Source organism: Oryzias latipes, chromosome 6, assembly GCF_002234675.1.
Source record: "Oryzias latipes chromosome 6, ASM223467v1".
NCBI classification, from domain to species: Eukaryota; Metazoa; Chordata; class Actinopteri; order Beloniformes; family Adrianichthyidae; genus Oryzias; species Oryzias latipes.
Window position 1 is genome coordinate 7559202 of NC_019864.2, and position 105422 is coordinate 7664623.

The 105422-nt window shown below is 40.5% G+C and overlaps 2 protein-coding genes across 7 annotated transcripts; both read left to right on the forward strand.

Annotated features, from left to right (window-relative positions):
- The first annotated feature begins 19999 nt into the window (after positions 1-19999).
- calcb (calcitonin related polypeptide beta) lies at positions 20000-24812 on the forward strand. Of its 5 annotated transcripts, none has more exons than XM_011475715.2 (5): positions 20000-20130; positions 20951-21042; positions 21841-21975; positions 23465-23648; positions 23837-24812. In XM_011475715.2, exons 2-4 carry the CDS (start codon positions 20957-20959, stop codon positions 23625-23627), a joined length of 384 nt encoding a protein of 127 aa, XP_011474017.1. In that variant the 5' UTR covers positions 20000-20130; positions 20951-20956; the 3' UTR covers positions 23628-23648; positions 23837-24812. The 5 variants fall into 5 exon arrangements, with proteins under 5 accessions (XP_011474017.1, XP_011474018.1, XP_011474015.1 ...); XM_011475716.2 differs by having other exon boundaries at positions 23468-23648; XM_011475713.2 differs by lacking the exons at positions 23465-23648; positions 23837-24812 and adding an exon at positions 22647-23228.
- A 4265-nt stretch (positions 24813-29077) lies between these two features.
- insc (INSC, spindle orientation adaptor protein) lies at positions 29078-105138 on the forward strand. Of its 2 annotated transcripts, none has more exons than XM_004069393.3 (13): positions 29078-29501; positions 55747-55838; positions 80262-80628; positions 82083-82135; positions 82215-82338; positions 84122-84235; positions 94652-94777; positions 98373-98544; positions 98625-98803; positions 98923-98989; positions 100723-100878; positions 102327-102403; positions 104452-105138. In XM_004069393.3, exons 2-13 carry the CDS (start codon positions 55765-55767, stop codon positions 104578-104580), a joined length of 1638 nt encoding a protein of 545 aa, XP_004069441.1. In that variant the 5' UTR covers positions 29078-29501; positions 55747-55764; the 3' UTR covers positions 104581-105138. The 2 variants fall into 2 exon arrangements, with proteins under 2 accessions (XP_004069441.1, XP_020559457.1); XM_020703798.2 differs by lacking the exon at positions 29078-29501 and adding an exon at positions 41459-41727.
- Positions 105139-105422: the final 284 nt, after the last annotated feature.

Here is a 105422-nt window from a genome sequence, read left to right on the forward strand (position 1 = left end):
TTATTCCACGTCAAAAGTCCCGTCTACAACTCAGAGACAAATTTCTGATGAACTACTAACGCTCTGCAGAAAAAAAGCCCAAGAAAACAACTTTTTAAAAAAAACATTTTGGCTAAAACAGCATTATTAATCTTCAGACAACCAGGGGTATGTCTGAATAAACTCCTTTTGTAATCGAGGCCAAACTTTATTAATTTTAATCATGTTTGAAAATGTTTTGTGTTGGACCAGACGGAAAAGGAAAGAAGGGAAGAAGAGAGAGGGATGTTAGAGAGAGGGGGGGATAGGAGGATGATCATAGCAGGGGGGGGGTTAAAACCATGAAACAGCATCAAGCAACAAGCTACAGGATGTTTATCATTACGATAAGGCTAAGAAAAGGACAAGTAACAGTGAAAGACAGGCAGACCATCATCACACTGAAGAATATTGGCTTTTCTGACAGACATTGTAAAGAAAGTTGTGGTGTCCATGAGTGCAGTTTCTTTTGACATCAAAACGCCTCAGAGACTGGAGGAACCCATTGACTGCATAGAGCACTAGACTGGGTGACCCCTCCCCCTGGGGTTCCAAACAGGAGCCGCTGGGTTCAAGAGGCCAGAATCCCATAGACTTCTATAGAGAGATATACAGCTGTTACTCAGTCATTGTATTGGTCAGAATAACTATTCTTGATCTGATACCTTTTATTGAAGTGTTCTTGATATTCCTCATTGTTTTCATATTTTTTTCTGGATTCAAGTTATTCAAGTTATAAAATGACCAATAAGAGGTCTTAATAAGTGTATATGATCTCACGTCAACTGTTTGAAGTGTTTGATTGACAGACCCTCCTCACTACTCTCTCTCAGTGGTAGGGGTGTGGCCTTCCAACAAGCTCACTCCTGATTGAAGAAAGTGGTTGCCATAGAAACGTTGACTCAGACAAATTCAGACCAGTCACTGTTTATTGATGTCATCTGGCTCCACCATGGCAACGTTTCACAACAAATTTCAGAATTGACTTCCTTTTTCCGCGGGGGACGTCACACTCACTTGGTCCAGTTTTCATACACATCAACAAAGGAAACTCTACCAGGAAGAGTTCTGGCAGACCCAAAGTCAGAACCGAATCAGACCAAAGGTTTCTGAGAGTTAACAGCTGCATGATAGGCGGTTCACCCTCAAGGACAGCCTCATTTTAGTAGGCAGGATGTGTTGCAACAATGCTGAGGTAACAGAAGAAGATATAGGTTTGTTTCAGCCATGAAAGATCAGTACAGGACTAATGAACACTAGAAAAAGGTATTATGGACCATTGAATTAAAGACCCAAAGAAGAATCTTTGTGGATCATCAAAAAGGTAAAGGATGGCTCTACAGTGCGTGAGATCAACTGAGAAACATGCAGGAGGGAGTGTGATGGTATGAGGCTTTTTAGGTGAATCTACTACAATGTGATATGATAATACAATGTGACAAGCTATGCATGAACTACCCAAGGGGAAAAGAATAAAAAGTTACTGGAGAAACATGGAGTGGAAAGCACAGCCTCCAGACTTGTAGCAAAAAAGTCAGCATTTTTGAGTGCTTTTCAACTCCTAAATTGTCCAATAAAGACAATTTACCTTGATTTCCTTCGCTATTTTTCCAGTAATGTACATTTCTTACATAGTCAGTGTTAAATTCCTAAACAATAAAAAAAAGAAAAGCTGGAAATGTGCAGAAAACTGAACTCAGTTTTAGGTCTAATCTGTAGAGGAAAACTGTAATTTTAGTCGTTTTGATTTGTCCTGTGAGCCAAGAATTTTCAACCCTCATCTTTGCTGCAGAGGCAGAAATAATGTCTGCCTCCTGGGTCTCATCCAGTCTTTATAACCGCATAACGTTTAACTTTCTATAAATACCACCGGATGCAGTCCAAGTTGATCAAGTGTGATTGAATCTGAAATGACTCCAGTGAAGAGAGCCAAGTTTCCTTACTTTGGAGGAACTGCTAGCCTGTGCCCAGCTTTTGACGGGGCACTGGCCTGAGTCACGCTCCATAGGATGCATCTGAGTCTTCATGCAAAAATAATGGATCCATTACACAAAATCTCAAACAGTAGCGGAGCATTAAAAGGGTCATCTTGGCATGGGTTGCTGCCTTAGGATAAGCAGTCTGCAGATTGATCCTGGTCTGAGATGTGATTTTGTCATTTCCATAACAACTTATGCTTTAGGAACTTGCATCATATGGGGATTAACCGGTAAGAGAGTTGCAGATTTTGGATTGTTTGGGCCCCTGGAGGGTTGTAGATAGGTGAGGCTGCACCTTACAGGAGGCAAAGTTGTGTCCTGGAGTTCTCTTGATGCTTGTATGAACACCTTACGGAGAAAGTGGTGATTCTTTATAACATGTTCTTTTAGCCTTTTACTGATGATGGATGACATATATAAAGAAAATTAAGCACAAAATAGCATTTGTGAATATTTTTTTATTCAAATCATTGTGAACCAGAAGCAGATGAAAACATGGTAGTTTGAAAAGGCTTGGAGTTAGCCGTGTGGGGCTTTTAGGTAGCGGGAGTGAGTGTAAATGGATAACGGGAAGTGGGGCCTGGCATACTCATGCCATAAGTTCCATCCACAACTCTGAGGTGAATTTCCAATGCAGTGCATTGGCCTCCAGTCATCCATCCGTCCATCTATCCATCAGTCCGTCCGTCGATCCATCCATCCGTCCGTCCATCCGTCCGTCCGTCCATCCATCCACCCACCCAGCTATCTATCTTACCCTGCCAACCCCGAAACAAAAACGAAAATCCAAAAGGAAGTGAGAAGAATAGCACTAATTTTATAAGCATACAAATTTACAAATGTTAATGTTCTGTTTGTTTTGTATTTGTACATATTTATCAATACTCATATTTCTGTATTTATACTTAAACTATTTTATGTTTGGACTTTGTTTTAAGCATTTACTGGTTCTGATCCACAGCTACACTCCACATATTGAAACACAAAACCCTTTTTAGTTTTTATATGTTTCTTGTATGAGATCTCAATTTTTTCCCCTAAAATTGTATTTTTCCTTTCTTTTAATAATTCTTTGGATTGTTGATGTCATGATTAGCTATGACATGAACAGACCCAAGTGCTGGAACCCGGAATGATCACGCACAAGGGCTTGACATAAAGTTTTTATTTTGCTGTCACCAGAGAGGGCGGAGATGAGGAGTGGAACAGAGGGTAAGTTGTCTTCTTTGCGTGTAATGGAAACCGTTTTGACATGGCAGGTGAGGTTGAAGCTTGTAGTTTTGATCCGACAGTGGCATCGTGGCGTGGTGAGGGCGGTTTGGCGTGGAGTAGGGAGGGCCCGTTTGACACGGACGCTCCGGCGCTTGTTTCACCTTCATGAAACAGAGTGTTTCGGCACAATGTTTCGGGGCGTGTGTCAACTAGCGCAGATCACGTGGTTGATGACGTATGAAGCACCAAATGCTTCGTTTGGTTGAACCACGGTTAAGATGTGACTTGTGTTTGGGCGCGCTATTCTCTGTAAATAGTACAAATGAATCCCGAATGTTTCCCAACAAGTTCTATTGTTTTCCCTGAATTGGAATCAGCGTCAGTTCATTGTATTTCACCATGGATCCTGGTAAAAAAAAGTACTGTGGCTCAGGATCGTTTCAACTCGGCTTCTCCTAATAAGACAATTCACTATGACCGTTAATTATAAGGAAAATACTTCTAGCAAGATATGATGGTGATGTGCGATTGCAGAAGTAGAGATAGCTCAGCAGAATAATCATGGTGTCTGCATCCCAGAGATCCTGGGTTCAAGATTAGTGTTTTACAAGTTTTTTATTTTTTTATTTGCTTTGCATTTATTTTCTTCATGTGATGTGTGTTTTGCTGTGTCAAGCACTTCTCACAGAAAACGTATCTCGTGTTGTTTTACGTTGTTTTTTATTATCATTACCAACATTCTTTTGTTTTACGTTTTTTCATATTAATTTCCACATTGAAGTGTTACAAGGAGCTTAGTTGAAGCTTATGATATACGTCCAGTTCGCCACCAGATGCCGCTGTTTTAAGTGGTTTCAAAGACCTGAATGGTTGGTTCATTTTCCGGCAAAATTACATGAACCCCTAGGAAAGCTTCATGGGGCTTCTATTCCCATCCTTAGCGTGGAGAAATCGCATGGCTGGAGGTCTGGATGGCAAGGTGGACCTAATAGCCAGGAGCTTGAGGATGAACCCAGGTAGGCACTTGTGATGGATGAAGTTCTGTAGACAGCAATGATAGCTTGGTTACTTGAATAATAAAACGAGAGGTTAACTTGGCAAACGAGCCTTTCACAAGAGATCAGGTACTGCACCATACTGGGAAACAAACTGGCGATTAATACTGGAGCAAGGCCATCTTAAATGCAGGAGTGTTGATGAGGGAAGTGCCAACAGCTGGGTTAAATCTGTGGAGGAAGAGCAGAGAAGGGAGGGGGGAGGAGAGGACTCCCGGAGGTACCATGACACTTCATTCTTTAGATATTCATTTTTAATAATTTGTTATCTGCCTTTAATATTATGTGACTGTACAATATGCTCCTAGATCACAGAAAATGAGTAATTTTCAGCTCCTCATCAAGCTCTGCAGCAGCCTGACAATGGCAGACATCAAAGGCAGGTGTGTTTGAGCAGGGTTGTATTAAAGCAGTGCTTCTCAATTATTTTTTGCAAAGTCCCCTTAGGAAAAAGAAAATGTTTCGTGGGGCTGGGAAACTCTTTTTTAATAAACTCCTGCCGCCCTGCAGGAACTATGTCCTTTTATATTTCCTAAAAACGGCATATTCATAATTTAAAGACCACTGGGAACAATTTTACAATAGATCAAAAGAGGATCCGAATGAGTCTTTAAGGGACATCTTGAAAATGGAACGAACCATTGTTGTGTACGTGGTACATGTACTGTGAAGTATTGGTAAGGATAAAAAGAGCGTGTCAGTTACATGCTCTTTTGACGCACAGATGATGCCCTGGTGCCTCACTTAATCAAAAATGAAGTGCATGTACTGACCACGTGCAAATGCCGCACACAGGCGTGTGCAGAGAATACGTAAGCATCCGAGGGGCACCCATAGGATCCACACACAAACCACAAGTCAGGCTGCAAGCATGGAGGGCGCAAGGAACAAGTACCTATAGCTTGAATAGCTCTTGCGAGCTCCTCTCGCAGTGCGCCGGGCACGACCTTCCATCTCATGTGTGCCACTTGTATACTTTGCACAGGTTTGCCCATTTTTGCCCCCCGCAGACAGCCCGTATCCACAGTTAGGGCTGTTGTCCATTCGTTTTTTCCGCACTAGGATCTGTGTCAATACACCTGAGATGATAAAGAGCTTTTGGTTATATACTGTTGAGGAGAAAGCAACCCCCCATCTCACAATCGGGGGCCAGTTTCAGGTCCAAAAAGAGCTGATGAAGTGTCCAGGCTGTGATTGGAGCATCACTGTGTGGGAGAAACGTAAAGAACGGACAGTTAATCAGCGAAGTATTCACTTAGAACATTGCTCTCCACCACCTTTGCTTTCGCTGTTTCAACACCATTGTTGATTGGAACTTCAGTTGCTATGAAATAAACAAGAAAATAAATTGTTTTATGACATGATTGCCACCATGTTTTCCATATTCAAGCTGCCAGAAAAAAGCAGCGCAATTGACTGCCCCCTCCCCACATTAATGCCGGTCAGGTCTCCTCATTCATTCTGGTGTAATCATAACAAACTGCTGCAACAGTCACTTTTCCCAAGCAGAGACTGGCTAATGTTGCTTTGTACCTCAGAGCATTTGTAAGTGTCTGGCTATTGATTGCTGAAAGGTCTGTTTTTCCTCGTTTGCTCCTTTGTCTTGAGTTCAAGCAAGAGTTCAGACGATGATTCAGTCGCTGCCAGGGGGGGGGGCTCCATCCCTCTCGTGCTGTGGTGCTGAAGGCCCCCCTCGATGAGCCCTTAAAGTTTCCACTATTTAATGCAATTTCCTTTCAGTCTGGAAAAGAAATGATGCCTGGAAGCACAGACTGCCACAGATTCTCACATCTTTTATCAACTCCAAATATTAGCATGTCTTCCAAATGCTAAAGGCTGCTATAGCACCTGCGTGGCCACTTGGCTCATGGCTGTGATGAATTCTCTGCAGGTGTTTAAACACTCCTCTGAAGTTGAACCACAAAGTGGCACCGCTTCCACTGCGCACGTTTAATCATGTCATGAGCTTCTTTTGTGGTGGCAAGCCACTGATTAGATTTAGAGATTGAGAGCCATTATAGGAAGCTGCAGTTGGATAATGACTTAAGTGCTGTTTTGTCTTACTTTCTCCTCAGGAAGTGATTTGTCTGGATGGCCCTGGCCTTAACTGACTGGGATGTTCCCAGCGGTGGGCTGTGCCATGCAGGTCACATCAGTTTGGCGCGAGCTACGTCCCCGAACTGCTGATTTATAGTTTCTGTGCATCAAAAGTAGAGTCAGAGAGTGTTTGATGAAAGCTAGCTTTCCTTTACTCTGAATTGTTGCTGATGTTTTAGATTTTTTTATATTCGGGTTGATTTATCAGAATTGCTGCTGCTGCAACGAGACATTTATTAATCGATCATTGAACACCTTCTTAAAGAAAATAATACAACACATTTTTTTTCCATTTCGTATTATTACTATCACAGCCAAACATAACAGATGATGAGCTGTTCAAAGGTGTTAAAGCGGCAAAGCATTTAGGTCCTCATTCTGTGCAGTCAGTGTACAATAGATTCAATGAAGTAGCAGATAACATCCCAGTGTAAAAAATGTAATTCAAAGACCCACTTGGGTAAAAGTGGTGCTTTGGGTGTTTTTAATGTCTTTTTGTAGCATTTTTCTCATGATGGAGAACATATATAGGGGAAATTAAGCTTCAAACTACATTTCTGAATTTTTCTTTATTCAAATTGTGATGAATCAGGAGCAGACGAAAAGACACAGTTGGAAAAAGCATTTATGTCATAGTGCGTAGGCAAGACCGACCCAGTTGCTGGAACCCAGGATGATCAGACAGGTAAGGGATTTGGTAAGTAGTGTTTAATCTCCTTTTGAGCAGCAGGGATGATGAGGTGAATTGGTCACAGTTGGTGGGGTCAGCAGAGAGAGCGGGGGGAAGAGGACTGACAGAGGCACCATGACAATTTATTTGTGATGTAGAAACTGCAAAGGGTGGGCCAAAGTCTCCCTGTTCTGATGCATTCTGATGCATCGTCTTGTAGACAAATAGATTCAAGTACGCCTTTGTTTTCCTCGTCTGAGCTAGAATCTGGATCAATTTTTGTTGCATCAATAATGTTAAGGGTGGGATTGTGAGGGGCTTTAAGCAATCAGGAGAGAATGTAAATGAAGGGATGATGGTAGATAAGTGGAACCGCTTTTCGTCTACGCTCTGGGTTGTGTTGTGATACCTCAGGAAGCCACGTGACACCAGAGGAATTCTCATGGAACTGTCTCTGTTTTTGCTCTCGTTATAACTAAACACGTGCCTAAAAATGCCCAAAACTAAAAATATAAAAAGTTTAAATTAGCATCAAAATGAAATATAAAGGAAAAGATATCCATTTTGCTCAACTCGTCCCGATTACGAAAACAGCGAAAAGGGGAGGGGGGGGAGGGGTCAACTTATACTCAGGTCGGAAGGACCTTAATAGCATGAAACACAATTAAAAGATTAAAAAACTATACAATTTTGTGTAATAATACTATACATTGTGAACCTGTTACATAACCAAAAACGTTCTTCCACGCCAACAGTTCCGCTCACAACTCAGTCGATTTTCTGCTGCTCTGCAGGCTTGTATGTCCTGGAACAACACACGTTTTTGTGATAATTGGAGTGGGACTTTAAGCACCTGACCCATGTACTGCCTCTGAATTTTCTCCAGCGTGGAATGAGAGGAGGAAGAGGCGCTCAATTTTGCAACCAATTACTGCCATCCATTATTTCTTTTCCCAAAATAATAATAAATTGGGATTTTCTGTGCTTTTCCAGACGCTCAAAGCGCTTCCAATGTGTTTCATCATTCATTCTCTTCTTATTCACACTTGGTGATGGTAAGCTACTGATGTAGCCACAGCTGCCCTGGGGTAGACAGACAGAGGCGTGGATGCCTCTGACCATCACCGGGACATTCATACACATTCACGCACCAGGGGAGCCACACTGGAGGCAAGGAGGGTGAAGTGTCTTGCCCAAGGAGCGAGGATCAAACCGCTTACCCTTTGTTCATTGTCTGACCTGCTCAACCACTTAAACAAACAGCTCTGTGTGACCATGTAAAGTCACTGTTTAGATTGCTCAACTGATTTACAATTGGCCGTGCATTTACAGCAAGATCTAGTTGTAGTTTCAGCTCTGCACCTGTAGAAGATCTTGTCAGGCCATGTTTCTAGTATGTCTGCATTCATGCAGCCTTCCTCAATTGCAAGGTCTGAGGCCACAAACACTGCAGGACAAACCTCAATTCAGCTGCTCAGCATAACGTCACCAACTTTCAAATCACAAGAAGAAGCCAAGTTTCTCCTTTTAACTGGATCATAGAGTCAGCACGTCTCACTTTATTAGACACTGATGTTTGCTGAGGCTTCAAAAAAAACCTCCATACGCTTTTTTTTCTCCATTCAGTGTTTGCATTAAATTCTATAGAATGAGATGATGCAGAGACAGTTTTCTCTCCATTTTCTTTTCTGTATTTCATCCGAACTAAAAAATGGAATCGTCGATTTGTAGATCCCTCTGAGATTCTGACATGGAATTTCTCATGTGAAATCTTATATTGTTTTGACTGGAGTTTTGACACTAACTCATTTGATAGATTGAAAGTCTAATGTAAAGCCTACCTTTCTTTTTGCCTTGCTTTTTTTTCTTTTGACCAGCTTTGCATAAAAAAGTACAGTTGATATTGGCAGAAAGAAAAAATGTTGACATTTTTGAACCAAAATGAGAAAGAATTTAGTTTCTATTTTCCCTCAGAGCATTTCCCCCTGAATCTACAGTTATGAGTTATGGGATCAAGCGACCACTTTCAATGAAAAGTCTATATAAACGAGGGTAATAGCGCATTTTGGGCTTCTGCGTTCCAAACTCTTGCATTTTCACATCGCTACACAAGTTTTCTTGCTTTATGTACAAAATGCCTATCCAGTAAACGTGCATTGAAAGTCAAACCAGGTTAAACTTTGGCCAATCACAGACTTGGATTTAGTAGTGACGTATGGATGGCGACCTTTTTAATTCACAGAAGTGCCAACTATTTTAAAATTGATAAAGGAGAAATTAATAATTGCGGTTTTGGCCCGGCTGGATTTATACGACACCAAGGATGAATCTGAATTGCTTCCCTACCCCTCTGGCTCCTCCCTGTTGCTCCAATTGTAGGGGCATTTGGAGCTGTAGTGGTGTCTGAAAGTGTCTTTTTAAGGGGTCGCCATAGCGACTTAGGGCTGGGTTTCCCTCTGCCGGGACAGTGATCTGCGTTGCACTTGTGCCACGAAGAGAATTGCCTTTCTTCACGTGGGTGTGCTCTGAATCACAGAAGTTTACATTTAAATGTAAGTAATAACTTTTTGTTTTAGCATGACTTGTCAAAGTTATAAAACCAATGTTTTTATAGATTGTCAAAGTGCTGGCAGCTACCCGCTAACATAGGTGACTGTCTCATGATGACACCATCGAGCGGTAGTTCAGAACATCATCTTCACCAAAGACTGCCATCACCGACTCATCTACTTACTGTTCTTAGCATTGTTGTCACTTTAAACTGCCACTTCAACCATATCATTGCTCTTTTGCATTATTTGCTGTTATTCTTCTTATTATAACTGTTATTTTATCTATTTTATTGTATTTTATTATTTTACAGGCTGCTTGCACTGTGGGGCGAGAGGAAAGTAATTTCATCTTGTGTATGCAGCACATTTGACAATAAAGCTGACTTTGACTTTGACTAGCAACATCTGAGTTTGAAGACACAAATCTTCCCATATCTCTCCGCTTGGAGGCATAAATGTATATATAGGGAAGAAATTGGGATTGCGCCCAAGTCTTTCATATATCGGAATAGAGATGTGAAAGAAAGAGGCTAGAGTAAGATTTAGTCATTTCTCACCAAACCTCTTCCAACTGTAGGTGGTGGACATAAACAAAAGAAGGAACAAAAAGAAGAAGAAGAAACCCCTCCCTGCTTATCCAGTGTGAACACCGTGGGATAAACACATGTTCAAGAAGACACGTCAAAAGACCATTGTGAATGAGATGATCTGATAACAACGGTTCAACAACTCTAGTCAAAAATATTGGCATTTCACCGGATCATGTATGTAAAATGATCTTACTTTGTTCTTATAAAAGGAATAAGAAACAAAAAAAGATAGGCAATTCATGACCATTTATCATGCACCTTAAATTGATGTCATTTTTTATTTTGTTTTTAATTGTGCAAACTATTCTGCAAATTAGTCATTATTACTATTTTACGTCACGGCAGTAATAAAAAAATAACATCAAACAATGTTGCTTTCAGGGATGTTTGCAGAATATTTTCACTTTAAGGACAAAATAACATGAAAAGTGAAATTCAAAGCCATCTGGCCTTAGACGATGCTACCTACATCTGTAAAGGCCTGAGTGATGTCTCATTGAAAGCAGGGATTACAAATTCCTCTGTCTTCACCAAACAAGCTCATTACTCTCATTTTAAACGCCCTCTTTACAGCTTTATTGAAAGCAAAACAACAAATATCCACTACAGATCCAATAGCCAATGTGAAGTGAACTGCTTTTAAATGGTTTTGTGTGGGTGGAAAAAGTGCTAACAATAACCTATTAGCACAGTGAAGCGCAGTGAACAAAGATTGATCCTGTGGTTAGCTTCAGTCTAATGTTGGTCACTTTAATGTAGCATTAGAAAAGCATGACCATCAGTTCTTTTAGTGGGTTCTTTTGGAGCGGTGGCATGATGTTTAGCTCCACCGCTGTTGCTGGGTTGTGGTTTCAGAGCATAATGTGAATCCAGACAAAACAATAATACTATTGAAATTTGAGCCTTAATCGGGGATTGCAAAAACGAATATGGCGCAAAAAATAAGGGTTAAAAATGCAACATTTCTGGAAATCTCAAAGGTTAAATAACAAAAACGGCCCAACTATTCTTGAATCACTTGAGGTAAGGTAACGGGGTGGGGTCAAAATGAAGACAAATTGGTTTCAAGACCAGAAAGGCAAAGAAAGATTCTAGCAAAACAGCATAAAAAAGTTGACTTATGAGAAATGTTTTTCTCGCTATTCTGCCTTCAGATATCCTGGTTTCAAGCTAATAATGAACAATAAACTATAAATATTTTGAAGAAAATTATGGAGCACTTAAAGCACCAATATATATGTAAAAAAAAACGCCCCTCTCACCCTCCGCGGGTGGTTTCTCCTCCAAGCTCGGGTCCTCTACCAGAGGCCTGGGAGCTTGAGGGTCCTGCAGTATCTTAGCTGTTCCTAGCACTGCACTTTTCTGGACTGAGAGGTCTGAGGTCTTTCCAGGGATCTGTTGTAGCCACTCCTCCAGCTTGGGGGTTACTGCCCCGAGTGCTCCAATTACCACAGGCACCACTGTCACCTTCACTTTCTATGTTTTCTCCAGTTCTTCTCGGAGTCCCTGGTATTTCTCCAGTTTCTCATGTTCCTTCTTCCTGATGTTCCCATCGCTTAACACTGCCACATCCACCACAACGGCTTTCCTCTGTTCTTTATCCACCACTACAATGTCTGGTTGGTTCGCCATTACCATCCTATCAGTCTGGATCTGGAAGTCCCACAGGATCTTTGCCCTCTCATTCTCTACCACCTTCGGAGGTGTTTCACATTTTGACCTTGGGGTTTCCAGTTCATATTCTGCACACATGTTCCTGAATATTATTCCAGCCACTTGATTGTGGCGCTCCATGTATGCTTTTCCTGCCAGCATCTTACACCCTGCAGTTATGTGCTGGATTGTTTTAGGCGCCTCTTTGCACAGCCTACACCTTGGGTCTTGTCTGTTGTGGTAGATCTGAGCCTCTATCGCTCTGGTGCTCAGGGCTTGTTCCTGAGCTGCCAGGATGAGCGCTTCAGTGCTGTCCTGTAGGCCAGCCCTTTCTAGCCATTGGTAGGACTTCTTCATATCATCCACTTCAGTTATGGTCCGGTGGTACATCCCATGCAGGAGTGTCTTCTGTCTTCCTGCACTGCATCCTCATGGGAAGACATTGCCTGAGACATTCACTGAGCACACTGTCAGTTGGGGCCTTGAGCCTGATGTACTCATGCATCTTGGATGTTTCATTCTGGATAGTGGCTTCTACGCTCACTAGTCCTCGGCCTCCTTCCTTGCGGCTAGCAAACAGTCTCAGGGTGCTGGATTTGGGATGGAACCCTCCATGCATGTTGAGGAGCTTTCGTTTTTTAACATCTGTGGTCTGTATCTCTTCCTTTGGCCATCTTATTGTTCCTGCAGGGTATCTGATAACTGGAAGTGCGTAGCTGTTTATTGCTCGGGTCTTATTTTTGCCATTGAGCTGGCTTCTCAGGACTTGCCTTACTTGTGGAGGTATTTAGCTGTTGCTGGCAGAGTTATATATATATATATATATATATATATATATATATATATATATATATTTTTTATACTTTATTTATCCCTCAATGGGTAAATTCTTCTCCACATTTGACCCATCCCCTGGGGGAGCGGTGAGCTGCAACTGAACTGCGCTCGGGAGGCAGTAGCGTTAAGGGCCTTGCCTAAGGACCCTCACTGAGTGATGTTAACTGCTCGTCATTGATATGGTAATTGCCCCCAGTACCATTGTTTCTTCCCCTCCGGGAATCGAACCCTGGATTCCTGCATGGTAGCCGCTCACCTTACCAACCAAGCTAATATATATATATATATATATATATATATATATATATATATATATATATATATATATATATATATATATATATATATATATATATATATATATATATATATATATATATATATATATATATATATATATATATATATATATATATATATATATATATATTTGACCCAGGAACATCATCTCTGTTCCTCACAAATGAACATAACAGGAGGGTTAAAACAAGAGACTTTTCCTTTCTTAAGACTTTTTGCAGAACAGAAATATTGGTTTCTGATATTAATTTTGTCATGCATCTTGGTGCAGCCATTCCATCCCTTGTGACATTCTGTTCTTCCCTTTTTAAAATTTAGGAATTCAAACCATTATGATACACGACAATACTTTTTAAACTCAAGCAGTGATCATATACCGTGTACCCCCAACGCGTCCACCTTTAACCCTCTAACCACAGTTATATCCTCCCTACAGTTCTGCCACTTTTCCTCACAAGATCCCTGATAGGCTGAACAGTCATGAGCGTGACATGCAGCACTTTTGTCTGGTTCAATAACACCACGGCTACAGCCGGATGTTGTGTCCACAGTAATAATTTACACTAGGGCGAGTGTGTTGATCTCATGAGGGAGACTTGCTTCAAAGGTTACTCTATTGACTCAAAAAGTTTTTTCAGGAACTGAGGGGGAAACTTTGCAGGAGTCAGCGTGCCTCGAGCTTGCCGCTCCCTTGGGTGAAGTGTGGTGCAGATGAGCCAAGAGAAACGCCCACGCTGAGGGGATGAGCACATGAACAGACGGATGCACAGCAGAAACACATGACGCAGACAATGGAAATGTAACAAATAAATGTGTGAGGACACATTGTGTCTCATTGCCCAAACCTAACAGGAAAAACTGATGTGTTTTTGTCATAAATTTACTCAACATCTTAATTTTTTAAGCAATAAACTGAAGGTAAGTTGACTGTGATAGCTGCATGAATCATCTGTGTTTTTGTCCTGTTCTTGTCAGATCAATGACATCTACCGTTCATCCGACATTCAACATTCAAGCACTAACTGGCAAAAAAAATGTGAATCCTTGCTGCTGAAAAAAGAAATGAACCAGACAACAAGCCAGGAAATACGTGAAGAAAAGGCATAAGAAAAAATATTCAAAACTAAATAAAAAACTAGCGACATCCATTTACATTATTAAGCAAGAGAAGGTTAGTATTTTATTAAATGGTAGGCAGCAAGCTTCCGTTATCATAGACCCTGGAAGATCAGCTATAATATAACACATATAAAAATGATTTAATTTAGATTGAAAAAGAAAACAAAAACTGAAGCTATCAATGATAATAAACTGCACATTAGTTAAAAGTGCCATGATCCCAAAAGGAGACAGACCCAGATGCTGGAACCCGGAGGGAAACACAGGAGAAGGAAAGGCGAGTTAAAGAGTTTATTTTCCTGGATGGTGATCCGATGGTGAATATGGTGGCAAAATTCAGGCGATGCGAGATCAGACGTGGAACGAGAGTTTTGGTTGGGGGTCGTGGCTTGGCTGGAGGCTGTAGCTGTGGCGTGGCTGGAGGTCTTGGCGTGGACAGGAGTCGTGGAGTAGTAGTATCTGCTCTGGAGACGTAACTCAGGTGAATACTTGTGATGAACTTTTCCTAAAAGTTGGCGAGAGGCAAAACTTCATGAGCAAGAATGTACATGTACATGAGCGACCAGCACCATTATGAGGTTCCATTTGTGCCAAAAATATGTATTTGTGTCCACTGTCTATGCCTTTGGTCCATTGTCTGTGTCTACTGAATGAGTTTATTGAACATTGGTTCATGCGTTATGATTAAAACTTTGCATTTGTCTTTGTTATTGTCGTTACCCCCCTGTCGTCTCACTATGTCGTCCTTAGCAACTGTTGCTGGTGTCGTTAGCTACGACGTTTCCCCATGTCGTGTGGTTAGATCTTGTCGTTTTTCAAATTTTGCCAAAGTCGTCAGAAAAGTCGTTTATACGGACGGTAAATTGTTTCCTTATTATATAAAAAATTGTGAATTTCTGGCTGAGGATCTCCTGAGACTGTAAAGTTTATCTGCTGACACTAAATCAACAGTGAGAGATGTGACTCTGTTAAAATAAAACAATAAAAGATTTAAAGCACATATTATTTTATGCTGCACACGTGTTTGGGATCAGATGAAGAGCAATAATAGGCAAAAAAAATGACGGCTCACCAAAGGAGACTTAATGTATTTAGCAGAAGAAGCATCTTTAAATTTTATGTTAATTTTCACAGTGTCTTCTGTTTCAGAACTCGTGTTTGTCCAAACGAAAAAAAAATTACTCATGAAAAAAAGCTATTTTGTCTTAATATTTCAACATTTATTGATAAAACAACAGTTCAGATACAAATCTTAAAAAGTATTACTTCCTGCTGGACGGAGTTGGAGCTCGGACATTTTTTTTTTCTGCTGCAGACATTTTAAACACGCTGGTCACTACACTGACATAAATAAATACACAAATTGGTTTGATTATAGCTGCTTTGCTGCTCCTTCTGGGTTTAACTATGAGAGAACTGGGCCAGAATGGTTGAAAATGGTAGAGTCCCGTACGAACAGAACCGACACAAAGTCCATGTCTGCCTCCAGCGCCGTCAATATGAGACAGACACCTGATTGGTTAGAATCTGGACCAATCAGCAGCTGTTTGCAGCTTTGTCACGTTAAATTGAAACTCAACTCAGCAAAATCAAAGAGAGGTAAAAAAGTGAGATAGGTTAAAAACGTATGGGGAAACTTTTTGGGCGGTGGCAGTTTTATCAAGCTAAGCTGCGCTCAAAGAAGCCAGCAAAATCAAAGATAGGGAAAAAACAGGATTTGACACAACGCACGCAAAAACATGTGTTTTGCAAACACAAAAAAAGTTTTTGAAAGCAAAAAGAAAAATGGAAAGAGAAAAAATAATATCAAAGCAGAATAAAAAATTATTGAAAAGCAAATATTTAACATTTTCATTTGCAACTTAGAAGGTTTTTTGTGCAACGTGGTGACAGAAATATCAATCCATAATGATCAGGAAGCAGAGCAGAGAGGGGAGGGGGAGGAGAGACTGCCAGAGGCACCATGAAAAAAAAAAACTGATCAATCTAATCGAATCCAAAATGAAAGTTTAAATCAATGACAAGTTTGTGTCTCCCACTATTAAAGGTTCGGATTTAAAGTAAAGCAGAAAAATATTTCAAGTACATAAAAGATTTTGGCAATTTGAGTAATACACAGTGAATAGCAGATTGTTTGAAGGCTACAAAGATTCCACTGAGTCCCACAGGTGGTTTGGCAGAGAATTTTGCACCGGATGCTCTTCCTGACAAAATCCTGCATTTTATCCCGGCTGGGGACCGGCACAGGGAGACCCAGACTTGGGGCCCTTTCTGGCTACATAGGTAGGCAGCAGCGTGAAAAGCCTTGCCCTAGAATGCACACTGGATAAAGCTCATCACAGCCCCTGGGAAACAACCCTGACTTCCCACGTGTCAGTCCTACAACAAGCCAACTGAGCCCTCCAGCCGCTCAACAAAGCCTTTGGATGCAAAACAGAAAGAGATATTGCAATTTTATTTTTGTGGATTTAATCCTTTTGGATTAGATTTATCTGCGCTTTTCCAGGCACTCAAAGCGCTTACAATGTGTCCAATATTCTTTTAACCTTTCATTCATACTTGATGACGTTAAACTCACACACCAGTGGTGCCACACTGGAGGCAGGGAGGGTGAAGTGTCTAGCCCAAGGGCATAACAACAGTTGACTGGGTGGAGCGGTGATCGAACCGCACTTCAATCATTGGCCGACTTGCTCAACCGCCTGAACCACTTTCGTATTTGACCTATCCTCTGGTGGAGTGGTGAGCTGCACACAGACCACCACCATTTGCACCATTTCATGGTACTAACCCAAATTCCCCAATCCAACCCCTTAATTCTGAGTGTCAAGCAGCGAGGCATCTTTGGTATGACCCGGCCAAAGAATGAACTCACAATCTTCCAGTCTCATGCACTGACACAAGGCCCCTACGTTTGCACACATGTTTAGGACATTTATCTAGGCACTCCGGCGTCTCCCCCTGATCAGTGACGCGTGACTTGACTTGAGTGTGTGGTTGTCTGTCCTGCCATGGACAGGCGAATTGTCCAGAGTGAACCCCACCTTCACCTTATACACTACAAAAACAGAATCTTAAGAAAGTAAGAAGACTTGTTTCAAGAAATATTGTTGTATTTTTTGTTTTGTATTTTTTGTCTACATTTTTACCCCATTAGCAGATTTTCTTTTAAATAACCAAAATTTAAAAAATTCTGCCAATGGGGTAAAAATGTAGACGCATTTCTAAGTGGGCCTGTTTTTGCAGTGCAAAGATAGGCTCCAGCATCCCTATGACCTCACACAGAGATGATACCATCTGCAGTTTTTTCATCTATGAAACTATTTTCCTCTGCAACCATTATCATATATTTAGCATAAAACATGTAAGAGACCACACGTCAAATGTGCTTGAGGCTTAAAAACTGTACAGAAAACTTTTCTAATATGCCGTTTCAATGCGTGCAGAGTTACTAGTATATACAGCATAGTCATACCACTATTGTCACTTTATGTATCATACCTCATAGTATGTCTCAAACTTGCTCTGTGCATAGTTCTGTAGATAATGCTTGTCTGTATATTTCATATATTAATTTTTATATTGGCTTTTTGCACCGTAGGATGAGAAGACATTTTATCTGTACTGTATATCATGTGTGCATAACATATTTGACAATAAAGCTGACTAGATCTTGAAGATTTTGAACTATGATGATGTTTGACATAGACATGTTTGACTTCAATATATGGACTAAGACAGCTCTGTACGTTTTTATTCGCAGAAATGAAGGTTAATTCTGGGGACCGAGACCCACCATTGCAGCAAAAAAAAAGGCATGTGTTCAAGCAAAAAACAGAAACCCTGGAAATTAAAAGAAACACTGCTGCAAATAAAAAAAAAGCCACAACAGAAGTGGATTCTCGGGGATTGCTTTTGCCCGTGCACCACTGTGAGAAGAAGGAAGATACAGAACATGAGTCTGAATTGGAAAGACCACTAATGAGAGGAGAATCGAGTTCTGTAGCTTTAGTCCAAAATGCAGCAAAACACATTTTACATGTCAGTCTTTATTTGTCTGCCACAGACAAACACAACAAACAACTCAGAGCCCAAAACGAAGACACATCCGAGTGGAAACAACTGACGGCTAAATACTTCCAGCCTCTTATTACGGTGGTAGTTGTTGTTTTTATCATTAATAAACATGCTACAATAATCTAAGGTTTGGGTAGCATTAGTTATTTGGATGAAAGTATAGTTGGCTTTTTATTTTTGCAACATTTTTTATTTTTTTGCAACTGTTTTTTTTATGTGCAGAGTTTCTTTTTTTGTTTGCACAGTTACTTTTTGTTTTGCTGCGATGACCGGTCTCAGCCACCGTACATACGAACGCACTAATGAGTGATGCAATATGTGATGCTGGGGTTTCTTTGTTTTATACTTTTCAGGAGCGAGCAAAAGGCAACAGTGGACACACATTGAATTGAACATTTAGGAAGAAAGTTCCAGCAGAACCAAACTCCATAAGAGCAAACATCTGAGACAGAATCGCGTTTCTTTACTTATATATATATATTTTAAAATAAAGGTCATTTAGTCATTTGAATTGTACTACATTTTTGTTCCAAATGTTTTGGGGCATTTCTTGGCATCCTACCTAAATGGTTCCTCCTTGCAAAAGTTTGTAACGGAAGTTCTTGAGCCTGAAAGTGAAAGTTGCCTACGGCTGCAGATATGCAGATCCGGATTCAAGTGCATAAATGTGGCTTTAGATCCGGCGGCTGTCTATTCAGCAATGACTTAGTGGCTGACAAGGCTAAGCCATGTGGCTCAATAGCACTAAAAGGCTCATCCAGTCTAATGGGGTTCCTCTGTGACGCAAACGTGGAGAGGCAACCCCTCCCTTTGGTTTACTCCGACATGTTGTCTCACAGACGTTCACTCGATGCCCATTCATTTAGCGCTCTGCACGGAGACGCTGAGCAAACACGGGAGCATGTAGTCCCATCTCAAACACACTCATGTGACACGCCAAAAACCCCCTGCCCACTAATAAAAAGGCAGGGCAGCCACACAATGGGGCACAACAAACAGTTGTGTAATTGCTTTTGAGAAACGGCTCTTGTTGCAGGCTGTCATCGATTGGCAGTTTACTCAGTGTGTAGGAGGAGGCCGAGGCAGCAGCGCTCATTACTGAACCCACCGTGGGATCACTTTATTAACTCCATACAGTTTGATGCTTCGCTGTAGAGCAGAGGGAGAATATCAGACTTGTCGTATCTCCTTCGTACAGATGACTCAATATTCAATTGGACAAAATGGAAGAGAAGTCACAGGAGTTGATCTTTTTTTGGGTGGGGGGGAGCAGCTCAAATAGCACTGAATCAAATCAATAAGAAGCTGATTGCATCAACTCATTTAAAGACATTCATACTGCACAGTGTTGTGCAAAGCGCGCTGAAGTTGATTTACAGCGTATTATGAATGAAGTGGCTGGAAGTGCGTCAGTGTGTAGTTGGCACACTTCCCCAGTAGATGGCCCCGCCTGCAAATGCTTCCTTGTGAGGGTGGTGGTGGGGTAACGGTGGCGGGGGTGCTGGTACCCGCAATGATTTGGCATTTGAGACAATCTTACACTGTTTTGGAAACTTCTTCAAATATTTTTCGCTGCCGAAGTTTTCTCAACCGCTTTGCGTCGGCCACTTTTTAATTAGTGACATCAATGCAAATGGAGGGAAGGAAATGGTCCAAACGACGGCTGGATTTTGTGAATGGGGCACTTAGTGACTGAGGAATGACGTCAGCACAGAAGCAATATCTCTTATGAGTGAGCCAGGACAGAGGGGAGCCATGCCATTGGTTTGCCGTAGCATCCGAGCCGTCTGATTGGCTGCCGGCTCATAATTAAACACCTACACAGTCAATGCACAAATCCAAGTGGTGGGATATATAGGCTGGTGCGTTGGAGCTGCATGCAACAGAATCAAGAGTTGTCCTACAAGTTGAGAGAAAGTTTACTGAAAGGTTCATCTTATTTTTTGTTTTGCGGGGCGACTTTCACCAAAGGTAAGTGTTGGATTTTGTCCCGTGTTGGGTGCAGACTTTGACTGTCAGTTGGACTTTTGTGTGCGTCAGGAGCAGCCGTGTTAGATTGCGGTGATGGGAATGGAGTTTGACTGCCAGGGTCACCATCATCCATGCCATTCTCTTTGTGTGGGTCCACAATGTCCACCCGGGGAAGGTCAGATGCTGAGCTGAGCAGGGGGAAGGGGGGGGGGGGGACGGGAGGAGGAGAGGCTGGAAAAAGACTAAGAGGGTTTTTTTTTCAAAACTAATGGCAAAGAAGGAGAAAAACCTCCAGCAGACGGAAAAAAATGTGCAGGAGAAACCAGTTTTGAGTGCGTGTGTGTGTCCCAGACGATGCATGAGGTAGTGGTGGCAGCTTATTACACTAATGCACTGGTCCCTCAGGGAGCTGGCAATCTAGAAGCCACCCCCTCCCATCCTCAACACACACACCTCCCTCTTTACCCCTCCTCTTCTGCAAGTTCTACCTACAATGCAGAGTCTGGGAACCTGCCCAACCCTCATCCAAACACACACACACACCCATCCTGATGGCATCTCCTAGGCACAAACGGGATGGGGGGAACTGCGTGTCCTGTGCTCTCAGCTGGATAATTGGGGGAAAAGTGTGTTTCAATGGACAAAAGTAGAGGGGACTGCTGCGTTGCCACCAATCGAGAGGCTGGGACGCGGGTTGCTCCTTTTTTCCCGTAGCAACTTTCCTCCCCACAGAAGAAGAAGGAGCAGACGGCAACAAGTGGCCCCGTAGACATTTCTGTCAACAAGGGCGCTGATGGGGTTGTCTCTTTTTGCTGTTTAGGGGACCATGGTTATGTTGAAGATCTCTGCTTTCCTTGTTGCCTATGCCCTGGTCATTTGCCAGATGTACTGCTCACAAGCTGCTCCTGCCAGGTGAGAAACTCAAATTGGATTTCATCTTCCAGCCTGCATTTAGCACAAATTTTATGGGTGAAAAAAATGCAATAGGTAGGAATTGTAGACGTTATATTTTATATAAAGATGCAGAGTTTGTAGTGATTTTCTTAAACCTCTTGATGCCTATTGATGCAACAATATGTATCAAACCAGTTCAGTTTCAAAATGACCTTAATTTATCATCTACTTCAAGGCAAAAACATTTTTTTTTGTGCTGTAAATAAATGTAAGCGTATTGCTTTAAACGGCTGCATCAACAGTTGGCTTATCTCTTATTTTCAAAAATTCCTCTTTCAGAGACTGTTATAGAAAAATAATCCATTTGAACTTTACAAAAAAAAAACGAAAAAACAAACTCGTTTTAACTTATGGTAAATAAATGAGCTTTTTTGAATTTGCCTGTGAACCTGCTTTCCAGCCACTCCCCGACTGTTCTCATGAAGTGATCGATTTTGTAATACATCTCCAGTCGGCTGCACACCAGCCTCTTTTTCAAATGGGGCACTTTCCTCAGATTGTTTCCCCGCCTTGTTGGCCAGCGGCCCTTTTCAGCATAAATGTCATTCCTTCCACAGGACAGGAGGTTAAGTCCCTGCATCTTTTTCCCTCTATCCCTTAAACTCATCCTCCCTGCTCCCCCAGCCTCCTGGAGACCCCCTAAACCACCCTCACATACATCCCTCCTTTAGACAGCAGGTCAAAAGTCAGATGTAAGATTTACATGAGTGCTCTCCTGTCTGACCTCTAACCTTTTCAACCCCCCCCCCCCAATAGACCGGGTTTAGAGTCCATGTCAGACCGAGTCACGCTCACGGACTACGAGGCACGAAGGTTACTCAACGCCATCGTCAAGGAATTTGTGCAGATGACGGCGGAGGAGTTGGAGCAGCAGGCTACTGAGGGAAACAGGTACATGTGAATCTTTTTTTTTGTTTTTCTGATACTAAAAGAGAGACGTTACAATTGAACCTATGGGTTATTCAGGAGATAAAAGGACAGTTCTTTTTCCGGGCTGAGCTTGTCCATGTTTTACGGTGGCTCATTATCTACTGGTTCACTTTTACCCCACTGAAGATGCGTCTCAGGTTCAATCAGAGCTAAAGGTATGTAACTTATCAGACAACCAGAGGATGAGAGAACTAAATCATATAAAAAGACAATGAAAAATAAAGATCTGTATTCTCTGTCATGGCCTTTCTCCCGCATGGAAGAGTGAACTTTCTGACTATATGTGATCGATGCCTGCTGGGCATGTGAACGGTCTATCCCTTTGGAAAAGTGTGCATGAGAAGCTGCATGAAAGTGGAAAGCGTCTGTTTGAACTTGAGGGTCCTAATGTACGGCGGGTGGGATTTTTCCCGCATGATGACCTTTAAATCCTTGGAAAGGGAGGGGTTGGCATGGTGTTGTACAAGTCTGGAACAGTTCTGTATTTATACCGGTCATAGCATGGGTCAGACATGCATGTGAACGCAATCCTGTTTTTAACGAAACGGGTTTAAACAATATCTATCCATCTGCATGATTTCCCAAACCTATGAGTCTGTTCTGTGCATGTCTTTTGTGTGTCCCCTCCCCAGCAGCATGGACAGGCCCCTTACCAAGCGCTGCTCCAACCTCAGCACTTGCGTGTTGGGGAAGCTGTCTCAGGAGCTGCATAAGTTGCAGACGTTCCCGCGCACAAACGTGGGAGCAGGAACGCCCGGAAAGAAGCGCAGTGCGCCTGAGAGTGACAGCTATGCAAGCTACGGCGAGACGTTTGACAGCATCTAACCGCATCTCTTCTTCCTTCCCCCCACCCCCTCTTCCTTTACCTCCTTCCCTACCATCTTCCTCATCCCAGTTTCCAGTTTTATGATTGGCAAGTTGCATGCTGACTTACCTGCTCGATTGACAAGACCAGAATGTGACTTTTTTTTTACTCTTCCCTTTTCATTTGGCAGAGAATAATTTCTTCCTTCCATCTGAGATAATCAGATTTCATGACAAACAAATGTGCCACTTTTGAAATCCATCTCTGTACAGCATGTAGAGTCATCTGATAGCGTTCCAAAGCCAACGAAAGTCAAGAGTTAAGAGACATTCACCTAATCTAACCAATAAAATCATCCACTCATGCGACACCATCAATGTTGTTCAATAAATGTATTTTTATACCAGGATGCCTTAGTCGGTTTTCATTCTAAGATGCATAAAAAAGACCCAACCTTTTGTGTGCATACACCGAATTTAAGAGTCTATAAAAGTTAAAGAGAAGCCCTCTCCAGTTCAAAAGGTAAGACAGATTTCTGTGCATGCCTGTTCGTGTTTCAAATGAAAGTAACCAGGATCCTGCGATAAATGGTCTGGAAGAAGGTGACATTTGACCTTGGCGGTAACCCCTTCTGCTCTCCTGAAGCAGCGTTACAGCACAGAAGCGAGCCTGCAACACAGCGACCTGCGTGACTCACCGGCTGGCAGACTTCCTCAGCCGATCGGGGGGAATGGGCAACAGCAACTTCGTCCCGACCAATGTCGGAGCCAAAGCCTTTGGAAGGCGGAGGAGAAGCATCCAGATGTGAGATTTCCCACAAGATAAAATGGTAAATGCTTCTTACAAAAAATCACAAGATGTTTAAGTTGATGCACGTCTCTGATTTTATGATTTTAGTGGGTGAATTTGCATATTCATTGGCATTAATGCATAAAAGAAATAAATGATGGTGTAAAGATGAGGAGCAGCTAATATCACGTTGATGACATTTTTTCTCTTTGTTTTCTCTTCTTCCAGGTCAAACCCTGAAAAGAAAACTTCAGAAAAAGACGTGTGAACAAAAATAAAAAAGAGAGATAATCATTACTGAGCAGAAAATAAACACCAAAACTGGCCCTTTATCCACTCATCAAGATTCCTACCGGGAACGAAAAAGGACATTTCCATTTCCATGGAGTTAGTAAATCCTTTTGGTTTTGGCAAATAAGAGACAGAAAGAAAAAAAAAAGCACTTTACTTTGTGTACATGAACAAACGAGCTCCTTAAAAAAAGAAAGAAAAAAAATCCTCTTTTTCTACATGAATATTATTGGAAAATAAAAAGAAAGCAGCATTGGTTATCACTTCCTTATTTTCCCTCCACTCACCTCCATAGAGCACATATGTACCCCCACCCCTACATGTCCGTCTGCCTCCCCAACTCAGATCCATACGTAACACTGTCCATCGGACGTCTTCCTGCTATCCCGTGTGCCAGAGGGACGCCATTACAGATCAGCCTACCCAAGACTCCCCCCTCAACCCCCCCATCCCCACAACGGCTGTTGTCTTGTGCCTTGATGTAGAACAATTTACATGAACGTGATTGTACAGCTCTGTTTCAAGATAACTACCCCAATGAGGGTGAAGAGATGAAGACAGACTAATATTGTAAACAATATTGTGAAAAACAATTTCAGCAAGATTAAAATGTATTTTAGATACACTTGGGTTTGGGGTTTTGTTCTTCAAAGGCTTGTGTGGAAGGAAATAACACTCGAAAAAAAAGACATGCGGTGACACTTATCACTAATCATGATTAACTAAACACGGTTATTACCTCACAGCGACGAACAGACAAACACATCACAATCACACGCCGGTTCGTCAACCGTTGCAGATCGAGGTCACAGTACTGTTCATACCTGCTGCATTTCTGCAAATGTAAAACATCACATGATGCAAAGAAAGCCGTGCATGGGGAATTACAAAATAAAAAGCAGCCAAACTTGCAGTCAGACGTGTTTTTCTTCAGTTGCGCAGATTTGCACTGACGTGTAAATGTTGGGCGCTGTTGGCTTTTTTGCATCACACCACATTTGCAGTCAGTGAGCGGTAGATGAAGACTGGCTGAACGTCTGAGGCTCCACTTGTTTTTGCAGCAGAGCTCCAATAGATGGCAACGTTATGATCCTCACAAAAGTTTCAGTCAAGCTCAGAAACGCCTCACTGGCTTTCAAAACAGCAATGAGCCACGGAGGAGATGCTCAAGGAAAAATACCCCAAAAGGGTTACTGCTGTTCTTACAAACTAAAAAAACGTCCAATCACTGACAAGAGATATGCACATAAACATTTTAATTCAGTTTTACCATTTAATGATGTTATACGAAAACCCAAATGGACATGAATGCTGCTTTTCCATATGTTTTAGCTGTTTTTGCTCATTTTGAGTCCAGTTTAAGGTATAACTTTATTCATAAAGAGCAAGTAAAAACAAGAAAAGCAGAAGGAAATTCTTCCAGGCCTCTCGGATGGATGACAAGCACTGCAGGCAAGAAGTGGAGCTGAAGGGATAATGAAGTCATTCAGATGAGGAGTAAGTGAAAACAGGACGCAGTTGATCCTGTTTGGCTGCACGGATGAATGCCAAACGACAAAATGCCGGATATTTGTCACTGTGTGCTTTATGCATGAAGTAAATGAAGACTGTTGACACATACAACAAATTACATTTTTATGGTGAGTTGTTTTACTGATTTTATGAACTACTAATAAAATTGTGAAATAAATAAGTAAAATGTCGATTCATGATGAAATGTCTCCCATGTGAGAGGAGAAATAAGATGTCACAGTGATAGCAGTCAGGGGGATTTGAGTTCCATCTCCTCTTGATCCTTGAAGCCCTCGGGGTTTTATAGCTTTTCTGCACTCTCAGTGTCACACGTCTTTGTCTGCATATCTGGCAGACTGAGCCAAGTTGACACAGAAGTCTGAGGTATGCAGAAATCAACATTGAAAAAGGTTCCCAGCTTATTGAAAAAGGGATAAAACCCTGTTCTGATGGTTCTTGATAACTGATATCTGGTCAGCTTGGTTTTGAGTGGGTGTTTCTTCAGCAACCTAACTGTCCCCACAGAGGAAATTTGAAAAGCAGTCCTAATAGCACACAGCTGCTCTGAACCGGGCCTTTTCATTTCAGAATGAAATACCATGTTTTCCGCTCTTTAACGTTCAAGATTTAATTTTTTTTCAAGAAATAACATCATAGGCCGGCAGCGCCTTATATTCATTCTGGTTCCGGGCTTTATGGACGAGGAGTGAACTGTAGAAGTAAATTTGATGAATTTGATTTTTTTTTACGTGTTCCAAACACGGTTGGGTGAAATTTAGGGATGTCCCAATACGATCCCTTGATCGGAAATCGAGCCTGATCACATGGTTTCAGACATTTCAAGCTTATTATTACAGATAAATTCTCTACTAAAAGTGTGCAAATCAAAAAAAGGATTGCAACATTTTATAGCTGTGAAGCACAGCGGAAAACAGTAGCAGTTTGAGCGGGAGGCGCATAAAAAAGGTAAAGTTAGCAAGATGTTCACTACTAGACTTCAAAGCTCAATAACTCTTTTAATAAACGTTTAAACCTGACAGCTAGCATCTCTTTCATTTTGCTTTGACTCAAACGAAAGCATTTAAAAGAAAAAAGATCAGATGTTTGTTAATTTTTAATGAGAATGGCTGCTGACAGAGATGGCGGTGAGACTGCTGCCAAGACACCGTCTACAAAGTGCAAATTTGGAAGAAAGTCATCACTATCTTTTAAGAATTTTTAACAGACATTTGAATTCCATCTGATCAAAAATGTTCAATAGCTCTGAAGATACTAAAACTACAGTCACCAAAGTTTCTCACATGACTAATTATGACTTATTTTTAACCATATGAATTGCTAGCTATTTTATACAGTTATTAGTTTCACCATTTTTACTTGATTGTTTTTTTTTTCGTGTTGGAAACAAGGTACAGGTATTGTGAACACGCTAACATGGCTAACGTGTAGCGGTGTCAAACTGCTTGTCTTTGTGTTACTAATAAGGTTTGGAGTTCGATTAGTCACAGTTATGTTAGTTTTAGCTGTATCAATCTGTCTTTTGACAAACCAGGTTGTGAATTACGGGTATTATAAATACGCTAACGTGTAGCGGTGTCGGAATGTGTTTTTTAAGGTGTTACTAGCAAAGTAGAGCGTGGCATAATCACAGTAACTTTTGTTTTTTTCGTGTTGCGACCAAAGTTGGGATTTACAGGTATTGTAAATATGCTAATGCCTCCAATATGGCTAACGTGTAGCATATTACAAACATGTTCTAGGCTATGCCTGAATTCTCACCCTATTCCCCAACAACTGAAAAACTATATGGTTCAGGCCTTTCTAGTGCCTGGATTTTAAAACCAATTCGGACACCATGCTCACTACTTTTTTTTGTTTTAAACAGCGGAAATGAAGTAATCGATTTAAGTTAAACTCTAATTCATATGAGTGTTTTGCAACAATCGTTCATAAGTCCACTGTCTTTTGAAAATAAAAATATTAAAGGTTTAATAAAAAAATAGAATTCAATACATTTCTTTGGTTCGGTCCAACGTGTATTGTTAAACCACTAGTAAATAAAGTCTAACTGACTGACAGATTTATCTCTGACTATTTTGTGTCATTGAATGCACCTTATAGTTCATTGTGCCTATATATGATATAAGTTAAAAAATAGAACATTCATTGACGGTGCGTCTAATGATCTGGTGCCCCTTTTTGTATGGAATATACGGTAGTTTATATAAGAGAAACCAAGTTGTGAGCCGCTGTCTCCATAGAGAGGACATGCCCCTCGTCCATTTCCCAGAAACCCTCACCACAAACCCGCGTGAAAACCTCCGGTTTTGGAAGACGCTTCCTTTAAATGTTTCTAAGAGCAGTCTGACATGGGAAAACTACAGAGTTGAAGTCAGGATTCTGCTGGTCAGCCGCTTTTGCTTCACCGGCGTTTCCAACTTTGCATTTTATTGGTTTTGCTGAAACACGAAGAAACCCTCTGGTTTCTTTTCACATCCACAACATTTTCCAGCACTCATGGCAGACAGTGGGGACCCCATCGCATAGTTGATGTTGCTTTTGACAACGATAATACTTATTTCCAATTTATTAAATCAATGATTTTAAAAGTTAAAAAAAAAATATATATATATATATAGTATATAATATACATATATATATGTACCACAACAGATGGTTCCTGTTTTTCCTAAATACAACATAATTCGTGATTTCCAAAAAACCTTTAAATTCTGACTCACCCTGATTAGTTTCTAAATTTATCCTTGTAATTTCTGTAAAATGTTGTTTTTACTTCTGTCATGTGGTTCAAGTCTTTAACTTTTTTGAAGCAAAATATTGTGCCTCACTGCCTGACAGCACACAACCGTTAGGATGATGCCAAAAAATAAAACTAGAAAGCTGGTCCTCCAATATTCCTTTTTAATCCAAATTTATTTTTGGTAAAACCCTGTGTAGGTTTCCAAAGTGGAGGTTTTGGTCTCATTAATTCTGGCTTATCGTGCTGCTTTAACCAGGAAATGAGGTCAAATCTGTGAGGAAATGTGTTATTTAGTTTAAGCTAAAGCTAATATTTGTAGCCTTTACAGTGTGGGGTTTGCATGGTATAGTTCGCGCAAATCTATGTGACGTACAATCGCGTAATAATTCACTGAAGAATAAACATTACAAGCTACAGCAAACCCAGAGCTGCAGGGTCTTCACTGTAATGAGAACCAGCTGACCGACGGCCGTTTATACTTTGAATTTCCTTCATTTTTAAAGCCCACAGTTTTTCCAGGAGGAAGCCATTTCCAAGGCTGAAGTGAAACCAGACGCCAAGGTGCACTCTTGGTAAAGGTCCAGAAACAACCCAAGGCCAGACCCAACATCCTCTCACCTACCCCAATCCCCCTTTCCCCAGTCACGTGTGACTGTGTCTGGGAAGGTAAACACACCTCCACCATGTCAACGAAAACCTTTTTCTTTTGGGGTTGTTTTTCTTCTTTGCTGCCATGGCAATCTCTTCATTTGGGTCCCGTTTCTGTCCCTCCCTCCCCCTTCTTCTCCAGCCCTCCCTCCTTGTTCAGCCACATCTGGAACCCAGCTTCCCATTTATTTATGCAGTCTGTTCTGTTTCTTCTTTTCCACAGCGTTATTTAAATGTTCTTTACCTTCTCTTGTTGGCAGTTTCACTCCATCTGATGAGGTCTGCAATTACTCCTCACCATATCTGGTCACTTTGCAATTACATGCTCCACCACAGAGTCTTACTTCCCTCCTCTGAGCTGCACCACTGCTCATGTGGCAGACCGAAATAGAATAGTTTCATGTCTGTTTGGATGGTGGCCCAGCTGCAACTATGCTCCAGCCTTTGACTGACAGTGGGATGAGGACTTTTCTACTCACCAACCACTTTTAAGGGTGGTCCCAGTCCTGCTCCAAAAGGCTTCGGAAGCAGTTGCCCAGACCACTCTCTGAAACAGAGTTAAAAGTGGGGAAAAGCCAAGCAGGGGACGTAGAGTTTTCAAAGCCAAGGAAAAGAACTGAACTCCAACGATGAGACACATCGCAGGAACTCTACTTTTCAGATGTTAAACAGAAAAAAAAGGTATGTTTTGAAAGTTTAGTCTGCATTCTTTAACGCTAAAAGTGATACTTCTGATGCTGCGTTTTGTTTTTGATCAATTTCTGTCAACTGAGTGAGTCTAAAGCTGACAGACTGTCCAGCAGATACGTTTCAAACAGTGATGCTGCTGCCGTGTGCAAGGTGCAATTGAAAAGCGTACTCAGATTTCATTGGCTGTCAATGGGCCGTCATAGAAGTCAATGAGAAATGTCATGCACTAATAATAATTGGTGATTTCCACTTTGGGGTATCAATAAAGTTCTATTCTATTCTATTCTATTAGTTGCCCCCATTAGCGACCTTTACAAAACCAAGATTTGTAAAGATTTATTCTGATCATTTTTTAAACTTTGCCAAGGTTTAGCTCAATAACTCTTATTACCTCATAACACAAAAGGTCCTGTTCATTTCCAAACAGCATATTTACTACCCCTCTGCATGTAAAAAACAACCAAAAGCATAATCTTTGCAGTTCACACAGGTAAACAGGCCTATACCAGAATAATCCCAGACATGTTGTGAGATTTAAAGCCTCGGAATGAAAAGAAAAAAAGCTGTTCTGCTGAAATTTCACCTAAACCTTGCAGCTTACCAGACGTAACTGTCTCCATTTTGCATCCCAAAAGAATTGTGCGGTTCAAAATAAAGAGTAGCTGATGAATTGCTGTGTTTTGTACCATTAGAGAAACTATTTAATGTACGTTTTTTCCTCTGCTTCATGGCACCGTTCATTGGGTCAGTGGTTAGGGGCCCCTGGTTTACAGAGAACTGATGACTGACTGATGACAGTTCAAATTCTTTCCTCTAGCTGGAGGGGAAAAAACGACAGAGTGAACAAAAAGGCCAAGAATCTAAAACAATGTTTGAAAGATACGTGTGTTTTCAGCTCTCAGTTTGACAAAGGTGCTGTTTAAAGTCTTGCAAAGGTCTTCACAGGTCCGGTGTGGTTGATTTCTGTTTTCACAAAGTGACAAAGAGCGCTACAAAATCATGTTTGGTTCAAGCATGCTATCCTATACAGCATACAGCAACTTTCCATCACTAAATGTAAAGGCAGGTCACTAATGGGAGCGAACCTTTTGGTGGAAGTTCTTCAAAAAACAGAGTAAATGAAGATACAGCACAATGCTCTCAGATGGAAAATGTGTTTTGCTTTTTTTCCTGACTCATTCTGTAGGTAAACATGGTGGTGGAGGTTACAATCGTTTGGAGAAGAGGCCAGTCTGCATTGTGTGGGAGTGATTTTAGTTGAGATGCTACAAAATGACCAAAAAATGACTGAGGCTGGCAGCAGTGTTGACAAAGCAGCTGTAATGCTGTCATTACTAAATGTGATGCCAAAAGAGGAAAAAAATAAATACATTTGCATGTGATAAAAATGTCGGGGAAGGTTCTCATTCCTCTTGAAGTTGAGTCGTGGCTTCTGCACTTCAAATATTCTTCCTTAAAAACTCGACTGGTGAGGCCGCTTGGATGAGTGACGAAACATTTCAAGAAAGAAGTCCAGATGTCACAACTCAACAAGAGGAAAAAATAAAAAGAAAGAGAGGTATACTAATCCTTTTGGATGCTGAAAATGTAGTTGTGCTTAATGTATTCCAAAAGTCCATAATGTTAGAGTTACTCTATAAATAAACAGTGAGGTCTGCCATCGTGTGGTGGCCGTTGTACCACCGGAGTTGGTGGTGTTTTGATGTCATGGTTGGCTTTTTACCTCACTGCAAGGCGGTTTGTGGTGATATTGGCTGCTGTTAGTGAAGTTTATTAGGTTTTTCTAGTTTCAGGTTTTCTATACATCTTTAAAAAAAATAATTTTATGTTTTTTAATTGATTGATTCTAGTCTTGGGTATACATGCAGCTTATTGAGTTTTTTTTTAAGTAGAGAAGCTGATCTGCCAGGGTATTCCTATATTTTTTCACATATGAAGGCGCTCTTGAAAGCCTTAATGAAAGAAAATGTATATCGAAAATGCGTCTCAAATATGGATTAATTCTGGTTGCGTTTACTTTTTTTACTGGTTGTAACAAAATGTCTGGTTGGGAGGTGTTGTGAATACGCTAACGCCGCTAACAGACTGTGTTTTTTTCTTTTTTACCTCACAGTAATGTTGGTTTTAGTGGTGCCAGTCTGATTTTTTACATGTGGAAAACCATGTTGGGAGTTACAGGTGTTATTTGCTAACGCGGCTAACGTCTAGCATGTTACAGACAAGTTCTATAGAGTTACTGTGAACACAGTTAATAAAGTCTGACTGATTGAATTCTCTCTGACTTTTGTCTCGCTTAATGTGCCTCATAGTTCGGTGCGCTTTTTACTGTATATGACATGAGTTCAAACATAGAGCAGCCTTATGATCCAGGAGTCCTGCGCCATGACACCATGATTCATACTACATTTTCTTTGTAAATCTACTTACCCACTAAACTGCAATACAGTAACTGAGTCCAATCCAGAAAAAAAATTAAGAAGGATGAAGGGACAGGTGGTACAGAAATCCATTGATACCTTAAATCCCACACTAATCCTCTTTTGATCTATTTTCAAAGCATCTAAAGTGGTCTTATAGTTATGATTATGCTGCGTTTAGGCAAAATCAACAAACCTGTGTCATTTTCTAGGACATAGTTTCTGGAGAGCAGCAGGAGTTCACTAGAACCTTCCACTCAGAGGGCGGGACTGTTGGTGCAGAGCTACCCTACCTCCGATAAAAGAGCTCTCTGTTTACATGGCTGTCCACTGGCTTACAGCCCCCCACAACCCCAACCTAACATTGCAGCCGCAGCAAAAATGGCGAACAATTTTGTGCCAGATACAAGCTCTGATGAGGAAAACAAAGACAAACATGGATTGGGTAACAGTAGGGTGGTCGACATCTGTTCAGGAGACTGCAGGTTCGATTCCTGCTTTACCTGCCCGTATGTCGAAGTGTCCTTGGGCCTTACTTCTGGTGGAAGGTTCAGCAGCAGAGCCGACGTCCGTGTGTGTGAGAGGGTGAAATGGAGTATGACTGTAAAGCGATTTAGGCCTTTGAGAAAGTTAGAAAAGCATTATATAAGTTAATTTAGCCATTTTTTGGTTTGCAAGTAGTCAAAATGGCTTGGAGCAGGGTGCTTGTGGCCCACCTAGCATAATTTCCACCAAATATGAACCATTACTGCATTTTTCATCTGCTCCTGATTCACAACGATTTGAATTAAGAAATACTCAGAAATGTAATTTAAACTTAATTTAAGCTTGTTCTTTATATATATCCTTCATCATCTGAAAAATGTTACAGGAACAAGTTAAAAACATCAAAACACAATTTTCTTTAGAGTGAGTCTTTAAGAAGGATACTTCACTTGATGATCAACCAACTTTTTGTCTTTGATTTTTGAAAATGAGTTTTCTTAAATTAATATAAAATATTGTTTTTGACCCGCCTACTTCTAGGACCTGTTGGAAATGCCGTTGTGTGTGTCTGGTGTGACCGTTTTCACTGACTAGAATGAGTCCTCTGATGCTACAACTGCATGAGGCGTAACAAAAGCTTTTCATTTTCCACACATCTGAGCATGACTCCACTGTGAGGGTTGTAGATGATAAAGTTGGTTGACTTGAAATAAAAGACGGTTACTGCCAACCATAAACATATATTAAGCGCTATACTCTGACAAACATAGTGGCGGCACATAAATCAAATGGGGATTCTGAGTCAGCGTGCCTATTAACAGCTTAAGAGGTGTGTGTCATGGTTGGCGTCAATGCCACATGCAGGTGTGGTCCTCACTGTGGTTCCTTGCTGCTTGGTTAGTTTCTTTTTCTTTCCTCCTTTGGGGCGAGGAACATCAAGGTTCCCGCAGTAAAACTCTCGACTTTCAACAATCCACACAGTTTTGGAAAAAGGAGAGATGCCACAAATAAATCAGTTCTGCAAAGAAGTAGAAGTGAACTTTAAGACCATGACTGAAGTCAGAAGCCGACTGTTTTGACTTTTGCCTGTCTTATTCACAAGAAACAGTCAAAGGGCTTTTAGAAGTGCTGAATAAACAGGCTTTCTTTAAAGTCTCTGCAAGGTTTTCCTGGATGATCTGATGCTTTCTCTGTTCTAAACTATTTTTTATTTCCCATTTTCCTGTCTGCAGTCATACGGCTTTGCTGAGCATTAAACGTGACCCTGATCGTTTTATTTTCTATTCTGTAAGTTGGCTATAGCTAAGATCTGATCATGATTCTTGTTGTGGTTTTAGGGCTTTGTTTGCGTGTGAGACAACACCTAAGGTCAAGGAAGGGTGTGGTAGGTGAGAAGTAGATGTTTCATACATACTTTTTTAAGCCCCCTCCCCTCATTTTTACATACTGTGCAGGGAGCCTGTGAGAGATAGAAATGAGAAAATGGGACAATCAGAATGTGGTTTGTTCCGGCATCCTACTGGCAATTACTTGTGTGCAGCATTTTAGCATGGTCCATAAGGAGCCAGGACTCCCACCTTACAACATCATCACTTATACGTCACAGGTGCGTGAAACCTATAATATTTCTGAAATACTGTACTTCACGATAAATTTACCACGCTGACGACAATTGTGAGTTTCATTTTTATGACGTTCCGTAACCGTTGTGCTATCTTAGATGACCCCACCCTTACATTGACGTGTTCTCCCTACCATGACAAAGGTGGATAAAGGTGGAAAGATTTCATGTGATCCATGGACACCAGTGAAGATCACAAATCATTGAAGAAAAAAGGTTCAGAGCACTGTCTAGTGGGTCTAGATGACCCAACTCCCAAAGTTAAAAGTGCCTAGGATAGCACAAGGGTTATGGTGGCATCATGAGCCTCAAAGGAACCACAAGACACATGTGGTCGCTCATCTCTTTGACCATCTACGGGCCCGGACCACCCCAAACCCTGTATCACCCAAATGGGTGCACGTGACAAAGGCTTTATGTAATTCTATCTCTGCTGCTTTACATTATGACAAACCTCAGCCCAAGGATATTTATCAGCCAGATTTAAGCTCAGTATCATGTCCAGAATGTCCATGCTCTGCCAGTCAGTATCTTAATCCAATTTCTGGACCTTTCTGACCCGTTTTTATACGTCTCTGGCTTTTTGCCAGTGCGTTATGCATATTACATTTATTGACTCTGCTGACATATTAATTGCATGTGACTTGCCCAACCCTGAGTCTGTATTGAAGCAGAACAAATTAGATTACAACACAGTCTTGGAAGTTCAATGAGAGAAAAAAGAAGTTCTGACGCTGTGATTTCCATCTACCTGCATTGTTTTTTAGAGTTTCAGGTTTGAGCTTTGTCTCTTTCAGAAACTCCTGATCCATTTTTTTTTGGAGATCTCCATGCTATTGTCACAAGGCTATGTATGCAGCAAACCTTTCTTTAACACACAGGAACTTGTATACTTTGTCTATTATAATACAGTTTTTCTACTTCCTGTTATTTATACGTTTTATTTAGTCTTCAGATTTGGAATATTTTATTATCATTATGCAGTGCAAAACCAAATTATTTCCAGCAGCTCTTTTCAATACATGCCTGTACATTTAAGCAAGACTATACAGTAAAATGAAATGTTTATTGCACATAAATTTAAAGTGCAGCCAGAGCATGTCAATTCATGCATTAATAACAATTGTCTGCTGTGTCAAGCAAGTCTCCAGTGTACACAGTTCTTGGTTAAATGAAGTCTCTGTTACCAACCAGGTTCTTTTTCTGTTGAGTTTGTGTTTTGACTTTAATGCTGTGTATGGCTGTGTATCCTTTTTATTTTTGTTAAAATAAAATTAAAAAACAGCACCTATGATTTCTCCAGTTGGAAAATACATTGCTGAATGTGATTAGTCAATAACAAAAATGTGTAAATGATGTGATTCAGACCCTAATAATCAACGGATGCTACGACTTATTAAAAAATTTCACTTGAATAGGTTTAAAAGGGTTCAAACCATCACTCACCGTTGACTGACACACATTAAAACTGTGGGACAATAACACTGAAGATCCTGCATGTGTGGATGCTGCTGCTGTGCAACACGTGCACACCAGACGCTGCTCTGATGTGGAGAGCAGTCGTCTGCTGTAGAGTCACTTTCATAAGTGTGACGACATTTGCGACTTCAGAAGACTCTTCCATGTTTGGCACCCAATTAGGAGAGTGCAGGCATGCCTTTTTGTGTAGGTGGAGCCACAACAGCAGACAAATCCACGGCCCCCTGGATGGGGGGTCAATCAATAAATGACCAGTTGAATCAGAGCATCTTCAAGCTTCTGTTGACCTGCTTTCTACTCTTTGTTCTTTTCTTCCCATCTGCATCAGCTAATTGGGAGGAGGACACGGTTTACTGAGCTTTGGTCTGTTTATCCGCCTTTGCTGCCATTGCTATCTATCTTAGCTGCTATATGCGGCTGAGGTTAGGTTCATCTGGGAGCTTTTGGAAGAAAATGGAGGCTCCAGTAGCGCTGCGCTTTTATTTGCTGTGAGATTCACAGAAGATAGAAAGGTCACCACTCCTCCCCCGTCTTGTGAAAACGCCTGAGGGAATTCTGAGTGGTCGCACTCGCAGTTTCTCTCAACTTCCTTGTGACGATGTTTATCTATTTGGAGAACCCTGCAGTCTCTTCTGTTGTCCGCCTGTGGCTCGCAATAATAAAATATATTCAGATTAAAATACAAAAGGCGTAGAAACAGCTGAGAGTTTTAAACAAATACTATATAAATGTGGACTTTTCATCGGAAGTGGCGGCTTGAACACGTGTTCCTAAGGGCAGTGTGAATGCAGCATCACAGGGAAAACCTGAAAAACAGAAGATGACAAGACCCGGGGAAATTTTGATTTTTGATTTGATTTGAAATGGTTCATTTTAAGCAATCAAAGCAAGAATAATGTACAAAACAATGCAATCAACATTCATATATTCATACAAAGACATAACAAACGTAGGATGATTAGACTGTAAATCAAAGATTGTCACAAAATATCACAATAGCTCCAAACTAAAGTGAACAATCCTCACAAGCTAAAGCCACGAGTGTAACTTTTCAGAAAGACTTCAGAAGTTTCACTTCCTTGTCATAACTCTAAAATCTCTCATTTAAATAAATTAAATAGTCCATTTATAGTCCATTAAACATATATTCCTAAAACCTGTGTTCTGTCTTAAAAACTGCTTGAACTGTTATCGGCCTGCATGTTGATGTATTAAGAAAAAATGTTGAAGAATTATTTTAGCTGTTCTCTGTGAAGAAAGATGAGACTTAAAAATAACATTTCAGTATGACGCTTTTAATCACTCTAAGTATTATAATAGAATTTGCTGCATCTCAAATTAGACACGGCAGATGTAATTAGCCAGAAAAACTTTTCCCAGAGTTTACTTTTCATACCCGAAGTGGAAAAGAACAGCACGGAAAAGGCTTTTTAAGTGCCACCTGGTTTTTTGGCGGTCACACATGGAACATTTTTTGAATAGCTTGGGGTTTCTTGTAACTGATACTGAGTTATAATACTGCCTCCATGCATGTCCCATTTGCCTTTTAAACTAGTGTTGGAATTGTTGTCAGCAGAAAGGGGTTGAACAGTCCCACTGAGGTAAAATACTTCATCTGTTTCTTGGCTCTGATCTGGGCAGGTCATCTCTTCAACTACAACTCTCTCCCTAAATCTGCACTACGACCCAGCCCCGTTAATTCACCCTCGCCTCCTAATGTCAAACAGCTGTAGCGTTGACTTGCGAGGAGTTGCTGCCTTTGCATCCTCCTCCCTGTTGTGTCTGTTCTCTCTACTGTCTGCCACAGACCTCAACCATTTCACCTTGTTGAACCTAATATCAGTTCAATGAAAAGCCCAACTGTGGGGTGTAACTATGCAGCCAATTCATTCAAATGGATCAATTGTGGGTAGGTATTAGTTCATGAGTTTAAATCATAGGTGAGTGTAGGGACCAACCGCTCACTCTAAATCAGTGGTCCCCAACCTTTTTGTCACCGCGGACCGGTACAACGCAAGGCACGTTTACCGCGGACTGGTGGTGGTGGTGGGGGGGCGCTGAGGTGCAATGCAAGGTGTGTATCACGTGATGTTTGATGTCGCGACTTTGACGTGCGTTAAGTGTTACGGATGTAACAGAGAGAATCCGGTCACTTTTCAAAATAAAACTTTTCTTTCGAAAAAAACAATAAAATGGAAATTATTTTTTTCTTTCTGTGCGTCCCGGTGCCAAGTGTCCCGCGGCCCGGTACCGGTCCGCGGGACACTTGGCACCGGGACGCACAGAAAGAAAAAAATAATTTCCGTGGTGGTTGGGGACCACTGCTCTAAATGACCCAGCCCTCGCTTCTCTTTGTTGTACTGCTTTATATTTCTGCTAAATTCAAACTACCTGATCCCATGTGTCCTAAAGCATATATGTATGTTGTAGGACTGTTTAGCCACACAGAGACCAGCTTCAGCTCATTGACCTTAATTTCCCAAAATTGCGTCAGAAACTTCCAAACTTTAGAGAGGGTCCTACTGCAGATAAGATGCCACCTGACATTATACAATTTACCCTAACCCTAAGCCAGAAGTGTTCAGGATTTTTTAAGCTGAAAAGGCCCTTTTGAAATTTCGGCTTAAAGCTAGGTTCACGCTGCCCACGGCAACAAATGTTCAAGTAAGGGACCAGTTTCGATTAAAAAGTCTATGTCAACACCTGTGTGACCTTTGTGAGTTTCTGGCTTCTGGTTCCAAAACACTCCCCCCGTTTACGCATTGCTACACAAGTTTCTGCGCCGGTTTTGTCAACAAGTTTCTACGACACCCTTTTTAGGCTCTATGTACATAACGAGACTTGGATCTAGTATGGATGGTGTCCCTTTCAATTCACAGAAATGCTAACCGTTTGAAAATTAACAATGGACGCCACCAACAAGTCTGAACAACAAGTCTTTCATATATCCGAAAAGATTTGTGAAAGAAAAGGCTGGAGCAAGATTCACTAGGTATGCAACATTTCACACCAAGCCTCTTCCAACTGTGGGTGGTGGACATGCGCTAGTGAACAGTAGAAAAAGAAGAAGAAGAAGAAGTCCTTCCCTGCTCATCCAGTGTGAACACCATAGCTTAACAGACCCTCAATGAACGCGCATCACATTCCTGCTGATGTAGCATAACGACTCAAGACAGTGCAGAAAATCAATCAAATGTTTCCAGATTTCCAAAAATTTTATTGTAGGCACATTTTTTATAGGTCAACTATCACTTCTTACAAAAATAGGGAATGAGACAAAAGGAGAAACTGTTTGACTTCATGCTCGTTTTCTGTTGTACAGTGCTTTAAACTTGATCAAAAGGGGCGTTTTAACAGACTCTTTTTACAGGGTTTAGTCTTATTTCTCTTGGTTTTACTGAGACTTTGTGCTGTTTGAGCGGCTCCACCAAAGCAGTTGGGAGTTCAAAGTCAATTTATGGTTCCCTGAATGCTGAAGTGGAAACCTCTCCGCCCTTGAAGAAACCTTTCATGGTGTACTATGTGATGACATTTGACAAAACCCCAGGGTGGATTCAACAAAGACTGCTGTTTTTTTTTTCTTTTGGAGCTGTTATTACGAGAGCTAACCATTTGTCATGAAAGATATGACTCAGTTCTGTGGTGTAGTCTTTATTTTTTTTAGAATGAACTGCACATCTGGGCTGCATGGTGGTGTAGTGGTATGCACTCTTGCTTCAACCAGTACTCTGAGAAATCCCGGGTTCAAATCCCAGCTGGATTCTTTCTGTGTGGAGTTTGCATTTTCTCCTCTTGTTTTGCATGTTCTCCTCTTCCACACCATTCGGGGTTTAACCTACCTTTGCCCAACAGGGACTAGGATAGGCTCCAGCAACCATGTGAACTTCGAAAGGGATTTAGCGGTTCAGAAAAAAGATAGATGGAGGAACTGCACAACTCATTTATAAAACTTTGGTTTAAACTCCTCAGTTTTCTTTCAGTCTTGGTGCTTACTTCTCTAAATGCTGGACTGGTTGGACGCACAGTCATTTGAATTGTCTGAATTCTGTTTTTATGTCACATGTATAACATTCAAGGGCTTCAAAAAAAACCACACTATGCTCAAAGAATATGTTGCATATATTGTACATCAAGAATGGTCAACTCCGGTCCTGGAGGGCTGCATACTTGCATGTTTTCCAACATACCCTGCTCTGGCACGTTCTAATTAGCTGGACACACCTGAACCAGGTAATCAGTCATGGGCGGGGCTTGGATATTTAGAAATCATGCAGACACACCGGCCCCTCGAGGCCTGGAGTTGCTTATCCCTGATATACCTTGATCAGTGGAGAACTGCAGGCAGTAGATGAGTATACCTATAACAGGATAAAAAAGGGTTTTAGCCTTCACGGAAGCTATTTCTATTCCAAACAAAATTCTTAAGCAGTGTTTGGCATTTTCTATTGTTTTAAAGCAGTAAGCTTGTGAAAATCTGGACCTCCTGATGTGTTTCTGGTTTTTGGTGTTGTGAAGTGTGCCCATTTTGGAATTGTTGCAGTCTGCAGTGCATGGAAGTACAAAAGGTTGCAAATCCTAATTTTGCTTTTTTTTTTTTACAGTCCCCTGCATGGTTAAAAGGTTCAGTCTTGAATTTGTGCAGTAATAGGGAGTTTTTTGTTGTTGTTTGGCAGGTGGGTGAACCCAATAAAACTCATTTTACTCTGCCTAATTCCCCGTTTTCAGAATATAAAACTACCGTTATTACACCTTTCTTCATGCTCAAAGGGTAATGTCAAAGTTTATTGTTAACGGGTCTGAAATGTGGACTTGAGTAGACTAGAATTATCATTTCTAATTGATTTAATAAGAAAACCACCCCAACCCCAGTTGCCATTATTAGAGAAAAAAGTTATAAACATTTAGACTGTTTTTGACAAATTGTTGTTAAAGCTTCTCCGGGCACTCCGGTTTCCTTCCAAAGTCCAAAAACAGGCTTCTTAGGTTAGCTGGTTGGTCTGGAGTGTCCCTAGGTGTCCATGTGTGGTGTGGGAGTGGCCTGTCCAGGGTGTAGCCCGCCTTTGCCTTACAGCAGCTGCGACAGGCTCCAGCAACTCTATGACCACGAAAGGGACATAGCGGGTTAGGAAAATGGACAGTTAGATGTGTCAATGCTGACTTTTTAAACCTTTAACTATCCAACCAAGGCAGTAAAAGGCTTAAACAAGAAAGTCCGTTGGAATTCGCTCACTTCTGAGACCAGTGGTCATCGTGAAGAACTGCAGTTTTTTTTTTTTCCCTAGTTTGTGACAAATTTGGTAACAGGGGTTGGCACCTTGTTCTGCTCAGAGTTTAAATGAGCTCTCGCATCTGTCAAACAAACTTGACTGTCCAAATAAATGAACTCTGGTGCAGCTGGAACAAAGACATAGTGTTTCCAGAGTGAAAGAACTCTCAGTATCTCTTTTCTTTGTGAGGTTATCGTAATTCGAGTTTTCTCTGAATTCCTATCTTTTCATGCTTTAATAGTTTTCTACCACTTTTGTTTCTCTAGATTGACTGGTTTTCATTTTTGTTTGGGTTTTCCTTCTACTTTCCATAAATAATGCATATAAACCTTTTGTAGTGACATCATGCAGAAGCAACATGTGACATTACACCAAAAAAGAAGGAAACAAGCAATCGTCTAGGCTACTATGTGTTTTCATTTTTACTCTTAATTCCTAAAAGGTTATGAAAATAGTTTTGGAAACCCAGTCTGGCACAGAAGACACTTGCAATCCTAAGAGTGATGACAAACTGTTTAGTCAGCAACTTTTGTCAAGTCCCTTTAACTGATTATAGGTATACACATATTTTCCCTCTGTAAGCTCACCTCTAATTATGTCTTTGAGACTCCCTGCCTGCACGCCGTATGGTGTCTGTGCTTGTGTGCAGTGTGTGGTGCCACTCTCCTTGCTTTGCTCATTCACTATTTAGCAGCTCCTGATGTTTTGCTGACCGTGACTGCTCTGGTGTCAGGTGCCCAAAGGATCTTTTTCATTCTACCAGGCTGAGTCAGGATACAGTTCTCGTCTCTCTGGCCTGTTTCCGTGGCTCCCAGAGCTGCTGAGCTCTTCTCCAAAACCTTTTTTGTTTACTCTGGATGTTAAATTCTTCTTGCTTTCCAAACACGAACCTGGGACGTTTGGAATATGCTTGGATTGTTGTCTTGACACAGGCGGGTTCTCAGAAGGTATGGTTGGGTTGTCATCGGTTTTTATATTCTGAATGAAAACTATGGTAGGGACTAAGGACCATATGTTGTCTTTGGGTGAAGCAGTGTAGCTGTTTATGCAGCTGAATGTCATTTTTGGAGTCTCTTTAACCCATTTGGTACATGATCTTTATGTGTGATTTACGGTCTTTTTGCTGTCCTTGACTATTAAAGTGATACTTTACAGGCTGTCTGATCTGTGCTACTGGTCAGTGAGTGAGAGACTATTTCTGTTAAACGTATGAACGTGATCAGAAAAAAAGGACAAAACTTTTTAAATATCCAATCTTTTTTTCATCGTTATACCAAAGGAAAGAACGCCTCCGAACTCTGGCTGCACAGTTTTTGGCCTTACAAGGAAACCTTTTCATATTGTGCAGTTAGTCGGGTTTTTTAAGTGGAGGAGCTTTTCATATCAGGTCATCATGCATGCAGCGGGTGATTTAGACATGCAGGGAAACTGCTGGAATGGAAGTGGTTTAAAAATGGACTTTAAAGTGATTAAACACAGTGTGCACCCCCCCCTCCCCCCCCCCCCCCTGACAAATGTGAATTCATGGTTTGTTCTTTCTTGAAAACAAAAGAGGAAGTTTGGTTGACTTGTTCAACGTTTGCGTCTACAGTAGAGACAGAACAAGACTGTGGCTCTTTTGTCAGGTTTGCTGTCGGGTAAATATTTCATACTCATCTTCAAAACCTCATGACTGTGGTGCCTGTCAGGTTCCACAACTTCTTTTTTTTGTTTTACTTCACAGAGACTTACATGATCTATCACTTCTTTTTATCGTATTTTCCAAACATCTGCACAAAAACAATAAAGGGAAAGTTTTCCACCTTGCACCATCTTTACAGAAAGTTTTCTGAAAGCCCCATATTTTCCATCTTTCTGCAAAATAGCTCAACAGGAAAGAGAAAAATGAAATATTTCCTTTATGTCAAATTAAAGGGTCAAAAAAGAAAACTAGAAACTATTTACCATGTTTTGATATTAACATTGCTGCAAAGGACATACAATAAGCTTTAAATTATTTTTAGTTTAGTTTTATCATTTAATTTCTGTAGAATTATTTTTTAATTTCTAAATTGTTTCATTAAAAGGTTTTTTTTAACCCCATAGTTTTGTGTTAATTCTTTCAGGGATAAATACTTCTGGTTTAACTTGCACAGAAACACAGACTTGGCAACAAAAATGCAGTTTTACTGTGCAACTATTCCTGCTTTGTGAACACTGCAAACAAATTTACATTCTCAACAAATTCTAAAAGATTTAAGCTAAACTTTTTTTTTGTGTGTGACTTGGTTTCATTGTAACTTTGTGTGTATTATTTCTTTGTTCAGCTGGTATGAAGCAACACTGAAATAACATGCCGTATTTTCCACTCTATACAGTAAAACATAGAAAAGGTCATGTTGTAAGATGCAAAACATTCTTGGTTTATGTTAAGACAAGCACCTTCCCTCGCCGTGACCTCCATGGCTTACTGCAGTTCCACATTTCTCGAAATCAGGGTTTCGAAATCAAACACTCAAATAGGCTAGAGTCCTTACACTAGCTTGTTGCGGACGCAAAGTTAGACGCCATATTGGATAGGTGGAGATGCTGGCTCACTGCGGTGCTACAACTGCCCAAACAGAGCTGGAAAAACCAGGAGGTGACTTTTCATGGGTAAATTATTACTGTCAGCAAATAAAGGAGAACTTATAGAAAACATTTTAGGAAAATCTGTGTGAGTTAATCCTCAGAATATTGAACATTTGGGTCAATCTTGTGGTCTATTCAAAGTCAACGGTAGCTTTAGACTTCGCACTATTTCCACATTTTCCGGCAGGACCACTGATCTTTTGGTTTTGAAAAATCTTGTAATTTTATTTAGTTATTTCATATTTAGATTTATTTCACAAGCTGCAGACAAGGTTGGGTGTCATTCCAAAATATGCTAACGCGGCTAACATGTAGCCTAGCAGAGACAGATAAGGTAGGGAGTTAGCATGGTCGCAATAACGTTTGTTTTAGTGGTATCAGTCTGGTTTACAGATTGAAAAAAAGTTTGTGAGTTTAGTTTATGAATACTATGTAAGTTTAATACATATAAATTAAGTAAATAGAACCAATTTCTTGCAACGAAAATAAAAAAAAAATAAAGCCTAAATCTTTATTAATGACCTTTGTTCCTACCACAATAAGACAGAACAAATGTTTACTATAAATAAAACTTTGAGGGAAAAGGTGTCATGCCTGTAGCTGTCCTAAATATTTGTTTAAGGGCACCTGATAAGTTAGATTTCATTAAATTACATGAATGTTTTTAAAGGGAATACAATCACAGCAGTATAGTACAAAAATAACCTTAAGGTATATATTCACCATACTTTGTTAAAAAAATGAACAGTCTTCGTAAATTTATATCCTGTAGTCCTCGAGTTCCCCCCCCCCCCGTCTCTATCCAGAACTATAAGTGACAAGACTGTTTGTGCATGGCCTTTTTGCTATTACCTTTGCCGCCCACGTTCTAGCCTCTGCTGTCATCTTCCCCAGGTTTTCTCTTCCTTTTCAACTATTTTCACTTGTCTTTCCAAAAGCAGCCACTTACTGTTTAAAAATAAATGGAAAAAGCAAGAACACATCCGCTTTTCCCCCGTCACATTTATTCCTGACATCACATTCAAGTCTCTGACGCTGCTGAGGCCTGTCATCCACCCTGAGACATGCCGGGATGTTGACAGTGTTTCTCTATCATTAGCCTCCCTGTGAGCTGGTGTGCCGCTGCTGCACAGAGACCAAGCTAGGAATTTTATGTGTCTTCTCGCACAAAGGACATAAAAATTAGATGAATCCAGACAAAAGAGAGAGAACTTTGTTTCCAGCGGCGCTAACTCACTTTGCATCTATATATGACAGAAATGTCAACAGTGTAGAAAGTGGTGAAAGACCGAAACTTAACCTGGTCGAAAATGATTTAAACCTTTATGTTGCCAGTATGTTTTCCAGTTTTTTCTCGTAACAACCTTTTTTTTTAATTGAAAAGTCATTTACCAAAATACAAGACAACTTTTTGACAATACCTGGTGCTAATGTGTCATGTAATTTTACAAATTTGACATGCTGCAACGGTCATTGATTCAGATACTAGATTTGGATTCAGGACTGCACAGTCCCTTGATTGGGGGATTTAGGTTAAAAGGTCCTGTTGAGTCGACCATTTTGTATTCTCGTGTCAGAGTTTTAAATTTGGTGCAAGCATCCACAGGAAGGCATTGCAAACACCTGAACAGAGATGTAAACATGTGTCCATTATTGATGTGTCCATTATTGGCTCGTTAATAATGAAATGTGCAGCAGCACAGCAGATTTTTGCAGACCATTGATTATAAGGTGCATTTAGCAAAACAAAACAGTCAGAGAAATGTAGTGACCAATCTACCCAGAAGGCCTAGAGAGGCCAAGAAGCAGACGATTGGTTAGAGGGATTGACGGGGAGTTTCTCTTGTGAACTGCGTTGGTTTTGAACCTTTAAGACTAGAGATGTCACCGGCAACGCCTAAATTATACTCATTCTTCGACATACTGTAAAACTTTAAAACTATTTATGCAATCAAAGTTAATCAGAAGATTCTTCCAAAGAGAAAAGTAGCTAATTAGGAAAGCTGTTTTTTCCCCAATTCAGCCGATTTATGTCTATTGCGTAAGCACATGGCTGTAAATTGTTGCATATCGGCACAAGCCTACTTTTCTCTGCTTCAGTCTCCGCAGGAATTACATTAATTGTGAAAATAAAAGAAGAGTTACGTATTCGAAAGGGTGTCAACACTGGAGTTTCAAAACTACCGATGTGTTTCATTTACAATCATTTTCTACATTGTTCTACACCCATAAAATACTAAACGTTTTCTTTTTTTTTAGTTCATACTGTTCGACGCAAAGGACTTATCCCTCCCCTAATCACGGCAGCCGTAAGGCTCCAGCATGAAGCGGTGCAGCTTTGTTGTCTAACAGTCATCCTAAAACATTTTAACCAATTTTTGGGCTCCATTTATGAGTTTGAGGTCAGAAAGTGCAACCAGAATTTGCAAATAAGACGCATGTGACAAAGTAGAAATATCTACTCGTCACCTGTCTGTCATAGCTCATCACTTTTAGACACATTATGCATGTAAAGCACAATCACCAAATGTTTAAAACTGGTTTGATTTTTGTAATGTTTCTCACCTTCTCTTCCTGGTGCCCTAGGAACAAAATGGTGGCCAAGGCCTTTGCTTCCTGTTTAATAGTTGGGCACAGGAAGTGGAAAGAATTTGAATTTCTTTGTATACCTTTTGTTGTAATGATTTGAGTTGTTTGTTTATTTATGTTTGTCTTTATTTGCAGGACTTTAACTGTATGATTTACAAGACATTTCTATCTTTTGTTGTACATTTTCTTTATTGTTGTTTAAAAGTGGCTTCCTTCCTGGGCGTGGCTTCCTTCCTGGGCGTGGCCAGCCAATTAACTGGAGCCCATAAAGCGAAGGAGCTCAATGTAGAAAGGGCAGAGCATGAGTGAGCTGTGCATCTAAGGTGTGATAGAGAATAAAAACCTGTTCCTGAAATCAAAAAGTCATCTGCCTCATATGTAAACCAGGCCACTCATGTTACATCACATTGTGACAACGCACTATCCATTTTAGAGAGAATTAAAGGATTTTAATTTGTTCCTTACAGTCTGAAAAATGCAGTAAATGCTTAGCAAACAAGCGCATAAAACATAGGTTTTTCCCTGAAATATTGGGAGCTAAGTTACTATAACTGATGGTGAGATTTGACGCTTTAAACCTTTTAAACAAAACATTTAATTTCTGAATAGGGCATCATTGATTTTTTTTTTAGTTTTTAATTGGTAAAGGGAGGCAATTTAAGGTAATGGCCATTTTCCCGAAGACAGTAGCTCCACTTTCATTCACCTTTAAATGGATCTCAACTTAACAATTTACAAAATTAATGAAATTGTTCTTTTTCTCACTGGCAATTTCACAAAGCTTTTTGCAAATTCTGGCACCCACTAAGAGTACATTTCAGTGATTAAGGTGGATCAGTTAGCCGTCTCCACAGATGACAGGAAAGACACAAAGACAGCACAGTCTTTAAGTCTGAAGCCTCAAAAAACAGTTGGATCCAAGTGAAGTGCAGCAACTCATAGGTACAGTTTTGACTGAAAACCTGTTTAAATTCCATCTTCTTTTTTTAAGTAGAAAAATAATTTAACAAAATTAACAATTTAATAAGTAATATAATTACAATAATAAGAAGAAGTAGCTTTCATACATGTAAGCCCTTTATAAAGGCTTACAACATCAAACACATAAAAATTGATTTAAATTATTCAAAACCTTTGAAGACAATCTCTGCATGAAAAATACACCTGAATAAAAACTGCTAAACACAGTTTTGGGGTTCCTACAGAGTGAGGGGAGTGACAGCAAAGATGGAGGGCTATTTCCCCTCTCTGAACTCACAGAATCAGTTTTATTTGTGGGCTGTTGATAGTTAAAATATTTTACTCACTTTTGTGACATTACTATTTTTCCTCCAAAAGGCTGTATATGCAAACATTCTGCACATTTGGCAAAGGCATCATTAGTAACTTCTAGTGACTTCTGGGTCATCCAACAGATGCGTTTTTTTTCTGGGGAGTTGGCAACAATGGGGGCCAAACGCAGCATTTTTTTCAGATGTTTAAAGGACAAACATGCAGCTTGATGACCCTAAAACAGAACAGAATTAACATTCCTGTATGTAGTTTTCCCACTCCTGACATCTTGCGTGAACCACCTGAAATGACCAATTCTTTGTGCTTCAGTAGTTAGGAGCTCCAGGTCAGTGTTATCCTGAGTTTACTCTGGTTTTTTCATCATCGTGACACCATTTTAACAATATTTTCTAAATCAGTTTTTACAGTTTCTCCCTCCAAATCAAATTTTATTGACTTTGTTTTATTATGTGCATTGGCAAAATACAACATATTATTTAATCTATATTACAGTAGTATATTGCTTAGCACTAAAATTAGACATAAAGATTGGGGTAATAAAAGAAAAAAGTAATTTTTAGCCTGAATATAGCATTCCTCTTTATGCTTTTTCCTTTATGTTGACCGCTGGACAGTGGAGGCAAGAAAGGCAGGAGTTGGCGTGCGGCCAAACGTTATCCTCAGAAATACTCACATCCCTGACCCCAATTACTCCAGCAGTGCTATCAATAAGTGGTTGTTCTCACTGAACAGCTCTTGTGTTGGAGGAGCACCTGAAGAATGCTGAGGAAGCTGAATTAAGGTTGCAGGTATTTGAACTTAACAGGAATGAAACATCATCCTCACTTTGGTTTATATCTATCTATGTAACTCCACAATTGGCAGATGTTACAAACCTGATGCAACGCTTTGCAATGGGATTTCTTTTGCATGCATTTGCTGCAAGTCTGTCAAGTGTACGTGCCTTAAAATAGTTGTCCCGTACCAGTGTTATCAGAGGAATGTTCTCCATTTAAGGATCACTGAGATAACAGCTAAGAATGTTGCCATGTTTGATGAGAAAACTATGCCCCTCAAGATTCTGTTATTTGTATAAACTACAGGGATTTATCAAATAGTACATGGTGTATACTGTATCTGTACCTTCCTTGAAGGCCCAAAGCACTTTGCAGTCACAGTACCATTTACACGCTCCCCTGCTAAACACTGGCGCCAACCCTCCACCAGAGGCAAGGTGTGGTACAGTGTCCTGCCCAAGGACACGTTGACATACGGGCGGGCAAGGCGGGAATTGAACCTGCAATCTTCTGATTAGAGGTTGACTGCCTTACCTATGCTGCACCACGGCCGCCCCATAGACATGAACATTTTCACACTTTTTTCTCTTGTTTAAACTCTCAAAGTTCAAACCTTCATAGATAAATAAGTCCAGTATTAATATGAAAACAAAGACTTGATCGCGATCAAAATGAACGCATTCTGAGATGGAATTCCGAGATAAGGTCAAGATTTTAGACATCTTCCACGCTGCGAGAAGAATAATGTGAACTTTAGAAGGAAACATGCTGCATACTACAATGAAAAGCAGGTTTGATTGATTGTCAAGGTCAATGGCCAATCAGGATACAAAATACAGTGCCCTATCTTCACAAAGATTCAATTTTAGTTTATAAAAATAAAAACTGTAACCTTTTGGGGCGGCTAAAGCTATTTCCCTTTGTAAATGCAGCAGCAGCCTTGTATGGCAGGTCAAGCACAAGGGTCTGCTTTCAGCTGGCCCACGGCCTGAGTGGGACAGGAATGTAGGGTCCACAGCAGTTTCTTTCCACCCAACCACTGAAACAGTACCTATCATGCTGTTTCCATCCCCACATGACAGACCAAAATCCCCCTACATGGAACTATATCTTTAGCTCAATGGCAGGACTGCAGATCATCAGAGTTTACAATGTGAGACGTATCCACTGTGTCCAAAGCCCAGTGGGCCGAGGTAACTTCCTAAGTCTAAGTTTTCTTCAGTCCAGAGGAAATGAATTTAATTGTGAGTAGTTTGAAATAAAGCCAAACTGTGATTTACATTAGGGATATTAAACTTGGAATAGGAGGCCTAACTCATTACAATACATATTCATTTAATCTGGGGTTGACCTTTTACTTATTCCTTGTGGTTTTCCCTCAGTGTATGATTTATCTGTTTCTCTCAGTGATATATGTGTTACTTTTGGTGCAACAGTGACGCTTAACCACATCATTGTAATTTTTTTTTTCTGTCGATTTGCTTGTAATAGTATTTAGCTGTGTAGTATTTGGTTTAAGGAAGAGAGGCATTCTGCCATACCACAGCTGGGTACAAGAAAGAGTTGAAGTTGAGTTGAATCAGTAAATCAGACATTAGGAGAAGCAGGGAGCAAATAAGAAATAGCTGTTATCCAGCTCATACAGGGATGTCATAGATTAAGACTACCTAACCTGAACCCCCTTGCCCTAACTCTAACCCATTATCCCTAATCCCCAAACCCTTATTTTTTGCCCACACTATTATCAGGTTTCTTGAGTGCTTCCATTTTCTTCTGAATGCGCTGACTCCCTTTTGGAGTCACAAGGTTGCTGAAGCTTATCCCAGTTAGAGTTCGGCGAAGGCAGGGTACACCGTGAACAGGTCGCCAGTGTTGTAGGGCCACACACCCAAGCTACAGTCACACCACCCTTGGCAACTCATAATCAAGTGGCTACTTTCAGGGAAAAGTCAATGTAAATGCGTTTATAACTTTTGCGTTCATGGATAACCACGATCACTTTTGGGCTCTAAGTAGAAAACACGCTGCAATTGAACGTAGGTTGCAAGTTAAATCAGGTCAAAAAGGGACAAGGAAACTCACCAAACTCAGTGTTGCTGGTTTATGATGCGCCTGATGATATTTGTTTGTTTTTCAAACAAAGATAAACCAAGGCCACTCACTTGAAATGACGGTGTTCCGCCGTTGCAAGGATGGTGGCACTCAACCAAACCATTTCTGTTTGTGCCCAATTCATGAGATTTGCATCGCTTTGACATTTCACACTAAGCCTCTTCCAACTGTAGATGGTGGACATGAGCAAGTAAACAGTAGCGAAAGAAGAAGAAGCCCCTCCCTGCTTGTCCAGTGTGAACACCACATGCTACACATCATTTCTTCAACGCGCATCAAAAGCCTGGTCTGTACATAACTCAAACATTCTTCAATTATCAGATTCTTCATATGACAACATTAACAAAATACTCCAATGAAACATTTATCCAAAAATTATAAGTTAGTTTAAAGCATTTTCCCCAAAGGAATTTCCCAGCATGTTTCTGGCACGTTTATCCCTTTTATTTACATCTGTGTGTAAGAAAAACATGGGTACTGTGCCTATTCAGAGCAATTGCAGTTCCCTCCTCAGTCAGCGTGTTGTCTTTTTTTCAGACACATTACTTCTCACGTTTACAAAGCTAACGCTACAACTGTTAGCTCTGTTGTGTTTGCCCAGAAGTTTCAGAAGTAACAGGAAATCTAAACATTTTGTCTTTATTTACCTAAGTATTTCCAAATACCGTATTTTCCTGACTATAAGTCTCTGCGGAGTATAAGTCGCACCAGCCCAAAAATGCATTATTAGGTAGAAAAAAACACAGATAAGTCGCACTGGACTATAAGTTGCATTTTGATGGGAAATTTATTTGACAAAATCTGAGACCAAGAACTAATAACTTTCACAACCTCATATGACACAATCATAGCAGACTGTTTATCTCATAATTTCACAGTAATTCTTTCTCATGCTTATTTATTTATTCCTTTCATGAAGCATAATTGGCCAACTAATACTCTGTTTTCATCCTGTATTTGTAGAAACAGTTGTCATTTTTATTGCATTTCTGAGTCTATAAAATCATTGGAAAATAGAATATTATGTTGTTAGCCTTCAAGATCTTACTGTAAAAAAAGGTTTGCTGATTCTCTGAGTCACTTAACATCCTCTTAACACTTAGCATACCTCATACATCAAATTGACCCACGAACATCATCTCTGTTCCTCACAAATGAACATAACAGGAGGGTTAACAATGTTTTTATTTAAATTTATTTCTAATATAAATCGCTGCGGAGTATAAGTCGGACCCCTTGCCAAACTATGAAAAAAAGGGCGACTTATAGTCCGGAAAATACGGTAACTCATTTAATAGAACACATAGACCAGAAAGTTACAAATGTGCAAGTGTCCAAAGTCTAAACTGAACTGATACTCACATAATTTGAATTTTGTGGACATGCAAACAGGCTCCTTAAGCGCATAAATTTGCTTCTTTACAACAGAACACGCCGTTGGCTCTCCTCTTGAGCTTTATATTAGATTTTCAAGATAAGGTCGACTTTTATTTTTTTTTTCCATCCCAGAATGAAAAAAAAGATTTTAAAAAGATTAAACATCAAATAGGAATGGGATTAAATCCCGTTCATCTCACACTGGGGATTCCAAAGTTTGAGGGAGGAAAAGTAAAGCAACGTTAGTCTAATGTTGAAAATCTTTTGGAAATAAGTGTAACTTGAGCTGTTGTATTTGCTGGATACTAGAGACAGAAACTCATGAAACATTTCTAGAACTGATGTACGGTGACAAAAACCTGCACACATGCAAGTTTTCCTGAAAACACATGAAAAGAATAAAAACTGATCCTGCAGTAAATCCTGATGCACACCCAATTGGCTTCTCTTAAGCAACTGAGTGGTTGTTATTTTACCCAGCATGTGACATGGGGCCAAGACAGAGCTGTCCTTTGTTTGACTTGCCCACAACCGGCAACCCAACTGCTCAAGTTTCAGCCCAGACATGAAAAGAAATGCCCACATCAGCATGAAAATTAGCCTGTATATGGTCCACACTGGCCATATGTATGGAAAACTTTCAATGACATCAAACCTGCAGCGCTGATGCATATCTGTAGCTGTGCTTCACATCTGTAGCTGTGCTTCACAACACCTATGATATTCATATTTAAATGAACTACTGTATTTGTTGCTCTATAAGGCGCACTGAAAAGCCCTAATCATTTTTAAAAAACTACAGTGTGCGTTATCCTCATACAAATTCAAATTCATTTTATTTCTATAGCACCTTTCATGTAAAGAAACAGATCAAGGTGCTATTATACAAGGATTCATTCATTCATTCATTCTTGTTATTTCGGTTTTTTATGTGATACCAACAAGGTTAGGAGTAAAGGCCTGTTCACACCGGGGCGAATTTCGCCGGCGATTTTCGCCGACGTTGAACGCCTCGTGACTAAACAAAGGGCACCAATGAGAGTGTGCACACCGACGCGAAAAAACGGCACGCGCCAAAGCGTCAAAAAAAAAAACGCCTCGGGTTTGTTTTTTTTCTCGACGCGTTGCGTCGAAATCTATTCAACCAATGAGAATGGCGCTTTTGCACACGTGTCTGGAGCTTCTGAAGTTACAGTAAAACACAACTTGGGGGCGCTCAAACACAAAACTGCCTTGCTGAGCACACATACCAGCGAAGAAGATAGACGCCAAGTAGCGTCTACACTGCCGCAAAGAAATAATGACGGACATTCTAAAATATCCCCGAACCAAGCACCAGTTGGAGCAACTGGTGCTTGAAATATTCATGTTTTCTTTGTTTGATTCTGACAAGCGCGTAAATACCTTCTCTCTTCTTCTGAGTGAAAAGCGACTTTAAGAATCGTAAAGTTGCGCAGCGCCACCTTGTGTACAGGAGTATTTCTGTTTACATTAAGCGCCATCTAATGTCAGGGAATGAAATTGCATGTTCGCTCGGCTCATCGTCAGCGAAAATCACCTGGGTGTGAACACAAAAAACGTGGCGAAAAACGCTGGCGAATAACGCCTGGCGAATATTCGTCCCGGTGTGTACGGGCCTTTAGCTTCGTCACATGAACATTTGTTTTAGCATAATCAGCTTGTTTTTTACATTGGGGGCCGTGGTGCAGCGGTAGGGCGGTCGATCCATGATCTGGTTCGATTCCCAATGTGTCCTTGAGAGACACTGAACCCCACCTTGCCTCTGGTGAGAGGTTGGCGCTAGTGTGTGAATGTGTGTGTGACTGGGTGAATGGGTCTGTGACTTTCTACCTTATAGGTAGAAAAGCGCTATATAAATATACGCTATTTATCATTTATGCCATGTTGCAAACAAGGTTGGGAGTTACAGGTATTGTGAACACGCTAACATGGTTAACCAGTGATGTGTTGCAAATAAATCCTAGAGTTAATTTGAACAGAGTTTATAAACTCTGACTGACTGATGATTATATCTCTAACTCTTTTGTCTCGCTTAGTGCGGCTTATAGTTCGGTGCGCCTTATGACAAAAGTCTAAAAATATACTATCTTTTGACGGTGTGCCTTATTATCCAATGCGTCCTACAGAAAATATATTAAATTGGAAAGTTTGGCTTTTAATTAAAACATTTCATGACATAACAAATGTGAAAAATGAACAGTGTAAAAACAGAGTGTAGCCTGTGATGGAATGAAAGCGATCGCTTTCAGGCCAATGGTCCTTAACACAGCACTTAGTGACACACTCTAAGTGCTCAGGACTGAATTGCTTGATTGGACAACTCATCTTCATTTATAGTGTAATCCACAGAAGAGCCCTGTAATGAGCCAGAGCCACACATAATGGAATTTGTTGCAATCGTGACTTGATGGCTGTGACCCTTTCGTCAATTACAGGGCCGGTGTAATTCATCTACACCTCCAACATGGTTGTAACGGTGCAATTAAACTGTATCAACACTCGCTCTGTTTTTTGTGCTCTGCTCTGTTTGCACAAAGCATAAAAGTTGTCGTTTTTTCTTTTTGTCTCTTTACTGTAAGCAAACCCCACTTCCTAGGCATTGGCAAAGAACAGGTATAATTTCTGCATCACTGTGATGCTGAATATGGCTCTACAGGAGCCATGCCAAGTCTGCAGCTAAAAGACCCCCTCCTCTCTCTGTCTCTTGGTTGCTTCTTTTTTGTGAGTCCATCCTACGACTCATTCATCCATCTTGGTTTCATTCTCGGTCTGGATCAGTGACTGCTGCTGCCCTTCAGAGAATACAGCAGAAAAGCCCTTTTCTGTTGCTAGTCCTTCATCAAATTCTCCTCTTGATATTAATCACACAACCCGTAGTGTTTTAGTGCAGTAAAATCCAACTTTCTTTTCTTATATAATGTACTGCTACAGTTTAAATTCAGCTTCCTAAAATGGATGAATGGTTTAGTCATTGAGGCATTTTGTACTGTTTCTGCTTGAAGAAAATCGTGAGATTGAATGACTAACGCCTCATGTGATGCACTTTGCTGTTTCTGTGACCATTAGAGTCTCACTCTGATCATCTTTTAATCTATTTTCAGAGCATCCCCAATGGTCTTTTAATCCTGATCATGCTGTTTTTACCAAAAAAAAAAAAAAATAAGAAATTTCAGAAACCATGCCCTAGTTTCTGAATTTTTTTTTATTTTGGCTAAGCAGCAGTAGTTCATTACTAAGTCATCTCCGAGTTGTAAGCAAGCCCGCCCCCACTTTCTTTCACCCATCTGTTTACAATGCAGTTTTGATCCAGATTCCAGCTCAGATGAGGAAAACAAAGACGTACATGGATCTATTTGTCTGCAAGTGGATGAATAAGAATGGAGCGAAGCAGGGAGATTGTGGCCCGCCGTATTTTTGTTAATATAATATCTTTCAAACAGCTTTTAAATGAAGAAATTCTCACAAATGCAACTTTAAGCTTAAATGTATTTTTTTAATATGTTTTCCATCCTGAGAAAAAAGCCACAAGAACATGTTAAAAACACCAAAAATACAATTTTCCAAGCACAGCAGCTGAAAAAAAAAATCTTTTTCTAGCTGTCTTACATTTATGATCACCCCAGTGAAGGTTTGTCATTACTGGTAAAGATTGTATCCAGGTATGGTAGAAAGGCATCTCCTCACTGAAAATGAACTAACTTAAAGGGCATCCATCACTAAAACTGTGGTAGAAAGTTGTGGGGCTCTTAAGAACGTCAGCTCGTTCGCCTGAGCTCAGAGCGGGGAGTGGAGCCACCACCTGGCAGCAAGCCAGGAAGTTAGAAGATAAGAAATATTATTCCACTGGCACACCAGCAGCTTGCAGCTATTTAAAACAGGGAGGTCTATTGATAATTGAATTACTTGGAGGAAAAAATACAAGACAAGAATAGAAAGCTTTGGAGGCAGATCAATAAAGAGATTTCATAATGGATAACACTGCAGTGGTGAGCAAAACAGCCACGAAAATCCGGCAATCATGTCCGTGACACTGTGTGGTATTCAAAGCGGGCTGAATGAATAATGCGGTACCATAATGAATATTTTCAGGAATACATTAAAAAAATAGAAATTAGACAAAATGCATCTTAGGAACTGTTCATTCTTGTCTGATCATGTGATCTTATGGTTGTACATGATGTGTTTCAGATGCTGCACTGAAGTAAGATGGCCTTGGAAAGAATGGCAACTCCCCAGAGCAGCCCAAGACAGAGCAGCTCACTGTCTTCATCCCCCATGAGGCAAGTTGTAGGAAAATATGTCCACCTGATTTGCTTTGATTTTTTGATTTATTTCAAGCATAAATTGTGGACAACACAAGAAGAAGTAGTTTGCCCTCTCTGGGTGGGTGGAGTGTTCTTGCCCTATAGATGGAGGAGTTTAAGTATCTTGGTGTCTTTTCCATCACTGAGGAAGATCAGAGCGTCTGATTGACAGGCCGATTGTAGCGGTGTCCGCTGTTATGTGGTTGCTGTACCGGTCCATTGTGGTGAAGAGAGAGCTGAGCCAGAAAGCAAAGATCTCCATACACTGGTCAATCTTCAATCCAATACTCATCTATGGTCATGAGCTCGGGGTCATGACCGAAAGGACGAGGTCCCGGATACAAGCAGCTGAAATGAGCTTCCTCTGTAGGGTGGCTGGCCGCTCCCTTAGTGATGGGGGAGGAGCTCGGTTACCTACGGAGAGCTCGGAGTAGAACCGCTGCTCCCCCACATTGAAAGGAACCAGCTGAAGTGGCTCGGACGTCCTGGACGACTTTCTGGGGAGGTATTCCAGGCATGTCCCACTGGGCGGAGGCCCCGGGGAAGACCCAGGACACGCTGGAGAGACCATGTCTCTTGGCTGGCCTGGGAACGCCTCGTGTCACCCCAGAGGAGCTGGAGGAAGTGGCCGGGCAAGGGAAGTCTGGACATCTTTGCTTAGAGTGCTGCCCACGCAATCAGGTCTTGGATGAGTTGAGGGAGATGGATGTATGGATGGATGTATGGATGGATGTATGGAGGGATGGAGAACAAAAAACACAGATATCTTTACATAATTTTAGCAATGAAGAAACTAATTGGTTGAAAAGCAAAAAAATGAACACAAATGGAAGACGATGCCATTCTCTTAGCAATATGATTACTCACAATCATACATTTTTGCAGTAATGCATAGTAGAATACACACATAGGTCACATTAGATTCATCAAATTTAAAAATTATGAACTAAAGTCAATTAGAATCGGATTTCTTGCCCAAAAAGGAATTGGCAGAAGCACATTTACATGATCCCACCCCTATTGAGATGATTTATTTTATATTATTGCTTCTGATCTACACCTGGTGTTTTGTCATTTAATAATATATTCCCAAAGGGAAACCATTTCCGTGTCAGCTGCCACCTTAAAGTGTTTAGCTCAGCATTAGACCTTTGTCTTTTACCGTTGAATCAAGAGATTACCACGGTCTGAGCGTAACACTCTATTTACAAGGACAGAGCAGGAGGTCGGTGCTTCAAACTTGACAGAAAGCGTCTCTATCGGGCTTTTAATTGATTTAAATATCAAGCTGTTTTCAAAATGTTCGCCATTTGGGTTCAGAAAACAATCTAAAACTAACAAATGACATTGTTGTAGCTAGTTTGGAGACAAATTAAAATACAAGAGTCTAATGAACTTTTAAAACAACAGTTTTGAGCAGAAATGTTTGGGTGCAAACTCCTAATGGGTTTCAAAAATCCACTAGTATGGCATTTATTTTTTGAAGGAAAACAAAGAACTTATTTTTATAATGTGAACGTTGCAAAACCAGAGTTCCCAGAACAGTATGTGTCGAACACATGGGACGTCCTCATTGGGCCCTCCTCAAGCTAATTGCTTTCAAAGCAACACAGTGAAAATGCAAGTTATAGAGGAGAAAAAGCAAAGCTTTAAAGCAGTATAAAGATTTGTTGACAATGCAGACGTTGTCATTTCCAAGGAGATAATGAAGAGTGAATGTAGGCGGTATGTTGACAACTCAGTAGAGTCAGAGGAAGGCGGGAACAGACAAAGGAAGACACTTTTTTAGAATGCGAACCACATGTTTTGATGAGTTTGAGCTTAAATTAAGCCCCTTAGTCTTTCTGCACCAATGGCAGTAAAACAGAACCCTTTCTATATCAATCACGTTCACTTCACTTCTAATTTCTTACCAATCAAACAACAGGTTTTACAGAACATGATAAAAGTTCTGTTGAGATTTCTCAAGAAGAAGATACAAAAATGAAAATTCCTAATATGAAGACATCTTAGACTTCTATAGAACTAAAACCAAGAAACAGCTTCCACCAAGCATGATGTTTGCTTTATGGATTTAGGCGTTAAAAAACTCAATATAACCGTGGCTTTGAGATTGGATCTGTGGAAGTATTTAAGGTGGACTTTATATTCTGGGAGATAATTTATTGTAATGTTTCTTTAGATCTCCATGATCACTGCAACATGAAACAATTTCACAGGTAAAGCACGACATCAATGCACTGCAAATAAAGGAGGTCGGAGACCAAAAATGTTCTACCTAATACATGTAGCCATTAGGTCCAATTAAAAACAGTTTTCCTGTCAGGGTACGAAATGAACACCCGCCCATTTGTGAGCATTTTCTCCTCCTTAGGGAGTAAAAGTTAGAGCGTTAGTCGCCACATGGCGAGTAAATGTTTGCGTTAAATCCGTCAGGTTTATTACTTTTTTGTGAATTTCTTTCGTCTTTCATGCTCCTCCTCTACCATCTGCACGTGAGGTAAACCAGCGTACGGGATAGCGCTGGGTTTCAACGATAATTTCTAGAATCGATTTGATTTACTTTTTCATTCTATCCCATCTACGCAATTTGATTCATTTTGAATTTACATGGTTGACACATGTAGACATACTTGTATTGAAATATAATTATTATTTATATATGTTTTGTAGATATTCATATAAATCTGATACAGTTCACACACTGTAAAATGTATTGGTGAAATAATAAACCAATGAGATTGTTAACACTATCCAGTTTTTCATGGTTTCTCTAACAGAGAAGCTTCAACAAAAATCTGCAGATCATTAACATTGTAAAGAATTTATATTACAAAAATAAATGTTCTGCCTCTCCTGGAGGGCGTTTCAGTTTGGCCTCTAGGTGGAGCTGGCGCTATATCTAAAATAAATTCCTACGGTCGACCGAGCCGTCTTATGGGAAATTCCATTATACGTGTTAGGTACTGTAACCGGAAAAGAAAAGGCATAAAAGATTGATCTCTACCTTCATGGATCGCTTATTGATCTATTAAGCTTGGATCGATTCAGATCGATTTTATCAAACCATCCTTACAAGACACCTCCCACCCCCCAGTCACTCCTGTAATTCACCTCTCTGTTCGTTTTGGCTGATGGAGCAGCAGGACATGTGCCGATTTTTAACAAGATCCAATCAGAACTGGATAATAAACCTGCTGGACAATATCACAGCACAAACAGGAAGTCTAATGCGACGTGTTTGCTGGACACTGGTGCTATGATGCTCTGTTTCCTGTGTCACTTAGACAATATTTTCACGGAGAGGACTTTTAGACGTGGCAGATAGATATAACAAAATTGATTCGTTGGACATTTGTTTGAAAAATGATATCAACAGACATGAATTCACTGTGTTTATTAGCAGCATCTTTGTAACCTCACAGATTTCATTTCCAATGCAGTGACCAAAACATTAAGCTTTCTGTTCATCAAGGTTTTGAGTTGGTCCGATCCCAATTTTAGACAGAATGTCATTTATCAGAGTATGGGACGTTGACCCATGCCAAGGTGAGTTTAGTCTTTAAGGTCATCTCTATTTTCAAATCGTGTCCAGTGGTCTTTTAATTATGATTTTGCTGTTTTTAGCCATATCATTAAACCTGTATCATTTTCTAGGACATAGTGTCTGCAGAGCAGCAGGAGTTCGTAAGAAATTGTGGGCGCGAAGTAAGCCTGCCCTCAATTATCATCATCACTTTATTTACATTCTTTCCCGTTAGTTTACAGCCTCTCACACCCCAAACCTAACATTACAATACAACACAAACTGTGAGCAATATTGGAGCTATCCAGCAGTTTTGATCCAGATTCCAGCTCAGACGAGGAAAACAATGACGTTCATGGATCTATTTGTCTACAAGTGAATGCATCAGAATGGAGCAGAGCAGAGACCTTGTGGTCTGCGGTAGTAACCTGTACTTCACACAGACTTTTCCCAATACCATTGTGGGTCTGCTCCTGTTTAACCACAATTTAAGTAAAGAAATACTCTGGAATGCAATTTTAAGCTTTTTTTTTTTAAGTTAAATGTCCTCCAACATCAGAAAAATGCCACAAAAACATGTTAAAAACACCATTTTATCATTGGAGTGGGTCTATAACCAATAGAATTGGCTTTTCTTAGTAGTCTTTAGGGTTTAATAAAAGTCACAAAACAAATGCAAAAGCCTAAAAAGAATCAACTCATAGATATAAAATCATTGTAAAAGAGCTTGGATGTCAAGTTTGTGGACATTATATGTCTTATTTTAAGATAAGGTACCCTTTTTCCTCAATAAAAACTACAGGAAAGAGTAAAAGAAACTTTAGTCTGTCACCGATATAGGGTCATTCTCATCACGTCCTCAATAAGAATCAAATAAAGGCAAAATAAATTATCTTTCATTTTTCTACCTACTCACTCTGTTGTTTGGACGAACACCGTGCTGATATTCTGACAATTGTTAATGTTTTTTAGACCAATTAGGTGAAATTGACAAATTTCCCCCGGAAAATCTCTAATGGCACAGTAGTGTACTGTAACACACTGGCTGAAAAACATGTAGCCACACAAGTGCAAGTAAACACGGAGATGACGTCTATCATGTGTCTTTACCTTTCTGCCACGCACAGACCGAACCATAAAGGCCGTCTGAGCATCTCACGGCTCATTAACAGCCAATAAATGTGATGAAGAGAGGAGACTAATGTGCTGCTCAGATTTAGTCCAACTGCAAACACAGATGCAACACTTTAGTGCACACAGCTGACCAGACCAGTCTTTTCTGGGCATCATGTTACACTGGAAGAGTTCGGTGAGTCATTACGGTGTAAATAGGTTAGCCAAGTTCCTGCGTCTGCTTCTTTTGTTTGTTTGTGTGTGTGTGCGTTTTTACGTAACGTTGGCGCTGTTGACTCATCGCCCACGGTGGAAAATTGGAAAAGTTGCATAAGCTTGGGTTTGCTAAAGTAAAAAAAAAAATAAAAAACATGGAAAGGAAAGGCTGGTGATGGTTTGAATCCATATTGTGACATTTTCCAAATCTGCCTGCAGGGCTTTTTTTTCCCCCCTATACTGTACTTCACTGTGCATGTCATATGAGGCAAAGTCAAAGAGAAAATAAAAAGGGAGACACAGATTTGGTCTGTTTTGTCTGAGGTGAATCTAATCTTGGCTGCACATGAAAAGCTGTCTGAAACATCTGGGAGTCAGATGTCCGCACCGATGCCAGGTCTTTCTTATACCAGCCAGAAGCCACATTTATTCTCTACCCATGTGGTTCTTCTTAGGAGCCAAATGGCTGACCATGATCCACAAAATCAATCTGGGATGCACATCTAAAACTATGTTTTGATGACTCATTTTACAGTATTAGTATTTTAGCTCATCTGACATCTATTAGAATCATCTTCATTGTCTGTGCAGGAAAGTATTGGGCTTTGGAGAAAAATAAAGCAATCATTTTGTTTCTTTTTGGTGTCTTTATTTATAAATCGATTTGGAAAAAAAAACTTTTTCCTGGCCCAATTTCCAAAGCCACAAAGTTTGGTCCATAAAACATCTCGGCTCATTTTGCTCATATTTCCATCCTCTCTGCACCAGCGGTCGATGGTTCTGTTCTGGTATTTGACAGAGTTTCCGCTCGTTCTTCGGTTAGGAATTGCAAGTCATTCAATCCAAAGACTCCACTCTTTGACTTCCAAACTTACAAATGCAAGAAAAGAAAAGCTGGAGACCTAAAATCATACATTTGTTAAACCTATTTCTTAAAAGACCCACTCTATTGTACAGAAGAAAGAAAAACAAAGGCATAAAAAAAAAAGAAAAAGAAATTTCTATGCCCTTCTTTTGTCTTTCTCCATGGCCCTAATCCTCTTCCGTACCAATGAAATCCCGTTTTAGGATATTTTTTTTACATGTTCTTGTAGCATTTTGATGATGGAGGACATTCATAAAGACAATTAAGCAAAAAATTTCATTTCTGACTATTTCTTTATTCAAAAAATTGTGAATCAGGAGTAGAAGAGTTGAGTCGAAGTTGAAGATCGTATTTGTCTTGGGCGGGCTAGAAGCTCCCTGCTCTGCTCTATTATGATGCATCCACCTGAAGATGATGATTTATCATTTTTATTGCCCAGATAATGTTAGGTTTGGGGTGTGTGGGGCTGTAAGCTAGCAAGATAGAGTGTAAACAGTTGGAGGATGGGAAGGGTGGGTTTACCCTTTGTTGACGTTCTTGCCGACAACTCGGAGGTGAATTTAAAAGACCACTGGGAACACTTTGAAAATAGATCAAAAGATGATCAAACCTTTTAAACAGGATTTAAAAAGAATAACTATATATAAGTGTGCTGTTTAAGAGGTACCCAGTCATGACAAAGTGCACATTTTTTATCATATGAAGCTTACAGAAAACCTTTGTTGTCAACATCTCAATAAAAGAAGAAGCTTTTGGTTGTCACGACAGTTGCCAGAAGTCACCAAACATCGAATTTGCTCTGTGTAAAGAACAGGCAATGTGGAAATTTAATATGGAGAGAGTGAAAACAATGAAGGAGAAGTGCGTGACTGCAGGTGGGAGGGGCTGCTGGTCCGCCTGTGAGCCTGTGGTTCTTTTTTAATGCCCATGCCATGGGTGTGGTGCGTATGGGAGGAGCCTAAAGCAGCACTCAAAGGACTTGTTTTCCATTTTAGAATTACAAAGCACAAGAAAACCTGAAAAAGAGTTATTACTGGAGTCCAAACTGCCACTGAAGAGACACAGATTTTGAATGGAAAACACTTTAGAAGTATCTCCTGATACACGGACACTTCGCCTAACCTTGCTTTGCTGGAAGAGCTCTTCCGTTGGACTTTAAAGTCCCACTCCAGCTATATATTTGCCTATTATAAAAGCATTACCAGTGGTTCTTCAATAATTATTATGCAGTCTTTAGCCAAAATATTTGAAAAAACCTGTGTCCTATTCCAGGACATAGTTTCTGCAGAGCAGCAGCATTTTATTTCAATTTGTTTTTTTTAACTTGTGTAACGTTTTTACTCATTTTAATATTTTCCTACATGTTATTCCACAACCTCAACCCACAAACAGAAATGCACAGACTGGTGTGTTTTAGTAAATAACCCCCCCCCTTCCCCCCCTTCTTGAAAAGTCATTTGTTTTAGCTTGGATTGTATTCTCTTTGTAAACTTTTATAGAATAAAATGCAGGTGTGTTCATAACATCTCACTGAATGAATTGTTCTTATGTCTCATTTTTTAGTGTGCATAATAGCTGAAGGGTGGGTAGAGGGTACCTCAACACTAGAGTTAAAGTACGGACAGTACTAAAGGCCAATGTTGACGGACTGGAAATACAACTCCTGCACAAAGTTTGTGTAGTGTTGCATTGCTTTGCTTTGCTTTGTGTTGCGTTGCATTGCATTACTTGGTGTTGCGTTGTGTTGCTTTCTGCTGCTTTGGTTTGTGTTGCATTGCTTTGCTTCACATTGTGTTGCTTTGCGTTGCATTGAATGGCTTTGTGCTCAGTTACTTTGTGTTGCTTTGCGTTGCATTGCTTTGTGTTGCTTTGTGCTGCATTGCATTACTTTGCGCTGCATTAGATGACTTTGTGCTCCGTTACTTTTTGTTGCTTTGCGTTGCATTGCATTGCTTTGTGTTGCGTTGCTTTGCATCGTGGAGGGACAGGCATCAGAAGCTGACACTAAGGAGGCGGTGTAAACCTTCAGACTAATTTATGAACGTTCTATTTTTTGGGGTGAACGCAACCAAGGCACACCACAGATGGACACGTGGGAACTCAATTTAGTGGCATCCAAAAACTACTCAACTTACCAAGTTCAGCCACAGTTGTTTTTTATGTCTGTTCGTGGGGAGCGCTGGTAAATCTGGGTGACATCTAGGGTTCCTCTTGGTTCAAAACCTGTAGGGTAACAGCTAGGCAGCTTTTTTGATGTAAGGAAACCATTAATCAAGCAACAAGGAGCAGACATTACTCAGCATGTGCTTATGATCTGTGAAGTGCAGCACAGTGTGGACAGTGTGTAGAACTGGAGCACTGCATCCCCTGAAGAACAAATAGGTCCATGTTTTCCAATAATGGTCACACATGACAAACTCTGCTGTTTGCCCTGTGAGCTGAAACTGTTTGCAGTGGAGGCGATGACTCACAAAAACACATATGCCGTCACTGACTGTAAATGGATTTATGACTTATGATTAGAAACGCCCCATAAACAGCAAACACTAAGGGATTAACACTGTAGCCTGCATTTATGCGGGCATTTCTGTTTTTAGCTCCAAGTTCAGTCTGTGATTAATAAGGTTCCTAGACCTTTGGGCTTTCCTCCAGACTGAATGGTTCTGCTTTGATAAAGACAGATGACACAGATTGAAGGGTTAAAAACTCTTACAGCTTTTCCAGACGACATGCTTTGAGAGATGATTTTAGACCAGACGCCTCTAACCTTTAGAATGGGCAGTTCTGAAACGGCTCGGTCCTGATGGGAAAAGTGAGAGCTTTTGGTGTCCTGCCAGACCATTAGGAATTTATTTTAATGTATTTGCTGTCACAGGTAATAGACAAGCTGATTTTTTTTATTCAGGTCAAAATTTAGGTCCAGGCTGAAATTATGAATCCACATACAATTTTCATGGATTGTTTTTATTTGCTTTAATAATTGCGATCACAAATCCCTGGTGGGCGTTGGAATCAGATTGTTTTCCCTCAATCGAGGAGTAAAAATGAAAAGTGCTCTCGTTTAGATTAAATGTACTTAAGGTTTTTGATTTTTGCTGTGAACTGGGTAGTTTTTTTTTCTTTTTACTGATATAAGACAGTTTTAAAAAGCTAGCCTCCTTTTATAGTCCAAGAAATTAAACTGAGTTATCACTTTCTGCGTTTGTGCAAAGCAGTTTATTATATGAAAAAAAAAAAAAAACATCCCGCACAATTAAACCCAATTACAAAGAATAAAGCTAAAAAAAACCGTTTTACCAACCTGGTAGTCAGGCAGACATTTTGACACTTGTAATCTGAGTGATATTTTAATCTCACTCATAGGTTTATTTTTTAAATCCCCAGTTTTTCTTCTTAAATCTGAAATGAAATACTGTTTTTAAAACTGTATTTGATGAGTTTTGCTTTATTTATTTGTTTCATGGCCAACGTGGGAACTATTTTATTCTAAAATCAGCTGCTTTGATTTGATTACTTTACATTTTCCTAATGGTGGGGCATTTTTCTGATGGACTCAGCAAAGTCCTTCCAGTCCTTCCAATGTACTTTAAATGACGAAACCAAATGCAGAGTTAAATGTTATGTGTCAGAATTTAGAGATCTGTCTCCCCCTCTGGTCACTGGGTGGAGCCGACTCAAGAGTTCTAGACGCACTACATCTCCCAGCAACCCCAGTTTCTGAAAGTTGCACATCTGACTCTCATATACTAAATCAATCAGAGTCTACAAAGCCAGGGGTCCCCAAATCCAGGCCTCGAGGGCCGGTGTTCTGCTGGTTTTCCAGAAACCCTACCTTATCCCTTGTGGGGTCCAGATGACCCCACTCCCAACGTTAAAGTTGGGAGTGGGGTCATCTGGACCCAAAAAGACAGTGCTCTGAACCTTTTTTCTTCAATGATTTGTGATCTTCACTGGTGTCCATGGATTACATGAAATCTTTCCACCTTTATCCACCTTTGTCATGGTAGGAGTAACACGTCAAAATAAGGGTGGGGTCACCTAAGATAGCACAAGGGTTAAATGTCAAGCAAAGTCAATACATTACAACTGACATGGGACTTTTTTGCACATAATCAGATAACACGTCAATGTAAGGGTGGGGTCATCTTGACCCCATAAGATGGCACAATGGTTATTTGCTGCTGATTACATTGATCAGGCGTGTTTCGCTTATAAGGAGCTTCAATGGTAGGTTGATTGAAAAACATGTAGGCCTGCATTTGGGGCCCCCTGAGCCTCACTCAGTGGGAAGTATTGTTTGTGCCGCTCTGCCTTCATACCGAGGGTTTTATCAAGATCTGATCTTCTGATTTCCAGTCGTCTGCCTGTCCTTGTGACAATATGAAGTATCTGCCAAATAAATGCATAATATTTGAGCAGCTGATGCAGAAAGCTTTTTAAAAATATAACCATACTTACAAATGGGTACTTTTAGATGATTCCCTTTTCAAATGGGAGAGCATCACAACCTGGAGAAAATGATGTATGATGTACTGAAGGAACATAGAGTCCTACTACAAAGACATCTGATGGTCTGGACTTCACAAGGATGAATAATGTTACATAAAGCGGTCATAAATACGTGAAGATTTCTTTTAAAAAACAAAAGCGATTAAAGGAAATTCATTTTTCGCTGTCGTCTTTTGTGAGCCAATGCAGAAAAATTCAACTTAAAAGTCTAGGACAAGTATTTTCTAAAAATGTCCTCCTCCATTCTCATTACACTATAAATTAAAGCTGCAAGTGGCGGTGATACCCACCCCAGCTGCCCTCCCAATGCCCCCTTGCTGGCTGAGTGGCCCCTTCAGGCCCCTCCCCCTCTGCTACCTCTAGCCTGGTCAGAGCTGCACGTGACAAATTTATGAAAAAAACCTTACAAAATGTTGGCTTTCCTGTTAGTTTTATCTCCACAGCATCCATTTGGTGTTTTGGTCGGCTAGCGTTGACCAACAGGTCTATGTCCTTTTTAGAAGTATCTACAAAATTATAAATTTGGATTTCCTTTGTGTTTGTTAACCACGCCCACATTCCTAAAATATTCATATCACATGTTCTATCATTTTGTTCTTCTTGAGCCAATGACTCATGCATTACATTTTCACAATATTCTGGTAAAAGATGTGTGAGTAACAAGGAAATACCACTTTTTCAAACTCGTAGTTAAAGATCTAATAACTGCCTTTCAAATGATTTTTAGCAAGTAGGATCGCAAAGGTGCTCCAGGAGTTATGTTGCAATAGATAAAGTCCCTAGGGAGGAGTTTAAATTTGCAGCTGCTTCTGTATATTTCTTTCATTCACGATAGTGGCCTCTTCCCAAGGTCAAAGGTCAATGAAACTTTGGTGGTGGTTGTAGACTTCCCACCCTAAACCTAACTAATAACAAACTATACAGTGCAGGACTATGTAGCGGCCTGAATTTTAAAAGCACTTCAGACATCATGCTCACTACTTTTTTTTTCAATTTGCTGAATATGACAGCGTCGATTTCACGAAGTTAAAATCGAATTGATATGAGCGTTTTGCGACAAATTATTTATGGGTCCACTGTCTTCTGAAGATAAAAACGTTGATGGATTATTGGAAAAAAAAAACTTTTAAATACATTTTTTGGCAAAAATTGATCAGACGCAATGCATTGTGGTCTATATTCGCTGATTTAGTAAACATTGATGCACACTGGTTTTTTGCAGGGACTTCAGGGAAATTTCTAGGGCACTCGATTTTGGAATTTTAGATTTGGACAGCACTTCAAAATGGCGAATGCACTCTATAGTGTACTATGTAGTGCACACTGTAGTGCACTATGTATTCTATGAATTTGTAAATTGCCTTAGATGGTCTTGAATAAAGGTTTTCTTTGCCCTTATCGTGGGAAAATGGGAAAATCATCAAATTTCACACTTTACCACAAAAGATTCGCCAAGTAGGCATCCCACAATAATTTCAAAACTTGGTTTAGATATCCCGACACGTGTGTTTTGGTTTCATTAGTGTATTTTAAACAACCAATTTTTTATTTTTAGCCCCATAAGAGATTTAGGTCCCGTTCATTTTTTTTTCTTTAAGGTTTCTCCCGTTGTGATGTCATTATTTTAAGGGGGTTATTGACTATGCACAAGATTCCTTTTCACCTGGTACTAGGTAGGTGTGGGCACATTTTGGTGAGTTTATGAGTATGTGTGTGTGGGGGAGGGGGGGGGGCATTTTAATTAAAAAGCGCAGTAAGACACAACATAGTGATTTGATTTGATTGTTTATTTCAACCATTGTGAGAAAAGAATTGTGAAAACCAGGAGTAGTGCATGCAGGACAAAGTGAACTCAATAAATGAACATGTTTTTCTTAATTTGGATGATTGTTGCCTGATTCTTCATTTGCATCTTATAGAGGAAGAAGAAACCCAATGCTTCATTACTGAAAACCTCTTTGTGGGAAAATGCTGTGGACTTAGTCTGTATTGGTCTTTGGTTCAAAGCATTATTAGCTTCTCCCTGCAAGCCCAATTCTACACCATTTATCCTTCTTTGGAAAGCAACCCTACTATCATCCTCTTTTCATTTCTGCAGTCAGGGGAGTGATGTCTGGCTTGGTGGGCAAATCCAGACAGATTTATCTTTACAGGATCATTTTACACAGTGGAGGAAAATCGCTTAAAAAATGCCAGATACGGTCAAATTTATATGGGATGACTGTTTTTAAACTTGGGTTTCTTACTTCATTTGTCTGTCTGTCTATCTATCTATCTATCTATCTATCTATCTATCTATCTATCTATCTATCTATCTATCTATCTATCTATCTATCTATCTATCTATCTATCTATCTATCTATCTATCTATCTATCTATCTATCTATCTATCTATCCATCCATCCATCCATCCATCCATCCATCCATCCATCCATCCATCCATCCATCCATCCATCCATCCATCCATCCATCCATCCATCCGCGGGTGGTTTCTCCTCCAAGCTCAGGTCCTCTACCAGAGGCCTGGGAGCCTGAGGGTCCTGCAGTATCTTAGCTGTTCCTAGCACTGCACTTTTCTGGACTGAGAGGTCTGAGGTCTTTCCAGGGATCTGTTGTAGCCACTCCTCCAGCTTGGGGGTTACTGCCCCGAGTGCTCCAATTACCACAGGCACCACTGTCACCTTCACTTTCCAGGCTTTCTCCAGTTCTTTTCTGTGTCCCTGGTAGTTCTCCAGTTTCTCATGTTTCTTCTTCCTGATGTTTCCATCGCTTGGCACTTCCACATCCACCAAAACGGCTTTCCTCTGCTCTTTATCCACCACTACAATGTCTGGTTGGTTCGCCATTACCATCCTATCAGTCTGGATCTGGAAGTTCCACAGGATCTTTGCACTCTCATTTTCTACCACCTTCGGAGGTGTTTCCCATTTTGACTTTGGGGTTTCCAGTTCATATTCTGCAGACATGTGTCTGTATATTATTCCAGCCACTTGATTGTGGCGCTCCATGTATGCTTTCCCTGCCAGCATCTTACACCCAGCAGTCATGCACTGGATTGTTTCAGGCGCCTCTTTGCACAGCCTACACCTTGGGTCTTGTTTGGTGTGGTAGATCTGAGCCTCTATTGCTCTGGTGCTCGGGGCTTGTTCCTGAGCTGCCAGGATGAGTGCTTCAGTGCTGTCCTGTAGGCCAGCTCTTTCTAGCCATTGGTAGGACTTCTTGATATCAGCCACTTCAGTTATGGTCCGGTGGTACATCCCATGCAGTGGTCTGTCCTCCCATGAGGATCTGTCCTCCAGCACTGCATCCTCTGTTCTCCATTGTCTGTGACATTCACTGAGCACACTGTCAGTTGGGGCCTTGAGCTTGATGTATTCATGGATCTTGGATGTTTCATCCTTGATAGTGGCTTCCACGCTCACTAGTCCTCGGCCTCCTTCCTTGCTGCTTGCATGCAGTCTCAGGGTGCTGGATTTGGGATGGAACCCTCCGTGCATGGTGAGGAGCTTTCGTGTCTTAGCATCTGTGGTCTGTATCTCTTCCTTTGGCCATCTTATTATTCCTGCAGCATAACTGATAACTGGCAGTGCGTAGCTGTTTATTGCCCCGGTCTTGTTATTGCTATTGAGCTGGCTTCTCAGGACTTGCCTAACCTGTTGGTGGTATTTAGCTTTTTCTGCTTCCCTTGTTTCCTTGCCCCCTGGTTGCCATTTGCCTGTGGAATTCCAAGGTACTTGTAACTGTCCTCAATGTCTGCCATTGTTCCTTCTGGGAGTGAGACCCCTCCTGTGTGGACTACCTTGCCTATCTTTGTCACCATCCGGCTACATTTCTCGAGCCCAAATGACATCCCAATGTCAGTACTGTAGATCCCGGTGGTGTGGATCAGGGAGTCAATGTCACGCTCCCTCTTAGCATACAGTTTGATGTCATCCATGTAGATGAGGTGACTGATGTTGGCCCCAGTTCTGAGTCGGTATCCATAGCCAGTCTTGTTGATTATTTGGCTGAGGGGGTTCAGACCTATGCAGAACAGCTGTGGGCACAGAGCATCACCTTGGTATATCCCACATTTGATGGACAGTTGTGCAAGTGGCTTCCAATTGGCTTCAAGGATGGTTTTCCACAGCTTCATCGAATTTCCTTTGAAGGCTCTTTGAGTCCTGTTGATGTTGTGCAGCTCCAAGCATTCAGTGACGTGGCATTCGTGTGTGGCATTGAGTCATAGGCTTTCTTGTAATCAATCCAGGCTGTGCACAGGTTGGTGTGTTGTAACTTGCAGTCTTGAGCCACTTTTCTGTCAACCAGGAGTTGGTGTTTGGCTCCCCGGAGTCTTTACCAATGCCCTTCTGTGTGTTGCTCATGTATTGATCCTTGTGCCTATTTATCTTAGTTTCAATGATGCCAGACATGAACTTCAATGTTGTGGAGAGACAGGTTATTGGCTGGTAGTTGGATGGGACTGCACCCTTTGAGGGATCCTTCTGGATCAGGATTGTTCGCCCTTCCGTTAGCCATTCGGGGTGAGTCCCATCTCTTAGCAGCTGGTTCATTTGTGCTGCCAGGCCCTCGTAGAGTGCGGTGAGCTTCTTTAGCCAGTAGGCATGTATCATGTCAGGGCCCGGTGCTGTCCAGTTCTTCTTACCTCTTTCTTGGATGTCTGCCACTGTGATGGATACTGGATTCTGTTTAGGGACGTTGCTATGTTCTTTTCTCAGAGAGACCAGCCACTGGGCATTGCTGTTATGTGCTGTCACTTTCTCCCATATACTGTTCAGTTTCTAGCCTTGGTGGGTCTGATCGGCTGTTTTGACCCTGCCACTGAGCGTACACTTTTGCAGGCTGAGTTGCCAACAGCCTGTTTATCCATCTGGCTTCATTGTCTCTTGTGTACCTCTTTAGGCGGCTGCTCAAGGCTAAAAGCCTTTGTTTGGCAGTTTCCAGTGCTTCAGGTATGGGCATCTGGCTGTATCTCTTAGGTACTTGCTTTCTCATTGTATCTCTTTGAGCCTCTGTCAGCTTACTCACATGCCCCCGAGTTGGCTTGATTTTGGCCACTAACCGTTGCTTCCATAGTGGGTATTGTTTTCTCCCATGGTTGCTCTTATAGCCAAGCATCTGAAGGATCACTGCTGCTGAAGTGTAAACCAGTTCATTGGTTTCTGTGATTGTTGTGGTAGGAATTGCCCTCAATGCTTCATTCACATCTTCCAGGAGACTTTCAGGCTACTCATCACTTAACCGGTGTAGCTGGTGACGGGGTTTCCTAGTGTTCATTCTAGACATGATCTTGTCTTTCAGGTCAGTTGCTGCCTTGCTCAGCGTATCTATGGTTGTTGGGGCTGTGTACCCAAGCTCAGGGTGGGAGTGTGGTATAGCCTCCTCTCTGACCTGCTGTTCTGGCTACCCCGTGGTGCGATTGCAATTGTATTGTACTGCTTCAATCTCAAGTTGTGATAGGAGTTGCCGTTTGTGGATGTTAGAGCATTGGGCTACCAGTTGTTTGGCAGTAAGCCTTGATTGTGGGTTTGGAAGCATCCATTCATTCTACATTCTCTGCATGTAACCCCTCTGGGTGGGATTGCTTGAGTAGTGACATTCTAACAGAACCTTGTTCTCACATCTAGTCCATTTCCGTCTTGTTCCAGTAGCCCACTTTCCATCATGGTGCTCTGGTCCCCCAGCACCTGATGCAGACCTTGTTTGGCCGGGCGACGTCTGAACCGGCATAACATGTGGTTCATTGTCACTTAAATTATGAGGTAGGCAGTAGGGTTAAGGGTCTTGTCCAAGGGCCCTCACTGGGTGATGTTATCTGTTCACCATTGATACCATTACCATTCATTGATTGTTCATTCCCCCCGGGAATCAAACCCTGGTTTCCTGCGTACCTAGCCGGTTATATATGTAGATATATACTGTACATATTGCAATTTAGTCCGATTGAGTGCTTCAGGAAAACTGCAAAATAAAATAAATTTTTATTGTTTTTCTAACTTCTTTCGGAAAACTATAACAATATTTCCTCTGACAATTCCTTATGAGGTTTTTATTTATTTATTTGAAGGAAGGGATTTGGGCGCAATGGTACCCAATAATAAATGTATATCTTGTAAAATAACATTTGAAAGCTTAGGTGGATAAACTACTACATGGATTCGGGAATTGATGAATGTCTCATAATTATCAAAAAGAAAATCTAGTTTTCCTCATTATTTTTGTTATACCTTCTAACAAAAAAGACGAGAAAAATGCAGAAGCAAGCAGTAAAATAATCCCTACAGTTTTTCTTTAAAACTGACAACTAGGAGCCATCAGGTTCTCAGATTTGACTTATGAGTCACAGGAGACACATCCTTACAAGCAGGTGTTTTTGTATAATTTCTTCTGAAATTGTTGGTATTTGTGTTTAATTATTTATATAGAGGTAATATATGGAAGCAGATTGCATTCAATAAAAAAGAACATCTTTGTTCTAATGCTTTCATGTAAAACAAAAAGAAAGCCACTATGTGTCTGTGCCATAGATATGATCCATGTCCGTTTAGTTTATGTGCTTTGAACTGTTTATTTTTGTTTGTGGTGATGCAGAAAATAAGTTACAGTTGCAGTTTCTCAGTAACTCACCATAAATAATCTCAAAAACATCACAAAAACTCATTTTTGTTAAAACAAACTCCACAAGAATCCCTAATATTACTCTTTCTGACAGAGTGAGCCAGCATGTTTGAGTAAAGGAAGTTACGACGTGTCTTTTTCTTCTCGCTTTAGGACTACAATTGTTGTAGCCTTAAAAAAGATAATAGCAAAAAATCTGACAAAAAGTTTTGAGAAAATCAGACAAAAATTACAGCAAAAAGTCAATAAAAATTATAGCCAAAATCAGAAAAAAATGAGAGTGAAAATCTGACGAAAATACACAAATCAGAAAAAATTTATGGTGTAAAATCATAAAAAATTATAGCAAAAATCAGAAAAAAATGACAGCTTAAACTCAGAAAAAATTAGAGCGAAAATCAGAAATAATTATAGCAAAAAACAGAATTCATCAACTATCATTAAAATTATCTACAGGAGCATCAGTAGGTGACCCATTAGGGTGGTCCTTCCAGAGGGCTAAATTTTCAAATTAATAATTTTTCTGCTCCAAACCCTAAAATTTGTTGGAATAGCTGAAAAAAATCTCCTTGTAAATTTTTTTCCAATTCCAACAACATTTACCCCTCCCTCAATGAGAATGGTATGGTGCCTCAGCAGAAGACTAAGGAGAACTAATCTGGCTGCCAATAGATGGGCTTGGCAGTCTCAAAGACTAACAAATATTTGGGACAGAGACCATACATTGGATATGGAATATGAATATCGCTTTTTTAAGAATTTTTTTTCACATTTAGAACAAAAAGGAATAAAAGCATACTCAGTCATATAATGGATGTTTTGAATGTTTACAATTTACATCATCATTGATATTAGTTCTTTTTCTTACATGTAGAATTGTAGATTAAATTGTTTGAGATCAGTTCTGATGTTAATACTTTCATTCTAATTTTAATTGTTATGTTGTTTTTATTCCTTGACAATGCACACCCATAGGGGCTGAAGGGGAAGACTTCAAGGTCACTGAGGGAGGGGTAAATATTGTCCAATTGAGACAAAAATTCACAAGAAGAGTTTTCTCAGCTAATCCAACCAACTTCAAGGGTTGGAGCTTAGAATTTCCAACTTCCACTTTTTAGGACCATCCTAGTGACCCATGGACTGTCGTCTGGATTGACTCACAAACAAAAAATAAATAGACACTTTATACTGATCAAAACGTAATACTTCCCTAACGTTTTTCTCTGTAATGTCGGTGGATAAAGTCAGTAGGAGGAACAAAACAGATCATGTCTATACGGACAGTGTGGCTTTTCAACTTTTAATTGCAGCTCATCTCATAGGATGGATGGATGTCTGGATGGATGGATGGAGTTTTGACCGTCATGCCATTCACCCAACTTTGTAAAACAATCTTCATAACAATGGTCCCCACTCTTCTGGCCCATCCAAATAAGTGACTGCCATGGAGTTTGCTCTGACTGTTTCTTCTCTATTGACCTCTCCTGCTAAAACCATCAGATCAGCCTCCAGGTAGATGTCACTCCTGCACACCTGGATGCCCTGTTTATAAGTCAAGAGCTAAAAGCGGAGAATATTCTTTATCTCCTTTTCAAATGTTGACTCATAGCAGGTGCCGCTGTAGCCATCGACCAACACATTCTCAGGGAACTTTGTCTTTCCGGCTGCAAAAGTCTGAGCTTGCCCCCCTTAAGCCTCCATTCATTAGAGTCAGTGCAGGGAGGGATGAAAGCTGGGAAAAGTGTTTGCACAGTGCAGCCTGTCGCTTTAGCTGTCGTCATCCTGAGGGAACATAAAGGGTTAAACTAACAACGCCAGAAGCTGGCAATTATCAGAGCATTGACCTTAAACACACATTATTGATTCCAGGAATGCCATGTGGATTTAGCTGAAATCCTGGTGTTTCCTGTGGCTATTCATAGCTCCATTTGGTAGAAAGAAATAAAGGTATTCATTTAAATTCTTTACATCAGTGATAGGCAACACAGAAGTTGAGGTGTTTTTTTAAATAAAAAAGATAACACAGAAATAAAACGTTTCTGAAAATGCAAAAAAGTGTTTTCATTGTTAAAATATAAAACTGACTGGCAAAGTTTGAAGCAGTTTCTTCAGCCCAAATCAAAGCCCTAAGAGAAGCATTTTTTTCTTTCATCAGTCAGTGAACAACATTGACTGAAAACAATCTGTTTTTTGCATTTTTCTGTGTTCTCTTTGTAATTCTAAGATAATATTTTTTCAAGTGCAACTTTCCCAGAATTTCTAAGTCTTTCTAAATGTTGCTATTTGAATGCTCAATTATGTTCTCTAAAGTAGAGATTTTACCTCCCATGGCTGCTCCTCTTTAGATTTATTGTTCTGTTAAAATCCCACTCTGATCATCGTTCCCAGCGGTCTTTTAATTATTATTAAGCCATTTTTAGCCAAACTCAAAAAACCTCTCATTTTTTTAGGATATGGTTTCTGCAGAGTAACAAACGTTCATCAGAAATTCACCTCCGAGTTGTGGGTGGGACTGCTGATGCAGAGTAAGCCCACCATGACTTCCCATCATCCCCTTGTTTACACTCTCTCGCTAGCTTACAGCCCCTCACTCCCTCAACCTAACATTAGCAGTGCAACAAAAATAGCAAGCAATATTGAAGCTATCCAACCGTACAGTTTAGATCCAGATTCCAGCTCAGACGAGGAAAATTCATGGATCTGTTCGTCTGGAAGTGGATGCATCAGAATGGAGCAGAGCAGGAAGCTTGTGGCTTGTCGATTGTAGCACTTGTGTCACATCTACAGCTGAATTTTTTTTTGTCTGCTCCTGATTTACAACAATTTAAATAAAGAGTCAAAAATATAATTTTGAGCTTATTTTTCTTTATATTTGTCCTCCGTCACAAGACAAATGCCACAAGAACACGTTTAAAAACACATTTCTTACCTGAGTGGGTCTGTGAAATGTGCCCTGCCTCTTAAGACCTATTGAGTGGAGTGTTGTGTGCAGATCAACCGTCTACAATGTAGTCAGTACGCCTGCTAGAAAGAGCACCGCCGTTATTACTTGATCCAAACACTGTCTCACAGGGTCAAATAGTGGGAGGAAGAAAAATAAAATTACAGTGTGGCCATGTTTAATGACCTGCCACTGATTCAACACCCACTTTGGATTGATGGAAACAGCCTCCTTAATTTTGAACTGATTAAGCATGTTATTATATGTGGAGGAGGCAAACGTGATGAAGCTTTCTCATGTAGACCAGCTTGAGCTTAATCAGGAGGGTGGTCAGCACCAACGAGTTCCCATTATTTTGTTTGCAGAGCCTGTATGGGGTCAGACTAGGTGTTTTTTTTTAACAAGCATATTTTCCGCTCTCAAAAACCTTTTTTATTTTATCAAAAGATTAGTGTGCCTTATAAGGTGGAGGACCTTGTGAATAATGGACTTTATTAATAAAGTTTGACTGACTGACACACTGAAGGTGTGCCTGATACACTGTATATGACACAAGTTTGAAAATAGACCATTAATTGACGGTTGGCCTCATAGTGCAGACATTATGGTTGTTTAAAATTTGATGGTTAACCACTAACTGCCTTCCTATGTTAGATTTTGTGGCTGCAAAGATTCCTCAGGCTGTCCAGACATTAATCTAAACAGCAATATGGTCACGCAAACCATCATTGCGCACAAAAAAGCCAAGCATTGTGCCCTAAATCCCCATAGATTTCTTTTCCTTACATGATTTTGCTAAAACCATTAACCTGAGATCGAAGGAAGAATCACATTCTGAAATTAAAATTTAACTTTGCTGCATAAAAAAATGTCTAAAATCCTCATTAAACTATTACACCGTAATTTGAAGCCAAAGGGACTTCATTTTGGCAAACACAGTGTGTTAGATCGTGGTTTACCTTTCACAGTCTTGCTGGGTTTTTTTTCAGTGTCATGACTTTTTCTTTTATTTAAAGCATTATGTTCTGCATCCTGGCTGTTCTTTTTTTTTTTTTTTTTGTTTTTTTTTTTTTTTAACTTGTCATGTCCAACAGCTAGGCAAACAGACGAGAGCTGAGGGCCTCTTGTGTTGGACATATTTTATTTTAACAAGAGGGGTTATTCATCTTCAGACAAACCAAAGGTATGTCTAAATAAACCCCTTTTGTAATTGAGGCCAAACTTTATTAATTTCAATCATGTTTGAAAATCTTTGGTGTTGGACCGGACGGAAAAGGAAAGAGGGGAAGAAGAGAGAGGGACGTTAGAGAGAGGGGGGGGTAGGAGGGTGATAATAGGAGGGGAAGGGGGGTAAGACCATGAAGCAGCATAGAGCAGACAGGTTTACTGGTTGTTTATCGTTACGGTACGGTTCAAATGTAGTACAAAAAGGGCGGGGCCTGTTCACACACACTCAAATATTATCAACACACCTGCTAGCCGCAAAAATGTCCACATGTCAACATGCACACAAGACAGATAGTGTTCACGAACGCATACCTATGCCTTTAAACCAACTAGTGTGAAATCTTTCATTCATTCAATCATGCAAACTATTAGTGCAAAGGTGAGCTAGCACCTGTGCTCAGGTGAGTGTATATGTTCTTCTAAAATGGATGGTGGAATGTGAAAAGAAGGAGGAGGAGCGCCCAGCCACCCCCACACCCATACCCCCGCCGCAGCAGCAGCGGCAGCCGGAATTCCCCCAACGCCACACGGGAACAGGCAGGGAACAACCGCCCCCCGGGCGACCAAGACCGCCACCCAGGCCAGGGCCAGCAGGACCGCCGCGAGGCCCCCAGAGCCAGAGAGCAGGGAGGCGCAGAGGGAAAGAGAGCGCCGCCCCAGCCCAGCCAGGAAAGCAGCCCCCCGCCGCGCCGGAAGAGCCCAACGCAGGGCCCCACCGGAGAGGGACGCCCACAGCCCCAGACGAGCACCCCACCACCACCCAGGAGTTCCGGGCATCCCCCCGCCCCGACCCCAGGTACGAGCCAGGACCCCCCAAGGGAGACCCGCTCCGCACTCCAGGCAGCCACCCACCCGGCCCACGGTTGGTCCAGGTAGGAGCAAGGCAGGGGCCCGCCGCCCCCGCCCAGGAGGGGGGAACCCCGGGGAAAAAAGGGCGGCCCACAAGGGATGTTATAAATATGGCCCGACCAGGCTCGGCCATGTTGGAAGTTTGGCGGGGCCCAGCGCCCAGGGGCAAGGACCAGGACCAACCCCCAGGGACACGAACACCCCCGGTTCAGGTGTAATATGAACCCCCCCACCGTGCGGAGAGAGCAACGCCGGGCCCAGGGAGCCGGCACCCAAGGGACACGGCCGCCATCGCCAAGGGGCCCGCACCCCCCACCAGGGAAGGGGTAGGGGACAGATGGACCCAGGTCCCACCTTCCTTGTAAAATGTGTGTGCGTGTATGGGTGTTTGAGAGGGTGTTTGTGTGCATGTTTATGTTTGAATGTATATATTGAAGGGGGAGGGGTGTGTGTACTAAGGGGGGTGCAGTTAAAATTGGCGAGTAGGGCACTAAGGGGACATCTCCTGATTACTCACAGTGATGTCCCCTCACCCTCCACACCAAGGGGCCCTAAATGTCTAAGGTGCGGTTAAAATTGGCGGGTAGGGTGCCAGGAGGACATCTGCTGCTTGCTTGCAGTGATGTCCAAGCACCCCCCCTACCAAGGACCCTACATGTCTAAGGTGCAAATAAAACCGAAAGAGGGGGGGCCCACTCCATACGGCAACCATAGGAGGGGGGCCACTCCCAAGTAGCCCCCCCCCCAAGGCGCATCGCAGGCTAGACCCCCCACCCCCTCACCCTAATATGAGGTTATATAAGGAAGGGGGTAAGTTGGGGACAGCTGGTAGACTGTCCCCCGGTGGTAAAACAGCCGTCCCCCAGCCCACCCCCAGCAAAGGGGCCAGGGCCACCCAGCCCAGGGGCCCACCCCCGGAGGCGCCGACACCCCAGGCCCGGCACCACCCACCCCACACAGAGAGAGAGGAGCCAGAAAGCGTCGCCCCCCCCGGAGCAAGCCCAGGCCCCCACCCCCAGACGCCGGCCCTAGAAGAGCTCTGGTCAGGCCTCGACGGGACCGAGGAGGCCAACCGGCCGAGGCAACCACTGATTGCCTCAGCGGAGACCCCGACCCGCTAGCCCCCCCGACCCGTACTAATAATGGGCCCCCCCTCCCCCCCAGAACGCCCCCCCACAGGACAGGGCCGACAAGCCCCCCACCCCACCCCACCCCAGACCCCGCAGCCGAAGCGGGTGACACCCAGAGCGACCGGGGGCCCCGAGAGGGTTGTCCCGTCCCGTCCCAGAGCCAGGGAAGGGCCGATCCCAGCCCCAGGTGCAGATGGGCAGCCCATCCGGCGCCGCTGGGCCCCCCCCACCCGAGCAGGGCCCCCGCCAACCCCCCCCAGCACAGGCAAAGGGACCACCCCCCCAAGCCAAGCCAGACCACCACCCCACCCCCCCACCACGCACCCCCGCACCCAAGCCCAGAGGACCACGCAGCGCCCCAGCCCGCCCCACCCAGGCACCGGACCCGACCCCCCGACCAACGGAGCCCCCCACCGCCCCCGCCAGGCACTGGAAGCCCCGACCCCCACCCCAAACCACGGCAGAAGGGCAAGGAGCAGCGACGACCAAGCCCTCCACCCCCTAAGTCATGGAGTCAACCACAGGAGACCAGAGAGACTGAATTCTTTCAAAGTTACTTGAGCTTTGGGCTGACATTTTTTCCAAGCTGATATGATCAAACAGCAGATTTCTGTGTTGACTTATGTTTATATTTTTCTTGTTTTTCCAATTTATTAAAATAGTTTTTTTGGCAATACAAAGAGTTATGAAAATGATAGATGCTAATCCTTCTTCTATATCGATGGCACTCATGTCACCAAGCACACAAAGTGACGGTGAGGCAGTGATTGAAACCTTAAGCCAGACTGATAAATCGGCACATACCTGCTGCCAGAGAGCCTGGACAGGAGTGCAGAACCACAGTGCGTGCATGTAGCTGTCGGGTAGATTATTATCACAGTGCTCGCAAATGTCTGAGGCTCGCAAATGTCTGAGTGGCTGTTCTTGTCTCCTCCTGTCGCCTGTACAGAACGAGCTCAGTTTGCCAAATTTACATTAATTGTCAGTCTTGATCAGATCTTTGTTTTCCTACTGTAATCATTTTTCTGTGATGGTTTAAATTGTATAAATGTTCAAATGTCTATCTGACAAAAGTGTGCAGTGTATACTTTTACAGCTTTAAAACATCTATAACAACTGTAAAAAAGGAAGTTGATCAATTTACTGATTTCTGCCTTTAAAGCTTATTTTTGTAATGCATCTTCCCCAATAAACGAGTGTCCACAGTACACATTAAACGGTGTGAACAGTTTTTTGTTTCTCAGGGGGGTTATCGTGTCTCTGACCGAGCAAGCAAGCAAGCATATTTTAAGTAGCCATTTCTGCTTTAAAATCCTCACCTTATGGCCTAAAATGATATCCTGGCTCATCTGGCTGTTACTATAATGTTAACTCTGAACACGCTTTCTGTTCTTTTCTTCCGCAGTACCCGCACGCAGTCTCTACAGGTTGATTCGGTCCAACGCTGGATGGATGACCTCCGCCACATGACGGAAGTGGAGTGCATGTGTGTTCTCCAGGCCAAACCCATTGGGGTGGAGGAGGACTCCCAACACGGAGAGCTGGTTTTGACCTCCGGGGTCAGTGCAGGGGACCATGTTGCTAGGAACAACCTGCAGACTCTTCTTCGTCGAGCGCTCGTCGTTAGCACAGAGCTAGGAAAAATGTTCCAGAGGCTGGAGAAAGGCCGCTGGCAGAGGGTCCACAGTACAGCTGTGCGCGCAAACTGCCACGTGCGCTCTCTGGTGCATGAGTATGGTGCTGCTCGGAGCATCCCACCTGAGATGCAAAAGGTAATGGTGGATGAGAAGTTATATTGAGCAAACTTATATCAGAGAACAGACAATTGTTACTTGCCTGGGTGGCCCTAGTGCAGTGGTAGAGCGTTGAACCTCTGATCAGAGGATAGCAGGTTCAGTTCCTGCCTTACCTGCCCATGTGTCGAAGTGTCCTTGGGCAAGAAACTGAACTGCCCTCCATTGAAAGCCTATGCTTCTTTCAACCAATATAACTTCAACATACTTTTACCTAGAGACACCATTAAAACGTTAAAATGCTAAACATGCTTTTGACTACAACATCAGTTTTGAAATCATTATGGGATGGCGACATGACCTACGGTTTGGTGGCCATTTTTTGCCAAAATATGAGGCGATTTTTACATTTAACTTCTTGTTGGGAGTTAAACGTTGGGAAACGTATTCATTGAGATTTCGTCTTGTAACTTCTCGGGTATCAATGAAAAGCTACTGTGGAAAAAATGTTGCAATTAGAAGTTATAGATTTTCCTTGTGGCTAGCTCGCAAAAGTAGCGAACTCTTATAACTCGCATGTTTTTCAATGGAATACTGTGAAAATTGAATCCATGCATCCATGGCTGGAACTGAACACATTGAAACGTACTGAATACGGACATATGAGGAATGTGGGCGTGGTTAGCAAACAACCTCTGTTGCTTAGGATGTCCAAAAATTTTCTTTTTTTCGTTTAAAATGGTTGCTATGAAGATAAAATGAATAGAAACGCCGCCCATTTGAAAGAAAGTGGATTTTCTATCAACTTATCACATGTAGCTCTTTAGCTTAGCTAATTAGCTTAAGCATTGGGTTTTTCTGAGTGAGTTGATGATGCTGATCACAATGCTAGCACTTTTAACCATGTTAGCAACATCTTCAAATTTTCAACCATTCAGCCATTTCTTCAGCAAATTACGTTTTCATTCAGCAATATAGCAATCAACCCTGCATTTTCTTCTGGAAATGCAGTTCCTTCTAGTTTCATTTTTGCTTTTTTTTGCACTTGTTACTGTTTTCTTCTTTTACTATGGTATAACATGTTCTATATTTGACGTTTGTTCAGTTCAGATTGTTGCAATTATAAAATTAACGTTTTTATTTGCCAGAAGTCTCTGTCCCATTTTTTATTATACACTTAATTAACAAAAAGTGTTTAGGGAAATATTCTAAAATACGACATTTCAAGAAAAAGGCATCAATATTGTTATTGATATCGGCAATACTAGCCCCGTAATTATTTGGCATCGGATCAATACCCAAATCCCTAGTATTGCCCAACCTTAGTTGGTTCCAGTGTTTGGCAGTGAATGTGTGTGTTTGCATTAGTGAAAAAGTAAAAGTGCTTTGGGCCTTAAAAGAAGGTAGAAAAGCGCTACAAAAGTGGACGCCATTTATGATGATCAACAATAATTCTTGATTAGTAATGTTTTTGTCCGTCTCCTATGTTGCAGTATGAGAAATCCTTGCTGGAGAAGTGCATGGAGCTTACCAACATTACAGAGAGGTAACCCTGGCGTTTTGTCGTTGTGAAGTTTGTAATGCACGTGTTTATGCTAAACAGTTGAGTGTTTTGTCGCTTGCAGGTGCCTTCACACAGATGATGAATTCTTCCTAAAATCAATGAGAGAGGCCATCCATGAAATCCTCACAGATGTCAGTGATTCGTTCAGCAACATGATTGACATGGCTTTAGCCAATGAAATCCAGGTATGCAACTTTGTCCACAGTCCATATCAACAACACTTTGTAATGTATCCCTGCTTAACAAGTCTTCCCCTTACACACATCGTCAGTCTTCCAATACAGAGCTGTGATGTATCAGGGCCATAAATATGTCTACTACCCATTTCACTATAAATGCTATTGATTACCTGATTTGTGTGAATTCAGTGAAATATAACCTGTAATCTACTTGTTACCCGCTCAAACTTTTAACAATGGAGCTTTAGCTCCAGTGTTGACATGCTTTCGACTACTGTCACTCTTCAACTGTTTACTCAATTAACATAAATCAGCGAATTCTGTGGTAGAGAAAAGCGGCTTTGTGCCATTGAGCAACACTTAACATTAGTGTGTTGTATTCAGTGGGGCAAAATAGTAGTTATTCAGCCACCAATTGTGTTTTCCCACTTAAAAAGATGAGAAAGGCCTATCATTTTTGACAAAGGTATATCTCAACTATGAGAGACAAAATGAGAAAACAAAAAATACAGAAAATCACATTGTCTGATTTTAGAGAATTTATTTGTATGTTTTTATGGTGGAAAATAAGTATTTTGTCAATAACCAAAGTTCAACGCAACACTTTGTTACAAACACTTTGTTAGCAATGACAGCAGTCAAACATTTTCTTTACGTCTTCACAAGGTTTTCAAAAACTGTTGCTGGTATTTTGGCCGATTCCTCCATGCAGATCTCCTCTAAAGCAGTAATGTTTTGGTGCCATCGCTGGGCAACACAGACTTTCAACTCCCTCCAAAGATTTTCTATAGGGTTGAGATCTGGAGACTGGCTAGGACACTCCAGGACCCTGAAATGCTTCTTAGGAAGCCACTCCTTCGTTACCCGGGCGTTTGTGTTTGGGACTGTTGTCATGCTGATAGACTCAGCTACATTTTCTTCAATGCCTTTGCTGATGGATGGAGGTTTTCACTCAAAATCTGAGGATACATGGCCCATTCATTCTTTCCTTTACATGGATCAGTCGTCCTGGTGCCTTTGCTGAAAAACAGCCACAATGCATGATGTTTTCACCCCCATGCTTTACAGTAGGAATGGTGTTCTTTGGATTCAACTCAGCATATTTTCTCCTCCAAACACGACGAGTAGAGTTCTTACTGATGGTAGTCTTTGTCACTTTGGTCCCAGCTCTCTGCAGGTCATTCACTAGGTCCCCCATGTGGTTCTGGGATTTTTGCTCACTGTTCTTGTGATCATTTTGACCCTAAAGGGTGAGATCTTACTGGGAGCCCCAGATGGAGGGAGATTATCAGTGGTCTTGTATGTCTTCCATTTCCTAATCATTGCTCCTTCAATATAGATAAAGAGTTCAAACAGGAGGCATTAATACAGGTAACGAGTGGAGGACAGGGGATCCTCTTACGGAAGAAGTTACAGGTCTGTCAGAGCCAGAAATCTTGCTTGTTTGTAGGTGACCAAATACTTATTTTTCACCATTATTTACAAATAAATTCTTTAAAAATTAGACAATGTGATTTTCTGGACAGACTTTTCTTATCTTTTTAAGTGGGAGAACTTGAACAATTGGTGGATGACTAAATACTTTTTTGCCCCACTGTAGCCGATACGAAAAGCCGCTTTTCTTCACATCAGAATCAGTGAATTGATATTCTTCACGTCAACTCTCAAAGATTTACGGTATGTCAAAAGCGTGTATTATTAAAGTGTCCTCGGCAATATCTCTGCTGATAAGGGTTAAAATGATTTAGATCGGTTTATGTCTTTAACCAGAATGCTCAACCTTTCTCAGGTCCTGATCAAACAGATTGAGTCTTCAGATAGCACTTCTACCATTGGTACTTCCATAAACAACCTCTTGTCTCTAACCCAGGATGGACCTCAGCTCTGCAGCATCATTGCAAAGGTACTGTGGAAATGTCTGTTTGTCCAATCTTGTGTTGACTGGGGATATAATGTACAATTGAATTGGTTAGTTCAAAAGGGGCCCAAGTCAAAGAGGTTTGTTTTTCCAGGAAATGATTTCAATTGCATAGCTTAAAGGGAGGCTACACCAAATTATTAACGCTTTACCCAGATTTAGCACCAGTTCATAGCTTACAAATGCTATAATATGAAGCACCTCACTTTTATAATTTCAGAGGACTAGCAAACTAAAGTCTCTGGACTTGGGCCCTTCTTGAATTAAACGGGATGCTGCCGTATTGGATAACTAGTGCTGCCATCTATGGAATAAAGCAAAACCCTTGCAAGAGAGGCCCAAGTCCAGGAATTTTGCACTTAATGCATTGTAACCCTTGTGCTATCCTGGGAGTTGGGTCATCTTGACCCACTAGACAGTGCTCTGAACCTTTTTTCTTCAATGATTTGTGATCTTCACTGGTGTCCATGGATGACATGGAATCTTTCCGCCTTTATCCACCTTTGTCATGGTAGGAGTAACACGTCAAAATAAGGGTGGGGTCACCTAAGATAGCACAAGGGTTAAATGTCAAGCAAAGTCAATCCATTACAACTGACTTGGGACTTGGGACTTTTTTGCACATAATCGGATAGCTTTTCCCTTGAAGATCATAGAACATTTAATCTCTATTTTTAAAAATTGTGGACTTGGGCCCCTTTTGAACTAACTGATTCAATTGTTTGGACTTCTTTTTGTTTTAATGGAGGCCTGTTTTGGAATACAGAGCCTGATTCTATGTAAGAACACATACATTCCATCCTGTTAGGACTACATCAGGTAAGACTTCATTGTCAGAACCAGCTAGAAGGCAGTTTCATTTACAGATAAGAATAGATCAGACAACATGTCTAAATCAGCCATTAGTTGTCTGATCACTGCTGGAATTGTTTCGATAAGACTTCTCCTGATGGTTAACACACACAAACATCCACACACACACCTACACACAGACACAACACATTTGTTGTCAGATCAATACTATCCTCTTCCATTGGGAGTGCAGAATAATAAAAAATGCAAGAGGCTCAGATCCTTTTGCTTTTCTGTCTATTTTAGTTAAAAGAAACATCAGGGGCCTATGTGACGAAAAACGTTGAAGTCCCAGCATAGATACAACCCCATCACCAAGTTTAAGGTTTAAAATTAGTGAGATTTTTAAATGTGCTCGCCACTGTTTCCTCCCAACGTCATGTCTATGCCAAGTGACTGTAAAACGGACTCAACAAAGCCGTAGACCAGGGATGTTTGACTCCTGGGTTTGAGGGTTGGCATCCTGCTGGTTTTTCAGAAGCCCATCCCTACCTGCTGCTGATTACCTGGATCAGGTGTTTCGCCCAATAAAAAGCTTCAAGGCTAGGTTAATTGGAAAATATAGAGGACACTGGCCCTTGAGGCCTGGAGTTTGACACTTGTGCTGTAGAGCCTATGACCGATTTGGGCAGTATCATCAATCTTAAGCCTTCGTCACATGCACCCACCCATATGGGGGTTTGACCCGTACGGGTACTGCAGGTTTCTTGGTTGTCTTGGCCTATGGAGGATTGTTGAAAGGAGCGCCTTCATCTTAAGGGAAGTGCAAGTGGGTCTTACAGTTTTCTTGAGGCTCATATAGTCACCTCCTCCATGTCATAAAAGTGGAACGGATGATTAGTGAATCATGAAATATGCTTAATGCTACTGAAAATTTAAACACTCATGACATACAGAGACAAGACAAACTTTAGTCATTAGTAAGGTTTGAGTATTAACACCTTACTGTGAATGTGAAGCCTGCCCGCACGGGGTGTGTATGAGATGTGCAAGTGTCTGTGGAACGCCCATGAGATATCCACACAAACGTCACACTGATTGTCTAATTTCCTAATTTCCAACAATCAGGCTACATGCAAGGAGCGCATGAGGAGCATGCACTTATTTGAACAGCACTTACCGGCTCCTTGCGCAATTTTTGGAGGAGTTGAAAAGTGAAAAATCTGTCCGACACTCCTTCATCTCCCCTACCTCATCCTAACTTGTCCTTGCGTGTTGCATGGATTTGGTACGAGCAGTCACTTGCGAATGGCATGTGATCTGAACGCAGGTTCTTGAACGCTGTTTTAGCATATGGTGTTCAGAAGAGGCTTGGTGTGAAACAACTCTAACCCTGTCCACCGGGTCCACTGAGTGCCCACTTAAGCCAATGTAGGCAAATACAGGTAGGGCCACTAGGGAAACTGTGGACAAACCCATTCGGGGACACATTTTCTGTCCACTTTTAAGACATATGGGGCCCACTAGGCCTTGCTGTCTGGGAATTGGTATTTTTGTTTTAAAAAGGACGCTACCCATAAATCACTACCAAATCGAAGTCTTTACATTGGTCAAAGTTCAACTGGTTAAACTGTTCAATGACTGTGTGTTATGTAGGTATAGCGTGGAAAACATGTGCAGCGATGCATGCATTTAAAAGTTCTGAACAACACTGAAGCCTGAAACTCGCATATACATGCATATATCTAGACTTTTCATTGGAAGTTGTTGCTTGAATGTGTCTTGTTGAGGCCAGTGTGAATGTAGGATAAGACCCTTAACACTATAGATCACATGTGTCAAACTCAAGCCCTGTGGGCCAAATGTGTCCCTCCATGTCATTTTATGTGGCTGGCGAGAGCATTAAAATTTTTAATTTCTTAAAATAAAAATTGGTGTGTATTTATTCATATCTAGGGGGAATCTGACTTGAAATATGGGATTGGGCAACTATACATTAGGACTTAAACACTGTCCATATAACCTAACCTGACGGAATCAAATTTAAAAGGATTTATGCTAGAGCAACAAGAAAATATAAGTTTTTATGCAAATGTAATTGTCACTTTAAAAAGTTATAATAAACAAATAATGAGTTAACATTAAGGAGTAGTTACATTTATTTTTCATTACTTTTAGTTACATGTATAAGTTATATCTGGCCCTTTGACGACAGCCACTATGCTGATGTGGCCCTCAGTGAAAATGAGTTTGACAGGCCTGCTATAAATTATAAACATGAATGCAGTTTCTTCTGTAAAAGGCCTCTGTACATTAATCTGCGTGTTGTTCAGGTAGTTCATGTTGTCTCTTTTCTTTGTTCTAAGCAGGATGAGCTGGTTAGGAGTTCCTGAGATTTCTGTTTGTCTGGTCCCAAAGCCACATTCAATGAGTGTGTGAATTGGTGGACTGTGATCCGACCACTTGCAGCTAAAGAGCACAGAAAGCAAAATGTGCACCCTTCAATTGAGCAATATCCCTCTGCCATGCACACTGTAGTGACTTCACTCATCCACTTTATTTAAATAAAAGAAATTAGCTGTTTAAATGCTTGGGTGGGGACCTCATCCGCCTTCTGCATGTGAGTGATGTGCTAATGGAAAGGCTCAAGCACAACATGGGTGGAGTTTAATTATGTTGCTCTTGTCAGGGATGCATAAAACGGCGATGCTTTCTTTGATAGTTCTCTGGAGATGATTGAAAACTCGTGCAAACAGGTTTGGTGTTCATATTTGACTAAATTATTTGCTGGGAAACTGCAGAAACAAGCTGCAGAGGATTTAATTACAAGTCCAGCAGCCGTTATTGCATCCACAAATGGAATGGATAAATGGTCAAATCCAGTGCAGTCTGGAAAAAAATGGATCTCTGTCAGGGTGGAGCACTCGTTTGAGTCACACATCTCCTTATTGGGGTTCAAATAAATTGTGCTTGTTTGTAGCTGTTCTATAAAACACACTCCTGAGAAATTCATACATATACTACAGCCGGTGTGTTGAATGTTTGCAGTCGCAGGGTGAGTGTCAGCGCAGCCGAGCAGAAAACCATTTGATGGAAGGAAATTACACACTGTATGAGCCTGCGGCTGCACACTAACACGAGGTTAGAGAAGCATAAATGTGCAAGTTAATGTGCTCCACAAGCTCAATTTAAGGGATGGCGGTGAAATCAATGGAAGCAATTGTTTACCAAGAGGCAGTACATTGAAAAAAACCTACGGTAATTATCTTTAAAAAGTAGTGGAAATGCCTTCAGGATCAAACAAAGACAAGCATGCTCCCACAAAAGAAATAGTCAAAGACTTTAGAAGCGTTTTGGGAGGTGCAGGCCATTATTTGTCCCATCATTGCACTCTGGGATACACCGCTCGTCATTTATCTCATCGTTTAATGGTTGAATTTAGCAAACAGAAACAGGTTTAGTCTCTCATGAGGAATTCCAATATAGGAATATTATCTAGCCAATGCCATCATCTAAGCTAAAAGAGTAACCTTAATCACTATTGATGACTTTATGTTACAGTGATGATTATTTAGCATTTGAGCCATAAGACTGACAGCAGAGCCGCAGTGTTTCCTGTAGGAAAATAGTTTAAATCAAAATCCTAAAGCTAATGCTAAAAAACTGAAAGCTTAGTGAAAAATCTGTAAACACGTATATTTATTTTCAAGCTCTGTAAGTCTTAACTACGGGGTTTTAGCCAATGTTTGGCACTTATGTAAACCAAAAAAAGAGGTAGCCTAAAAATAGGAAAAGTACGACGGCGTATTAGAGCAATCTTACAAACAATTTTTGTTTTTAATTATGACTTTAAAGTCGTACATTTATGGGAAAAAAGTCGTAACTGTTAAATTATGAGAATAAAGTCCTATATTTACGACTTTAAAAGTCATAGGCTAAATGTATGCCTTTTTTCTTGTAAATTTATGTTTTAAAGTTTAATTTTATGACTTTAAATGTAAATTTACGAGAAGAAAATACATACATTTATGAAAGAGAAAAAAACAAGTCAACAAAGTTGTCTGTTTATCTGAGCCGTGCTCGGAGATGAAAGCGACATATGTCGCGTGGAGCCTTTTGTACAGCTTTATTTCCGGATAGGTTTCAAAAGCAGAAATTCTTACCTAAATTTGTGCGTAAATCAAATTTTACTAGGGCAAAAACATTGAAAAGAATCTGCTGAAAACCAGGCTTCTTCAGACGAACACGTCACACAGGAGATCTGGAGGAAATCTTGTTTTTTGTGGAGGAAGAAAGGGGACAGCTGCAGGAAATCCATGACATCATCAACAGGCTACAGAGATCCTGCAGGCCGCCCATCAATGCATAAAACATTATTCCTAAACTGTAAATCATACAATGAAGCTTCCAAACATTTGTAATCTAATTAATAAACAGTTGACTTCTTCGAATCAAAGACAGTTTGATCAAATTAAGATCGGTCTGTTGCCACACATGGCCTGCACATCCTGGAGTTTAGGTCCACCTCAACTTTAATGTCAACTTCTTTTTTGCTTTGGACCTAATCTTCTAGATTTACAAGAGTAAAAAGTTTTAAATTTACGAGATTTAAAGTTGTTGATGTACACGTTTCTTTTTCTCGTAAATGTACAAGTTTTAATCTTGTAATAATACTTTTTCAAATTTTTTTTTTTTTTGTGGTCTTAATACTCCGTCATAGAGAAGAACACTAATCATTAGAAGAAAATCACTAGAAAGTAGTAACATTTTCTGTTGATCCAGCAAAGGCTTTTTTACTTAACAAGAAATCTTGTAATACATATCAAAATCTAGAAGCGCGGAGGTCCACACAAGCATTTAAAAATAAAAAAACTAAGCTAAAAAAGCTAATTATTAGATAGAATAATAATAGCTTCAATTTAATACAGCCCAATCAATAATAAGTATCTTTAATAGTATTTATAAACAAGTGGTTTGTTTTTTTGACTTTTTATGGACATGATTATAGTTCATTTTGATTAAAGATTAAAATGACCAAAAAAAATTGGTGTAAAGGCGTGAAAATGACTCAATTTAGGACAGACTATGAACAATAAGAGAATAATATTCTTAGCACAAGTTGGCCCATCCTAATAAATCCAAAATTCATTTTTGTCCCCAAAATAATGACAATTAATGCCAGGCTAACTTCAACATTTAGCAAACTTGAAAATAAGATTCCTGATTCTTGAAATAGTACAAAAATTACTGTGAAAAAGGGGGGGGGGGGGGTATTTGCACGGATGTACATGTGATCAAGCAGAAAAACTGATATGTTGACCACAACTAATCTGAGCAGCCAAAATTCACGTTGCTGCATTCTCCAAATGCAAAAAAAAAAAAAAAATTCTATTATTTTTATTATTTAGTTATTAGAATATTTGCTACTACCATCAAGATCTGCACCTGCGGCATATCCTATTATTTAACATTTATTTCCTTATTTCTACCTCCTAGCTTTAAATGAAACAAAAAAATCTCGACTGCTGATTTTGAGAATGGCTTTAAAATAGCAAAGAGGAGTTAAAACAGCTTAAAACCTGCAAACACATCCTGGATGTCAAAAAAACAATGTTATGAATCTGCTGGTCCTCCCTCCAGGAGGAATGGTCCTAAGGGAGGACTCTCTGCAGGATAAATGATAAAGCAACATTAGAAAAACAAAAGTAAAATTCCAGAAATCCAAATGAGAAACCAGAAGAGGTTGGGGATAACACTGATTGGTTAATGAAGTTTGAGTTTTGAAGAAGAGAGAAAGCAGAAGGATGTTTTTCCTGAACTGTGGTGAAGAACTGGTTGATCATTCAGTGAAATTTCACAGTGTGTGGCCAGAAGCGGGGAAAAAAAAACATTTCCTTTTTTATTTTGTTAAAATTTTGTGGATTTACATTTGGTTTTCTGGAGTTTTGAATTCATTGTTTTGCTTTTTTTGATTGCATTGAGTGATTTGCCCTTCAGGGCCACCATACCTTGGTGCTTCTCCTGATTAAAATGAAGTGTGAAACAGAATAAAGGCAAATGAAAAAAGAGCAACAGCATGACTTTGTTTTCAAGTTGTATCTGTTACATGCAGGGATAGAAATTCCAGGTCAAATATGTCCTAATACCTAACATGACATAAACAGATTTCAAACTGGATAATTAAATCACTGAATGTTTATCTAAAAAAAACTCCCATTTCTTTGTAAAGTGAGGGTCAGACGTTCAGAGGGTTGACTCAATCTGGTCTGACAGTGTTGGCAGTTCCTACAGGCACGCTGGACCAATACTGCGTAGGCAGTGAACAGGAAGAGCAGTCAGGCTGGAGGGCAGAATGATTAACCACTTCAGGCCTTAGCAGAATATGATCCATGCCTGCCCGGTATAATGGCCTTATTAGGATAATGGCTGCAGTTACAGGCTCCGTCTTCCTCCAAGTAATTCCGCATATCTATCTGCACACCGAACACAATTCAGTCGGTCCAAGTGGTTTTGGTTTGTGTTTGCCTGGCCTCAGTGTGGGCACAGACCCAATGCAGGAGCTATTTTGGTTTGTTTACTCTGAGCATTATCCAACACAAAATGTCCAGCTATTATGACTCGCTCTTAGATTTTCCTGCACACTGTTTTCATTCAGGAAATATGTGCATTTCGGCAGGTCTGACCCCACATTGTGAACTGTGGGGGTAATATGATAGCGTCTATGTTGTCAGGCTCGCTGGGCAAAGTTGGCCAAATCTGTAGGCCGTTGGGGGGTCTTCTGGACAGATTAAAGGCGGATCCTGGTCCAGATGTGTGGGGTCTTTGGCTCTCACAGCACCGTCCACAGAAAGAAACAATGACATTCCTCAATTTGGGTTAAAAATATGACAGCAGCACATCTTATATGAGGAGAGTTCATGGAATAGTGTGAAGCTTTTATTGATTGTTTTTTAATCTTTGTCAATAATGATACTAATTTTGACACAGAAATTGGGGGCAAGCAAGGCTTTTTGCTCAGAGGGCATCTGCCCCCCATTGTCCCTTTGTAGCTCCGCCCCTGTGTTCCATCTAGTCATCCTGAACCATTTTTTTCAAACAAAAAGGCTTTTTTTTACTCAGCAATCTGTCTTTTCTGGGAAAAGAAACATGGGAATGTTTTGGTAGCAAATTTAAAGAAAGCTAAAAATTAAAAATATGTTAATGAGACATCAACTTAAGAGGGCTTCAAGGTTTAGGGAAGTTCTTTGTGGCTTGGGAATCTTATTTTTAAACTGCATAGAGACCGTTAGTCTGGGTTTGCTTTTGGGAGAATTAAGAACTTTTTCACTTTTTTTTCACAGCAAACCATCAAACTACTAGATAAAAAGATGAAAAGAAGCAGCTAAAAACTGTGCAGCAAACGACCTCAGTGTGAGTTTTTAATGGTCAGGGTGTAACTGTTAAACAGCTGGAAAAGATTAGCACTCTCTCACATGGCAGCCTCTTAAAATACAGGTGGATTTTCTGGGAGCTTTGCACATTCCCACTGCAGACCTGAGCCTGAAGAACGTGGATGGAGCGATTTAAGCTGCTTGAGCCCGTGCATGAAAATACAGGAAGGTTACTGGAAACATACATATAGCTGTCTTTCCGTTGACTATGAAATTGCGCGAATTGGATTTGCGATAACAATTTTGCTTAATGGAAACATGGCAATTTGGAAAAATGTCGCATTTATTGAAAAAAGGTTTTTGCGCTTGGAGGAGGTGTTTTTTTTTTTAAATTGACACATTTTGCAGAACTGCAATGGAAGCAATTTTTTCAAATGAAAAACAACCAGATAGTAGTGCGCTTCTTGGATGGAACTGGTGGCCTTGGGCGCTGCACGGTGGGAGGTCCCACAGCATCACACAGCTCATCAAAAGTTGAGCATGTCCTGTGGAATTGTTGGATCCACAGCTCCTCTGTAAAAAAAAACAAAATGGCTTCATCCTTAGCCACTCCCACATGTCAGGAGCTCGCCGCTCCATGGCCTGAGTAAGATAAGATAAGATATTCCTTTATTAGTCCCACGATGGGGAAATTTCCTTATTGCGGCAGCAGTACAGGAACAGAGAGCAGTATATAAAAGAAAAAGACTATGGAGTAAGTATAAACACCTATATACACAATATACACACATACATTCCAAAATATTGCACAGGATGATCATATGATCGGTTATTGCACAGGGTAAGATAGGACAGAGTCGACGATGTTGAATAACGTGGTTCACTGGGAGCAGCTAAGGTTGTAAAGTCTGATGGCAGAAGGTAGAAACGACCTGCGGTGTCGCTCCTTCAGACACTTAGGATGTCTCAGTCTGACGCTGAAGGAGCTACACAGTGAGGACACAGACTCATACATGGGGTGGGCGTCGTTCTCCATCAAGGATGATAGCTTAGCTACCATCCTCCTCTCTCCCACCTCCTCTATTGAGTCCAAAGGCAGCCCCAGAACGGAGCTGGCCTTCTTCACCAGCTTCTCCAGTCGCTTCCTGTCCGCTGCTGAGATGCCGCTGCACCAGCAGACCGCTCCATAAAAGATGGCTGATGCCACCACAGAGTCATAAAAAGTCTTTAGGAGTGGTCCCTGCACTCCAAAAGACCTCAGTCTCCTCAGCAGCTAAAGCCTGCTCTTTTTGTACAGTGTGTTTTTTGTACAGTGCTTTTGTATTGTGTGACCAATCCAGTTTATTGTTGAGGTGAACACCCAAGTACTTGTATAAATCCACTCTCTCAATGTCCCTTCCTTGGATGTTCACCGGTGCTAATGTAGACGCAGACGTCTACATTAGATGCAGACGTCTCCTTTGATAGATGATGATGAGCGCTAGAAATTTGAATGTATCTGCTGGAAATGAATGTATTGATCACGTCCATCGCCATGTTTTTCAATGACTTGTCCCGTAAGTTGGTTTGTGTTCATTCACATGATGAGGATTTAGTGGAAACTGTGTAATTGTGTTGTTGTTGTTAGTTTTTTAGTTTTAGGCAAAACATAACACAAGTATACGGCCTTGTGTGGCTCTTCAAACAACAATATAGATATGGAAACAGCTAAATCTGTCACTGTTAAACAAATTCAAATAATTTTAAAAACTGGGGGATTTCAAAATAATTCAAATAGTGTTGGGAAAAAAAGAAACAATTATCAAAGAGCATCCAAAGATTCTTCCAGTCTGAGAGAGTCTGAGAGGATCAAATACGTTGTGAGAACAGAAACTAAACTTCACTGAGCTGCATGTAAGACATTAAAAAGAAATTTAAAGCAACTCTAAAGTGTGATTTAAGAAATAAATATAAGAGAGTCAAGAACAATTGATGCATATTTCCTGTAATTCTGTAAACTTGAGTTTGTACTGAATTAGAAAAAAAAGAGCCTTCCATTCAATAAGTTGTTCATCTTTATCTAAAGCCTATTTTGGACTTTGCATATGTAGTGTGTTTGTTTATAATGCTTATTTTTTATTTCATTAGTTTGAAATAAATAAAATAGAAATCACCAAATGGAATAGCTGAGCTGAAAGGTTTCGGTTTGTGTGTCTTCGTAGCTCTGACGTCTGCTTGAATCTGAATTCCTCCTTCTCAGGAAGGAGCTGTGGTGGCTCTGTTCAAGATCTGCAGACAGGACCGCTTCAGGGAGCTGTACGCTCACGCCCTGAGGACGGTGGCCTCCATCTGCTCCGTGGAGGAAGGCATCAACCAGCTGGACAAGGTAAACCCGTCTCTGGTGCCTCCCTCTCTGCAAAGTTAGAGCCTTCCCTCCTCCAATTAAGACAAGAAAAAAGAAAAAAAGAAAACACTTTAATGAGAGTTATTCAGTTGGAGTAAGTTTGCACAAATCACATGACATTTTTTCATCTCGTCATGTTATTATTGGCAGGGTGAACATGGAACGTGCAGCGTCTTTCCATCTAATATTATAATCTTGGTTCACTGCTGCCAATACTTTTAATTTGGAAATCGAGGTGTGAACAGGTCGACCGTTAGGGAGCTGGAAGATGTTATGGTGTGTGTGTTTGTGTGTGTGTGTGTGTGTGTGTGTGAGAAAGAGAGAAGGAGACACTCATTATTGTTGCTCCTGCTTCTCTACGGAGAGTACAGCCAGCATAAACAAGCGTCGCACCTGCGTGGACAGGCAGAAAGGCAAATAGAAGTGGATTCCAGCCGTGTCTGTTCACATGACGAGCAGCTGGAATCACCCAAGTGTGAAGGCGCTTCAAAGGGGACCAGTGTCCGCCTCCGATTGGCGGTCCGGTCCTGGAGGAGAGGCAGCCAGGCTCAGCGGCGACCGCTCAGGCTTAAGAAACCCAACTGTCTCTGTTAAAAGAATGATCCAGAAAAAGAGGCCCAAAAGCACCTGTGATGTTCAGCGCCGCATGAAAAACAATCCCCAGCTGAAATATTACACAATAACACAAGTGAATCATCACTCTTGTTAAAGATGATGAACTCGGAAAGACAATAGTTTCTTTTAAAGACGTATGTCAGTGAAAATGGTGTTTTTATTCTTTAATTTTCTTTAAACTTGTCCTGTCCAACAGCTAGGCAAACAGATGAAAGCTGAGGGCCTCTTGTGTTGGACATATTTTATTTTAACAAGAGGGGTTATTCATCTTCAGACAAACCAAAGGTATGTCTGAATAAACCCCTTTTGTAATTGAAAAAAAAAAAAAAAAAAGAAAAGAAAATGGTGTTTTTAACATGTTCTTGTGACATTTTTTACATGATGGAGGACATGTATAAAGGAAAATTTACCTCCAAATTGCATTTCTGAGTATTCCTTTATTCAAACTACAGTGAAGTAGATGCTACCCTACTACTACTCTAATGTATCCACTTGTAGACAAATAGATCCATGAAAGTCTTTGTTTTCCTAGTCTGAGCTGGAATCTGGATCAAACTCTACAACTACATTATTAAAATATATTAAATCTGACCTAAGTGTTTTTTTTGCTTAATCTTTAGCAAAAAAAGTATTCTATTTAAGTGTATTACAACTATACTTAGTGCTTTAACTCTATCCATCCATCCATCCATCCATCCATACAATGCTTTATATACTGTTGTATACTTAAATTTTTCCTATTTAGAAGTATTTAGTTAGCAGGTACAGTATAAATGTACTAAGTATTCATAATAACATAAACTTCAGGTGTTCTAATTTTTGCTAAATGAAATTGGGTTTGTCTGTTGCTGAATTTCTGTCATCTTTTCAGCCGTGGATCTTTTAATGTCTTGTATCTTTTACCGAGTTAAAAACTCATGCTAAATATATTAGAAATAGCTTTTATTTAGTTTGAGATGGTCTGAAATGTTTAGGTTCTTTAAATGTATTTGAAAGGTGTGTCCTGCAGAATTTGCTAAACATCATTTTCATTTACTCTTCATTGGTGTCATTTAAAATCTTTATTTGAGTGCATTTATTCTGAATTGTTGTTTTTAATCAGAACAATTGGACCCAGTAATCACGTATGTAACAAACCCAAAAACCCAAATGAATAAACATTTTAACAGATATGCTTCCTTATTACATGAAAAATTTCATTTTTACATAAACCAATTCCATAATTTAAGTTAAATCAGTAAACTTAAGTTAAGTTTGTGAAGTTCTTTCATTTTCAAAGGTCGGTTTTGCTCTGGTTAATTCCTATTTTGAAGAAAACTTTTCTAGGATCCGTTTATGACGAGGAGCTCAGAACCAAACAAAACCAGATCTCTTTCTACCTTCTAAGTGAAGAAAAAGGTCCAGCTGGAAGAAAGAAAAAAAAAGTTGTGGAAGGAGGAGGGGGAATCTGATGAACGGGGGTGTAGAGAGTTGATGGTTCCACGTCAGTGGGCCGCTCGCTGCTGCTGACGTCCACAGAGACAAAAATAGGGAACGTGCCTGTAAAGCTGATGCTCGTCATGCAGAGGAGACTGACAGGTGTAGCTGCCTCAGAGCTGACAGTCTGCTGCACTTCAAATGTTTATGGATAAACCGGTGTTTTCAGGGCGGCTGAGCCTCTGCTTCGGAAGCAACGCTTGCTTCTTTTCCTCCATAGATCATAGTTGTGGTTCGAACAGGTGATGAGTTAATTTTATGGTTTCTTCTTGGATGGTAAACTCCAGGAACCTGTTGATGACTCAGTCTTTTTCGTGAATGATTCTCAGATTTTGGCCTCACACAAATGCACAATCTAGGAAAGAAGTTTCTCAAACAAATGTGGAGATGCAGGCTGAACTCCAGCTAGTTGGCTTTTATTGAGCAACACTGCCCCCAAGTGGTAAAAAAAAATAAGTCGAGTTAACCGCTGTTTCATTTGCCACTTTGATTGGTTTTAGATATAACCTGTTTTTATAATCCTCTGCACACTGCCAGCAAATGAAAATATGAAATCATATCACCGCTTACCCTTTGGGCCGATTTTCAGTAACCGAAATAACCTCCTGCTTTGTTACTTAAGATCCACTCCAATAAAAATAGTGTTTTCAGGGTTTTTAACAAGTTATCCTGGAATATTTCTGATGATGTAGGACATATATTACAAAAATTAAGCTTAAAATTGCATTTCTCTCTTAATTCAAAAAGTTGTGTGCATCACTCCAGAAACACGATTGGTGACTCTGAATTCTCTTTGGAGTGTGACTGTCTGTGATGTCTAGTTTCCTGCCTTTGCCCTAAAATCTTCGAGATAAGCTCCTGCACATTTATTGTCATAGAAGATCCATGTTGGTAGTTAAAACACACAGCCCAAAAAAACTTGGAAATAGTTAAAACATTCTTCAAATGTAAAACAATTTTCTTTAAATAAGAAAAAATCCTCCAACGGAGTTGGAAAATTTTTTTGTACCAGGAAGTTTTTTTTCAATAAAGCCATTTCTGAGACCCCTATTTCATTAGCGTGATCCAAACTTTCTTTGAACTGGTCCATGTTTCTCCCCTGCAGATCATCATTACTCCACTAGGGGCAGTAGAAGGGCTTTTCCTGCTCATTACAAAATGGCTGCTTCCTGAAATCTCACTTTTGGCAGGAAAAGTTTTGATAATTTTATGGTGCAAACAACTAATCTTTTGTTATTGATTTTTTAAAAAGATTTCTTCCTGTATTAAAACATTGAAAAATGAGCTTATAGTTAATTATTTATAAAATCTTTTTCATTTATTTTGCTACAACAAAACAGTTTCTGTTATTTGTTTGAATGTATCTTGAGAACAAGGCCTCTCAGTTGTTGTCTCCCTTCCAACACAACAAATAAAACATCCTTAAAGGGAAAATAACAAGTGTGTCGTAGTAATGGGCGTGTGGCTTCACGTTTTTTACCTTCAGGTGGACGGGATTCTGTGCCTGGCAGACATCTTGACTGATGAGAGCAGCGTGGAAGCAGCCAGGGCCGAGGCGGCGGCGGTCGTAGCTCAGATCACATCTCCCCACCACACATCCACCCAACATCTGGCCAGCTTCCTGGAAAGCATGCATGACATTGTCACAGCCCTCATCAGTGAGTAGGAAGGCCTTCGTCTCACCTCCCTTTTAAAATGTTTTACCTCTGCTCAAATGGTGTTCTATTAATCCTCTTAGAGCTGTGTGAGAACGCCTCCTGCGGGGAGGTGTTCCTCTTGGCGTCTGCAGCTTTGGCCAACATCACCTTTTTTGACAGCATGGCGTGTGAGATTCTGCTGCAGCTGAACGCCGTCCACATCCTGCTGCAGGCCTGCAGAGACCAACAGAGGGTGGACACCCCGTACTCCAAAGACCAGGTACACAGTGAACAGGCTGTAAAAGAAGAGAAAAACGACATAAAACAAAATACATAAATTGAACATTTGTTTAAAAAGAATGAATTAATTAAAATTCTGTTGTACTGTTTAAACCACAGGTGGTGACAATTTTGGCCAATCTGTCTGTCCTGGAGCCTTGTGCTTCAGAGGTTATGCAAGAACAAGGTAATTCTTTCAATTTTATTAGTCAAAAACTATTTTTTTCCTGTTTTTTGTTTTGTTTTGTAAAAAACCCCCAAAAAACCAACAACTTGTTTTTCCCTTGTTATTCGATAACTAAAGGGAAAAAGAATTCTTCACCTTGCCTCTAGAGGGCAGCATCGGGGAACTTATAAGTTACCTTTGTTTTACAATTACAATTTCTAGGCATTTCTATTTAATTTAGATAGTTTCATATAAAATATTGTTTCTTTTTTCCACAGAATTGTTCGAAATTTTTAATATAAGAATTATTTAAACCCATATCTTTCCTGTTTCGATGTTTTAATCTTGTTTACAGGAATCTTGCTTCCATTGAAGCTGACAAATAAAAACCTCCTTACTTATATTAAACCTTCATCTTGAAGAAAACTCTATCGAGAGATGAAACATGGTCCCAAAATTTTTGTTAATTTTTTTTCAAGGAATGTCCAAAGTTTGGGTGATTTATCATGCAAAATTAGAATTTTGGAGCAATACATTGAAGTTCGGAAACACACAAGAAAAGAAACACAAAACTCAAAATGCTCAGAAACATGAAGCATTAAAGTGGATGAAAGAAATATAGTTTTACTGCCCAAAAATATATAATGTCTTCAAACGAAACTGAAGGAATCTTGCAGTAAGAAGAAAAAAAAAAGAAGTTTGACTCATGGACTTCCTGAGTGCAAAGAGATGATGAAGGAACTTTGGTTTGGAGCAGGTCCAAAGTCTAAAACAAATAATAAAAATAACCCAACAACCTCCCACAGGCATCAGAGGTATGTTTGCTGAATGCCACTAGAGTGCAAGGAGACAGCATTAAATAATTCCATCAAGCAGGTTTAGAAAAATGCTCATGTGAAAACATTTCCAGGTGAAAAATGCATTTTATTGAAGCTTTAAATGACAAATGTGCAAATTCAAAGCAACAAAAACACACAGACGCACAAAAAAGAAAGGAAGAAATCTGAAAAGATTTCATCCCAACCTGTTATTTTCAGAATCTGAAAGATGCTGAACATGTTTTTCAATAATCAAGCCTGCAAAAACAGTGTTTCACTTTCATTTACTTGATTGATCAAAAATATGCTTTTACTTGCAACAATTTCATAAAGTCTGCAGTTATTGTGCAGAACATTCAGTGTTTTAAGTTATTTGATTTCAAATGCTTTTTCTTTTTCTGTGTTTTGAAACAAAAAGATCTTTCTTTCTGGATTTTTATATAACAAACAAGTTTAAATGTCTGCAAAGCAATTTATTAGCAATGTTTGATTATATTTTTCCTTCACTGAAAAGCTTTTCAGCTTTGTCTACATTGTACTCAAATTTGCAAATATTAAGCTTGTTTATGTTTTTGTATTAGACTAAAATCATGTCAGTATTTCCAGTTTTCTCTGCTCTTTTGTTTGTAGTTTTATAACTGAACTTTGAATTCAGATTGTCAAAACCTTTTTGAAAATATTCTGATATTTAATATTTCTTGAAGTGATCAAAAATCCCTTAGAACAAATTTGGCTTAGTGAATAGTTAACATTTACATTTACTTGGTGCTTTGTGTTTGGTTTAAGTACCATATATTACTAAGGCGCATTTTTCTTTCTGCATAGTTTGATCAGGGCTGCGACTTATACTCAGGAACGACTTATAGTCCAAAAACTATGGTACATATAAATCTGTGTTTTGTTATATTTCCCATGTTCCTGTTGTGTGCGCATCAGGAGTGGAGCGGCTGCTCCTGCTGCTGGGAGAAAAGCCGTCCTCGCCCAGCCCATCAGAGGGCGCCGCCTGCGAGCGAGTCCAGCAGAAAGCAGCAGTCACCCTGGCTCGTCTGAGCAGAGACCCTGATGTTGCCCAAACAGCCATCCAGCTGAAAGGTTTCACGACCGCTCATTGCTGTTATTGAAGTTATTAACTGAACTTTAGGAACATCTACACAGAATCTTGACACAAAAAGATCAATCGTACTCCAGTGGGTGCACAAGAGTGGCAGAAGAAAGAGTGAAGACAACACAGTCTCTTATTGGAATAAGAGACTCAAATTTGATATAATATTATATAAAGATATAAAGATTATAATCACTATGAAAACATTAAATACCGTATTTCCGCACTAATGGGCGCATCACCTCTTTTTGAACTTATGTCATTTATAAGGCGTACCGAACTATAAAGTGTCTTAAGCACAACAAGAGTCAGAGGTACATCCATCACTCTTAATAAAGTTATTAACTGAATTCACATTAACTCAGGGGTATTACAAAAACTATATAGTTGGGCACTTGTAGTGCCCTGGATTTGAAAAGCAATTCAGATACCATGCTCTCTACTTTTTTTTCTTATTTTAAACGGGGGATATGATGTCATACATTTCACAAAGATAAAATCGAATTGACATGAGCATTTTGCAACGACCATTTATGAATCCACTGAGTCCTGACAATAAAAATTTTGATGTTTTGTTAAAAAAAATTAATTGAAATAATTAATGTGGTTATATTCGCCTATCTAATGAGCATCGATGTGCACTGAAACCTCTGGGAAATTTCTAGGGCACTGAGTTTTGGAATTGTAGATTTGGACAGCATTACAAAATGGCGACGCACTATAAAGTGCTACCGCTAAAAGAATCGTTACTGTGACTAAGTTAACTCCCAACCCTGTTACTAACATGTACAAAAAACAGTCCAACACCGCTACACATTAGCTACGTTAGCGTATTCACAATAACACTCAACTTTGTACGTAAAACATAAAAAAACAAAGTCTGACACCGCTAAACGTTAGCTTCGCTAGCCTATTCACAATAACACCTAACCTAATTTACAATTGGTAAAAAACAGACAGCGCTAAAGCAATCTTCCCTGTGACTACGCTAACTCCCAACACTGTTTGTAACATGTACAAAAACAGTCAGACACCGCTACACATTAGCTACGTTCACATTAAGGCTTAAGATGTGAATTATTGTCCGGAAAATACTTTAATTTATTTGCACATAAATGCCTCAACTAATGGACGAAAAGTATAAAATTAAAAGTGTATATTTTAACAATTAAAATTATAACCCTTGAGTTAGAAAAGTTACATTTTTTCACATACAGCTTTTATGTTTATTTAAATACACAAAAAATGCCTAAGCAAAACAGAAAACACATCATAATTGACACATTTTTCTTTTTGCATTTCTGCCTAAAATTGTTGTAAATGTTTTTATTTACAGTAAATTACTCATGTGTCTGCTGTTCCTTCTTGATGTGTATAATTTTAAGTCACCTACATATCAGGCGAGCCCTTAAAGGATTGTCTCCTCTGTTGTCTTCAGCGGTCCCTCGTCTCATTCAATTGTGTCGCTCCCCTACTGAGAGAAATAACAGCGACTCTGTCCTGGTCGCTTGCCTGGTAAGTGCACACGATGCACCCCTGTGTGTATGTATGCCATCAGGCCTGCCAAAACCACTAAATGATTCTGTGTCCTGCATGAAAATATGTCATTCAAACATTCAAATTGCCTATTTCGGCTATGTGTTTTTTGGCCTACTACTCATTTTCATCCATAGTCATCATATAGTCTGTCCTATAATGTGTAAAACAGCTGGTGCACCCAGCCAAGGCTCTATTTAATTACCACTGTATGGCAGCACATGAAAAACATCATAAAGTTCCGTTTACTCAGTACGCAGAGCTATAGTGGACATGCGTTTAGACATTTTTCATTAAAATAACATTCTCTACATGACATTAGGAAACCCTGCTTGTGCTGACTGATTAATATTCACATTTTGGTTTGGAGCTAACATCTAAGGCTACATTCACATTATCCTCGGCAACACGCATTAAAGCGGCCACTTCCGATGAAAAGTCTATGTAAATGCTTGTTTTTGGGATACGTGTTCCGAACTCTTGTGCTCAAAAATAGCTATGCACATGTTAAAGCCCGTTTTCTAGCTCTACGTACAAAATGTGCGACTATGTAATGGACGTTGCAAGTTAAACCAGGTCAAACTTTGACCGATCTGGGACTTGGATTTGGTGGTGATTTACCCTTTCATTTATGCAAGTTCCAACCATTGGAAAGTTGATCATGGAGGAGAAAAAAATAATTGCAGCTGGAATTCTCCGACAAAAAGTCTTTCATGAATCAGAATCGAGCTGTGAAAGAAAACGCCGGGAGCAAGAATCCTGAGATCTAAACCGCTTCAACATTTCGAACCCAACCTCTTCCAACTCTAGGTGGCGAATATGTGCTAGTTATCAGTAGAATAAGAAGAAGCCCTTCCCTGCTTGTACAGTGTGAACACCAGGGGCTATGTGGGCGTTAAAAAACACCCCTTTGGCGTCTTCTTGTCAGTTTCCTCACATTAATACATTAAAGGCCCGTTCACACCGGGACGAATTTCGCCGGCGATTTTCGCCGACGTTTAACGCCTCGTGACTAAACAAAGGGCACCTATGTGAGTGTGCACACCGACGCGAAAAAACGCCACGCGTCAGCGTCAAAAAAAAACCCGCCTCGGTTCGTTTTTTTTTTTTCGACGCGTCGAAATCTATTCGACCAATGAGAATGGCGCTATTGCACACGTGTCTGGAGCTTCTGAAGTTACAGTAAAACACAACTTGGGGGCGCTCAAACACAAAACTGCCTTGCTGAGCACACATACCAGCGAAGAAGATAGACGTCAAGTAGCGTCTACACTGCCGCGAAGAAATAATGACGGACATTCTAAAATATCCCCGAACCAAGTACCAGTTGGAGCTACTGGTGCTTGAAATATTCATGTTTTCTTTGTATTATTCTGACAAGCGCGTAAATACTTGCTCTCTTCTTCTGAGTGAAAAGCGACTTTAAGAAGCGTAAAGTTGCGCAACGCCACCTTGTGTACAGGAGTATTTCTGTTTACATTAAGCGCCATCTAATGTCAGGGAATGAAATTGCATGTTCGCTCGGCTCATCGTCAACGAAAATCGCCTGGGTGTGAACACAAAAAACGTGGCGAAAAACGCTGGCGAATAACGCCTGGCGATTATTCGTCCCGGTGTGTACGGGCCTTAAGAGTTTCTAGATGTTGATTTTTTTTTCCAAGGATGCTGAGCTTTCACACATCATTTGTAATCTTAAATATAAATGTCAGGGGCTTTCCTGGCTGAATGGGTAAGAGATGTCATGCATATTAGTCACTCGCCATTCAAAATTAATTGTAATATTCAACATGTTTTTGTAGTATCTACATTTAAAAAAAAAGATTTTCTTTAGAACTTAGGGTAAGGGGTTAGTAGACGTGTTGTGCATGTGTTTAAACTCTTGATATTTCAAGCCTTCACGGTTAAAATTCTACCTTTTCTACCATGTTGTGGATGCGTGTCCTTGCACTCTGCAGCACGCAGCGTGCTGTGTTGGGGCTTCCTTTGTGCCTGCTGTGCATGCATAATGCGTGTGTGTGTGTCTGCAGGCCGCTTTGAGGAGGCTGGCAGCAGGCTGTCCGAGCAGCATCAGTGTAGCCGACCACCAGCAGCTGATCAAACCACGCCTAGTTGACTCTTTCCTTCTGTGCTCCAACATGGAGGAGAGCTTTGTGTGAAGAAGGAGCTCATTAAACCACTGAACTCATCTTCACTCTGACCCGTTGCCTCAAACTTCAGCAAAACTATCAGCAATCTCTTTCATTTAAACTCACAGCATTAATAGTCTTTAACAAAATGTTTTCTTCAGGTTTTACTGGCCTTTCAAATTAAAAGCGTAATTACTTAAATTATGAAAAATTCACTCTGCTTTTATTATTGTTTTTATCTGTACTTTTTTAGGCAAACACTTCAAGAACTCCAAAACCAACTATCCTACAGATAATGTTAATCTTTAATTTATTAAGCTTTGGTACACTTGTGTAATTTTCTCTGAGGTAAAAGATTAGCTGAGCTTTTGGGAAATAAAACAAAAAATATTTTGTAATTCTTCTGCAAGTTGCTTTTGGGAAATTCAATCTTTTGGCCGCTGGGTATTTTTTAGTAAACATCATGCCATAATTCTGTTGCATTTGCTACTTTGAATATACATTTTACTTTTGGAAAATGCTTTTGTTTTTTAAAGAATTATCCTTATTGTATGCATTTTATGAAATAAAGGAAATGATTTATCCATGGCTGAGTATGTGCTTTAATTCCAAGTGTTTTATGGTACATATGTTTGCTTTGTATTTACATTTCTTTTTCATTAATTATTATTTCATTATTTAAAGATTTAGGGAAACATTTCAGACTAAATCCTTCCATTTTCACGTTTTTTAAAATGCAGAAATGTGGTTAAAGTAGGTCTGGGTTAAAATTATTCACATTGATCTAAAATCACAAAATCCTACATTAATTTGTTCAAAACTATGAATTGATTGAATCTAATTAAACATTTTATTTGTTGTTTTTCTGAAAA

Coding starts and splice junctions, on each gene's coding strand:
- calcb (XM_011475713.2), top strand. CDS start 20,957: ATGGTTATGTTGAAGATCTCTGCTTTCCTTGTTGCCTATGCCCTGGTC. Junction 21,043..21,840: donor TCACAAGCTGCTCCTGCCAG/GTGAGAAACTCA, acceptor CCCCCCCAATAG/ACCGGGTTTAGAGTCCATGT. Junction 21,976..22,646: donor CAGGCTACTGAGGGAAACAG/GTACATGTGAAT, acceptor TCCCCTCCCCAG/CAGCATGGACAGGCCCCTTA.
- insc (XM_004069393.3), top strand. CDS start 55,765: ATGGCCTTGGAAAGAATGGCAACTCCCCAGAGCAGCCCAAGACAGAGC. Junction 98,545..98,624: donor CATTGTCACAGCCCTCATCA/GTGAGTAGGAAG, acceptor TAATCCTCTTAG/AGCTGTGTGAGAACGCCTCC. Junction 98,990..100,722: donor AGAGGTTATGCAAGAACAAG/GTAATTCTTTCA, acceptor TGTGCGCATCAG/GAGTGGAGCGGCTGCTCCTG.